Genomic DNA, 144179 nt, shown 5'->3' with positions numbered 1-144179 from the left:
TTCTCTATAGAGACAATAAAAAAAATTATTTAAAAAAAAATAAATGTCCATAATTCAAATTATTGTCTCTCTAGAGACAATATAAAAAATTATTTAAAAAAAAATAAATGTCCATAATTCAAACTATTGTCTCTCTAGAGACAATATAAAAAATTATTTAAAAAAAATAAATGTCCATAATTCAAACTATTGTCTCTCTAGAGACAATAAAAAAAATTATTTAAAAAAAATAAATCTACTCAAACTATTGTCTCGGATTTGCTCCTGCCAAAAATTATTTAAAAAAAAATAAATCTGCTCAAACTATTGTCTCGGATTTGCTCCTGCCAATCTATCTGTGTATCCATCTCTATCTACCTATCCATCCATCCATCCATTCAACTATATGCATGTCTGGATATACATATGTAAGCTTGCAGATCTATGTTTTATAGTGTGTGCTCTCCTTAAATTTGGGATATGCGTGCACATTGCATTTATAGGGTGTGCCTTGGGAAGTATGTATCCATTTTGACTTTTTCTCCATCTCATTTGCAAGGAGAAAAGATATATCGAACTGGTTAACATTAAATAACAAGGACTTGACAATTACTGTACAATAAATAAACCATGCTCATCCTGATTCAGGGACCAAATAAATTCCCTGGTCCATTAAATCAGAGAAACATACACCAGAGAAAATTCAGGAAAACAAAAATATTCGATAATACAAAAAATTACAAGCTACACAGGCAGCATCCTCAAAACTGCCAGCGCAAAATATTCGATAATACAAAAAATTTCATCCTAATTCAGGGACCAAATAAATTCCCTGGTCCATTAAATCAGAGAAACATACACCAGCGAAAATTCGGGAAAACGAAAATATTCGATTATACAAAAAATTACAAGCTACACAGGCAACATCCTCAAAAATGGCAGCACAAAATATTCGATAATACAAAAAATTACAAGCTACACAGGCAGCATCCTCAAAACTGCCAGCGCTCTAGTTGCACCTCTGCTTCAGTTAGGTCTTTCTGAGCTTTCTTCCTACGATAAAATATTGGGCAATCACGACTGCAATAAGGATAGGACATCAATGTAAGTATAAAAGAGATAGTAATTGTAAAAAAAAAAAAAAACATCCTATTAATTAAAAACAAATACATGATCACACAAATGTTACAAAATACATCCATAATGTAAATTTAAATCATGTTATGAAAATGTAATACTATGTAATACTTGAAATATAGCATTCAAAAACCTTGTGCAAAGAACATCTTGGTGCAGAGAGCCTTGGCACCGCTGACATTGTGTCCATAGTTTACCAAAGAGAATTTCTAATTCCCTCACTGACATTGATCAAATATTAGTGTCATATGATAGAAAATCTAGGTGAGAACAATAGACACAAGGCCTACTTTAAATTCTCCAAATAAAGAGTAATGGTATTAGAATACCAGCTTACCATTTGCAACTGTTTTCTGATACAATTCTGCTTCTCTTCCTTTGTAATGTGAACAAAGTGTCTGATCTTCTTTGCTGCAATGGCAACATGAAATCAGGTAACATCATGAATTTCAGTATGAAACAACCTAACCAGACATTCTTATTATAAGAAAGCTAGACAGTTTCTTACAAGGAGAGCAGGCATGGAATCATGCAACCTCATAGATTTTTCCACATCAAAAAGATGAACCCTAGTAGCTTTCTAAAGCGCCAAACTGAAATAATAGTTACTCTCAATTGTGCACTACTATAAGCAAGGAAACCACATGCAGGACACCCTTTACTTGTATTAACTAAATACCTGATAGGTGTTTTACAACCAATACAACTGAGTTGTTTCTTGACAAATTTCATAATTCCACTATTTGAAGGAGTTGATATGGAAACTGCTCGTGTGTGACTACCATGAAGAATCTCCTTGCTTGCATTCTTCAAAAAGGGCTCAAATATTCTCAACAGCGGCTACAGAGCAAAAAAAGGCAGTAATAAAAAACACTTAGCTGGAAAGAATTACTATCTATCAAGATATATTTGAAACACAGGTGAAATTTTCAAAAAGAGCATAAACAGCAAGTGATGATGCTTTGGTCTTTCACCTTGCTTAGTTGATTCTCCAGATAATATTGTGGATCAATAGGGATGTTATTCTCCAGTACGTAAATTGGATCCTCAAATTTCTCATATGCCTGAGCCCAAGTAAACACATTAGTCATTATATCCATAATCCCTCTGTAAATTATGCCTCCAAATAAAACATAACAAAATAATTAAAATAATCATTTTTTAGTGCAATATCGAGACTTATGCTGAGCATAGAAGGGGTTAATTATTACCTTGGCACCTTTTGCAGCCTTTATGATGACATATGCAACATGATCACCCACAGTTGGAGTAGTTGCATCATCCCTCTGTAAACCAGGGGCAACTTGGCTTTAAAACACAACAAAATAATTAAAATAACCATTTTTTAGTGCAATATCGAGACTCATGCTAAGCACAGAAGGGGTTAATTATTACCTTGGCACCTTTTGCAGCCTTTATGATGACATATGGAACACGATCACCCACAGTTGGAGCAGTTGCAGCATCCCTCTGTAAACCGGGGGAAACTTGGCTTTAAAACACGACATCAATTTAAAAAATCCAACAATGGACTCATTGTCAATAAAAAGAAAAATATTACAAGAGTCTTTAGATGCACTGCAGTAATAAAAATAGAGAGATAGGATTGAAATGGAACCAGAAGGCATTGCACCATTCATTATACTTGTTCTGAGAAGTTATTTCCAGTATTTACCTTCCGCATGCGCTCAACTAGTTCCACATGTGCTGCCTTCACTGCATAGTCATCTCCAATCTTTGTCAGACCTTGACTCAACAAAGAGATTGTTAGCACAGGCAAACAACAATGCCCTTAAGAATATGATGATAGCCTTGATAAAGGATATGACCTGCAAACATCTGTTTCTGCCGCAGCTAAACAGTAATCAATTTTTCTTAGCATGAGATTAAAAATGCAGATATATTATATATTGTCATGTTTTGATTCTCTTCAATTGTATAAGAGCCTCCCTTGACACTTCTTCCTCCCATTGCTAGCAGTAAATATTGACTGAATCCCTTCCAAGTACAGATTGTAGGGAGAAGAAACATGACAGACTTAAAAACGAAACTTCCATGGCCTGCCCCAACTAGGTATATAGTATATACTTCTAACACTTGAAACCAGGAATATGTAATAAGTGACTTGCTCGCAATGTAAATCTCCTCTTCCCCCTATCATATTTTATCCATTTCAAAAGTAAGAAATGGTCAAAGAAATTTGGTCATAAACATGCAGAAGGATTCATTGTTCTCACCTTAGTTATCACCAAAAGTGACAAATCCATTCTGTTCATTAACAAGTCAGAAATAGTGTTCTTGACATACTGCACTGCACCAGGTATGTCACGATCAATGAGTATTTTGTGAAGGCACTTTGTAACCAAGTTCTTCACCAGCAGGCAATTGTCCCTTCGCACTGTTTCAATGCCTGTTGATATGGAATATTTAAAAGATTAGGAATATTTAATAATTAAGAAGGTATCAAATAAATTTTTTTTCTAAGAGCATTTTGAGCCTTCACAAAAACTAAGGCCTGTCTTTGAAACAAAAAGATCAGGTTTGTCACCTTTAGTATCCATTTTGTCATAAGCATCTGGCTTTGTCCACAACAACCCAGCATATCTTTTCTTGCTGATCAACAAGAATGGGTAGTATATTTTTTCAAATTCTAGTTTAATAGGCTGCATAAAAGCATATGTTAAATAACACACTGATTAGATGCCAAAGATGCACCAAACAGATGCAGATAAGCCACAGAAAATCATACCTGATCATCTTGTCCTGTGCATATTTACAAAGATCTCATGGAAGTGGAATGTCGAAAGAAGATTAGTTTTAAAAAGAAAGGTGATATTAAAACATTCATCCCTACAAAAACATCATTAACAACTCTAGAGGCTTCACGGATATTTAAAATTCTTGACACTGTACCTTTGTAAATGTACCACTAATATAATCTGAGGCTTCCCTCCCTAGCATCATGGCCTCTTCTATATTTGGTACACCAAACTGTATCATAACTGAATCTGTATCTCCATATACAACCTAGATTCAAATATAAAAATATAATATCAAGATTTACATTAGAAATCTTGGTTAGGATCAGATCACCCATTATGATTTCAAGAACTTGGACTATCACCAATACAACAAGTGTACTTCCTGTCATTACTGATCCAGTTCAAAGGTTACAAATGCCTTTATTTGCTACATAATAGCCTACCTGAGCATTGTACTGGTAACCACCAACTATTGTGAACCTTTCTTCAACTAGCCTCTTTGTATGCTCTATCATTTGATGGCCTAACAGGTGGAAAAAAAATGAGATGATTAATGATATGAAATTTGAAAACAATACGTAAAATCGATATTGTCTGATGGAACAGAGAATGTGTCAAAAGATCAAACTGGACTTGTAATCAAAATATAATAAGAGGGCCTAAGCATATCATCTTAGTTGTACAAGTACACATGACTAATTAATGCAATTCAAGGACTCGATCTTATTTGTACAAGATTGTCAATTACAGTTCATACCCAAAACTTTATGCCAGGTGGAAGAAAAGAATTACATGGATATAATTGATGCCCAAAAATAATCAATGTGAATGGTTGATACATGCATATATAGAATAAGAGAGGACTGCAAGCATCTCTATCTTGTAAGTAAAAGAAGCACCAATAACATTACAACTAGGAAAAACAAGGGGAGAATCAAGGTTTCCATGGATTTAATGTTTTTTTTCCATGGAAGAACTGTGAAATTGCCATAGCTCGTCACACTCGACGAAATCTCCAAACAGGGCAATTTCCCAACAGTGGCACCAGTAAACCCATAAACTGAATTCGCACTTATCTGCAAGTGCACACTGTCAAAACTATTTTATGCATTTCACCAGCATACCTAGTTTTACTTTTATTCCATGTCCAAGCCATAATTAATACAAACTTGACAAAGTTGTAATTACCTTCAAAGCCAATTGTCAGCCATCCAAGACAGCCTTTTCAAAAGGATCTTTAGCCTCCTAAACAAGATTACAGGAAGTTAAAAACTGAGATGCTAAGTGGAAAAAATACAAACATGTAACATGAACATAGGAAGCACTTACTTCACCACCTTTATGTCTACCTTGGCTCTTTTCCTGGCAGCCAGTAACTCTTCTAGGATCTCTAGTAATATGCCCTAGGAAACAGGAAAAAGAGCATTCAATTTAGCATCATCGAAAATGGTCAGCATATGATGGTTAAAAAGTAAATAATGCAATAAGTATCAACATAGTGTTTGACATGCAAAGACATTAAGGTCTTAGCGTCCTACTTTACTTTTAATCCTTTCTAGTAGCATAGCTTCTGGTGCCTATGTTAGTGTTACAACGGTACAAATGTGCATTATACAGCTGGGATGACTAGGACAATGTATTGGGATCTCATCCACATAGCAATTTGACTGCTAAAGTCTACCATACATGTTAGGGAACCTATCTACTTTTTGAACATTGACGAATCAACCAAATCTAAATCTGAATCTACTGAAAAATTCAAAATATGTATCATAAAAGTAGCCTAGGGTTTATTGTCCATTATCTGAAACTTCTTTAGAATCTCAATTGCTTACTTACCCGTGTTCAAGGACCAGCTCACCTCAACTCAGCCAAACCTCCAAGACCAAGAAATAATACATGTCAACTTCACTTGCCAGTTTCTTATTGCACCATGGGATAGAGTTTTTTAAACTAACTGTTAGGACCAGGTAATCTACATACAACACAAATATAAGCATATCAAATTTATCATAATCAAACAAATAATAAAATTTAGGACCTGCAACATTCTTAGTGATGCCCATAATCTGTAAGTACTCATAAATCCATGAGTACCAAGCACAAGAGGCTACTTTAGCCTAGAAAGGGACTTCTTCAACTTGCACACATGGGTATCCCATCCTAACAAAGATATTATATTTGAACCCAAGCTGAAACAAAACCATGAATCACTTTTCCTGCCACCTGCATCTCTGGCCCTATCAAAATCCACTAAAGCATGCAGTAGCTCAAAGCACTGTGCTAGTGTGCCCTTTAAGTACCTCGCATACCTCATACCATGGAGCATATTTGCATCAACCTCAGCTCAACCATATATTAGCAACCAAGCTGGACAATAAATTGGTGTCTGAGCCCTCCTTGTTTGTGAGACAAGGGATCTCATGCACACAGCAATTTGACTGCTAAATTCTACCAAATATGTTAGGGAACCTATATACTTTTTGTACGCTGATGAATCAACCAAATTTGAATCTTAATCTACTGATAACTTCAAAATATGTATCATAAAAGTAGCCTATGGTTTATTGTCCATTATCTGAAACTTCTTCAGAATATCAATTGCTTACTTACCCCTATTCGAGGACCACCTCACCTCAACTCAGCCAAACCTCCAAGACCAAGAAATAACACATGAGGTGTATATCCTTCATGTCAACTTCAGTTGCCAGTTTCTTCTTGCACCATGGGATAGAATTTTTTTAACTAACTTTTAGGACCAGGTCATCTACATACAACACAAATATAAGCATATCAAATTGATCATAATCAAACAAATAATACAAGTTAGGACCTGCAACAGTCTTAGTGATGCCCTTAATATGTAAGTACTCATCAAAAAAACAAAGTATCTTCAAAATTTGTTTTGTTGCACACATAATTAGTTTATGTTTGGACCCTCACAACCTAGTGCGCTCCTTAGAAGCTAGAGCGATGCAAGTTCAAGTTATTAAAATTTAACACATATCAATCCTTTTTGTCCTCTTTTTGGGAGGCGCTACATTAATTGTGGGTGTGGAATGCTCATCACATTGAACACCCTCCTCATTATTTCTGTCTCCCATTCGCTGAAATTCAACAATGGTTTCCTGCCAAGGTTCAGGAATGACTATTGGATGATTTTGTGCAACAAGCAAATCATCATGTGCTTGTATCTCCTCCCCATGCTCACTCCTAGATGTTTCACTTGATTCTTATACACAACACACTTTAACTTGTTATAATAACATTAAAACCTCCAATTGATTTATTGCATTATTCATATAATATTATAAACAACTAACCTCGGATCCATAACCAGTAATTATTTTTTCCCCTCGATTTATCATGTGTTGGCGAAGACCTTGGGAACCATGTAATACAACATATTTTAGGTCTTCCTCTGAAGCTTCCTTTTGAAATTGGTGAACCTACATTAACAAAGATAATCATATCTATAAGGTAAAATAACTAATAAGATACAATTAACTCAACGTGACCATGGTTACTTTGCCTAAAATAGAAAATATAATAGATGGAAATATCACTTACCATACCACCATGAATACTATTATATCCACTAGAGCCTAATTTGTGAGATCCAATTTTTGACACCCTAGCTTGGGTTGCTTTTCTTGTATCTCGTAGGCATCTCTTAGCTCCTCCTTCTGCAGATGGCGTATAGTTTGGATTTCTGAGGACTTTCCTCTTAAACTTGGCATCTTTCATAAGTTCATCCCACGTCACTTGGTCTGTGATCCAAGCTGGATGTGGATACATCAAGTTTTTTGTCAACTTTGTCCTTAAATTGGACCTCTTTGAGTGCATGTATTTACTTGCAATCTGTAAAATAAGTTCCTTATCAAATCTAGGATTACCAAATGCTATTACTACATCTTTAAATAGTTCCTCTTTTTTGGCATTGGCTTGTTTCCTCCAATCCATTTGGATGCTATTTCCAAATAATTCTTCTGCACGACGAAAAATAAAGTGATAAAATTTCAGCCCTGTTTCATCCTTCAAGACATTTCCTTCTGAAGTGAGCAATATTGTAACTTCTGGCATTCCTTTTTTGGTCACCAATGATATTATTGTAGTCTTGGGGATTGAGGAAGGTTCCCTTATAGATACATTAGGCATTGTGTCACTTACTTCCTGCATTTACAATGAAATTGTGGAACTATTAAGAACCCAACCAAAATATGAAACTATTTTTCATATCTAAAATAATGATCCTAAACATAACAAATCAAATTATAAAAAAAAAATAAAAAATTTACCTGTTGATCTCTTGCAGGAGCTACACTCTCCAACAATGACATTTCCCATAACTAAATTTGTTCAATTATTTCTTGTCTGATTTGAACATTTGCAGGAATATCAGGTAGGAGCCTTAACATTCTTGTTTGTGAGTCTATAAGACTCCTCAAAGAAACTTGTTCTGGTCCTGGTGGGAGAATGCTGACTAGACCCACATTTGATGTAGAGGGCATGTTATGGGGTTCTGGTCTAGGTGTAGATGGCATAACATGACCCTCTATACCAACAGATTGTGTAAAGGGCATGTTATGGGGTTCTGGTCTAGGTGTAGATGGCATAACATGACCCTCTATACCAACATATTGTTTAAAGGGCATGTTATGGGGTTCTGGTCTAGGTGTAAATGGCATAACATGACCCTCTATACCAACAGATTGTGTAAAGGGCATGTTATGGGGTTTTGGTCTAGGTGTAGATGGCATAACATGACCCTCTATACCAACAGATTGTATACTTGTTGGAGTCACCCTAGAAACATCCTGCAAGGCACAAATATAAATAATAAGATGGAATAACAGATTAATAATGTTGAAATATGTAACTAGGTTCGGTCTTCATAATGACATATCTAATCACAATTCTATGTAATTTATGTAAAAAAAGGAAAAAGAAGATTATTTTTGTTATGACTGAGGCATGGGTTTCATGAACACGTGAAGAAGCAGGTCCCATTATAGAATGACAATATCTCGGAAGACTCATTAAAAGAAGATCATGAAGGTGGCAAATGACCAATGAAATGTAGTGTAAAGTTGCAAATAATCATGGCAACCAAAATACTAATCAGTACAGATAGGTGTCCATGAGGTATGTATAATAATTTTCTTTTAAAGGGTCCATCATAAGATGTAGTAGGGTTGAATTTATGGGTTTATATTTTAAGAAATACCCTAGTATTTAGAAACCTTAATCTTAAGGTATTTGTTCCCTATGATTTGATTTCTAGGGCATGGGATAAACTCTAGAATGACATAAAGGGAAAATAGTATGATCTAATGTTTGAATTTAAGAAACCCTAAAAAGGCCTCTTGATTACATAAAAACCCTAAAAAAGTAACTTGACATCATGTTTTGGAATAACATATTGCTTGAGTTACTTGTTAAAATAGTATTGTATGTACAAGAAGAAAAAAACAGATGGGGTGATCCATTTGAAGGCATGATGTAGCTCTTCGTAACACCTCATAAATCATGGAGTCGTTGTGCAAAAACTTTATTAAATATATGCCCTAGATTTCTTAACAAATAACATAATCAAACTCACATAAATAAATGGTTGAATCTTACATCTTGCATAACATTGGATGTATATGGGGGCGTTAATGATCCCTGCATGCCAACATTGGTTGTATTGAGGGGCATAAATGAATCGTGCATGCCAACAAAATACACGCTTAGTAAAAACACAAATATTAATAAATATATATAGTGAAATAAGTTAACTAAATGCACAAAAATATTGAACAAGTTTTACCACTATCATTACCTTAGATGTTTTATAAGGTGTTATAGGGCTTGGAATGACTTTAGCAATTCCCTGCATTCCACAAACATAAATTAGCATAATATAATAAGGAATATAAGATAATTGAACATATAAAAGACAATATTCAAGCTTACCTCATGCATCATCATAGCAGCACCTTGCCCTCGTGCATTTGTTAACATTTCCATGAAAGTAGTGAATATCATTGAACCCCCCATAGTAGCATCAGTAACACCCATGGGTACATTCTTAAAAAAACACATAATAACATAAAAATAAGATAAGCTTGATCAAAAAACCGATAAGAAAATAGAATCGGTAACACCAAATATGTGTTGAGTGAGCATTGAAGATCTATCCAACACTTTGAGGCAAGCTTATTAGAGTGTTCTGACAAGCATTTAACTAGTCACAAACAAACTTTTGAAGTATCATTTTAAATTTATTTCTAAAAACAAATCCAACCTATAACTAAATCAACAACATAAATAATACAAATACCAAAAGCAACATAAATACTTGGTCTGCCATTTTGTATAGAATAATGTAATAGAAATCTATGAAGAAAAGTTTGTGGACACTCTTTAGGATCATTACATAAATAAATGTTGAAATATATGACAACGTGTAAAACCATAAAATTATTCTAAAATATGCTGGTTTAAACTTCTATGCATGTAATACTAATTTCATTGAGGAGTTCTCTGGATTATATTACAAAGGGTAATGCACTGTCTTAAATTGTTGTCGCATAATGCAAAGTAATCTCTATAGAATATCTCCTTGCTGCCTATAAACATTACTTCACTATCTCATTGCAGCCACAATCAACTCCAAACCATACCTTGCTTGCCTCAAAACCCCAGACCATACCTCAAGATGATTTGCTGCCACATAAAAACCTTAGGGGTGATTCGTTGCCACAAACAATCCCTTATAGGTGGTTCGTTGTTAGGCCCCTATACTACTAGTGTAAACCCTTATTGTTATTAGTACAACCCACTTATTATATTGATGTACCCATGTAGTGCCCATATTGTTACTCTTGTGCCCCATAGAAGCCCACTATTGTTATTATTGTGCCCTTACATTATTATTGTTCATGTCGACTCTGATTATGTTATGACCCCTTAGACTCCTATATATAGAAAGGAGGTATTTTCATTTGTATCATACAAGAATTATTCATTTATGTAATGTAAAGGAGGTTTCCCCCTCGAAGAGGCTGAATTCTAAGGCATTGATCTATCTTTTCTATCTTTTCTTGAGCTGGTTTCATAACATTTGGTATCAGAGCTCTGGATTCTAGGGTTTCGCTGCTCCAAACAGGTCATCGTGGAATTTTCGCTATAACTTTTTTTCTGCGACGTTTCAGAAGTTTCAAAAAAAACCATTTGAGAAGAAATCGCGCTGAACCTCGGGTCCAAATTTCAGAGCTTTTAGCACTATATTTGCGGACATATGATCTGAGGAAGTTGGTCTTTTTGCAGACTTCTGAATTACATTCCAAATAGGTGACCTGGGGAAAATCATCATAACTTTCTCTCTGAGCATTGGATTGAAATTTCGTAAGAAGGTACAGAAAGAGGACGGACTGTAGTTTCTTGTATATCTTTTTCAGAGCCAAAGGTCGAAAAATTGACACGTGGCACTTCATACAAGTTCGCTCTTCTAGAAAGGTCTATAATCAGGTCATCTTGGGAGATTGTGCATAACTCTTTCTTGGAGAATCCAATTTGGATCAGAATGGTGGCATTGGAAAGAGGACATAGAGGGCTACTACAGGTAGCAATTTCAAAACTTAAATATCCAAAAGTACAGAGTTACAGTCATTTCAAGATCGGGGTCCTAAAATCAAGAAAAAGCAAGATGAGGAAGTTTGATGGCAAGGATCCGGTAAATTGGATACTTCGGATGGAGCAATATTTTGTGTACCACTATTACAGAAGGTATGTATTGCATCTTCATATTTAGAACCGGATCAATTTTTATGGTATAAAGGGATTTGTTCTCGTAAACAACTTGTTACGTGGTCAATTCTCACGGAGGAAATGATAGCACATTATGAGGATACAAAGAGAAACACCTTCTTTAGAGCAACACCACAACAATTGGAAAGAGTAAAAAGGCTTTGTGACATATTTGAAAGTAAAATTATGGCAACAAGGAAGTCTACCCCTCACAACTATAAAGATGGACGTGTTGTTTCTCCTAGCCTTCCACAACCTACAAGGGTTACACCACAACAATTGGAAGAAAAAAGAGAAAAAGGGCTTTGTTACAATTGTGATAGAAAATGCACTAAAGGTCATAAGTGTGCTGAGAAGAAATTATTTTACATAGAGTATGAAGAGGAGGAAGAAAAGGATCAAGAAACATCAAAAGAAGAGGATATATGCCAGGACCCGACCCCAAAGAAAGAAGAAATGAATCAGAACATATCTTGTAAACTATTGGGAAGAATGACCACTCCTCAAACTCTCAAGATAGAAGGACATATCAAGAAGAAAAAGGTGCAAGAAGTGAAAGATCACATCAAGAAAGAAGAAATTAATCCAACCATATCTTGTAATTCACTGGTTGGAATTACCACTCCTCAAACTATCAAGATAGAAGGACATATCAAGAAGAAAAATGTTCAAGAAGTGAAATATCACATCGAGCGTCAAGAAATGAATCCAACCATATCTTGTAAAGGATGGGAAGAAATTCCCACGCCTCAAACTCTAAAGATAAAAGGACATATCAAGAAGAAAAAGGTTCAAGCAGTGAAAGATCACATCGAGCATCAACAACAAGTTCCCCAACTTTTAAAGGATAACGCCACTTCGGTGCAAAATCAAATGAAACAACAGGTAGATCAACATCAAAGTGAAAAATGTTTTGATGTAGGCGATTGGGTATTTTTACTGCTACATCTAAAGCAAGCTATTTATGAGAAGGAAATGTTGGCAATACTACATGCACTTAAAAAATGGCGACCTTACCGAATGGGAAGACTCTTCAAGGATGAGGATGTGGAAGCATTGTTTTGTGCTATTTCTATTATCCAACCAGATTGGATAAACGAAGCAAGGGATGAATGGAAGAAGGACAAAGAAGTATGTCCACTTATTCAAAAGTTGCAAAAGATCCCAATTCAAACAATATTGCCAGAAATTGAAGAGGAAGGAAAAATCATATTGGAACCTGGAGTATTCACAGAAACAAGAACCCGACAGCTACAAAATTGGTCAATTTCAGAGTATCTCATCAAGTGGAAGAACCTACCCGCTGAAGATATCACATGGGAGGACAAGAATTTCATATAGAAGCATCAAGAACTACTCAAGCATTGAGGACAACGCTTTTTGAAGGAGAGGGGCATGTTAGGCCCTTATACTACTAGGGTAACCCCTTATTGTTATTAGTACAACCCACTTATTATATTGATGTACCCATGTAGTGCCCATATTGTTACTCTAGTGCCCCATAGAAGCCCACTATTGTTATTATTGTGCCCTTACATTATTATTGTTATGTCGGCTCTGATTATGTTATGACCCCTTAGACTCCTATATATAGAAAGGAGATATTTTCATTTGTATCATCCAAGAATTGTTCATTTATGTAATGTAAAGGAGGTTGCCCCCTCGAAGAGGCTAAATTCTAAGGCGTTGATCTGTCTTTTCTATCTTTTCTTGAGCTGGTTTCATAACATTCGTTGCCACAATTGATACCGCAGGGATGATCTGTTGTCATCAACAGTGCCTCAGAGGTATCTTTCTATCCCAGAATTGCTTCATAGACATATTGTTGTCACAGTGAAGCCTCAGATTTAATGTGCTGCTATAGATAATGCCTTAGAGATAGGCCAATGCCTCAGATAATGTCTCAGGGATGATTTGCTGCCCAGATAATGCCTCAAGATAGTTTGTTGCCACAGTTAGTGTCTGTTTGATCATTTATATAACAACATTCAGAAGTTGGATTAAAGTGAGATATTTTAGAAAATTAAATGAAACTCTGGTTGGTTGACTCTCTGCAATTATGGATTGAAACCAACGAGGTTCCATATATGGTGCTCAAAAAATAAACAGTGTTCCTAACAAACAAGCATCATTTTGTATATAAAATATTTAAATAAATTATCACCAATTTATATTAAACTGTGAAATCAACATTTGAAAAGCAATGCATATGAAGCATATTAAGCATGCATGGAAACTACTAATCGGAGTCCAAAGAATTATTATGGTAGATGAAGCGATATGGTGTGTTGCCTTAGAAGAGCACCAATATGCAATAAAGAACCCTGAAATATGCTTGGAAAATTAAAAGACATAAAATAATGTAGAGCACTGGTGGCAGAGAGGGTATAAAAACTCAGAATTATGTTTAACCCTCCAATATAGTTAAACACACATGGAATAAGTGAATTCAAATGAATGACAATGCAGTGAATGCCCATGAGCTCTGGTTTCATCAATTCATGAGTAAATGTTGGTGTGGGATTAAACCAAATAATGCCAATTTCATGCCTCATACTTCTCAAAGACCCAAGCTACAAATATCATGGCTTGGTATTATACCTATGCATAGATATATGCATATTTTAGATGTTCAGAGGAGAATCAATCATATTTCCATAACACCCCTCTCGAACCTATTTCATGCTAACGAATTAGAGTCTAGTGCCAAACACATGATCACATATCCAAGCAAAAGATCATCCCAGTGCATCTCCTAGAATGGTGGATATCAAGTGACTCAAACTAATGAAGAGAAGCCACTATTTGACTCCAAGACTATTGAAGATTGGAGAAACTCACTTTTTCATGTTGCAGACATTAGTGGTTTCGAGCTGGAGGCGTGCAATACTGGGTGAAAACTCAACCTTCACTATCAATGATAGTATTTTATGTTTGATAAATAGACATAGACGTTTGTTTCTCACTGTTATATTTATTTTCTTCTGAATAACTAGCAAGGAGCTGGAGATGGAGCTGCTAGATAAGGTGGTTAAATGTCTGTTGGAAATAGTGAAAAAGCTAGAGTTGCCTGTGGCCGACTATCCAACAGGCTTGAATTTTAAGCTTCAAGATTTTGAAGAGACAGTCCTGTTGCAGCAACAGCAAAGGGGGAAATCTCAGATATTGGGGATAGTGGGGTTAGGTGGCGTAGGAAAGACAACTTTTGCGAAACAGTGAAAAAAGATGAGATTTTAACCCTGTTTTTCATGTGGCCCCATACCTTTTAAAATTGACAAATATATTTGGTGTAAACATGCTAAAACCTTTGCACTACTCTACTAGGAATGGAAAAGAGTATATATCAAGACTATTGCATACAAAACAACTAGTACCAAAATGATAATGTTGATGTCACTAAGTTCTCAACATTGAAAATAGATACAATGAAAAGACAAGCACCTAACTCAATCAATATTTCCATACTATTGAAATATATGTCCCCCAAATCTAGACTAGATGACCTAAATTCACTACCCAGTGATAGATAGAGAAATAGGTACTTTGAGGCCAAATGTTTTAAGAAAAAAACTAGATGATAACATGGGTAAAAGTATGGAGAATATTGTGAACCCATATGTTAGAAAAATGAGATAGGGAAACTTGTAGTAGAATTAGTGTTGGTAATCTTCCAGTATGAATGTCACTAATAAATTTAGCTCCGATTGTACTCAAATGTTTTTATAAATATCCTCCATAATATTCCAAGGAATTTAATAAAAAGTTTTGAGATCAGAACTAGTTTCAGAAATCAATTTCAAGAGACAAAATCCAATAGTCCTAAGAACAAAAAAGACAGTCCAATTCCTTCCTTGTATTTGGGGATTAACACTATCTTCAGGTTGAAATAAATTTACATTTTTCCAATTCCCAAGTGAAATTTCAAATCCATGTTAGAAAATTTGTAAACTCAGATACATCTAACTAGTATGATGTTTGCACCAAAAGAGCCTAGGTTCCTTCTACAACATTCATGGAAATGAGATGAGCCATCATCTCTTTCATGGCACATTAAATAAGGAAACTAACACAATCTCATGTAAATCAAGATCTAGAATGCACCTAGACATAGGAAACTCGAGGATGAATATCTATCTTGAGTTCACACAAATGGTCGATGTATGCATTATTGTAACTCTAAATATCCAACCTAAATTTAAATAGATTTGGCTAATGTATATGTTAATTTATAGAAATTTACTTCAAAGAAAACCCAAGTGCCTAGAGAGGGGTTGATGACATAAAATTGAAAGCCCAAATCATGGTTACAATACTTAAATATAAAATGCTATGTTGTTTAGTTTGAACATATAAATGAACTTACAAGCATATCTTGCATGAGAAGTGTGGGGAGAGGTTTGAAAGAGGGAAATATGGCATCATTTAAAACAATTCTTTTCTCAGAAACCACTGCATGCAGATTGTTGCATCTTTGAAGCTCTCCTCCTTTCCATTGTCCAAAAAACTTCATAAACCATTTTTTCCATCTATACATAACCATCCTGAGAGACGACAATAAAGATGGGAATAGACCTTCCATGTACTACCAAATTCAATTCCGCCCATTTTGTGTTGAACTCATGGAAGACCGGGAGGCCACAAAATTGGTGCAACCTAAATTTTTAAAATGGGTTTATGAGCAAACTACAGAAAAACCCACAACAGATTGAGAATGAGTAGTTATGTAAGTATAAAGGTCCCCATAATACAAGGTTCCCATTGATAAACAAAACGAAACCTCAATACCCTTCGAGGGGCCAATAATAATGCAGGAAATCCACTGAAAATTTAGATTGAGATAGTAAATTGGATTATCACAAATTTGTCTCGTAATCCACGATTCAACTATAGCAAATTATAAGTTTCTTCCATGGAAATAAATCGAGTACTGCTGGAAACACGAGAAAGAACTTGTTGACTCAACAATAAGGTAAGATGAACAAAACACATCCAAAAACAACCAACTCCATCGAAACCTTTCGAGAGGACACGCGGGATTCTGGGGGGTGCTGCTTTGGAGGTCTGTAGTAGCATATGTAGGAGGATCAGCCTCATGACATTTTTCTAACATTTCCCTGAAACATTTCATGACCTCCTCATACTTATTAGGTGGATCAAAGCTGTGGAATTTCTCTAACATTTACCTGAAAATCCTCATGATCTCTTTATACCTATTGAGCGTAAAATGGGCCATCATTAAATGATTAAAATTCAATGTACTCAGTGTCATCTCAACCTCGTAGATGGTTTTCAGCATATCGAACCAGGCTTCCATGTCCAACCTAACAATGAGTACTCAAAACTATGTTATATGTAACGAGATTCCATATAACACCAGGTTATTTAATAAATTTACAAAGAGAAACAACATTATGCCCTAATAAACATTATTGCCCTAAATTTACACTCAAATTCAGGATGAAAGGGTTAAATTTTTGTAGGAAATAGTGAAAAATCCAAAGTTGCCCGTGGCCGACTATCCAACAGGATTGAATTTTAAGCTTCAAGATTTTGAAGAGACAGTCCTGTTGCAGCAACAACAAAGGGGGAAATTTCAGATATTGGGGATAGTGGGGTTAGGTGGCGTAGGAAAGACAATTTTTTCAAAACATTTCTTCAATATGAAGAAATCAGATTATCACAGATCCTGCTTTTTATTTGAAGTTAGAGATAGTGCAGCTAAAAACTCTTTAAATTCATGGCAGAGAATACTTCTTAAGGTCAACATCTTTGGAAGGGAAATACATCAAATTGAACGGAAAACACCTGTGGAAAATAAACCCTTTGTTGTCTTCCTTGAAACTTCTAGCTCAGCTTCGAGTTCCTTTGCAAAATAACAGTGAAAGCCCCAACATATAAAAACTAAAACAATTTAGTGCCAAAAATATTTTCGGCCTCTACACCAAAAAAATTTCAGTGGTTTCAGTGGTCTTGTTTCCATTTTAAGATGGCCTAGCCCGTTGTTCCCTGCTATTTCCCGTGTATGTCTCCCACTTTTCATAAGAATGAGGGTCTTAATATCTATCTCCCGCCACCCATGAATAAATGAGTATGTACTCTGCGGCTGTTGGGCCTCGTGCCCTTAATGCCCATCACAAAAGCCCTAGTCTCGTGGCTTTAATAGATCAATAACTTAACACAAGCGCATTCTTGGCAACAAGACTGCAATTTCATAACCAAAACCAAAAGTCTGAAAATGAGGAATTATTCCTCTAAGTTCAGCCCAGTCCCTCTGAGTTATTATAACAAAACCATCAGCCTTAGGCCAGAGAAACCTTTTAAAAATACATTACAGGGATAGTATTCCGTCCAGTTCACAGATGAAGGATGTTAACTAATATCCCTAGCCTAGTTCGACAAACAAACACATACCTGGTAGTGGGCGCCAAGAAACTAGTAGACCCAACCGCAATTCGGCATGACTCCGAAGACCCACACCATAGCCAACCAGGGCTGCACATTCAAGTAGAAAACAAGATGAGTATGTGATGACAAAACAAGAGAAAAGCTATAAAACTCAGAAACTATTTAAGTTTAACACCTGAAATGAATATGCGCTTACCTGAAGAGACTATCCAAGCTGGAAACCCTTTCTGAAAACAAAGACCGTTTCTCAGCGCACATCGTGTTATACCACTGAAAAGAACCAATTTCGAAAGCAACTAGAAGTGGGCAACTTGATCAAAGGCAAACTGTGGCGAGGTAAAGCAGCGGGTAGAGAAACATAACAGAGAAAGACAGAAGTGAACCATTTGAGGACTCGACAGAATAACACTCCCGGCTCAACAACCCTGGGAGATCACCTCAAGACACACAATGTACTAGGATCTAACACCACGACCGTTGCATTTGGAAGAGGCATCTGCACCATAGAACCGATCCATATTCCCACAAAATGATTCCAACTGGAGGCTCCTTGGCAGTCGAACCATGCATAACCCTAGGCATATGATAACCAGGGTACCAACTGGAGGCTCCTTGGTAGTCGAACCATGCATAACCCAGGGTTCTTAATACTTAATATATTTTAATTTAAATCTTTTATGTTAAATTTATTAATAACAAACATATATTTAACTTAATTTGATTTCTTATAGGTTTAAGAATGTTAAATTCCATAAGAATTTTAAAATGTTATGTTATTTTACATAGGTTAAGGTTTCATTTGAAGTTGCTTTTTTGAATTGACTTATTATTGATCTACTTGTTGTACTATAGGTAGTGTATCTATTTTATAGTAAGTAATCATTGTACTATAGGTAGTGTCTAGTAATTTTTTTAAGGAGCATTCATCAAAACAAAGAAATCTAATGAACCATAATAAATATCATATTTATTGAAGGGATTTTATCATCATAAATTACCAAAATGTAATTTGAGTGACTAATAAAATTCTATTATTACAAATAGATAAAAAAATTCATTCCACATTCATAAACACTTCAAGGTGGAATGTGATATTCTTTAGTAATTACACCTTATTATCTTGACATCTTTACTTATGTAATGACTATCAATCCTTCCCTCTTTATTTGATTATTGTGATTTATTGTAATTGTTTTGCATGTAGGTAAATTATTTAAATAGAAATGCCTCCAAAAAGTAAGGGTCAATCAACTAATTTTTTTTTATGTATATTTTAAAACATCAAAGACTTATAATGTTAAAGATATTCCATATATACCTCATTTGAATGATGATGCTAATGAAGATATGAATGAAGAGTATTTTGTTGATACAGAAATTCTTGGCAATAAAAAGGAAGGACACGATGGTGGATCTAGTAGTTCAAGGAGGAAGGCCTTCTCAAAACGTCAATTCCGAGAAGAGTGGATGATAAAACATCCTTGGGTGTATAGTATTAATGTTGAATATCACAAGACTCATATGAAGTGTAAAATTTGTGAGAAATACAAGGCTCAAGGTCCATGGGGTATTGGAGATGGATTTAATACGATTCAATATGATGTTGTGAGAACTCATGCAGAATCCATTATTCATCAAACATCAACTCAGAGAAATTTGTATGACACTGAAAGGTTTGAAAATCCCATTAAAGAACACATAGTGGCTATAAGTGAGGCTAATAAGGAAATGGTCAGAACTACCATTTACTTAGCATATTTTATTGCAAAAAAAGATATTTCAATTTTTACTTATGAAGATCTTTGTCATATTCAAATGCATCTACAGACGCCTAATATGCCTTCTGGAGTGGAGTATTCTTCCTACATAAATAGAAAAGAAGCTACTAAATTCATTCACTCTATATCAAATTATCTTGAAGAGGTGCAAACTAGAAAAGTGTTAGAAAATCCCTTTTTCTCTATAATGTTAGATGAAAGTATAGACAATGGTTTGGAACAACACCTTGTTGTGTATTCTACATATCTAGATTTAAAAGGTTTGGGCCCTTCAGTCACACAATTTACGAAAATGATTATTGTTCCTAGTCGAAAAGGAAAGACTGTATATGATACCATCATTAATTTAAAGGAAACAAGGTAGTTGGAAAATGAGAAACTAATAGCGTTTTCGACTGATGGTGCTTCATCTATGGTTGGATGTGAAAATGGATTTGTCACACTGCTAAAGAATGATTTAGCAAATTTTATTGGCACTCATTGCATTTCACATATTGAAGCACTTGTAGCATCATATGCTTTGAAAAAGAAACCCGAGTATTTGTATGTTGAGACAATAACAAACAAGGTATACTCATGGGTTGGAAATTTAGCAAAGAGAAATAATAAGCTCATTTCCTTATTAGAGATAATGGAATTAGAATCCTTGCAGGTTCTTCAAATCCATTGGATTCTATGGCTCTCTATTTTGGTGAAGTCCAAACTAGTGAGATAGTTATCGATCCTAGTATACCAAGCACGGGGTGCTTGTTTGAGTCCATACAATGCTCGCTTGAGTCTGCACACATGCGACTCTCTATTGAAGGTCTCAAACCCCTTCGATTGCTCAATATACACCTCCTCCTCAATAACTCCATTGAGGAACGTTACCTTGACATCAATTTGGTGGATCTTCCACCTCATCTGTGCTAACAGTGCTAGAATTGACTTGATGGATGAGTACCTTGCTACTGGAGCAAAGGCCTCCTCATAGTCAATTCCCTCCACCCGAGAGAACCCCTTGGCCACAAATCAGGCCTTGTGTTTCTCTATGCTCCCGTCTTCTACATGCTTTATCTTATAAAGCCATATCGAACCAACCACTGATGTGTTTGTTGGTCTTTGGACCAATTCCAAAACACTGTTTTTGACAATGGAATCATATTCCTCTACCATAGCATCAACCCATATTGGTTATTGCACTGCTTCCTCGAATGAAGATGTTTATGTCTCAACTAGCTCACTCATCAAAGCCATGCACCCAGTGTACTGATCCTATGACCTCCTTTTCTTGCACTGTGATGTAGGTGCTCCCACATTCTCTCGAGAATCCTGCAATAATTTGTTAGCTTTCCTGGTCTGCTTCCTTCCCTCTCTGGATGTCTCCACTCTCTGCTCCTTTGCTTGTGGCTACTCCACAACTTCCTGAGGTTCTTCCTTTGGACCCAAAAGCTCCTGATCAGGCTGTAATTGAAGCTCCCTCTCAGGAGAACACCTCATTTCCTTCTCCTCATCAAACTTCACATCTCTTGTGACCATTTTCATCTTGAGAGATGGAGAGTACACACGATAGTTGTGAGTTGTGTCTGTGTACCTGTTGAAGGCTCAAAATTCTCTGCCTCAACATTATAAGGGAGACCACCTAGCCGGGAACTTAAAGCAGCTCATTTTCCGTTGAGGCCACTTTGATGAATTCGCCTAAACCATTCCCAATGTCTCGCAAAGAGTGTTCGTCCCAATACTCCAGAGGGAGAGAATAAAGGCACAACCACACCGGGGCCCAGCTCAGATCTTCTTTGTCCAGGTTAAAGCGCTCGATCCATCCTCTTAGGTATAGCCCTGCTGCATTGAAGAAATATGGTCCTCCATCATGGTTAGTCATAAGATCATGTTGGTCACAACCTTCATAGCTTAAATAAACAAATGGTAATACTCTTCATCTTCTAAGTTATGAAATAAACAAGTGAAAGGGAGCAAGACATGAAGAGGAAACACATGGAATGACTTTTAGTTCTTGCAACCATGCATGTCATTGAAGAAAGAATGATTCAACAATGATAAGAAATATTTTAAGCTACACTAAGAGGTGTATTTCAAAAGATGTGCTTTGTTTTCCATACCAAGCCTCCAAAGGGTTATGCATCAGATGGATTCTTCATGCGGTACTAATATTCTCTCATACCTTCGGTTTCTCAGTCTTCTTATTTTTCTCCTTAGCTTCTTGAGATTCATCTATCATGTCATCATTCTTCATGGCCCCTAAGAGACATAATTGTGTAGTTTCAACGGGCAATGACTGTTGCAGGATGAGGCCTTGGGGGGACACATTTACATAGTTTTAGGATGCAAGCCACTGCTATGGGATGAGGCCCTAGGAGGACACATCTACGCAGTTTCAGGATGCAAGGTAGACTGGGTAGTGCCTTGAATTATACGAACTTGGATAATGTGTCATCTTTCTTCCACATGAAGAAGATCCAACACTTCCATGAGAAGTCATCAATAAAAATGACAAAATATTTGTATATGGCAGTGGAGGTTGTCGAGAAAGGTCCATAAACATGATAGTGGATCCTTTCTAGGATTGCATGTGCTTTGTTGTCCCGATCATGGAATGTGGATTTTATGTACTTCTGCAACGTACATCCTTTGCATACTGTTGGGTTGTGTTATATTCTTTCCACGACTAGCCCACGTAGTTAACCAGGGGGTTAGAGGGAGGGAGGAGCCCGCCTTCGTTGCACCGATTTTGTAGCGGGGGGGTCATAGGGGGTTTGAGGCGTACCTGTAACCCCACTTTATGGGGTCTGGGGCAGCGCCCCGGAAAATTTCGGTTTTGGACCCTATGTTAGAATGGGTGGACCCACCTATGGTTTTGTGCATGATTTTTGCACATGTTTTTGGATGTGATGGTTTTCGGTCCATGGTATTAGATGCGATGGTTTTCGGTCCATGGTATTGGATGCTTCGGCATGTATAAATATGTATTATAACATTGAAAGGAACATAATGAAAAATCAAGCTGGTAGTCCCGGTTTCGGGATCCAGGGGAAAATCTCTGTGTATATGTGTTTTATGTGTTATGCTCTCGCATTGTTTATTTTCTGTGTTTTAGAATTCGTATGCAGGTAATTTTTATACGGGATTAAAACCTACACATACATCCTACTACTTAAGTGTGCCTTTAGGGAGGCTAGTGGTTATTTGTTGTATAATATTCGAGGTGTCATGATGCAAATGGCCAAGTATTTTGTGCCAAAGTTCATCGACATCGCGACCTGCACTTTCTCCGCCTTAGTGCTTAATGCAACATAGTCTTCCACATCTAGATTATACAAGTTCTTCACACGAACCCCGATCTGTTTCACCTGTCCCGTGGCTATGTGTCTTAGGAATGCTTTTCCTTTGATTAATATCACTTCACAACCATGGTCTTCCAAAATTGCAACAAAGATGAGGTTTTTCTTTAGGCCTAGAACAAACATGAAATCCTTGAGCCTAATGCAAGAGCATTCGACACTCTTAATCAAACAAGGAATCCAAAGTGGAGCAAGGAGGACGACGTGGACCATCGGAGTAAACATGGGACATTTCTATTAAAATAGAGCTAGTTTGATGGAATGGATAAAGTCTCTAGAAGACTTATTTAATGTAATCTACCATATGTATGTATGCAAGTAGAGAGAATTAGGGACAGTTGAGTGATTCATGGAGAGGATTTCATCGGATCCTTTCAGTGATCCGATCCAATGTGTTTATAAATGATGAACCTGCGTGTTCAATAGGAAAGAGTGAGAACAAAGTAAATTTGTGAGAACAAAGTGATCAAAATGCAGTTGAAGGGGAATTTGCTCCCAAGGCTGAAATGCCTTAGATATGTAATCATATCGTGTATAATATAAAGTGTGTTCAGTGTTGATATTGTGTGGATTTCTCTGTGTGTATATGTAATAATGCCTTTTCGTGTTATCCGTATATATATGCGATGATGGATTAATTCGTGTGTTACAAGATTGTTGATCGACCATCGATCACTATAACGATCGATGACGATCCATTGATTAACGAAAATATTGTTATATATGGTGTGTCGTTTGTAGATAGAGTTGGTGGCAGAACTGTGTTTTAAGCGCAGAATCCATCAGCAGGTAGCCAAATCTGACAAGCGGTGAGGGTACATGCAAGATACAAAGCAAGGATTAATGCAAAGGAGTAATGCAGAGGATTGTACTGAATACATACATATCATCAAAAATCTTTCATCCCACTTAGGATGTCTTGCATCGTGCCTGGTTAGTCATAAGATCATGTTGGTCACAACCTCAGTAGCTTAAAATAAAGAAGTGGTAATACTCTTCATCTTCTAAGCTATGTAATAAACAAGTGAAAGGGAGCAAGACACGTAGATCAAACACATGGAATGACTTTCAGTTATTGCAACCATGAATGTCATTGAAGACGGAATGATACGACAATGATAAGAAAACTTTTAAGCTACATTAAGAGATGTATTTCAAAAGACGTGCTTTGTTTTCCATACCTAGCCTCCAAAGGGTTATGCATCAGATGGAGTCTTCATGCGGTCCTAATATTCTATCATACCTTAGGTTTCTTGGTCTGCTTATTTTTCTCCTCAACTCCTTGAGAGTCATCTATCATGTCATCTTTCTTCGTGGCCCGTGAGAGACATAATTGTGTAGTTTCAATGGGAAGTGACTGTTGCGGGATGAGGCCTTGGGAGGACACATTTACACAGTTTTAGGATTTAAGGCACTACTTGGGACGAGGCCCTGGGAGGACACATCTATGCAATTTCAGGATGCAAGGCAGACTGGGTAGTCAAGGGACAAAACTGCACAGTTTTTGGAGACAGTGGGTTCCGGCTAAGGGAAGGACACTGGAGGAAATCACTGCACATTTTTGAATGGTAAGGGAGGTTGGGATTTCTGCGTATTGCACGGTTCGAACAAGCAACATAAAAGCTTGAGGGTTACATATGTGAAGTATGTAGTTCAGGAAAGTTGGATGAGGCTAGGTTGCTAAGGAAACTCCGAAATTTAGCTAAGTGTGGGATTAGTGGAACTTATGTGAATAGTGATAAAACTTCACTACGATCACACACTTGAAAACTTATTGATACAACATAGACCATCCAGAACATATAACACATATTTCACTTAATGCAACAACCTTTGTGGCAGCTTACGGCAAGTGCGGCTTTGATTATAGACTTCGGGAGGATATATGGGACACTTGTGTAATACAAAAAACGTTACAGAGAAACCTAATCTCAGAGATGTTAAGCATCAGTCATCATCACAAAATGCAATTGTTGGTATTGGACTGCCCCAACAGAGGGGAACCAGTCCAAGAAGCTTTGAAGACTGTCGCTGTTATGGGGGAAACCAGCCAATGAACCAGAATAACTATTTCAAAGTAGACCATGGTTTTCCAAAATGAACAAAAAGGAATGCAATCCTGAACCAAAAAGATAGGGACATAACCAAGTAACAGTATGCCATTTCCAACTAGCAGAGAGTCAACCAGAGAATTCAAGACACTTGGCGTGAAGACAGAACACATCCAGACCACAAAACCACGAATCATAGAAACATATCCGCTTGGCAGCCGGACACCTTTGCGAGAGACCAAAAACCACAAAAAGTGAGACGAATCCACCTGGGAGCCGGAGACCTTTGCATGAGGCCACATGTTAGGCTGGTGGTTCCACCGGAGCTGGCTCTTCCTCAATCCACAAGGCAAACTGATACCAATCGTCATCCTCTTCAGATGCGCCGCAACCTTGAACAGTTGGGGAATATATAGTGCCTTCAGCATCCATCTGTCGCTTACCAGTGTCCCCAACTTTATCTTTGTCATGCAAAGCCTTACTGCTTTCACCTTGCTGCTTGTTGCTGATCCCATGACTACCTGTCTCTTCCCTGTTCTGCTTGTTCCCACGACTAGACAGAGTAGCTTGCGTCGTAGACTCTTCCTTGAAAGGAATTGTGATGGTAGGAGTGATTGTAGGCCTGTTTAGTGAACTGCAGAAACGAAATTGTGTGCTGTGAGGGCTAGAAAGAGGAGGGAGTGGGAGATCCACAGTGTGGACAGCATTGTCCCTCCAACCTCTCCCACTTCTGGTATTCGGGTAGCTATGAGTGGGGTTAATGAGCGAGTTGGGCAATTCAATAGTTGAGTCTGGGGAGTCAGAGGTGGAACTGGTAGAAGCTCGCGAGTGGTTAAAACCTCCATGCGAACCTCCACGCCTACTGGCATGTGGTGCCTGAGGCGAGCCATGGCTGAATTGACAGCAGAAGAATTGGAATGAAGGCGACGATGAGCGGGAGCAGGGGTGGGCGAACCACAATCAAGAAGACAATGACAGGAATGTGAAAAATGAAAACCATTACCAAAATCCTGACAATGGAGAATTAGGCAGCGACTGCCTGTTGCATTTCTGAAACACGGTTCAGCCACTTGCGGAGGACAAACGCCATGGAGAAGGGGAGGAGTAACAAAACGGTTTGCAGGGGCCATGGTGTTGAAGGAAGTGAGCTCATCATATCTTTCGGAGTCAATAAATGTCACCTGCAAGGTGTTTTTAATCCATCTGCGGTGAGCTCTCAGGACGAAGCATTTAGCTAGATGGCTTCCCAACCCGGCAGCGATCCGTCTTGTCATTTAAATGCCGTTGTTGACACCCGCATCCGGTTGCGTTTCCTCTGCATTTTCCCTTTCCTTTTGCACTAGATCATTGAAATCCTGCAATTGATGAGTATTGGCTATAGTTCTAAGAGCTCCTACATGAAGAGTCTTACCACTTTCAACGCCAATGTTTGCTAGGAGGTCTGCTACTTTGTTACCATTCCGACGAGTGTGCCTGATGGTAACTGCTCTATGAATGAGAAGCCACTGTTCAATCTGTTCCAGCCTTTATGCCAATCTCCAACTGCTACCCACTTTATGTGTTGGAGTTCCCTGTAAGATCTGGTTGATCATGTTAATTAAGATCTAGGAGTCCCCTTCAATTATGAGTGGGAAGAATCTATTGTTCTGAGCTAGGAGAAGTCCTTGCCAAATTCCTTCTAATTCGGCTGAGTTGTTTGTATCCCAACCTATTGGCCCCATGAATGTTTGGAGAACATTGCCCTTGTGATTTCTAAATATTCCCCAAATCCTTCTTTACCTAGATTTCCCTTTGATGCTCCATCAAAGTTGAGCAGTACCATGTGTGGTGGGGGTGGAGTCCATTTGTCAGGTGTATCTCCAGAGGGAGGGATTTTCCTTAGGTGTACCTGCTCATGGTTCCACTGAAGGTTCCAGTTTAGCCATATATTTTGTTCCTGTGGTGTGGATGGGAAATCATCATCAAGCCATGTTTGGAGCATCAAGGTTTCTCATATGTTTTGACATATATTGATCCATAGAACTTCTATGGGAGAGGAATGGTATTTGAAGATGCGGCTATTTCTCTATATCCAGATTGTCCACATGAGGAAACCTGGTATTAGCTTCCATAAGGTGTTTAAGATTTTGCTTTTATAAGGGTGAGGTGCCCAAGAACGAATAGTGCTGGTTGAATTCTCCTTATTTCGTCCATCTCTTTGACATTTGAAGCTAACCTTCTCCCCAAGTTGAGTTGCTAACAGACATGAGTTTAGGAGATGTTCCTTAGTTTCTTTTTCCTGTTTACAATTTGGGCAGATGGAAGGTCTGTGAAAACTCCGTTTCCTTAGATTATCCCAAGTAAGGATTCTATTTTGGCACAACAACCAGAGAAAGGTGGAGATTTTTGGCCAAATTGGTGGTTCCCAAACTTTGTGCCAGAGGCTATCCTTGACAGTATGGTCCCTTAGTATTATATGATATGCTTCCCGGGAAGTGAAGGTACCTGTCGTTTCATAACCCCATCTGATGATGTCTTTCTTATCTGATTGTTGAATTTTCCTGTTTGAGAGTTCTGTATCTAGGCTATCTTTGATGGATTGCGTGGCTTGCCCAAGAATGAGGTTCGAGCTTAACCATTGCCTATAACCTTGGTTGTGAACTTCCTCCCAAAGTTGATTTACTTTGATCGTTGGTTGCTCTACCCAATCCTGAAGTGGGTGGGGCGTGAGTAGGTCCTTCAATTTTGGTCTTTGCTGCCAGGAGTCCTCCCAAAAGCTCGCATTATCTCCATTCCTGATTTCCCAAAAACTCTGTTGTTGGATTAGATCTTTACGTTGTTTGGTAGCATTCCAAATTAGAGAGCCTATGCTAACTTCTTTGAGCCGAATTAAATCATCCACTGGTCTATTATGAGCATACTTAGCTGTCCAGAGGATTGCCTAAGGAGTATATGGGTTCGAGAGCCATCTCCACCAGATGCACGCTCCCATGACCTCGTTGTTGTGCTGAGGATCCCGTAATCCAGTGCCTCCAGAGGATTTTAGGTGACAAACTGTTTCCCACTTTACCAGAGCCAATTTTCTTTTTTGTTTCATATTCCCCCATAAAAAATCCAGTTGAAGATTTTTGATTGCTTTAAGAACCCATTTGGGTGCTGCCAGGACCGTGAAGAGGTAGAGCGGCAAAGATTGTAGCACTGCCTTGATTAGAACTAGGCAACTCGACATATTGACAGCTCTGAAGGTCCATGAAGAGATACGGGCTTCCAGCTTTTCTAGGAGAATTTTCTAGGATGAGTGCTTTAAGGCAGAGGCTGCCATTGGAGCTCCCAGGTATTTGGAAGGCAGAGATGCAATCGAGAAGCCCAAAATTCTGGCTATGGAGGCTTGAGTGATAGGAGGTGTGTGAAAGAAGAAGACTTGAGATTTTGATTTGTTAATGCAGGCGCCAGAGGCATCTGAAAATTCAGATAAAATTGATTTTAGCTTACGGGCTTCGTGGACTGAAGGATGACCAAATAACATATTGTCATCCACAAATTGCTGGTGGGTGAAAGCAGGGGTATTCTGGAAAGAAAGGCCACATAATTGCTGGTTTTGAAGGGCATCTTTGATGTAATGTCCAAGACCTTCCGCCATAATAACAAATAGAAAGCATGAGAGAGGGTCCCCTTGTCAGATACCTCTAGATGGGTGGAAGGGGGTGGAGGGAGTCCCGTTGACAAGAATTGAGAAAAAGGTAGAAGTGATGAGACTCATAATCCATCTTACCCAAGGGGGGGTAAAGCCAAAGGCTAGCACTATTTTTTGAATATATTTCCAGCTTAAAGTATCGAAAGCTTTTGAGAGGTCGATTTTAGGAGCATACCTGCCTTTTTGGTTTGCTTTAGGGAGTGAATGATTTCATGAGTGAGAATTATGCCATCGGTGATATGCCTTCCTTCCACGTAACTTGATTGCTCCAGTGATATAAGAAGAGGAAGCAGGGGCTTGAGGCGTGTGGCGATCACTTTGGAGACAATTTTATACAATACCTTGCATAGTGCAATAGGTCAGAATTTGTCCGGAGTCTGGCTGTTCTCCTCCTTAGGGTTGAGGGCGATGAAGTTGGCATTCAAGGATGGAAGCATCCATCTGTTAACTCTAGACTCCTCGACTACTTGCCAGACTTCCTCCTTGATTAGATCCCAGAAGTTGTGAAAGAAGTCCAAAGTGAAGCTGTCTGGTCCGGCTGATTTCCCAACTTTGAGCTCTCGCATAGCTGTCTCCACTTCCTGTAAAGAAATAGGCCTGAGGAGTATTTGATTGTGTTCCTCAGTTACGATCTTAGGAATAATCTTGATGATCTTCTCTATAGCTGGCAACCGATCAGTCTCCGTTTCCTGATGCACCCTCCGAAAGTGGGTGAGGAGTTCCTGTTCTATATCTTCATGCTTCTCTAGATGTTCCCCTTGTCGATTTTGGAGGAGAGTAATGCTGTTGTGCATTCTCCATTGGATAGTGGTATGGTGGAAGAACTTTGTATTGCGTTCGCCCTCTTTAAGCCATCAGATCCTCGATTTTTGTCTCCAAAGAATCTCTACCTGTCTTGCTCTTTCTGAGATCTGTGTTTGTAGTTGACGTTCCTGTTCTGCTATGGTTTCGGATCTACCTTCAGCTATGATTCTCTTCTGTAATTTTTGCATTTCTTGTTCAAGAGTGTTTTGCGCCTGAAAGATATTGCCGAAGGTAAAGCGATTCCACTGTTTTATTTTTTCCTTGATATGTTTTAGCTTTTGTTGGAGCTTGTACATTTTTGCACCTTTTGGTGGTGTGAAATTTCTCCATGTCTTCGTTATCGGGTTATGAAAATCGGGGTGATTCAACGAAAAGGCTTCAAAGTGAAAGGGCCTGCGAACATTTGTTGGAAATAATACTGAGAGGGGGGGTGAATCAGTATTATCAGATCAATCAAACCTTTTCAATGCTCAGAAACATATACGCTACTTCAGTTAAGTAAAACAGCGTGTACACGCTACTGTGACTAAATAAAACAGCGTATAAGTAGAAAACTCATAACTTAGTTAGCTTATTCTTCAGTTAAGTTCATCAGGACATTATTCAGCACATTAACAGTAAGCAGATGCAGTATAACAGAACGGATCAAAAGCCACACACATGAACACCAAGATATAAGGTGGAAACCCAATGTGGGTGAAAACCACCTGCTGCAAGTTATCTCTATCTTTCTTTAAGAAACTTCAGTTTACAATCTTTTGTACTGGTGCAGCCTTATACCAGTACGCAGGCTACAACCTGCAGAAGGCTACAACCTTCTCTCGTTCTCCAAACTTCCTTGGAAGGGAGCTCCAACCCCCTTTGTTCTTGTACTAGCCAAGATACTAGTACGTAGGTGCTGACCTACAATCTTCTTTTCTTCAGGTATCACCTTTCATACATTTTCAGACTTGGATATTCCTGAAGCACAACATTACAATCTGAAGACCACAATTCATTCAATTTCCACAACAGATCATTGAAGCATAAAACAACCAAACTCTGAATCACTGAACCACTGAACCCTGTCAATCACCAGTTACCAGAACACAGAGCAGACTACAGAACTCTGCAATAACTGTCAGACCTCACAGTAAACCCAAAAACAAGCTTCAAAATATATACGCTACTTCAAGGAGCCAAACCCGCGTATACACGCTCTTTTACTGAAGCCAACCTGCGTACAGATCTAAAAATAAACTTTCTCAATTTGCAGCTGTACCAGACATTAGTTAGATCCAAAACGTAACATTGCGACAATATGCAGATCTAGAAATACGCATAATCAACCATATCATGATAGTGCATTTCAAACCATTAGATCCCGATCTATCCTTAGATCTAGTCTTCCATCAACCAATGTGATCTCTCCTTGGCTTAGATCAAGCAACCCAGCACCTGCAAATCAGATCTCTTTCACTCTTAGATATTCAAGCCCTTGTCGAAAGATGATCTTTGCCTAATGATCTTCTTCTCCTTATATAGTCTTAGGCCTAGCTCAATACCAAGAGCCAAAACCATAGTAACACAATACCATCAACTTCAAAACTAGGGATCGACACGCCCGTCGAGACACAATGGTCCGAAATCATAGGCACAACTTCCAAGGACTAACCACCATGGACCAAAGGAACCTTTCCACATACACGCGCTTTTTATGAATCTAACTAGCGTGTACACGCGACTTGGGCTTAACGAAACGGCGTGTATGAGCTTCCTTGGCATGCTGTACTGAGATCTGTCTTCTGATTAAGTTGCCATCACCTGTACCAACCTCTGAGCACATGTACCATCCTCTGAGTGAGTTGCCATCAAGGACAACACTTGAATCATAATGCCAACAATCTCCCCCTTTGGACTTGATGGCAACCACCACACCAAGTTACTCTCCCCCTTTGACATCAAGGGCAAAGGGCTGTGCTCCCCCTGAGGACATGCTGATACCTCTGCTTGGCTGTGCTGACTCGTGCTCCCCCTGACAGTAGGCCAGATCTGAAAAAGATGTTCTTCAACAAGAACCAAGACTTATACACCATAAGGGACCTTCCTATCACCAAAAGACTCAATACATACATCCATACTCCCTACCAAGAGGGGACATATCAGAAACAACCAATTATATTACAGCATTCATCCCAGGCATAGTGGGGAAACCAACATAGGCCGTTACATGACCTTGACACCATAAAAGAGATATGACAAGAGAGATACATGACATAGAGACAATAGATCTAGACCAAGAGTTAGGAAAGACACCAGCAGCATCTGATAAACATCTTGTTAGATCAGCAACCGGAATTTCTTTCTGAGCTCCTTCTCCTGAAACCAACAACCAAAACATCTGAATGCCAACAATGCTTTATGAGACTTTTGAGCTGCTCCCCCTGAACCTGTGCCTGTTGCACTCCCTGAAACTGTGCCTGAAGAATTCTGACATTCCTATTGCTGTTCAGAACTTCAGAGTTTTCTCTTGCTGTTCAGAACTTCATATACGCATTTTATCCTGTATAAAACAGCGTATGTACGCGGATGTTCTTTCTGCAACAAGCGTCCAGTATACACGCGACTTACCCAGCATGAATCCGCGTGTATACGCTCATATCCCTTCCGTAACCTGCGTATACCAACTTTTCTGTAGAACAAACAAACTTCAACAACAGGATGAAGCATCAACTACTCCCAGCTTTTGTCTGAGATATTCAAAAGTTTCCCTGGGCAGTGGTTTTGTGAGAATATCAGCAACTTGCTCCTTAGAAGGAACATACTCCAACTTGACCTTCTGCTCAAGCACTTGTTCCCGAAGAAAATGGTACTTGATTGGTATGTGCTTGGTCTTTGAGTGCATGACAGGATTCTTTGAAATGCTGATTGCACTTGTATTATCACATAAGATAGAGACAGGTGGAGTGCAAGTGATTTGAAAGTCCTGCAAGGTCTGCATCATCCAAAGAAGTTGTGTGCAACAAGATGCTGCAGCCACATATTCTGCTTCAGCTGTAGATAAGGCAATCGAACTTTGTTTCTTGCTGAACCAAGATACTAATCTGGAACCCATGAAGAAAGCACCTCCACTTGTGCTTTTCCTATCATCCACACTTCCAGCCCAATCTGCATCTGTGTAAGCATGAAGAGTGAGATCAGTATTTCTAGGATACCATAAGCCATAGTTTTGGGTCCCTTGAAGATATTTGAAGATTCTTTTGACTGCCTGAAGATGAGTTTCCTTTGGGTTGGCTTGAAATCTTCCAACCATTCCTACTGCATGTGTAATATCTGGTCGAGTACCTGTCAAATAAAGCAAACTCCCAATCATGGATCTATAAGTGGGTTGGTGAACTGCTGCTGATTCATCATTTGCACTGAGGCTGCATCCTGTAACCATGGGTGTACATACTGGCTTTGACTCTTCCATGCCATACTTCTTCAAGATCTGCTTGAGGTATTTGGTTTGAGACAAGAAGATACCTCCTTCATTTTGTTGGATTTGCAATCCAAGAAAATATGTCAATTCTCCAAGAAGTGACATTTCGAATTCTTTCTGCATAACCAAGGCAAAGTTTTGACTCATGGTCTCTTCATTGCTGCCAAAAATAATATCATCTACATAAACAACAAGGATTAGCAATTTGTTATTTTCAACTTTTATATAGAGATTGCTATCTGCTGATCCTTTTGAAAAGCCTTGTTGGTGAAGATATTTGTCCAACCGATAGTACCAAGCCCTTGGAGCTTGTTTGAGCCCATAGAGTGCCTTTTTCAATCTGCATACAAGGTTTGGATCATTTCCAAGAATGAACCCATCTGGCTGCTCAATATATACTTCTTCTTCTAAGTCTCCATTTAGGAAGGCTGATTTCACGTCCATTTGAAATACCTTGAAGTTTTGAAAGCTTGAGAGAGCAAGGAACATTCGGATGGCCTCTAGTCTTGCCACAGGAGCAAAGGTCTCTTCAAAATCTATTCCTTCTTGCTGTGCATACCCTTTACAAACAAGTCTGGCCTTGTTTCTAATTACTTCTCCATTTTCATTTAACTTATTCTTGAAGACCCATTTTGTTCCTATTACATTCTTATCTTTTGGTCTAGGAACTAATTCCCAAGTGTTGTTCCTTTCGATTTGCTCAAGTTCTTCATCCATTGCTTTGACCCAACATTCATCTTTGCATGCTTCTTTCACATTTTGTGGTTCAATGGAGGAGAGTAGAGCCAAGTAGCTTGAAGCTTCTGCAAGTGTCCTTCTTGTTTGTACTCCTGCTTCTTTCTGCCCCACAATCTGAGTTTCTGGATGATTCTTTTGGACATATCTGGATGGAGTCTTCTCTTCTATTCTTGTCTGCTCCTCTGGTTCTTCTTGAGATTCTTCTTCTTCTTGAGGTTCTTCTTCTTCATCATTTCGCCTTTGAGAGTAACCTTCATCTTCTTCAATGTCTTCATGATGAACTTGCCTAGGAATATATCCCTTCTCATCAACCACTATATCAATACTGTCAACAATTCTGCCAAGTCTTTTATTGTAGCACTTGTATGCTTTGCTATGTGGAGAATAACCAAGAAGAATGCCCTCATCTGCTCTAGGTTCAAGTTTGCCAAGTTGCTCATCAGTATTCTTAATATAACATTTGCTCCCAAAGATTTTGAAATGCTTCACGGAAGGAGTTTTACCACTCCAAAGCTCATGAGGTGTTTGAGTGCTGTTTACTCGGACATTTGTTTTGTTAAGAATGATAACAGCAGCATGTGCAGCTTCACCCCAGAAGGTTGCAGGAGTACCTGATTCATCGAGCATAGCACGAGCCATTTGTTGGATAGTTCTGTTCATTCTTTCCACAACCCCATTTTGCTGAGGAGTTCTAGCTGTAGAGAATTCTCTTCTTATCCCATGTTCATCGCAGAAATCGAAAAATTCATTTGATGTGAACTCCCCACCTCTGTCAGATCTGAGGCACTTAATTTTGTGTCCTGATTCATTTTCAGCCAATGCTTTGAAGGATTTGAATTTTTCGAATGCTTCATCTTTGTGCTTCATAAGCCCTAACCAAACAAACCTTGAGAAATCATCAATGAATAATATCAGATATTCTTCTCCTCGAGGTGTCCTTTTCCTAAATGGACCACATACATCTGTATGGACTAGCTCAAGAGGCAAGCTAGCTGATCCTTCCTTTTCTGGAAAGTTAGTTCTGGTTTGCTTTCCAAACTGACAAGATTTGCATATAGTGTTGTCTGGAATTTTGATATCTGGAAGATCGCGAACTGCCTGATATTTGCATGCTTTTCTTATTTGTGAGAAGCTTAGATGTCCCAACCTTCGATGCCATAGCCAGTGCTCTTCATCCTTGCTAAGATAGCATTGTTGTTGTCCTTCTTCAAATATGTACAGATTATTTGGAGTTCTTTTGCCTTTGAGAACTGTTTTACCTGTATCAAGATCACGAACAAGACATCCATTCGATCTGAAAATAACCTCAGTTTTTTGATCACACATCTGACTGACACTTAGAAGATTATGCTTCAATCCATCAACATACAAAACATTTCCAGCCTTGACCTTTTCTTTCAAAGGAGCAATACCTTTTCCTTTTATAGTTGCAGGAGTATCATTTCCAAAAGAAACTTTCTTTCCCTTTTCTAAAGTAGAATAAGATTCAAGTTTTTCTTTATCACCTGTCATATGTTTCGAACATCCACTGTCAATGTACCATAGATTTTCCTGTCCTTCTGCATAAAACGCTATCCCACATCTTTCTGTCTGAGGTTCTTTTATTCTCCATTTTTTGGTGCTCGTGGCTTGTTCCTTTTTCTCCTGAAACCTACTCTTGCATTCAGATTCTTTATGACCAAAATTATTGCAAATAGAACATTCAACTTCATTTTCAAGAACCGAAAAGTTGTTATAGGTCCTCTTTGTAATCCCTGTCATACTTCTTTGTTTTTGAGCTTCCCTAGTCATGATTGTTTTATATGCAACACATTGAGCTGCTTTGTGACCAAAGTTATGGCAAGAAAAGCATTGTCCATTGAAGAAGCTTCTGCGGTTATTGAATCTACCAGCCAACTGATTGTAATTTCTATTTTCATCTATTCTTGTGCCAAACTGAGAAGATTTTACCTGTGGTTGGTTGTAGCTTTTGTTCACCCTTAAGAAGGATTGTCCCTGATAGTTTCTGTTTGTAATTCGTCCCTGCTTTACCTGATTATCTTCATTGTTCTTCTGCTCATTTCTTCTTGCTGCATCAAGATAACTCTTTGAGGTGGATGCTTTAGAGGTTTCTCCATTATAGCCCAAACCTGTCTTGTTTAGAGGAGACCGCTGCACATTGATAATCTCATCCAAAGTTTCAGATCCTTTGACAAACTTAAGATTAATAGCTTTTGTTTTCTCAATTTCTTTTCTGAGACCAACAATTTCACCTTCTAGTTTTTCAAGATGTTTTTCCTTTTCATCAATTTGAAATTGCAAAGTATCAATGATCACACTCTTTTCTTCTATGCATCTCTTGAGTCTAGTAATTTCATTATAGAGATTATCCACATCTACAGCATCCTCATAATCATCATCTTCAAATGCCATTAATAGCTTATATTTATTACCTTGTTCATCTTCATCACTGTTTGATAAGCCATCACTATCTTCATGGGTGTAGTAGCTTTTCTTATTTGCACTTTGTTTCTTATTCCATCTAGCAGGTTCTTTTCCTTTATCTTTATTAGGACATTTTGCAGCATAATGACCTACTCTTCCACAAGAAAAGCATTTGAAAGGTAGCTTACCTCTGAACCTTCCAGCACCCCTTTGAAGATTTCTGACAAAATTTGATTCTTCTTCCTCTTCTTCTGGAACATGGCTTGCCTCATAGTAATCTTCTTTTCCTGATGCCTTAAAAGCAGCTTCCCTTCTGTCTGATGGACCTCCCTTTCTCATTTCATAAGCAGTTAGAATTCCATGTAGCTGAGACATAGTGAGAACTTTGAGATTTTCATTTTCTTCTATTGCAGATACTTTAGATTCAAACTTGGGGGATAATGATCTTAGAATCTTTGAAACTACTATAGTCTCTTTTATTTCTTCACCCAAATTTTTCATACAATTAACAATCTCGTCTACCCGAAGAAAATAATTTGCCACACTTTCATCATTATACATCTTGAGAGTCTCATATTGAATCCTGAGAGTTTGAAGTTTAGCTTCCTTTACCTGTTCATCTCCTTCATAGCTAGTGATCATTTTGTCCCATATCTCTTTTGCTGATTTGAAGTGCATGACCTTCATGAATTATGTTTGGGATATACTTCCTAATAGAGTACTGACTGCTTTTGCATTTGTTTCATATGTCTTTTTCTCAGCTGGATCTGTAGGAGTAGCTGAAGGAAAAGCATAGCCTGTTTCTACAATGTTCCAAACTTTTGTACCAAGAGATTGAAGATATGCAGTAACTCTTACCTTCCAATAATTGAAATTTGTTCCATCAAAAACCGGTGGCCTGATTGATGCTTCTTTCTCGTAGTTGCTCATGATGAATGATCTACCTTCAAGCGATCAAGCTTCCCTGAAGGACCTGCTCTGATACCAATTGTTGGAAATAATACTGAGAGGGGGGGTGAATCAGTATTATCAGATCAATCAAACCTTTTCAATGCTCAGAAACATATACGCTACTTCAGTTAAGTAAAACAGCGTGTACACGCTACTGTGACTAAATAAAACAGCGTATAAGCAGAAAACTCATAACTTAGTTAGCTTATTCTTCAGTTAAGTTCATCAGGACATTATTCAGCACATTAACAGTAAGCAGATGCAGTATAACAGAACGGATCAAAAGCCACACACATGAACACCAAGATATAAGGTGGAAACCCAATGTGGGTGAAAACCACCTGCTGCAAGTTATCTCTATCTTTCTTTAAGAAACTTCAGTTTACAATCTTTTGTACTGGTGCAGCCTTATACCAGTACGCAGGCTACAACCTGCAGAAGGCTACAACCTTCTCTCGTTCTCCAAACTTCCTTGGAAGGGAGCTCCAACCCCCTTTGTTCTTGTACTAGCCAAGATACTAGTACGTAGGTGCTGACCTACAATCTTCTTTTCTTCAGGTATCACCTTTCATACATTTTCAGACTTGGATATTCCTGAAGCACAACATTACAATCTGAAGACCACAATTCATTCAATTTCCACAACAGATCATTGAAGCATAAAACAACCAAACTCTGAATCACTGAACCACTGAACCCTGTCAATCACCAGTTACCAGAACACAGAGCAGACTACAGAACTCTGCAATAACTGTCAGACCTCACAGTAAATCCAAAAACAAGCTTCAAAATATATACGCTACTTCAAGGAGCCAAACCCGCGTATACACGCTCTTTTACTGAAGCCAACCTGCGTACAGATCTAAAAATAAACTTTCTCAATTTGCAGCTGTACCAGACATTAGTTAGATCCAAAACGTAACATTGCGACAATATGCAGATCTAGAAATACGCATAATCAACCATATCATGATAGTGCATTTCAAACCATTAGATCCCGATCTATCCTTAGATCTAGTCTTCCATCAACCAATGTGATCTCTCCTTGGCTTAGATCAAGCAACCCGGCACCTGCAAATCAGATCTCTTTCACTCTTAGATATTCAAGCCCTTGTCGAAAGATGATCTTTGCCTAATGATCTTCTTCTCCTTATATAGTCTTAGGCCTAGCTCAATACCAAGAGCCAAAACCATAGTAACACAATACCATCAACTTCAAAACTAGGGATCGACACGCCCGTCGAGACACAATGGTCCGAAATCATAGGCACAACTTCCAAGGACTAACCACCATGGACCAAAGGAACCTTTCCACATACACGCGCTTTTTATGAATCTAACTAGCGTGTACACGCGACTTGGGCTTAACGAAACGGCGTGTATGAGCTTCCTTGGCATGCTGTACTGAGATCTGTCTTCTGATTAAGTTGCCATCACCTGTACCAACCTCTGAGCACCTGTACCATCCTCTGAGTGAGTTGCCATCAAGGACAACACTTGAATCATAATGCCAACAACATTGTCTCCCGGTATTTGCCAGTGAAGCCTAATAGGCCAATGGTCCGAGCCAAAGAGTGGCAATATAGAGGCCAAGAGATCCCCGTCAAGATGTATTGCGTTATCAGAGATCAGGAATCTATCTAACTGAGATGCAATTTGGTGGGCATATGCACGCTTGTTGTTCCAAGTATAAACGCCATTGTTGAATTCCATATCTATAAACCTATTGTTATGAATGTAGTTTTTGAAGTGCGTGCTTTCACAGTCCAGCTTAATCCGTCCTCCTCTTTTTTCCTTCAATCTTTTAATCATGTTGAAGTCTCCTCCTGTGATCTAAAGTGGGTGGGATCTTTCTGAGTTGATCTGAGTTAGGGTGTTCAATGTGTCTACTTTGTTTGTTGCCTCTTGGGGGAAGTAGACATTAGTTAAGTGTCCATGACCATTTGTCCCTGTTAAATGAAACTTGGCCTGAATAAAGTGCTTACTGGCATGTATGTTGGTAATTGTTATAGCTCTATCATCCCAAATGATGGCTAGCCCTACTGAGGCTCCCATGGCTTCCACCGCCACTTCTTTGCTTCCTGGCCATGCTTTGGAAAGGATCTGATCCAACGTTGTGGAATTACACTTGGTCTCCTGCAAGAAGAGAATTTGAGGCTTTTCCTGTTGTAGCATGTTCCTTATTAATCGTCCCTTCCCTGGGCTGTTGAGCCCTCTGATGTTCCATGAGATGAGCTTCATGATTCACGATTGGGAAGGGGATTATAGTATTTGGTGAGCTTGGAGTATCTTCCAAATTCCACCAGCATCTCCCCTATGCAGATGGTTCTCTGAAGATCGGTTTTCCGTCCTCGTTTCTTGTTGTCTTTGAAGATATTTCTTCCATCCCACTGACTACCAGTTTGGACGCCTAATGATCTTTACTTCTATGCTCTTGAGAGAATTACTTCTAAGTTCTCTAGCTGTCTCTCAAGAATTTTGTCATATTCCTTTTTCTTACAAGCCTGTTCAAGTCCCAGTATATCTAGATCTTCAATGTTGAAGCTCTCCAGTTCCTCTTCCATGTGCTGTACTATTTCCTGCTCTGCCTCTGTATCATCTACAATCGTGAGCTGCATCTGAGTGCTATCTACCTCCATACCTTGAGCAGTCCTTTTCTGCATGTTACTGGGAGAGGGAATTTTGGTGTCTGTGGGTTTCTTAGAAGTGAGGGCTTTCTTTGAGCTTGATGGAGAAAAATGGGCAGAAGTCTTAGGAATGGCTTCAGGTTGTTTCTGATTATCTAAAATATGAACCTCCGGCTGGAGCAGGATTTCAAAGCTGTTGCTTGTTGAAGGCAAGGAGGTGCTGGTGACAGGTTTTTTCACTGAGGTAGAGGGCTTTTTATGGGTTTTTTTGCGATTTGGAACTTTTTTGAACCTATCCGATTCGGATTTGTCCATTGAAGGGGTGGTCGTGGATTTCATATTGGAGGGACAGTCTCGGAATAAATGGCCCAGGGCGTGGCATTTTCGACAGTGGAATGGTACATGATCGTAATCTATTGTTTGTAACCATTCATAATCATCATGGTAGAGGCTTACCACGTCCAGGAGAGCTTTGCTGAGGTGCATGTATACATAGATCCACGCATAGGAGGTATATCGCTTCAGCTTTGTCTCCTCTACCACTTTGATAAATTTGCCTAAACCATTCCCAATGTCTCGCAAAGAGTCTTCGTCCCAATACTCCAGAGGGAGAGAATAAAGGCGGAACCACACCAGGGCCCAGCTCAGATCTTCTTTGTCCGGGTTAAAGCGCTCGATCCATCCTCTTAGGTATAGCCCTGCTGCGTTGAAGAAATATGGTCCTCCATCCAATACCCTGTTTCGGTCCTCCAGATAATTGAAAATGGCAGTAAAGAAGCCCTTAGGCCCTAACTGCAGTGTTATGTGCCATTTTGGCTTCTATTTGGTTGTGATCCAGCCGTGCAAAGCTTTCTCCGTTGGCTAAAGGCCTATGAACATTCCTATCAAAGCATGATCCCTCATAAACTGGATCTCAGTGTTGATGCGCTAACTTGTGAGCTCGATTTTGGGTCTGTCAACTGCTACCAGCTTGTAGGTGTTTGACGTCACTCGTGGTTTTTCATTTGTGTTGTTATTCGTTGATGTATTTTCATTCTCTGCTGTTGTATCTTCTGGATGGTCCATCCTGACACTTTCAGTCTGTCGCAAGCCGTTTTTCGTATCAGCGGGGGGAGGCATCATGTCCTCCCCCTGAGGGGGTTCCATTGTTCGATAGCTGTTCCTTATTGTGTTGTAGCTGCCTTATGGCTGAAGGTTAATGGCAGAACGACGGAGTATGTGAAGGTCTGCCAGTTGCAGAGCAACGTCAAACCCTAAGTGCTCCGCTCTCCATTTTCATTCGAAGTGAAAATATCGTATTAAACATAGGTTTGATATAAAGTGGTCATTGTATTAAATATAAAGTTTTGTCTTAAAATATTTTTGTCTCAAAATGCTTTTGTTTTAAATATAAAGTTTTGTCTTAAAATAATTTTGTATTAAATTGTTTTTGTCTTAAAATAATTTTGTCTTAAACTGTTTTTGTCTTAAACTATTTTTGTCTTAAATATAAATTTTTGTCTTTAAATTTTTGTCTCAAACTACTTTGTTTTAAATAAAAAGTTTCGTCTCAAAATATTTTTGTCTTAAATTATTTTTGTCTTAAATATAAAGTTTTGTCTTAAAATATTTTTGTCTCAAACTACTTTTGTCTTAAAATATTTTTGTCTTAAACTATTTTTGTCTTCAATATAATGTTTTGTCTTAAAATATTTTTGTCTCAACCTATTTTTGTCTTAAAGTTTATATTTAAGACAAATCAATTGATATTAATTTTTAATATAAAATAACTAAAATAGACAAAAGATTTTTTGGGTCTCAAAAAAATGTTTCAAAAGTGTTTCAAAAGTGCCCTTGCTGCAGTAGTGTTCCCTTAGTTCCAATTTTTTTCCCTATCGTGTGATGCAAAAGGGTGAATCCTTCTGTTTGGAAGATGTGCAGATCACAAGCTAGTACCGAGAGGCCATGCTTCAAACTGCTCCTTGCTTTCTGTTGCGGATTGCTATTTATTCATCGTAATTTCCCACTGTTGTGTTTCCAATTGATTGCGCAAGTACTAATATTTCCATATGAGTTCTGAATAACAGTCAATTTTGGTTGCAGAGCATGTGGAAAGCGCAAGCCCAGGAGCCATGTTTGTGTTCGGAGATTCATACGCTGACACGGGAAATCTTAACAAAACAAATAACGCCTGGAAACCTCCATATGGTATAAGCTTCCCTGGAAAACCCTCCGGGCGATATTCGGATGGAAAAGTCCTCGCGGACTTGATAGGTATAATTACATTCTTTCTGCTCAGAATAATTGATTTTTTCTGCCTCGTTTGTGGGTTCTAATCTTTGATTACAACGCTGCAGCTTCAGCTTTCAAGCTCCCTACGCCAGTGCCATACAATCAGCAGGGTAGCTATCCCAACCAGCGGCTTCGCTTCGGCATGAACTTTGCGACCGGCGGGAGCGGTATCTTCACTACATGGGCTGGTCTGCCAAACATGACTACCCAGATAGATCAGCTGCAGCGATTGATGTTCGATAGAGTATACTCGGCAATGAATTTTAGGTTTTCTCTTCTTCTATTCACGGTTTCCGGCAATGATTACGGTTTCTACATCCTGCAACAAAGAGCGGTAGAGGTATAATCTACGCCGTAGTTTATCTGTTATATGTTTGAGAGCTTTTTTAAGATATATATTTTAGTTGAATTTGCAATTTGATATGGATTTTCTGGGTAACAAGTTTTAGGGGTGAATTCTCTACAATTTTAGTGTTGTGAGTTTTAATAAGGGCTGAATCCATAGGGCATCTTTATCCAGATTGATGCCTTAGGCAGATTGCAGATTCAAAATCTGAAATCTGACTGTCAGGAGAAGGGTCAATTGTTTGACCCCTCTCTTCACCATTAGATTCAGGAATATTTCTGGAATCTCAATCCACATAATTTCAACAGAATCCATATATCTATATACCGCCAAAAACACATTTTAGACATCAAAAGATCGCAATTTCAGCAAAACTTCTTTTGCCTATATATTTTGGGGTTTGTGCAAGTATATTTTTGCCCTAAATGTAATAAAAATCTGTTGGAATCACAAGTTTGAATTGTAAATTCTCTACAATCCTAATGTCCTGTGAATTTCCACCCTACTGAACCCATACATACGGTCAAAAAAACATTATAAAAAAAAAGAAGAAAAAATTAACCAAAAATTATATATTACGACCAAAAAAATCCAAAATTTATAATAGTCCAACAATAATAAACATCAACTAACACAACACACAGTTAAGTAGAAGTTTTCATATTTACTGTGAGTATATTCATACTACACTGCCTAAATCGATTTTTTGTAACAATATGCCGCTTAATCTCTGCATTCCTCATTGACATTAGCTGTCTGGAATTTGCAGGATGTGCCTTCATTTGTAGAATCGCTGATCAAGCAGCTCTCGGCAGATTTAGTGCGTTTGTACAATTTAGGTTTCCGACGCTTTGCAATCACAGATATGGAGCCTCTGGGCTGCTTGCCTACTTTTACAGTAGATAACTCTCACGCAAGTTGTAATGCTACATTGAACACATTAGCCGTATATCACAATAGTCTTTTGCGAGAAGCGGTGGAGGGAATAAGAAAGTGTCGAGCAGATGCAACTTTTGTGATTCTGGATCAGTATTCAGATACCATGGCGGTTTTTCAACATGATTTTACACTCTGTCCCCCTTTATCATATGGATGTACTTTCTTTCTTTCTGTGGCTCTACAGTGTTGAATGTTTATTTAACGTGTGAATTTTTTTATGTGCAGGGAAATTCAGGAAGCCATTGAAACCCTGTTGCAGTGGTGAGTGCGGCGTTACAGACAGTGCAGGGAAGGCTTTGTATAGTGTGTGCAGCCATCCAGAATCGGCCTTCTATTGGGATGGGGTGCATCCCACACAGTCTGGTTGGGAGACATTGATGACATACTTCAAATCCTCCCTGGGTCAACTTCAGACTTGATTTGTCACTATCGATTCGGTCAGAATTTCCTTTAGATTTTTGTCGTTTGCGCTATAATGAATAATCCTTTTGTTGCTATTACGATTACTTTATGGAGACATTGTGTGGACAAGATCAAACGGGAGTGCAATCTAAATTTAGTTATTTAGTTAACATATCAAATACTATGCCGACACTACGTCATGTCTTGTATGGATTACTTCATGAGATTTGTGTGGACCAAGATCAAATGCCAAGGTAAATTTAAATTAATTGATATATTGACACTGCTAAATACTGCCGTATCTGGTAAATTTGTGCAATAGAAATAATTTTATTTTTTAGTATTTTGATAAATTTTGTGTGGAAATTATGGTTTACCTCGATAGAATATCCAGGTTGTAAAGTCTATCTCGTGTAATTTAGTTTTCAAGTGTTTTTTTAATAATATTTTGATAAATTTCCTATGGAAATGATTTTTAATAATATTTTGATAAATTTGGTAGAGAAATTATAGGTTAATTGGATATGATACGCAGTAACAAGATTTTTATAATTTGGTTTTCTGAGTAGTGGTAATTCGGGTTAGTATTTCACTTTTATCAGAATGAAAATGAATTTATGATTATTTAAAAATAATTATATTGATGAATATGTTATTTTAGAATAGGGTTTTTTAGAATTTTAATTTAATTATCATTAATTATTAGGTGGATCCTAGATATTGATCTTTATAGAATATTTCAGAATATTTTTAATAGTATATATGAATCAAAGAATGAGATTTATTTCATAAACAATTATGTTTTTTTTTGTCATTTTAATTAAATTCATTAATTTAAATAAAATGTAATATGAATCAGTGTCCTATGAAATGGTTTTTTAAACATTTGGTATTGATAAACCATGATATTAGCCTATTTGGTAACAAATACTATTTACAAATTAAAAAATTCCATTAAGATGTGAGGATAATCTCCATAGTTAAGAAACTTTATATATGTGTTTAACTTTAACTTTTATATATATATATATATATATATATTTTAATAATAATAGTAATAATAATAATAATTTTAAATAAAGTTATAATTTAGTTAATTTTTATGATTTTTTAAATTTCTGCAGTTTAAGATGTATGATGAAGTGTGTGTTTTGATAGGCCATTTAGAAACCATTTAATTTATATATTGTACTAGTTATAGTTATAAAATGAATGTAATTGAAATAATATTCCTAAGAAAATCAATTCTTTATTTTCATTTTTTTTATTATTATTATTATTATTATTATTATTTTAGGGCATAGTTTAACTTATACACGAAATGACCTTTTCACCCTAATCAGAGGATATATTATGTTATGAGATTGTGATTTTTTGTTGTTTAAACTACATTTTCAAATAAATAGATGGATTCAACACTCTCAAAAGGCACTTGAATTCTACAAATTAAACAACTTAAATTCAAAAATTTCAAAATCTCTCAAATATTTTCATTAAAATTAATTAGAAAAATGCTGTGAAAAAGAATCCATTTCATTTATAAATTAGAATATGTCTTTTTCTTAATAATGTTTAAATTAAAGTTATAAAATATTAATATATCTAATTTTTCCATTGTTAAATATATTCTTAAATTATAATGATAGTAAGCAGGGTTAATCTCCAACCTATTACAAATCACTAACTAATTATTAATTTTTCATAATTAAAAAATTTAATTAATTAATTAATTAATTTTAATTTAAAATTTTTAAATAAAAAATAATATTTATTTTTTTAATAAATAAAAATATGAATGAAATTGAATAGGAATTGATTCATACCCATTCAAAGCTTCAGTTCTACAATGGTTAAAGAGAGTTCCTATCTCCAAGTGACTTTTGCAATCGATTTGCGTTTAACATGATGCCACCAAGATTATACAGTTGAAGACTACTTTTAGAGATTATGCACTCCCCTGGTATATGAAGTACACGAATAACGCTCTTACTAGACATCCAAGAACCTTGGCACACATCAAAAGGGTGATGTTGAAAGAATTCTGAAGGCTTAGTCTGCATCTCAGTGTATGACAAAATTGAAAGAGATCAAGCAGGGGCAGAACGAATCTGTTTGGGACCATGATCAATGGTTCAAAGTGTTGTTAGGTCGGTTGGAATTTGGGATTCCATATGAGCAGCATAAGAAGTGGTCTATTGTAGAATTATTGCATCATATTTGTTTTCCTTTGACTTAGAAGAACATTCAAACTCAGGATCAAGCTTTGGAGATTACATTGAAGTTAGAAGTGCCTTTCGTAGTAGCAACCATAAGAGGAGAAAGGTTTGGCATAGCCTAGCTAGAATCGTAGATAGCCACTCTCACAGTGCAACTGCAGGACTTAGTGAAAGGGAAAGAACAATGCTCGGAAGTTTTGTACACAATTTGCAAAAAGGTGGGGTACCATAGAGATGAATTCCTAGTGATGACATATTACATGACGGCTGGTGCAACTATCTATACCAAAAAGGTAGTGGATTATTGTGTGAGAGCTGTAAAGTGTGGCGACATTCACCACCGAGTTGTCCTATGATGAAAAGATATGAAGCCTCTACAAGGAATTTATTTTGTTATTTTTGTAAGTCCATCAGTCATGAAATTCATCATTGTCGATCTTTAGAATGGATGATATATCACACCAACGACTCCTACAGGGTGCAAGAGGAACATGACAAGATGGTACAAAAGTACAATCAAGCAGGCATGTATAATCAATGGGTAGAGGCCAAGGTATGATGGGTAGAGGACCAGGTCGAGGACAAGCATCATTTGGACGGGGGAGAGGACAAATTATTTGTTATAATTGTGGGCAGCTAGGACATATCACCAGATTTTATCCCTATCATTTTATAACATTTACGTATTATCGAACTTTGGATAATGCGATAGAGGATTTCCCTCATCTTCTCTCGAAAATTCAGGAGAAGAAGGGGCAAAACATTCTAAAGGTTACCGTAGAACTGTGCCACAATCAATCTCGTGTTAATGTTGTTACACATGGAGGTACCAAGACTGGGAGGGATGCTGCTAAACATGCTAACCCATATCAATAATTGGTGAGAAAAGATGTTAATCCTCCGCCAAAGTTCAATCCACATAAGGAAAAGGCTACTTGTAAGGATTCATGTGGAGAAATGGTTTCCTCAAAGTGGGATATTCTAGAAGACAGTCTAGTGTATGACATGCCTAGAGTCTATGAAAAAGATGATACTAAAAGTCCATATGGTATAACTACAATTTTTCTGCCTCGTTTTGGGGGTTCTAATCTTTGATTACAATGCTGCAGCTTCAGCTTCCAAGCTCCCTCCGCCAGTGCCATACAATCAGCAGGGTAGCTATCCCAACCGGCGGCTTCGCTTTGGCATGAACTTTGCGACCGGCGGGAGCGGTATCTTCACTACATGGCCTGGTCTGCCAAACATGACTACCCAAATAGATCAACTGCAACGATTGATGTGCGATAGAGTATACTCGGCAATGAATTTTAGGTTTTCTCTTCTTCTATTCACGGTTTCCGGCAATAATTATGCTTTCTACATCCTGCAACAAAGAACGGTAGAGGTATAATCTGTTGGGCATTTTTCAATGGGAAAATATCAAAACCAAACAAATATTAACACCACAGAGGCAATGCTCTGTTTTCACTGTTCCAGGATCTTATGCAGAGAACCTCTTTAAAAAAAAAACTCAGAACAGAGTATTACACAGCCATAAAAACTTTTCTATTCATTAAAACAAAAACCTGAAACATATGTCTTCCTCTTTGCTGAGAGGGATTTACCAAAACTTACTTTCACCAAAAATAAAAGCTCTGTCTTTTCTCTCCACCTGAGAGTTCACTGTGTTGGGTTTACTGCTGTAAAACCCATTTTTACATTACTGCTGTAAAACTATTTTTACACATACTGCTGTAAAAATATTTTACACATATGCAGTGAATTACATTCACAATTTCAAGAAAGCTTGAGCGCTCTTTTCTCTTGCATTTCCATGCATACTCAATACAAAAAAAATTTACTTACAACACATGCACTCCACTTCGTTTTTCATTTATGGATAGCACTGCTGTGCATCACCATTCTTTTCGCTCCACTCTACTCTCATAAAAAAAATCAACACATATGTATAAAACATATAACCCACGCTCACTGGTCTTTTGCTGCTGCGCTCTTACATATCTCCATGTGCGAAGACACACACACTATACGCTGCTGCCGCAGCCACAATACACCTCAACAAAAAAACATCACTTATTTTTGCACGCAGGCACACCTCCATAAAAACTACAGCACGCACATTCTTTATTCGTTCACACGAGATGTGCTTCACCCTTAGTTTTTTTTTTCGCTGCTCCAACATCTCTCGAATGGTCAACACACCACATATGAAGAGTGCAGCACGCACTTTCTAAAAGCTCCACACCGTATACTTTTATGACAACGTGCATATATAAAAATATATATAAAACATATAAAAACATAAGTACGTATGAGCCCATAACCTTATTAAAAGCCTTTACCAAAAAAAACTACGACCAACCATTAAAAGCATTAACGCTTCCATCCTCGGCGGTCAGCGGAAAAGTCAAACACTCCACGCAATGCATTGAATTGACGCAGGCGGGCATCAGCTTCCGAGATCGACGGCAGAGGACGAAGAGGACAATCGGACGACGGAGGTTGATATCGGAAGGCATACAACTGCTGAGGTTTACCACCCGAGAACATGACGCTCGCTGATGTCAGGGCAATGACACGCGCCACCACCATAATCCATCGGGTTCGTTTGCCGGTTTATTCCTTTCACCTGAAATCAACCCGAGAGAATTCCGTCCCGTTTTCTGGTCAATCCACGCCGGTGCTGAGGTCTTGGATGCGTAGTCCTGATGCCGCCATAGTCCATGCCGCGTCCACGAGCTTGGATGCAGTTGGAATTAACATTCCAACACTCCCCTTTAATTTCAACTGCTGGGCATTCAAACATACCCAAGCACTTCCTCAGATTGAGGGATTCACCAACTGCTGTTACAATGACATCTTCCTCACATAGAGGGATTCACCAACTGCTTCTGATGCAGTTCACAACCAAACAAAGTTGTCTTCCTCTTAATAGAGGGATTAACCTGAAACTGTGCTTAAAAGCACCTTCCTCATGACAGAGGGATTACAAACAGACACTGCTTTACATGCAGTTTCAAAACAAACAATCATTGCACTGCTGTGTGTGCAAACTCATTACATTGTTCTTTTATGCTGCTGCATATTCTCTGCTGCACTGTTGTGCCATTTTTTTTACTGTGTCTATCCCACACTGCTGTGTCTATACTTGCACTGCTTGTGCACTTTTCAAAGACAAAATACTCTGTCTTTCTTGGAACAATTACTCTGTCCCACCTTACAAATTTACATTGTTGTGTGTAAATATTTCTTACATTCACTGCTGTTGCATATATTGCATTTCAACTCAATGAACAACAAATTCATTACATTTACCTTTACTGCTGTAAGGAAAAATTTCTTTTGCATGTGCTGCTGTTCAAAACTTCTTGCTGCTGCATTTTTCACATTTGCACTACTATGTGCTTCTCCTTCTTGCCATCATGCTGTTGTTCATAACTTCTTGCTGCTGCATTTTTCATATTCACTGCTGTCCATACCCATAACCATAGACTGTCATCCCTGGGTTTTATTTGTTGCTGCGTTGCCTCTGCAATTTGCACTGTGGCTGCCTTTTGTTTTATCATACTGCTGTGTGCCCATACTCTTGGCACTTCATTCTCCACAAAAAAATACAGGCTGCTACCTTTGCTTATGCACCCTTGCTTCACACAATCTTAGTCTTCATTTTTTTTACACAATGCACTACTGTGCAATTCCTTTGGCTTTCTGCTGTCACACACATTCTTATACATCCAGTGTGCATTAAAAATCTGCTGTCCTTGTTTTTCTTTATGCATTTCTTTGCATGCTGCATTGCATAAAAAAATACATTTTTTTTACTGCTGTGTGAAAGAATTTCCTTGCATTCTCAGCCACTGGGCATTTACGTTCTGCTGCGTTTTGCCTTCTTCTCATTTTCTTCTCACTGCTTTGCATTTTCATTCCCAATACAAAACATTTTCATCTGCTGTGTATTATACTCACTCTGCTGTGAGTATGTTCTCTCACGTTACATAGACGGAAACTACCTTCCATTGCTATGCATTTCAATGCATGTTCATCATAAAAAAATTTCAAACTGTTGTTTTATGTTTTGTCCTCCCACTGCTGTGAGGGTCTCCATGCTTTGCATTTTTCTCTTATCTTGCTGCTGCTCTTTACATTTCAGCGCTGCCATCTTTTCTTCTTTATGCATTTCTGTGCATATTGCATAAAAACAAAGCAAAAACATTGCTGATTTCATCACTGCTGCATATTACCTTTCAGAGGGATTAACAAGGATTTCATTTGCAACTGCTGCGCTGTAATACATCCTTCATCAACAAATGACTGTTAATACAGTTCAGCAAATAACAACAAAAAAAAAATTACAAGCTCCCCTTTAATGTGTGCTTGTCTTCTTTTGGCAGACTCTTCTCAAAACAAATTTAGATCCACTGGGAGTTCAAGGGGTTTTCAGGTTGCATTTCCTTCCTTCTCCATACTTGTGTAACTCTCTTCTTTTGCATGGGTCTAGCTTGTGTAAGAGCCCATGTCAAGTTACAGTCACGTGCCATATGCCCAATGTTATGACACTTGAAGCATTCAACTTTATTCATGAATGAGAATTCATGATTTCTTCTTGTGAAATTATTTCTTGGAGATTGTCGGGGACCACAACATCTATCTCCATGAAATGCTCTACAATCTTTTGCCATATGACCAAATTTTGAACAAGCATAACAATAACCAAAAAATAAACTTTGGTACCTGGGAGATGGAGGTTTCCTTGATGTACTTCTGAAGCCTTGCTGCCTTGAGATCCTTTGATGATCACCATTGCCTCTTGCCTTTTTGCCATCAGCTACATTTCTTCTTGGAGCTGGTTTTCTGCTTGGAGCAGGATTTCTTCTATTGCAGCCTTCATTTTTCTCCTTGCCTTTGCTGGAACTAGGAGCATCACCATCTCTTTCTGGCTTCATCACATCTCCTTTGCTTAAAGCATCCTCATCCTTGTTTGAGGGTTCGCCTACATACCCAAGTCCTGATTTATCAAATGGAGATCTGTGATAGCTGAGCATGTCATCCAGAGCTTGAGAGCTCTTCATTATTTTGTTCAGCCCTTCAACCTTCTTCCTGAGGAGGACAATCTCTTCTTCTAACTTTTCACATTCATTACTTTTCTTTGCAAGTTGTTCCTCAGTTTCTTCCTTGCTACGAGTAGCTTCAGCTGCTACTATTTTGAAGGAGATAATATCTGTCTTCATTTTGGAGATTTCTGCTTGACTGCTCTCCATTTTCTTTGCAGCTCCTTGTGCCTGCTTCTTGGCTTCTTGTAGTTCGGACTTAAGGGAGGAGACCTCTACCTTGTATTGTCCAATCTCTTCTGCAAGTTTCTTCACTCTCATGTGCCTTTGTTCAAGTTGACTTGTCAAGGCATCTGCCTGCTTCTTTGCTTCATTCAGCTGATTTGTCATAGATATGACTTCTTCATGATGTTTCTTCTTGCATTGGTCAAGCTCCTTCTTGAGCTTGGCTAGCTCTTCATCCCTTTCCTTTACTTGAAGCTTGATGAGGTCAAGCTTTTCATTCTCAGCTTCTATGATGGGTTCATGACCTTTTTCTTGACTCATTTCCATGGTCAGTGCTCCCTTTGCATGAAGGTCATGCAGTCTGTCCCATATATCCTTTGCTGATGTATATTTTCCTAGATTACTCTTCACAGAATCAGGGAGTCCATCCAAGATTAGTTTTGCTGCTTGTGCATCATACTCCATGGATTCTTCATCCATCTTGCTGTCATCAATCACTGACTCCCAAACTTCAATCCCCTCAGACATTAGGAAAGCCCTCATCTTTATTTCCCATACATCAAAGTTTCCATCAAACTTTGGGGTTTCAAACAAAATGTATTCAAATAAATTGTCTTCTATTTTAATAGAGGAGGGAGACACATTTTTAGCAGGCTTGGAGGCTTTCTTCTTTGACCTTGCCATTCTTATCTAGGCTTCAAATACTTGACTGTGTTTTTTTTAAATCACTGACTGTTTCTTCAATAATAACTCAAAAACTTGAGAAATACTTGAATCCCTTTGGCTGAAACTTCACACTGCTGGAGAAGCTTTCTCTGCTGCAACCACACCTTCCTTCAGCTTCTTTGAGTCTTCAAAGAGCCTGGACTTGCTCTGATACCACTGTTGGGCATTTTTCAATGGGAAAATACCAAAACCAAACAACCATTAACACCACAGAGGCAATGCTCTGTTTTCACTGTTCCAGGATCTTATGCAGAGAACCTCTTTAAAAAAAAAACTCAGAACAGAGTATTACACAGCCATAAAAACTTTTCTATTCATTAAAACAAAAACCTAAAACATATGTCTTCCTCTTTGCTGAGAGGGATTTACCAAAACTTACTTTCACCAAAAATAAAAGCTCTGTCTTTTCTCTCCACCTGAGAGTTCACTGTGCTGGGTTTACTGCTGTAAAACCCATTTTTACATTACTGCTGTAAAACTATTTTTACACATACTGCTGTAAAAATATTTTACACATATGCAGTAAATTACATTCACAATTTCAAGAAAGCTTGAGCGCTCTTTTCTCTTGCATTTCCATGCATACTCAATACAAAAAAAATTTACTTACAACACATGCGCTCCACTTCGTTTTTCATTTATGGATAGCACTGCTGTGCATCACCATTCTTTTCGCTCCACTCTGCTCTCATAAAAAAAATCAACACATATGTATAAAACATATAACCCACGCTCACTGGTCTTTTGCTGCTGCGCTCTTACATATCTCCATGTGCGAAGACACACACACTATACGCTGCTGCCGCAACCACAATACACCTCAACAAAAAAACATCACTTATTTTTGCACGCAGGCACACCTCCATAAAAACTACAGCACGCACATTCTTTATTCGTTCACACGAGATGTGCTTCACCCTTAGTTTTTTTTTCGCTGCTCCAACATCTCTCGAATGGTCAACACACCACATATGAAGAGTGCAGCACGCACTTTCTAAAAGCTCCACACCGTATACTTTTATGACAACGTGCATATATAAAAATATATATAAAACATATAAAAACATAAGTACGTATGAGCCCATAACCATATTAAAAGCCTTTACCAAAAAAAACTACGACCAACCATTAAGAGCATTAACGCTTCCATCCTCGGCGGTCAGCGGAAAAGTCAAACACTCGACGCAATGCATTGAATTGACGCAGGCGGGCAGCAGCTTCCGAGATCGACGGCAGAGGACGAAGAGGACAATCGGACGACGGAGGTTGATATCGGAAGGCATCCAACTGCTGAGGTTTACCACCCGAGAACATGACGCTCGCTGATGTCAGGGCAATGACACGCGCCACCACCATAATCCATCGGGTTCGTTTGCTGGTTTATTCCTTTCACCTGAAATCAACCCGAGAGAATTCCGTCCCGTTTTCTGGTCAATCCACGCCGGTGCTGAGGTCTTGGATGCGTAGTCCTGATGCCGCCATAGTCCATGCCGCGTCCACGAGCTTGGCTGCAGTTGGAATTAACATTCCAACATAATCTAGGTCTTATATGTTTTAGAGTTTTTTTGGATATATATTTTTTAGTTGAATTTGTAAGTTGATATGGATTTTTTTGGGTAACAAGTGTTAGCTGTGAATTCTCCACAATCTGAGTGCTTAGAGTTTTCTAGGGTGCTGAATTCATAGGGCATCTTTATACAGATTGATGCCCTATGCAGATTGCAGATTGGAAATGAAATCTGACTGTCAGGAGAAGTGTCAATTGTTTGACCCTTCTCTTGACTATCAGATTTTGGAATATTTATGTAATCTCAATCCACATAAGTTCAACAGAATCCATTTATCTATATACAGCCAAAAACACATTTTAAACAACAAAAGATCACAATTTGACCAGAACTTGTTTTGCCTATATATTTTGGAGTTTGTAGAGGCATATTTTCCAATTAAATCTGCACGGAATGTAATAAAAATCTGTTGGAATCACAAGTTTGAATTGTGATTTTTCCACAGTCCTAATGTTCTAAGAGTTTCCACTGTACTGAATCTATACATGCCGTTAAAAAAACATTTTAAATAAAAAAAGACGAAGATTTAACCAAAAATTATATGTTCCGGCCAAAAAAATCCAAAATTTATAATATTCAAACAATACCTAAACATCAACTAACACAACACACAGTTAACCGGAAGTTTTCATATCTACTGCGAAAATATTCATGCTAAAATGCGCTAAAATGCCTAAATCGATTTTTGTAACAATATGCCGCTTTATGTCTTCATTCGTCATTATTCCTCATTGACATTAGCTGTCTGGAATTTGCAGGGTCTGCCTTCATTTGTAGAATTGCTGATCAAGCAGCTCTCGGCAGATTTAGTGCATTTGTACAATTTAGGTTTCCGACGCTTTGCAATCATAGATATGGAGCCTCTGGGCTGCTTGCCTTCTTTTACAGTGGATAACTCTCATACAAGTTGTAACGCTACATTGAACACATTAGCCGTATATCATAACAGTCTTTTGCAAGAAGCGGTGGATGGAATAAGGAAAGGTCGAGCAGATGCAACTTTTGTGATACTGGATCAGTATTCAGATACCATGGCGGTTTTTCAACATGGTTTGACACTCTGTCCCCCTTGTCTTATATGGATGTACTTTCTTTCTTTCTGTGGCTCTACAATGTTGAATGTTTATTTAAGGCGTGGATTTCTTTATTTGCAGGAAGCCATTGAAACCCTGTTGCAGTGGTGAGTGCGGCGTTACAGACAGTGCAGGGAAGGCTTTGTATAGTGTGTGCACCCATCCAGAATCGGCCTTTTATTGGGATGGGGTGCATCCCACACAGTCTGGTTGGGAGACATTGATGACATACTTCAAATCCTTCCTGGGTCAACTTCAGACTTGATTTGTCACTATCGATTCGGTCATAATTTCCTTTAGATTTTTGTTGTTTGTGTGATAATCCTTTTGTCGCTATTACGATTACTTTATGGAGACATTGTGTGGACAAGATCAAACGGGACTGCAATCTAAATTTAGTAATTTAGTTAATATATCAAATACTGTGCCGATACTACGTCATGTCCTGTATGGATTACTTTATGAGATTTGTGTGGACAAATATCAAACGCCAGTGTAAATTTAATTTAATTGATAGATTGACCATGCTAAATAAGGCCGTATCTGCTACATTTGTGGAATAGAAATAATTTTATTTTTTAATATTTTGATAAATTTTGTGGGGAAATTATGGTTTACCCCGATAGAATATCCAGGTTGTAAAGTCTATCTCGTATAATTTAGTTTTCAATTGTTTTTTTAATAATATTTTGATAAGTTTCCTATGGAAATGATTTTTAATAATATTTTGATAAATTTGGTAGGGAAATTATAGGTAATTGGATATGATATGCAGGTAGCAAGAATTTTATAATTTAGTTTTCTAAATAGTGGTAATTTGATAGTTATTTATAGAATTTGTATCATTTTAAAAGTAATTACATTGATGAATAAGTTATTTTAGAATAGGGTTTCTAAAATTTTAATTTAATTATTATTAAGTGGATGGTAGAGATTTGACCTCTATAGAATATTTCAGAATATTTTTAGTAGTATACATAAAGTTATTTTAGAATAGGGTTTTTAAAATTTTAATTTAATTATTATTAAGTGGATGATAGAGATTTGACTTCTATAGAATATTTCATAATATTGTTAGTAGTATACATAAATCAAAGATTGAGATTTATTTCATAAACAATTATGTTTTTTTCGTCATTTTAATTAAATTCATTAATTTAAATAAAATATGATATGAACAAATGTCATATGAAATGGTTATATAAGCATTTGGTATTGATAAACCATGATATTGGCCTATGATATCCTAACAAATACTATTTACAAATTAAAAATTTTCATTAAAAAGTGAGGGTGAATCTCCATAGTTAAGAACCTTTATATATATATATATATGTTTAACTTTAACTTATATATTAATATTTTTTAATAATAATAGTAATAATAATAATTTTAAATAAAGTTATAATTTAGTTAATTCTTATGATTTTTAAAATTTTTGCAGTTTAAGTTGTATAATTAAATGTGTGTTTTGATAAGCCATTTAGAAACCATTTAATTTATATATTGTACTAGTTATAGTTATAAAATGAATGTAATTGAAATAATATTCCTAAGCAAATAAATTGTTTATTTTCATAATTATTATTATTATTTTAAGGCTATTAGAAAATTATATATTACGGAGCAATGGAACACATAAAATATTGCAGAAATATAAACACAGAAAACACATAAAACAAGAGAGACACAGATATACGTGGTTCACCCAGTTTGGGCTACGTCCACCCCAAACAGCGAGTCCTTCCTTTTTATTATCCAGCAAAATGAAGAGACACAACCTACAGCGGATCCGCTGTAATATCCTCTGTTTTCTCTCATAGTCTCACCTCTCTGATTCTCGCTTGGAGAATACACATATATTACACAGACTTAATACAATGCCCTCATACAAAGAGAGGGATTGCCTTCTAGGGCAAAAAAGCCCTAAACTAAACATAAGTTCTATCGTAAGATCGTCTGCCTAATGAACGGCCCAGATTGACTAGAAATTACTATACTTTTACAAGACAATTTTACATTTGTTTTTAGCTTCGGGGGTGCTGCCCCCGAAACCCCTCACCAGGGGGGCGCTCCCCAAAGGTCGCAACCGCCCCCACCTAGACCCCCCCTACAACGAATATTTTACGGGCGACGTTGCCGCCCCATTTCGAACTGGGGTCCAATGCGGCAATACCTTTGAATACAAAAGATAATCAGGCTCCACACCCAACAATATCCCACTTGGAGACTAATTATAACAACTCCACTGCTGCTTCATTTGCTGGACAATGAATCCTCTTTGGACCTGGTTGTTTCTCATCTTCATCGTCATCCTTGAAGACCAATTGAAACTGAGCATGTTCTTAGTTTCTCTTTGGTTACAACTTTTGTTAGCATATCTGCAAGATTCTGGCTAGTGTGTATCTTTTCCAGCTTCAACTCTCCATCTTCCAACATTGATCTTATGAAATGGTACTTGAGTTGTATGTGTTTAGTCCTGGAATGAAATGTTGAATTCTTTGCAAGATGAATGGCACTTTGGCTATCACTGTATAACATGCCCATATCATGCTCCTTACCCAATTCACCTATAAACCTTTGTAACCAAATCATTTCTTTACTAGCCTCTGTAGTAGCAACATACTCTGCTTCTGTTGTTGAAAGTGCAACAACACTTTGGATTTTTGAAACCCAACTGACAGCTGCACCACCTACAGTAAATACATATCCTGTAGTGCTTCTTTTGTTATCTCTGTCATTTGCCATATTTGCATCAACATATCCCTGTAGAAAATTGTTTGAACCACCAAAGCATAATGCTTTATTTGTGGTACCCTTCAAATATCTGAGAATCCATTTCACTGCCATCCAATGTTCCTTTCCAGGATTGTTCATGTACCTGCTTACAAATCTCACTGCATGTGCAATATCAAGCCTTGTGCAGACCATTGCATACATTAAGCTTCCAACTGTTGATGCATATGGAACTTTAGACATATAATCCATGTCTTCTTGGGTCTTTGGGCACATTTCCTTACTAAGTTTGAAATGGCTAGCAAAAGGTGTACTAACTGGTTTTGCATTCTGCATATTAAATCTTTTCAACGCCTTTTGTATGTACTTATTCTGAGACAATGTTAATTTGTGATTTTTCCTATCTCTAGTGATTCTCATACCAAGGATTTGTTTTGCAGCTCCCAAATCCTTCATTGCAAATGAATTTGCCAATTTTCTTTTGTGCACATTTATTTCCTGCATGTTAGACCCTGCAACAAGCATGTCATCTACATACAATAACAATATAATATAGCTTCCATCATTTTTCTTTTTCAGATAAACACAATGATGAGAGTGACATCTAGTATAACGTTGTTCAAACATAAACTTGTCAAATTTTAGATACCACTTCCTTGGAGCCTATTTTAAGCCATACAAGCTCTTCTTCAACCTGCACACTAGTTTCTCCTTTCCTTTCACCTCATATCCTTGTGGCTGCTGTATATATATCTCTTCCTCCAAATCCCCATGGAGAAAGGCCGTCTTTACATCTAACTGCTCAAGATGCAAATCTTCAACTGCTACTAGACTTAAAATAGTTCTGATTGAAGTCATTTTAACAACATGAGAAAATATTCCATCAAACTCAATACCTTTCTTGTGGGCAAACCCCTTCACCACAAGTCTAGCTTTGTACCTCTGTTTTCCTCCATCTTCTTCCTTCAGCTTGTAAACCTATTTATTCAACCCATTTATTCTTCAATGTAGTTTTCCCTACCAGAAACCTGACTAAGTCCCAAGTCTGGTTATGCATTAAGGAGTCCATCTCTTCTTCCATGGCTACCTCCCACTTCTTCCTACTTTCAACCTGCATTGCTTCTTCATAACATTAGGGTTCACCAGAATCAGTCAACAATAAATAATATAATGAATGAGAGTATTATTCAGGGGATCTACTTATCCTGATAGATCTTCTAACACCACTTTCAGGTGTTTGGGGTGCCTTTTGCTGTTGTGGTGGTTGCTGTTGTTGTGGTTGTTGATTATTATTATTTTCAAGCACCTTTACTTTTTCAGTGATTTCATCAAGAACTGCGTATTCCTTGTTTTCTTTTTCTTGTTTCTTTTCCTGCAACTAATTCTTATACAAGACCTTTTGATTGAATATTACATCTTTGATCCTAATGATTTTGTGATTTTCGTAATCATATAAGCGATAACCAAAATCATTAACACCATATCCAATAAAGGTACATTTTTTTGACTTTGCCTCAAGCTTTGTTCTATTTTCTTTATCAATATGGACAAAGGCCTCACAACCAAAAGGCTTTAAAAAATAGTAGTTTACCTTTTTACCTGTCCATGCTTCCTCTAGAACACCACCATCCAAGGAACTTGAAGGCCCTCTATTTAATAGATAAAGAACAATATCTACGACATCTGCCCAAAACTGTAAAGGCAACGCTCCATGAAATCTCATGCACCTTTCATGCTCCATGATTGTTCTGTTCATCCTTTCTGACACACCATTTTCTTGTGGTGTTCTTGGAACTATATTCTCTCTGCGAATTCCATGCTCTGAACAATACCTATCAAACTATTTGCTGCAATATTCACCTCCATTATCTGATCTAAGACACTTCAAATTCTTTCTTGTCTCAATCTCAACCAAAGCTTTCCATTTCTTGAAAGTATCAAATACATCAGATTTATTCTTAATACAATAAATTCAAGTTTTTCTAGTTGCATCATCAATAAAAGTAACATAATAACGAGAGCCACCGAGAGATGATACCTGAGCAGGTCCCTATACAGCTGTATGCACAAGCTCTAATTTTTCGCTCTTCTTTTCTTTCCCAACTCTGAGAAATCTGACTCTCTTCTGTTTTCCATAAATGCAATTCTCACAGAAGTCCAAATCAAAATTCTTCAATCCCGGAAACAAATTCGTAGAGTGAAGAATCTTCATTCCCTTTTCACTCATGTGTCCGACCCTATGATGCCATAATGCTGCATCTGCTCCTTTGGAAGTTAAAGCATTAACAGAGTTAAAAATACCATTGCATAAATACAATGTGCCAACCTTTTCACCTTTTGATATTACAAGGGCTCCTTTGGTGACCTTCCAAGCTTTATCTGTGAAAGTTGTCACACAACCTTCACCGCCTAACTGCTCTGCTGAAATCAGATTTTTCTTTAGATCTGGAGCATGCCTTACCTCCTTTAGTAGCCATTGGTTTCCATTCTGTTGTTTTACAAGAACCTTACCCATTCCAACAATTTTACAAAGTTTATCATCACCCAAACGAACTTGTCCAAAATCTCCTTAAACATAGTCATGAAAGTATTTCTTATTAGGTGTGGCATGGAATGAGGCCCCTAAATCTACCACACAGGAATCAGTAATATTTTCGAAAGAAAGAATCAAAGCATCTTGTAACACATCACGTATCACATTTGCTTCATGATTGTTTTCTTGATGTGCATCTCCTTCTTTTCCCTTCCGAGATCTACAGTCTTTCTTTAGGTGTCCTTTCTTTCCACATTTCTAGCACACTATCCCCGATCTGGACTTGGATTTTCCTTTCCTTGATTTACTGTGATATCCTGAGCTCTTTCCTCTTTCCATTTTTCTTCCCCTAGGCTCTGCACTCAAAAAATTACCTGATGTCTCACCAGAGCTTTTCCGTCGCATGTCCTCGCTAAGGATAGCACCAACATCATCATCAAACTTTAAAGTACTAGATCCAGAAACATAGTTACTAATGGTCGTTACTAAACCATTGCAAATTTCTGGTAATGAGCACAAGAATAAAAGAGCTCTAATTTCATCATCAAAGTTTACCCCTACAGAACATAATTGACTTGTAACAGTATTAAAATCATTTAAATGGTCTGTAATAGATCCACCTTCCGACATCTTCATATTAAATAACCGTTTCATAAGAAATACCTTGTTTGAGGCCGAGAGTTTTTCATATAGTTTCTCCAACGCCTTAATCAAACCCTCTATTGTTGTTTCCTTCGCAATGTTGAAGGCAACCGACGTTGCGAGGCACAACCGTACAGTTCCGAGTGCCTTTCTATCGAGAAGGTTCCATTCTTCATCTGTCATACCCGTCGACATCTTTGTTTTTCCGCCCAATGGTAGGTACAGATCTTTCTAATACAGATAATCTTCCATCTGCATCTTCCACAACGAGAAGTTTTGGCCATTAAATTTCTCGACCCTAAACTTACCATCTTCTGCCATTACTCCCACTCGAATGAGGAACCCTTATTTCCTGCGAGCTTATCAGCCAAATAGACCTTCAGCTCTAATACTAGTTGTTAGAAAATTATATATTACAGAGCAATGGAACACATAAAATATTGCAGAAATATAAACACAGAAAATGCATAAAACAAGAGAGACATAGATATACGTGGTTCACCCAGTTTGGGCTACGTCCACTCTGAACAACCAGTCCTTCCTTTCTATTATCCAGTAAATGAAGAGACACAACCTATAGCAGATCCGCTATAATATCCTTTGTTTTCTCTCACAGTCTCACTTCTCTGTTTCTCGCTTGGAGAATACACATATATTACACAGACTCAATACAATGCCCTCATACAAAGAGAGGGGTTGCCTTCTAGGGCAAAAAACCCTAAACTAAACATAAGTTCTACCGTCAGATCATCTGCCTAATGAACTGCCCAGATTGACTAGAAATTACTATACTTTTACAAGGCAATTTTACATCTGTTTTTAGCTTCAAGGGCACTGCCCCCGAAAACCGCTGCCAGGGGGGGGGGGGCTCCCCAAAGGCCGCCGCTGCCCCCCCTGGACCCCCTGCAGCAAATATTTTACGGGCAGCATTGCTGCCCCATTTCGAACTGGGTCTAATGTAGCAATACCTTTGAATACAGAAGATAATCAGGCTCCACACCCAACAAAGGCATAGTTTAACTTATAGACGAAATTACCTTTTCACCCTAATCAGAGGATATAGTCTCCAGCTAGATTGTGATTTTTTGTTGTTTAAACTACATTTTCGAATAAATAGATGGGTTCAACACCCTCAAAAGACACTTGAAGTCTACAAATTAAACAACTTAAATTCAAAATTTTCAAAATCTCTCAAATATTTTCATTAAAATTAACTAGAAAAATGCTTTGAAATATAATCCATTTCATTTATAAATTAGAATATGCCTTTTTCTTAATAATGTTTAACTTAAAGTTATAAAATATTAATATATCTAATTTTTCCATTATTAAATATATTCTTAAGTTATAATGATAGTAAGCAGGTTTAATCTCCAACCTATTACAAATCACTAACTAGTTATTAATTTTTCATAATTAAAAAAATCAAATATATATATATATATATATATATATATATATATATATATATATATATATATATATATATATATATAATTTTAATTTTAATTTTAAAATTTTAAACATAAAAATTGAGTTCAATTAAAAATAATATTTATTTTCTTAAATAAATAAAAATATATTATAAAAATATGAATGAAATTGAATAGGAACTGATTCATACCCATTCAAAGATTTAATTCTACAATTGTTAAAGAGAGTTCCTATCTCCAAGCAATTTTTCAATTCAATTTGGGTTTAACATGATGCCACCAAGATTATACACTTGAAGACTACTTCTAGAGATTATGCACTGACCTGGTATATGAAGTACACGAATAACGCTCTTACTAGACATCCAAGAACCTTGGCAGACATCAAAAGGGTGATGTTGAAAGAATTCCAAAGGCTTAAGTCTGCATCTCAGTGTCTCACAGAGTTGAAAGAGATCAAGCAGGGGTAGAAGGAATTTGTTTGGGACTATGATCAATGGTTCAAAGTGTTGTTAGGTCGATTGGAATTTGAGATTCCATATGAGCAGCATAAGGAGTGGTCTATTGTAGGTTTATTGCATCATATTTGTTTTCCTTTGACTTAGAAGAACATTCAAACTCAGGATCAAGCTTTGGAGATTACATTGAAGTTAGAAGTGTCTTTCGTAGTAGCAACCACAAGAGGAGAAAGCTTTGGAATAGCCTAGCTAGAATCATAGATAGCCACGCTCATAGTTCAACTGCAAGACTTAGTGAAAGGGAAAGAACAATGCTCGAAAGTTTTGTACACAATTTGCAAAAAGGTGGGGTACCATAGAGAAGAATCCCAGTGATGACATATTACATGACGGTTGGTGCAACTATCTATGCAAGAAAGGTAGTGGATTACGGTGTGAGATTTGTAAAGTGTGGAGACATTCACCATCGAGTTGTCCTATGATGCAAAGATATGAAGCCTCTACAAGGAATTTATTTTGTTATTTTTGTAAGTCCATGAGTCATGAAATTCATCATTGTCGATCTCTAGAATTGATGATATATCACACCAATGACTCCTAAAGGGTGCAAGAGGGACATGGCATGATGGTACAAAAGTACAATTAAGCAGGCATGTATAATCAATGGGTAGAGGCCAAGGTATGACGGGTAGAGGACCTGGAGGACCAGGTCAAGGACAAGGATCATTTGGATGGGGAAGAGGACAAATTATTTGATATAATTGTGGTCAACTAGGACATATCACTAGATTTTATCCCTATCATTTTACAACATTTACGTATTATCGAGCTTTGGATATTGCGATAGAGGATTTCCCTCATCTTCTCGTGAAAATTCAGGAGAAGAAGAGGCAAAACATTCCAAAGGTTACCGTAGAACGATGCCACAATCAATCTCATGTTAATGTTGTTACACATGGAGGTACCAAGACTGGGAGGGATGCTATTAAACATGCTAACCCATATCAATAATTGGTGAGAAAAGATGTTAATCCTCTGCCAAAGTTCAATCCACATAAGAAAAGACTACTTGTAAGGATGCATGTAGAGAAATGGTTTCCTCAAAGTGGGATATTCTAGATGACAGTCTAGTGTATGACATGCCTAGAGTCTATGACAAAAATGATACCAAAAGTCCTGAAATAGGAGACGGTCCTATCAAGGCATTTTTTAAAAGTTGTCTAGATTTGATGGAGGATTATGGTGCCTTAAAGAAGCTTCATAGAATGATTGATAAACCTACAAAGGAGTCATAAGTCACAGTAGCACATACTCGAATATGCACACTCAATAAATTTTTACAAAAGAAGAGGACAAACCGAGAATTTAGGTTTGGTGCACATATAGGAGATTACAATATGGATAAAATTATCTTTGACTTGGGATCTAATGTGAACATATTTCTTAAGAAGACCTAGGAGATGATGGGGAGCCTAAGCTGACTTGGTCCCCTATCTAGCTAAGATTGGCAAATCAATACCAGATATTCCTTATTGGTAAACTATCAAATGCTGAGGTGGATATCGATGGGGTCAATAGTCTAGTAGATTTTTAGTTAATAGAGATGGTTGATGATACTAACCCATACCCAACACTATTGGGTATTGATTGAGCCTTTGACAATAGGGTTATTTTAATTTGAAAAAGAGGAAGATGATATTTGAATTGGGTGATGTCTCAATGATTGTGTTGTTAGATCTAAGGTAAGATGATATATATGTAGAGCTTGTTTGATAGGAGTTGGTTGCAGAAGCATTGGAAAATATTTATAATATAACTGTGAAATGGGAGGATTATGTTAACCCAATTGCAAATGGTATACCATTAGAGAAATTTTGAGGTAAAAATGGGACTCAAAACAAAAATATAAAACCAAAATCAACTTTATAGGAACAAATAGAATTGAAAATGATGATGTCAATCATGGGGGATGATTCACCATTTTTGGAGTAAAAGGGAAAAATGATTAAAAAAATGAAAAACAATTTTTTCAACTTGTATTTTCAACTTATCTCCCTATGGTTTTACTCCATTTTTTAGCACGATCACTTATTGGATGCATAATTTATTTTTTCATGCAAGAAGTGCTTATGTTGAATACTTTCAATGGAGCCCACTACACGAAAAAATGAGAAATACATGAAAAATGTGATTGCAATCACCTTTTCTCATGTATTTCTCATTTTTTGTGTAGCAAGATCCATCAAATGTATTCAACATGGGTACTCTTTGGATGATAAATTAAATTTTGCATCCAATGAGTGCTCCCACTCAAAACTTGAGTAGTTTTTTCCTTTTCACTCCAAAATTTGATGAGGTAGGCTAATCTTATTTTAGTATTTCAACTATTATTTTATAATATTCCTTAAGAGACCCATTTTAAACCTAACATTTTTTTAAATTTTAGTTGGCCCAATATTGGTTCTTGTGCATCAAACTCTAAAGAAGGACTAGAGAGTTGGTAGAATTGACTGCGTGAAGTGTCTACCAAGAAGTGTGCACATATCAGTCATGCAGTACACTGGATTGGGAAAAAAGTACAAGATCCACCTAGGTATGATGGTTTAACTATTGTTGTGTCTTTCGTTCAAGAATTTGAGCACAAAATAGATGAGTATTTAAGGTTGTTAGCATTAGATGTTGCCTCGAAAGAAACTCTAGCGTGATGGTGGATCACACATAAGGATGTTGTCGATGCCTAGTTGAAATGTAACAATTGTTATCTATTTGGTTTTGGTATGAGTCAAAGGTTAGGGGAATCAAGTAAACTATGTTGGATTGTCCCATAACCCATGTGAAGATTTGTGTTGCAACATGGAATAAGAGGAAGATACCACAAGAGGAATGGGTCAATAGATTTGTGCACACCTTAGATATCATTCCTAAGAATTGGTACATTGAATTAGAGGTATTCATAGGCACAACACAATAGGATGAGATGACTTATAGCTTCAAGTATACATTTAGTTGTATAGCTAAGAATTGTGCGTTAGAAGATTTTTTCATCTGAATGTGAGTTTGTACACAATAACACCCTTGTATCCTACCCATCAACATTTACAGTGGGTACAAGAATGTATGGAATGTTATAATTTTGTAGAATATGATGATGGCGATGAGAATCCAAGGGACTTGCACATTTTATATATTGAGGGGAAACACATCGTATCTGGACCTGAGTTAGAAAAGGAAAACTATTCAAATATTATTAAAATGAAGAAATAAAATATTGGTAGTGAAGAGAACCCAAAGCTGGCTTTGATAGGGGATCACTAGGACAATGAGATAGTGGAGAAGATAACAGATCTACTGAGAGAGTATCGAGATATGTTCCCTAACATCTTTACATAGATGAAGGGTATAGTATGTGAACTAGGAGAAATGGAGTTTCCTTTAAAGCGAGATGTTAGACCTGAAAATAAGAGACGTTGCAGACTAAATCAAATCTACAAGTAGAAAGTAAAATAGGAATTGGGCGAGAAGTTAGAGGCATGGATAATTGAACTAGTAAAAGAGTTAGATTGGATCAGTCCTATGGTGGTATAGAACATGAATCTGGGTGACATCCAAATATGTGTTGATATGAGAAAGCTCAACGATGCATGTGTGCATGATCCATTTCCCACCTCATTTACCAATGAAGTTCTCAATAATATTGGTGGTTAAGAAGTATATTCTTTCACTGAAGGGTTTTTAGGATACCACTAGATCCATATTGCTAAAGAAGATCGTCATAAAACTACCTTCACCTTTGAGTGAAGTTGTTTTCAATACATATGGGACACGGACACTGACAGTGAAAATATATCTATGCTGTTCCTTTTAGAGTAACCTCTTTTTGGCAGAACTCACGACAGAATTGTGGAGGAAATCCTGCTTCTCATTATAGTTTCGACAATAAAAAAATTCCCTTTGCTATAGGTGAACGATAAAAAAAAAAATCAACAAAATTTGTTACAACTTTGACATGTTAGTCAAAGTTAATTTGGGGGATTTGGACTGTCCAGGTCGAAAAAGTTTCAGTGTGAATGCTTTTATCAGGTTGTTGAATTTATATGTTAAAGTCAATTTTTAAAATATTTTCTAGTTTGATTTAGAACAGGATTCACTGGAGTAAGGTTAAAAAAGTCAATGTATCTTATTTTAAAATATTCCCAATTGGAAATTGAACATAAAGATAGTTCACAATATTTTTTAAAAGTTTATCAGCCTAGATCTATTTAACTCCAGATCTATTAAGAGGGATCAAATCTCTTTTTATTTTAATAGAAGATTGCACTTAAAGAGATTTCAGTCCTCTAGAAAATGGGTAGATCTATCCAGAATTAAGAGGAATCTAAGTTGGTTTAATTATTAATTAATTATAATTATCAATTTACTGGTTTAATTTTTCACTTTAAATAGGTTATATTCCACATGAATATTATACATTTCTATAAACATAGAATATCATGAATTTTCAACTCAATAATTTGACCCAATCGACTTTACTTTAATTAACCAACAAAAATTAATAAAATAACATCACAATTTAATTTTTATTATTTTATTATTTTTATTTATAAAACATTAACCATACATTACAAACTCTCTTCATACTATATTGGAAAAAGCCTCTCCACACAATGACTTGACTTTATCCCACTCTTGGCCATATGTAAAGTTCTTGTCTATCATATTTCAAGAATTTCCCTCAATCTACAATCAAATGGCTTTATCAAGCTCCCCAACATGTTACAGACTCTTATCTATCCAAATTTAAATAATATTCCTTAAATCTTAAATCTATTAAAATATTTCTTAAATCTATGTGACAGGCCCTGTCTACCTAATCTTAAAACATTCCTTAAATCTTAAATCTACCATCAAAATAAAAATTTTAAAATATTCTTTAAATCTTAAATCTACAATCAAAATAAAAATAAAAACGACTTTTCGATTTCTTGAGAACGACGCCCGGAATAACCTTGGAATGTTAGCATTTCTAGAGTTTTCTTGTTCCGTAGAGTTATTTTCGTGGACCTGTTCATTCTTTCCCAAATCAAACACAGGCTCCGAGGATATCGAGATGGAATCTCGTTTGTCGTTAGACCCTTGCAATTTTTTTGACTAGTTCCCTTGGTTCCAATTTTCTTCCCCATCGTGTGATGCAAAAGGGTGATTCCTTCTCTTCGGAAGATGTGCAGATCACAAGCTGGTACCCAGAGGCCGTGCTTGAAACTTTTCCTTGCTTTCTATTGCGGATTGCTATTTATTCATCGTAATGTCCCACTGTTGTGTTTCGAAGTTGATTGTGCAAGTACTAGTATTTCCATATGAGTTCTAAATAACAGGCAATTTTGTTTGCAGAGAATGTGGAAAGCGCAAGCCCAGGAGTCATGTTTGTGTTCGGAGATTCATACGCTGACACGGGAAATCTTAACAAAACAAATACCGCCTGGAAACCTCCATATGGTATAAGATTCCCTGGAAAACCCTCCGGGCGACATTCGGATGGAAAAGTCCTCGCGGACTTGATAGGTATAATTTTTTACAGAATTGTCGCAGCAGTGTTCAAGGAGTTTATTTTGTCTTTAATCAACCATTATTCTATTATGAAGTGCATGTGCTATAACATGAGGCAACTATCTTTGATATCGAGATTCCAACACTGAACTTAAGGATTCCTGCACGAGTTAGAACTATGAACCGTTGGAAAAAGGGATTAGTTGGGAGTCAAATGAGTTGTCAAGAGATTTTCGTGGATTCTAAGGAGAACAAGGTGCACTCATCACTCGTAGTCTTCAGTGTACAACCTGCAGATTACAACCTCTTTTTTAAATGAAGTTAGTCTGAGATGGAAGCAAATCTTGGTGACTAGTGATAGCTTGTTTGAAGATCTATTGTTAGGAGCATATTACAAACGATTTTCTATTTTCTGTTTGTATAGGATGGCTCGCTATGGCAGTGTATTCACTAACTATATATATATATATATATATATATATATAATATATGGAGTAACAGGTTGGTGATACTATCATTTCGTGTACTTTCAAGTTTGAGAACTATGTATTGCCTAGATCTATCTGGAGCTGGACTATTAAGCTCAAGATGTACTAAGAATGAGATTTATTTAATACAAATAGCATCAATTCTAGGTTCATTTCCTATTTTTTTTAATCTTATTAATTATCTGAACCACTTTGTAGTTTAGTTTCTCTTCAACGAGCGCATGAGCTGGTTGGTTAGGGCCCAACCAAACCAACCCAACTCGTTTACCCTCAGTTAGTTAGCGTTGGGTGGTTTGTTTCTTCTAAAACAAATATTGTGGTTTGTAAACTTATTGATCATAGATTGCATCTCTCAAAGTTGAAATGATATTTTGTGAGTGATTATTAGGAACTTTGTTTTTTAAGTTGTGAAGTGTGCATGGTTTTGAGTGTGTCTAGCCTAGATATAGGAAGGAGTGTTGTGTTTTCATGAGGATTTTTAGTGTTATAATAGTTTGAATTTCTTTGCATATAGATTAAATTTTAAAAGGTTTTTTATCTATTTTTCAAAGGTCTGGCTATATCTATATCTTTATTCAGGGTTTTTGCTTGTGTTGAAAATGCTAAAGTTCAAGAGATTAATAAAAACAAGGGTTTGATACTAGACATGGAGGATTTTGTTGTTTGAAACCTTGTTTTGTTCTTTCTCTCTCTCTCACACACACACATATATATTATGGGTTATATGAAATAGACCTTGAAGTGGCTCTTATGTGTCTATGTATTTTGATGAATTGATGTAAACAAGTTTCCTTGAAGTTATGGAAGACTAAGTTGAGGGATTTAATGGTTGCCTATCGGTGTTTGACAATGTTACTCTTTCGAAACCCTTTTTCTGCTTTGGATATTTGAATGAGGGTAACTTGGTACGACCCTATGTTATAAAGAAAATGACATTGAAGTTACTAAACCCTAAGTTTTATAATGATAAAAGACCTGTTTAACTCCATTGTGTATTAGTGTAGGAATAGGCTCTTTACATTTTTTATGACTAGAGACTCGTTTGATAAAATCGTTTTATTTGAATTGGAACAGAATCACATCATAGGCAAATACTTGAACACTTTTGTTATAAGAGAATGAAAGCATTACTCATTTTTGTTATGGTGCAAAGAGATAGTTAATGAACAGGGTATGTTTCACATTAGATCAGTATATGAATGGAATTCTTTGACGTCGTATAGGCTAGTGTGTGAGGTGTTGTTGAAGATATTATCCCTTGGTTTGATATTACTTTGAACTAGGTTTCATTTAAGTGTCAGTGGATGTTTATTATAGATCTCCTCTTTAGACAGAGTCGCGATTTCTTGATTTGGGAAGTTCCTTTCTAGCTTATGAAGATTGAAATAGACTAAGGCTCCTTGTTATGTATTATTTTATATTTATTTAAACACATTGATATTGTTATGTTTTCTTTATTGAGTGCTCACTGCATAAAAGAGAGTGGAGAGGTAAATAATAGAACAAAGTGTGAGTAGTGCAATAATTGGATAGATAGAGGAGTGATAGTTTATATAGTGCAAGAATGTTTTGATAACTTGTGTGATTCATTTGAACACTCTTTTGAGCTATTGGGATTGAGGCTTGTGTTCATTTTGAGGATTTTATTTAGTTTGCAATCTCAGTTTGTTTGAAGTGTTTGTGAGCAAGGTAGCTAGTGTCAAGATTAATCAAGGTGATTTTTAAAATTTTCCATCACAGTAGTGGAGGAACTGAAGATTAGAGTTTTCATTCATTTTCAGAGCTTAGAAGATTGATTATTTGGGTTGGAGGTAGGATTGGTTTTTGTAGGGGTTTTCAGAGCCTCTTAGCATTAACTGTGCTATGTCACGAAGTGTATGACCCCTAGTTTGACAAGTAAGTGTTGAGGTTTATAGGAGACAATATTAACACCCAACAATGTAAAAATAGTGGAAATTCTCATTTAATCTAAACGTCCACTAGTTTAACCATTCACATGAACACTAGTTCAACCATTCACATGAATACTGGTCCATTATTCTAATAGCCATAACATTAGTAGCAAGAAACTATCCTAATATGCATTAAGTTTTATGATGGTAGTAGCCATAAGGTTATTAAATAACATATTATTATTTGATAAAATATGGTGACTAAAATTGCATAAAACCAAAGATAAATGATTTTCCATTTTTATATTTAAACCCATGGAGAACCACATGGTTCTCATTTACTTATAGGTCATTATGAAAAAGAATGTATCTGAAGCAAACATAGTTCTATAATAAAAATAATTTGTATATGCAACATTTACCATTAAAAAAGTGACATTAATCATATTATATATTTCAACATATGCATTCTTATTCAACTAGGAACTAACACCTGAGTAATTTGTTACTCTAATCTATTTGTTGGGATTTCAAATTCAGACTAAATACTTTTCATGAAGAAGCAGCTAGATTTTCACATTCACGAAGAAGCACGCTGGTTATTACATACATATGATATTTTATCTTTTCAAATCATCTCCCTCTCCAAAGCTTCAACAAAGTTATTTCCACATGAAAAGTATAGGTCTCGAAAAAGTGTTGGTCTGGAAAAAGTGTTGGCTTGGAAAAATAGAGTAAGTTGTTAGATATTATTGTCAAAAAAAACATTGTATATTGAAATTACAAATCATTAATATTTAATTAAATATCCTCTTGAATCATAGAAAGCATTAAGGTAGATGATTTAACCATATGTCTTATGTGAAAACATGATTTCCACAAAATTTTAGCAACAAAATCCTTGAGAAGAATCAAAGGTTGAAATGGTTTGTAAATCAAAATAATCGAGACCCTTGATTAACAATACCATTGCAACTATTTGGAGAAGCATTGAAAAAGGAAATATAATAATGTAATAATTTTGCTTAGGTAGAAATGAAAATTAGATTTGGTAATAATCAATAAAGTATATAGTTAGAAAAATCGTGATAAAATGTTTCTTGTTGCTAAAAGGATTACAAAACCAAAACAACCCTAAAACATATATAAAGGAATAGAAAATATGAAAAGTTGTTGCGATATATAGGAAGATTGAGAAATTAAAACAACACAATAAGCACTATAAAACACTTTGTACATATACTTCAGGATGAATAAAAGAACCCAAGATGTTTATAAGAAAACTCAAAAACTCATAATGGTCTACTCATATCAATATTTACTATCAATGGAGAATGGAGTGTTTTGCAGTGATAATGACATTAGTTGCAATTTAATAGTAGAAACCATAAGGACAAAACCAAAAGAAAAATCAACATCCAAATGGTGAGGGCAACCGTTTATATTCTAAAATTGTAAGGAGACACGTGTTATCTGTAAGTAAATACCTCAACGATCATAGTATACGTGTTCAATTTGTTTGTTTGGGAAAGTTTATTTTTTTGTTGCATGTTTTAAATATATGAACAAAATTTCATTATTTTTTATATATTTAAAAACATTATACAAATTGAACAAAATTGTTTATGTTAAAATATGAAAAACCTTCATCATTTAATTTCCTGTTGCGAGATAAGGACTTGTATAAAATTTTGGTGGCTAGTAACCACTACTAAGTTTTCACATTTCTAATTTTGTTCCTACATATTAAAGTGTTGAAGAAAACACAAATAATGGTAGATAGTAACTCTTAGTAGGTATATTTATTTCCATCTTGTTCCTATTCATTTTTTATGCTAATACATGCTTAAATTACGATGGGGGAATACGTTCTTAAATTATGGTGGGCGAATAGGTTATCTACATGAGTAGAATTTAATTTTAGGTGGTTTCCAGCTTAACAATGAAAATCATTGCACAAATATTTAAAAATTAGAACATATATATTGCAATTACATTAACAAATTATGGAAAAAGGAATATGAGGAAGTTATCCACATGGCACAAAAGTTGCAATAAAACTTTCAAAGTTATGGTCTAATCAAATGTTTGAAAATTATTTTTTTCAATAATATTGAAAAATAAATATATATATTTTAAAAGAGATAATTTTTTATGATTTATTCTTAATTCATTACACTCGTGAGGAAAAATTCTTTCTAATTCATTAAAAGATATGTTTTTTATGATTTATTCTTAATTCATTACAATCGTGAGGAAAAATCCTTTCCTTATACAAGTTTCATTCAATACCACCACAAAAGTTAATATTTGTGACCTAAACTGACTTAATTGTCTTTGATTATGATATATGTTACCTAAACAATATCAATTAAATCACACTTATGAGATAAGTATAAAACAAATTAAAATTTCCAAAGTTGAAAAATCCTTTCTTTCTAAAAGTTCCATTCAATAGCACAATGTCGAGGTAAATTATGGGAATTAAATTGACTAGTATGATATATGTTTCCTAAACATTAAATCACAATTATGTGATGAGTATAAAAAAAATTCAAAATTTAAAGTTAAAAATGTTAGATAAATTTTATTTAATAAGAGAATCAAGGTTGTTAAGTTAACTATATTATCTAAAAGGTTTGATGATTTTCTATTTTAATATCTAAAATTTTAGTAGAAGTATTACTTGGTTGAGGTAACTAGTGTATTGATTGGCTTGGTTGTGTTTAATTCAAGGATAATAATATATCTATGGTCATATGTTTCTCTCCCAATAGGGGTTTTATAGAGTAAATTATTTGTACATGGTTTGTGCATGTCTTGGTTTATAATTATTTTTTCTTGAGTCATTTTAATTATTAACGAGTGGTATTAGAGCCAAACAAAGGTAACAAAAGGAGAATTTGTTATTTGGTGAAGAAAGAACTTTAGTGTTTGGTCAAGTTGCAAAGGGACTATGAGAAATGCATAGACGACCCATCGTGAGATGACATGAGATCGTTGGTTCAAGAAGCAGATGCAAAGGAAAAAACCAAATTCAATTTAGGAAGAAACTAGATTGAGATGTTTGTTGTGATGAAGTGACATGAGAAGAGCACTTGGTGTGAGAAAGTGTGCTCAAGTGAGAGAATGGCGACATAAATTTCGGGACAACAATATCACTCTCTCTCTCTCTCTCTCTCACACACACACACACACAAACACACACACAAACACACACACACACACACACACACACACACACATACACACACATGCTTTGGAGATGGGAATTTGTAAACTGCATATAAATGGGCATACTGTTGTGAGACCTAGTTCAACATATGTACCCCTGTTGGTAAAGTCTTAGATGTAGACCTAGGTGATAAGGGAGGAGAGCATGCAGATTTTCTATATTCGACTCAAAAAATTTCCTCAGACAAGTTTAAAGGGAGGATTAATAGGTAAACTTGAATTAGTGAAAGGGTCAATATTGTTAGGTGAAAAATGGTGGTTTTAGGTACCTAATATTAGTGACCTATGGTATTGATTGTGTGGTATTATATGTAGTCAAATCCATTAAAGGCTTGGGGATTCTCTATTCAATGTACCAGAGTTGAGTGAATTCCTCACTTGGTTGGGGCTGGAGTGTTGGTTCGCTTGGCTGCATTTATGTCAAGGACAATAATATACTCTTTTTGTTAGATGTTTTTTCCTTGGCTAGGGTTTTTTAAGGTAAATCATGTGTACATGGTTTATGTGTGTGTTGCTTTCTAATTACTTTTCTTCTCACATCATTTTAACTATTAACAAAAAGAGATAACGATACTTTTGCATTAATGCCCTCATATGAAAATCTCAACAAAAGGATTATGATCTCTATCTACCACTTACCATTGTTACATTTATTTTCCTTCTGTGTCACCTCTCTATTCTCATAGAAATGCATGATCCTCCTAGCTATAAAAAGTTTAACATGTAAACATGATACCGTGTGCCATGCTAATAAACCCAAGATGCCAATGCAAAAGCCCACCTATTCTATTTAGTATACCCAAGATGCTAATGCAAAATCCCACTTATGCCATTTGTCTTTAGAAAGAAATTCATTTAGGAAGCCTTAAAAAAATCATCTCCCACTAATTACTTTACACCCCCAAAATAATACACTCCATGTGGATTTAATAGCCACCACAACCCTACACACCTTTGATACCATACACACCTTTGATGTTTGAGAGAAAAATAAAGTCAAAATGAAAATAAAATTGTTATTTCTTTGTGTCATCTAATTTGCAAAACAACTAGTTAAAATTGTATATCCAAAAAAAAAAAAAAAAAAAAAAAATAAAAAAAATAAAATAAAAATAAATAGTAATAATAAAACCAAATAAATAATCCACTTCTAAGTTATTTACATGATGCAATATAGTTTAGAAACACACAAAAACAAAAACGAAATCTTATATATGTGTTATATTGGGGTGATAATATTTTAATGGTTTTATAATTATCAAACCCATTACTAAGGAAAAGGTTTAGAAACAAATGCATTGAATGAAAAGGTCACCTATTAGTTAAGTATGTATATTCATATAATGTGTAATGCCATTCCTATAAAGTTAAACTAACAGAGGATACAATTACCTTTCAGTATCCATATTGTATTGTTCCATCGTTAACCCCATGGTGAAAACTTGCATGGATTTTTTTTTTCCATTTCATCAATTTTCCACCACTAATCATGTTGCAGTAACTCTAGATCCACATGCGGTATTCCACTACAAGTAGATATCAAGTTATAATTATTTCCTTTCTAATACTTTGAAACGATCTTAGTGGTGTTTATTTTTTTTGTTAACTTTGGCAGAGCTGCTATCTATATTTCCAAATCAAAATTTACATCCATCCATCATATGTTCCAGGTGGTTAACCTACCCGAAGGAAACCAGGCAACCACATGTCTGCATTAAATCCAAACCAAAATTTGAAAATGTTCATCTCCATGTTTCTAACATGTCTGCTCTTCCGAGCTCTACTCATTATCCTAACTCTTATTCTATGATAAAACATCATAATTCAGTTTTTAATATCAAAAAACATTAGCAATACTAACAGATTTAACACACTGTATCAATCCTCATCTGAGGAGATAATCGGGGCAGGCGCCTTGGCACTTGATCCAGGGATCTCGTTTCTCTAGTCCATTACCCATTTCATCTCCCTCAACATCTGTTCCATTCTTCCTAGGGTAAGATTGTTGTGGGAGGCCTGAAGCTATACCTTCGCTATTTCCTTTATAAGCCCTGACTTCATGGTTTCCAACTCTTCCTGAGTCTGGCTCCTTAGCTTCTCATCCTACTGCCTCCTTTCCTCCTCTTCTTCCTCGCGGACTGCCTGATTCATTTCCATAGCTCTAGCTACCACATGCTTCATTATCCAATAATGTTGAAGTGACTTGTTAAAGAGTGAGTTACGATTGTGTGTATTACCTGGGTCTGGCACTATGGCCTCCCACTGTCCCCTAGGGACCTCCTGGTTCGAGCTAATTGATCTCAGCTCTCTTTCCCATCTGTTTATCTACTCCCGAATTTCGGGAGAGTTCCCCGCCATGTAAGCATTTATCATGTACATCCTGTCCTCGGCCTTTGATTTCCTTCCTCTCCTTTTGGAATTTTGACTTGTTCCCTCCTTTTTTGGAACCTTTTTTGCTTTCCATAGGGCCATCTTCTTGCTTGACTGCAAGATACGCTTTACTGAGTCTTTCTCACCTGGCAAGACATGATACCAAAAATCAGTAACACTGTTTAAAATTTCATTTTTAATCCTTTCACTCACCACCCTTTCCTTGCAAGAATTCTGGTTTTCCTGGGGTTGAAGATGGTAATATGGCGTATAACGCACCGAAGGTCTGCCTGTAATTCGGCCCCTTTCATTTCCTCCACTCAAAATATCCCCAGAAATCCCTTGTTTCCCTTGCTGATGGCTCTCTGAGGGTCTGGACAAATTATCTCTTCTCTCCGGCTCACGAAGGGGATGGCTTGCTCGCCTATTTACCATGGATATCCTACTCTTTACCCTTCTGGACTTTTCGACAAGAAAGAGAGGGTCAAGGGACCAGCTACTTACAGGATTACCTTGTCTTACCAAGGTTCCTCCCTTCCCCACCCTGAGAGCTTTCCTAGGCTTGGGATTTCCTTACCTCAGGAGGCCTAGATTCAATCTCCCCGGGAGACCAACAGATCTCCTTGGAGTGAGGAATTTCTAGCTTGCGCCTCTGGTCCAGTAAGGATGCTTCTTCCTAGGTCTGAGGTTTCCTACTGGCTGTCTGTTCCTACCTTCTGAATTAGGCCTCATGGGTACCTTTGGAAAATTATAGAGACTCCTACTACTAGCTACCACGAAAACGACAGAGTAGGAGAAAGAGGCAACATACCACCTTTCCCCACTGATGCTGGAGGCTTGGTCTGGATGTTGCGCCTGTCTACCACCTTTCGTCGCTTCCTCCTGCTTCATGCTTTTGCATGCAAAATCCTAATGCCACCTCAAGCACTCTTTGGTTTAATCCTATATTTCTATCCCTCCTGACCTCCACCTATCCTATTTCCTTCGCGGCACTTTTCCCCGAGTCCTTTTCTCGGGATATGCCTTGACCGTTCTGTCCACCTTTACTCGTCATAACTCCTATTTCCTCCCGGCTTCTCCTACCGTACCCTTTCTGTCCTACTGTTGCCACTTGTCGTCCCTTCTCTGACCCTTTTCTGGACTCCACACTTGCCCTCCCCCATCTCAATTCTTGATTGCGCCTCTGCAGACTTCTCAGGATGCGATCCTTCCCGGCCCTGCTCCGTCACCTACCCACCTCTGTTTCTCTCTGACGTGTGTCCTGTCTATCATCATCGGCTGCATCCTTTCTCCGTGTCTGCCACTTGCTGCCTTTTCCTGAACATTCCTCTCTGGGTCGCTATTGCCATCGTTATCGACGTCGAGGAGTTTTTGCAACTGCTCCTTCTCCTCTGTGTGAGGGAGCTCTGTTCCTCCGATGTCCATCGACCTTCCCCTGCTTCAGCTTCCCTAGTTCGCTAACCAGTCTGCCGGTCTATTGCCTATTCGCCTTACATGTGTGGGGATCATGTAGTCAATTCTATTGATTAATTTCCCTATTTCACTGGTTAACCAGGCTGTTCTCTAGCTCCTGCTAATCTTTTCCACCGGTGTCTCATTTTGCAGTTGTTTTACCATGTCCATGTCCAGTTTCGAATCACCTTCAATTTGAAGGTTCTGGTACTTTTCCCAAATGGCTATTTCGAGCCCTCATTTCAGCGCGTGTAACTCCGCTTCATTGTTCGTTGCTTCCCCACAATCCATCGAAAAATTCTCAAGGTTTTTCCTCCATCGTTCTGAATAGCCCCCCTATTCCTACATCTCCTGGATTGCCTTTTGCTGCTCCATCAAAGTTTAGCTTGGTAACGCCTTGCTGTGGATGCTTGTAAGTGGTTATCTCTTCAACCTCTCTGTGTTGATTTTTACTTTGGGTTTTGTCTATCATGCTTTGGGTTAATTGTAACCGCTGCAAAATTCTCTCCTCTGTTTGGTTGATCTTCCAGTCTTCATCAGTCCACCTTTCTGTTAAGATTGTTTCTCTCATATTCTGGATTGTTTTTTTCCATGTTTCAGCTAGGGTTCTATTTTCTTCTTTAATGATTACATTGTTTCTTTCCTTCTAGATATTCCAAAGCATGAACCCTACTGACAGCATCCATGCGCGGTTTAAGCCCTGGTTCTGGTAAGGTTTTTTTGGCCAGAATTCCAAAGTATTTTTTATATTATCGTAGTTTCTATGACAATGTTCAAACAATTGTTGGTGGCTACTCCACAGGCTGCTGCTGACAGTGCAATTGTTTGTTAGGTGCTCCATCGTCTCCTCCTGTTCCTGACAAAGGGCGCAGCGTGAGGGTCCTTGCATGCCATTTTTCTAGATTTGATCCCAAGTTAGCACCCATCCATGGTATAAAATCCATAGAAAAAATGTTACTTTAGGCCAGGTCTTAATTTTCCATCAGCTTTTCCATTTGTTTTATTCTATTTTTCGGTTATGTCTTGCCTTTAAGTAATAGCCTTTGCTATAGAAAACGTGCCTTTGATTCGGGTTCCCCATCTGAGTATATCCTGCCCTATTTTCACTGCAACTTTCCTAGATGCCATTTCTTTGTTATAATCTCCCCAGCTTTCTGTCTCTGGGGCTACTGCCCAATCCTCCTTTTGCTTCCAATTTCGCCAATATTCCCCTATGCTTGGTTTCCATAAGTTGCCGACCAATTCCCCCTCTGTTCGAGAGGTGAATTCCTGGATTTCTTGGAGGGCTTATTTATGGAGAAGCTTTTCTCGTTTTGCTAGGATTCCTCCCAGAACCTGGCTATTTCTCCCTCTCTTACCTCCCAAAAGTTGTAGTCTCTTATTAAATCTTTATTGTTTCTTGCCAAATTCCATATTGCTGATCCTTTTTCGTCTGTTTTGCTTCTCATCCTGTCTTTGGTTTTTCTGCTGCCTCGTATTTCTTCTTCCAAATTTTCTTCCATAGATCCTGTCCTCCCTGTGTCCACCTCCACCATAGTTTCACACCCATCACTTGGTTGAGTATATAAGGGTCTCGCAAACCTAGGCCTCCATCTTTAATTGGTTTGCTAAGCCATTCCCAAGAGAGCAATGCCCATTTTCTTGTTGTACTTAGTCCTTGCCATAAAAATTTCTTAAACATGGCTACTGATTTCTGACAAATAGATTTAGGAACAGCTTGGCTAGACATCTGGTATATTGGGATGAATTGCAATAGTGCTCCTAGAAGGATTATCCGTCTAGGGTTATTTAGGGCCCGAAATGTCCAATTTTCTATCTTTTTCCTTATCTTGCCTATGAGAGGTTCCCAATTCGCTACTCTATACTGATACTTGTTAAGCATTATGCCAAGATACTTTGCTGGGAATATTCCTACTCTGAATCCCATTGTTCTAGCTAGAAATATTTGGGATACTACCTAGGTGTTAAAGAAAAATATTTCTGATTTCTCATTGTTAATCTGTATCCCTGAGGCTTTTGTGAACTTTGAGAGAATTTTTAAGATCTGCTAGGCTTCCTTAAGAGTGGCTTGTCCGTAGATCATTAAATCGTCTACAAATTTTTGTGTGTTATAGGATTTTCATGACCCCAAATTCTCAATCCCTTTATTTGCTCATTGGCCAGGCGCGCTTTCACCAGCCTGCCTAGTCCTTCCGCTGCTAGAATGAATAGAAACGGGGAGAGGGGATCTCCTTGTCTAAGCCCTCGCGTCAGATTAAAATCTTTCGAAGGGGTTCCATTTAGCATAACTGACATCACCGGGGTGCTCACCATTGACAGAATCCATTTCACCCATCTCTCGTCAAAGCCATGAGCTTTTAGTATACCCCCCAGATAATCCCAACTAAGGCGATCATATGCCTTTGCTAGGTCCAATTTTATTAGCATGCCTTTGTTTCTAGAGTTTTTCAGTGAATGTATTACCTCTTGAGCCACTACTATACCATCTGTTATCTGTCTTCCCTTAACAAAACCAGTTTGCTCCTGAGCTATGAGGTCAGGCAAAATTGGTTTAAGTTTGTTTACCATTATAGTAGCCAGTATTTTGTATACTACGTTACAAAGAGATATTGGTCTGAATCCCTGGGGTTCTTCCGATTTCTCTGTTTTCGGAATAAGAGCCAGGAAGGTGGCGTTTAGGGCCGGATGCATGCGCTTTGTACATCTTGATTCTTCCACAAGTTCCACAAGGTCTTGGCTCATGAAACTCCAGGAGGCTTGGTAAAATTCTATGGTAAATCCATCAGGCCCCGGGCCTTGTTCTTCGCCATTTTTTTTTACCACTTCCTCCACATCTTCTTTCGTGATCACTTTGAGTATAGCCATATTTTGTTCTCTGGTTACTTTTTTAGGAATATGTTGGCACACATTAGTAATTTCCTCCTCCTGGTGTATATTAGGTTCTCTTAGGATCCCTTTGAAGTGATCTACCAATAACTTCTCCATTTCTTCCTGTGGAAGTACCCTGTTCCCTTGACTGTCCTTGAGTGAAAAGATTATGTTATGATGTCTATGGTTCGGCATTGCTTTGTGAAAGAATTTTGAATTTTTCTCCCCTTCTTTCAACCATTGGACTCGAGATTTTTGTTTCCACAGTATTTCTTCTTGCTTTCTTCTTTCCTCTATTTGGTTAATAATCCTCCCTTCCTCCTCTGCCAGCTTCTCACTTCTTCCTCCGTCTATGATTTGTTGTTGGATTCCCTCCATCCTTTTTTGTAGTTTTTCTTTCTCTATTTGAATAATCCCAATTTCCTCTCTGTTCCATTTCTTTATTTTTCCTTTTAGGTCTTTTAGTCTAATTTGGAATGTATGCATTTTGTTCCTTCCTTCCATTCCAGTTTTACTCTCCTGCCACCAAGTTTTCACTTTGACTATGAATTCTGGATCTCTTAGCCAAAAGGCCTCAAACCGGAATGGCCTTTTTTTATTCTGAGTGTTCATAGCTATCTCCAGTTTAATAGGCCAGTGGCCTGACCCTATATATGGGAGGATAGAAGCTTCATAGAAGATGTCCTTTCCGATTAATTGTTCATAGGCTAGAAATCTATCTAGTCTTGACTCTATTTGTTTGTTCCCGCCTCTTCTGTTATTCCAGGTGAATTTACCATTTATGGTTGGAATGTCCACCAGTATTAATTCCATTTGTACATCTCTAAAACTTTCCATCTTCGGGTCTTCCCTCTGTACTCCTCCTTTTCTCTCTTCTTTGGATGTTGTCATATTGAAGTATCCTGCAATGATCCACATCTGTTCCTGGTGCATATTCCCAAGCTTTTACATGTGATTGAGGAATAAGCCTCGATCTACTGGGGTGTGGGGCCGATAGACTGCTGAAACTAAAAACCATTCACTTTGCCCTATGAGTCTAAACTTTCCTGTAAGTATTCTGGGCATTCCTATCCACCAGTCTGTTATGACTTCTGCTGGGTTCCAGATAACTGTTATCCCTCATGCGCTTCCTTTAGCATCTATGGTTACTTGCTCGTATCTAGGTTTAATTTTATTTAGAATTTCCTCCATCTTCTGTCCTGAGATTTTAGTTTCCTGAAGTAGCATAATCTGTGGTTTGTCTTTTCTCAACCGTTCCACTAGATGTCTCTGCTTCCCTTTACTATTGAGACCTCTTATATTCCAGGATGTCACTATCATTGAGGGGTTTGGTTGAGATTTTGGAACACCGCCGAAAGCGGAACAACTCTCCCTGTGTTTACTAACATTTCCCCCATTAATTGTATGGAGTCTTTAATATTTTTCCTTCCTCATTTTTTTCCCTCCTTTTACTTGTCCTTCTGATTCTCTTGATGTTCTTCAGGCACTGTTTTGCCTTTTTCCTATTTGGCTTGATATTGCTGGAAGGTTTCTGTATAGAGTCTTCTGTAGGATTTCAAAGCTATTTGATTTTCTTGGGTTTGTTTGTTGTACCGTCTTTCCTTCATTTGAGTGTTCTTTTGTTGATCTTCTTCTACTCTTCACCTCCTGGAATCCTTCTTGATTTGTTTGTTTTTTCTACTGTGGCTTACTTTTCCTCTCATCTTCTTCCATTGTTATGGGATACTCTTTGACCAAGTGTCCATATTCATGGCATCTGCGGCATATAAATGGTATATGTTCATAGTCTAGGGTTTGCTGCCATACTTCTTCATGGTACCCTAACTCCACTTTATTTGGGATCGGGTTAGCAATGTTCATGTATACACAAATCCTAGCATACGAGGTATACCTTCCTTTTTTTGTGGTTTCTGCTATTTTCACAAAACTCCCTATCGAGTTTCCTATCCCTTCCAAAATTTCCGGGTCCCAGAAGTCCATTGGTAAACCAAATAATCTAACCCATACCGGTGCTGCTAAAAATTTTTCCTTATCGGGTTTATAGCTTTCTTCCCAATATCTCATGAATAGTCCAACATTATGGTAAAAATAAGGGCCATTCTCAAACACTCTTTCTTTATCATGCAGGTTAGAGAAGATTACCGTAAAGAAGTCTTTTGCTCCCAGCTTCAACTCGATGTGTCCTAGGGGCTGCCATTTTTGCTGAATCCATCTGGTAAGGTCTCTTTCAGATGGCCAGACTCTGAAAAACTTGCAAATTAGGGCGTGATCCTTCATGTAGCTTCTATACCTTTCCAGTTTGTTTGGCAGTATTATGTACCTTGGTTTCTCCTCCGCACATGGCAGACATTTTCCCCTTCTACTCGCCTGCCAGGTCGCACCTAGGACTGGGCCTGCGTTCTGCTTCTCTGTTGCCGGCTGACTAATTTGTCCTTCTCCTGCCGCTGCGTCTCGGTAGGAGGGGATCTCTCCCCTCCTGACCTCTTCCGTCATGATCGTTGCTCTCAGTTTCCCTGCTTGTCTCTTGCTGTTGCTCTCTGTTTTTCTGCGCCGTTACCTGTCTTGGTTTCTCCCCATCGTTTTACTTCATGGTCGCCATTAGGTTTTAGTTGCAGAGCTCGCTCCTGATCTTAGTGGTGTTTATTACATGGCTTTTGATGATTTTATTTTTTTGTCAATCGTAAAAAAGGAAAATCAAATTTTGTATTAGAATTTTCAGCAATCAATATAATAACATTGTTGACTTTTAGCCAAACTCCTTATCGCTTATATTTTTGTCAACTCTCTTTTATGTGAAAGTAATAAATATTTCAATTCATAAAATCTACAATACCTTATCCTACCTAAGTCACTCACTCAGTGCAAAAATCACTTTAATTAAAGTTGATTTGGACCAAGTTGCCTTTTTAACAATACAAATATATTATTTTGTTGTAAGCAAAATCTCATCTACATGGTATCTTTTGTGTATTCCCGTTTATGATCACATAATTTGGTTATGTTCTTTTTCTTTCATATATATATGATTGATATATATATATATATATATATATATATATATATATATAATATAATAATGTTAAAATAAAAAAAAAATAATTTCAAAAATAAAATATAAAAATCATTTTTCAAATATCATCTTTTTCAATTTTACAAAATATTTAATTTTAATAATGAAGTGATAAAATTATTAATAACTAAATGTTTATTTTAAAAATATACAATAAAATAAAGTTTTTTTAAAAAATTATCATTGTTTATGATATTGTGGAAAATATCTTATTACAATTACATACTTAGTAGATATCTTACAGATTAACAATGTTAATTTAAATTTCTAAAATTAATCTTCACATCAGTATATTTAAAAACAATACAAACTCAAAATTTTCATAATGTAAGAATGTATTTTTCAACTTCCAAAAACATGTCGAGTTAAAAAACTTATATCGAACACACATTTTTTTATTCAAAAATTTGGCAAGTTATAGAATGTTGACCCAATTATAGTTGCCCTCCATACTTTTTAACCCAAAATATCATTAAAAAAATGTGATGGTGTGCAACGTCATGCTTGTCATTGACATTACTTGCAAAAGGTGAAATGTGCATAGTACTAGCATTTTCACCAAAAGGGTGCAAAGACATGTCGATTGAAGTGTATATGAATGTAGAGTGATGCAAAGGTAGCACTCTAGGAAACAAGGATGTGGACGTGGAAGGCATGAGGAATCAAGAGGCTAAAGTATTGATAAAGTAGCGGTTTCCAAGTGGGTAAAAGTGCATTATAGAATCTGCAATATATCATATTTCTATCACTGAACTCATAACTAAACTAGAAGAAATCTTTGAGGAGACATCACTGACCGTCTTCTTTGAAAAACATCCTGGAGATTATGATGAGAAGTCGTTTGGATGGGGGAGAAAAAAAAGCAATTGAGAAACATGCATTTCATGGGGTGCTCAAAAAAAGCCTAAATGAATTGAAATGGTGTACTTCTCTACCACAATTTAAGGAATCCCTGAGTATTTTTATCATGCTGTGATTTTGGATGGGAAAAAGGTGGATTAAGTTCTCCCATTCTTGTTTCAAAATTTAGAAAATGAAGCTTGGAGGACTAGACAAGTTGAAAAGTACAACAATTTGTTTTCAAACAAAACATGGAAATTTTGAAAACTTGATGCCTATTGGAATTTGGGAGCATGTGGAATAAATATTTCCTCAAGGATGAAGTTGTAGATTATGTAATTCTTATTACATGTATCAAGGATTTCATACCTAATTTTTCAACGGTTTTTGTTTCAGAAGTATGTCGAACTATAATGTACAGGAATGCATCAGTGAACATAGTTCTCTTCTCTTTGGAACCCTTTAGAAGAGGATATCAAATCCACTATAACGTAGAGGGATACACAAATTAGCAAAGTTGAGCATTATGAAATTTCTTTTGATTATGATCTGTGTGATACTTTCCTTTTGCTCTTCACTAAAGTTTGGAATCACTCAAATTCATTTCTTCAAGCGTAACATATTGTTTTTCACTGATTGTGTCGTTCTTGACTAAGGAGATGAGATGTTGTTGTTGTAATTATAACTGGGTATGTCTTATTTGTATCTCGATCTAATGGTTCATCTACCAATGGAACTAGATATGCTCCTTTTATATTTGGTTGTGCTCCTTTTTCAATTTGATCAAAGAACAAGGTAGTACCCTCATTATAGGATACCTATTATATGAGACCTATCATTTAAAGAGTCATGGATTCATTCTTGTTTTTCCCGTTATGCTATGGATTTTGAATCACCACAACTAATGGGCATTAAGCTTTCTTTTCTTACCATCATATTAGCACAGACCTATTGTTTCCCGGTACCCCATTCTTTTGATCTAATATCCATACCAAGTTCCTAATATCTATAGGGATTTTGTCACCTGTGTCTCACTCATTCATTCTCAACTAATCGCTATCAATTTTTTCCCATCAACATCGCATGAAGTATTCCTTAGTGAAGCCCCTAACACTAAGCTGAGGAACCACTCGTGTTTAGTAGCATAGATCATCTGCAACATGAGGTTTCAAGGAGGAAACACAACATCCAAAAGGTGAACTCTTACCTGCACTATGAGGAAGTAAACAAATTTCAGTCAACCTGGGTTGTTTTTTGCGCTCAACTGTAGCATATATAGGAGAGCTTGGTTTTGTAGTAGTAACCAAAGCATAGGAGGTGGTAGGTAGAGACCAAGTCAATTCATTCAATTCTTAGTGTTATAGGCCATTTTGTCACATCTAGTCAATATGCCTACAAACCAGATCAATCCACATCCATGAACATGTTTTCATCATCCCTACACAAAGCCCTAGGCATAAACTTTATAAAAAGTATGAGTTTTTGGGTCTCACTTCTCAGAATCAATGATTTAACCCACAACGCACCCTGCCCTTTTAACCAACTGCATTCAACGTTGGTTTCTCCTTTTTGCACCAACACTGGTCAACACTAGTTGCTCCTTGCTGCGAGTGCAATGGTTCTAGAGATTTAGGAAAATTAAAAAGATTTCCGAAGCTTCCTCTTGTAGAAGCTTCTAGGGGTTGTTTTAACTATTTACCATGGATAAGAAGTTTGATTCCTATCTATCCCACCTTGGAGACTTCACCTCTTATCCATTGAGCTCATTCTCCCATCATAAGTGGACTTCAAGCTCATTATGATAAATCCTAAACTACCATACCTCTCCTATAAATTTACTACCATCCATAACATTAGGGTTGGCTTTTGGACACTGATCATGTGCTTATGATGTTGCCTTGAATCTGAAAGATTCATCATTTTCATACATTGGGGTGACATTGAGGTGTACTTTGTGACAAGGAAGGACAAGTCAACTTGGGTAGATCTCTACAAGGTCAACTACTATTATTGGTTGTAAACTCTCTCCTATTTCTATTAATACAAAGAGTATCTTGTTTTCCTTTATGCGTTGTGTTACATTTACATTCATATATTTCAATATCTTATTGATTCATTGAATAGAGTAATTGAATTATGCTACTTAGATGTTGTGGATCCTTTGCTTGTTTTAGTTGTATGTGCAGATTCTAATTATAACTATCAGAACTATTATTGGAGCTTACAAGCAAGGAGGAAAGTAAATCTTGTGACAGACTCCAAGTAAGATTATTTCCATTCTTCAATTTATCTAAAGAAAACTCTATATTCTTGTACTTGTTATAGACTAGTCCACTAAGCCTAAAGAAATTACTTTTATCCGCAATCATAAATTCGGTGAGTCCACTAAGAGATCAAACCTTTCCCTTAGTGGTTTCCTTGATTTATGATATAATAAAAAACATCTTATTACAATTACATACGTGTAAATATCTTACGGATTAACCACGCTAATTTGAACTTGTAAAACTAACCTTCACATCACTGCATTTAAAAACAAAACAAATTCAAAATTTTCATATTACAAGTGTATTTTTGCACTTTCGAAAGCATGCTTAGTTAAAAAACAAGTAAAGAACGCACATTCTTTTACCCAAAATTTTGGCGAGCTGTAGAAGGTTGACCGAGTTACACAGCCGCCCTACATCCTTTTTGACTCAAAAAGACGCTAAAAAATGTGATGGTGCGCACCGTCGGTGCATAGTATCTGAGATGACATAAATACGGGACACGGACACCGACGGCGAAAAGATATCTACGCCGTTCCTTTTACAGTAACCTCTTTTTGGCAAAACTCACGGCGTGATTGTGGAGGAAATCCTGCTTCTCATTATAGTTCCACATGGATCAAAATTCCCTTTGCTCTAGGATTTTTTTCTGAATCGACCTAGATGCTTTCGTGAACAAAATTTGTTACAACTTCGACATGTTAGTCAGTTAATTTGGGGGATTTCGACTGTCCAGGTCGAAAAAGTCAGTGTGAATGCTTTTATCAGGCCGTTGAATTTATATGTTAGAGTCGATTTTTAAAATATTTTCTAATTTGATTTATAAGGATTCACCGGAGTAAGGTTAAAAAATTCAGTGTGTCTTATAAAATATTCTCAAAATTCATATTAGAGATAAAATATTTCCAAAATTCTAATGGATATTGTACATAAGGATGTTTCACAATATTTCTTACAAGTGTAATTAAAATGAGATCAGTTTAGATTTATTTAGTTTAATTATTAATTAATTATAATTATCAATTTACTGATTTAATTTTTCACTTTTAAATAGAGCATTTTTATAAATAAAGAATACCATGTGTTTTCAGCTCAATAACTTGACCCAATCAAATTTACTTTAACTAACCAACTAAAATTAATAAAAATAACATCAAAATTTGATATTTATTATTTTAATTTAAAATTATTTTTATTTATAAATATAATAATACATTACAGAATCTTTTCTATTCTATATTGTAGTGGAAAAGGCCTCTTTATCAAACTCTTGCCAATATGTGAAGTTCTTGTCTATCAGATTTCAAAAATTTGCCTCAATCAAATGCCTGGCTTTATCAAGCTCCCCAACATGTGACAGACTCTTATCTATCCAAATTTAAAATATCCCTTAAATCTTAAATCTGTGCGACAGGCCCTGTCTACCTAATTTTAAAATATTACTTAAATCTTAAATCTACCATCAAAATAAAAATGACTTTATCGATTTCTTGAGAAACACCCATGGGATAACCTTGTAATGTTACCATTGCTAGAGTTTTCTTGCTGTGTAGAGTTATTTTCGTGGACCTGTTCATTCTTTCCCAAATCAAACAAAGGCTGCGAGGATATCGAGATGGAATCTCGTTTCTTGTTAGACCCTCACAATTTTTTTTGACTAGTTTTACATGTAGGGGGTTTTAAGACAATATTTTAGACAATATTTGAGTCAATTGTCTCAACTTGAGACAAAAAGAAACTCAAATATTGTCTTAAATATTGTCTCTAAGCGGGTGTTTCAAAATATAACGTCTCAAAAATTTGTCTCTATAAAGACAATATAGAACACATATTATTATTGTCTCTATAAAGACAATTTGATCTGTCTCTCTAGAGACAATTTCATTTGTGTCTCTTTAGAGACAATTACATTTTTGTCTTTTTAGAGACAATTCCATAATTCAAACTATTGTCTCTCTAGAGACAATATAAAAAATTATTTAAAAATAAATAAATGTCCATAATTCAAACTATTTTCTCTCTAGAGACAATAAAAAAAATTATTTAAAAAAAAAAATTCCATAATTCAAACTATTGTCTCTCTAGAGACAATATAAAAAATTATTAAAAAAAAAAAAATGTCCATAATTCAAACTATTGTCTCTCTAGAGACAATATAAAAAATTATTTAAAAAAAAATAAATGTCCATAATTCAAACTATTGTCTCTCTAGAGACAATAAAAAAAATTATTTAAAAAAAAAAATCTGCTCAAACTATTGTCTCGGATTTGCTGCCAAAAATTATTTAAAAAAAAAAAAATCTGCTCAAACTATTGTCTCGGATTTGCTCCTACCAATCTATCTGTGTATCCATCTCTATCTACCTATCCATCCATCCATCCATTCAACTATATGCATGTCTGGATATACATATGTAAGCCTGCAGATCTATGTTTTATAGTGTGTGCTCTCCTAAAATTTGGGATATGCGTGCACATTGCATTTATAGGGTGTGCCTTGGGAAGTATGTATCCATTTTGACTTTTTCTCCATCTCATTTGCAAGGAGAAAAGATATATCGAACTGGTTAACATTAAATAACAAGGACTTGACAATTACTGTACAATAAATAAACCATGCTCATCCTGATTCAGGGACCAAATAAATTCCCTGGTCCATTAAATCAGAGAAACATACACCAGAGAAAATTCAGGAAAACAAAAATATTCGATAATACAAAAAATTACAAGCTACACAGGCAGCATCCTCAAAACTGCCAGCGCAAAATATTCGATAATACAAAAAATTTCATCCTGATTCAGGGACCAAATAAATTCCCTGGTCCATTAAATCAGAGAAACATACACCAGAGAAAATTCAGGAAAACAAAAATATTCGATAATACAAAAAATTACAAGCTACACAGGCAGCATCCTCAAAACTGCCAGCGCAAAATATTCGATAATACAAAAAATTACAAGCTACACAGGCAACATCCTCAAAACTGCCAGCGCTCTAGTTGCACCTCTGCTTCAGTTAGGTCTTTCTGAGCTTTCTTCCTACGATAAAATATTGGGCAGTCACGACTGCAATAAGGATAGGACATCAATGTAAGTATAAAAGAGATAGTAATTGTAAAAAAAAAAAAAAAAAACATCCTATTAATTAAAAACAAATACATGATCACACAAATGTTACAAAATACATCCATAATGTAAATTTAAATCATGTTATGAAAATGTAATACTATGTAAATATAGCATTCAAAAACCTTGTGCAAAGAACATCTTGGTGCAGAGAGCCTTGGCACCGCTGACATTGTGTCCATAGTTTACCAAAGAGCATTTCTAATTCCCTCACTAACATTGATCAAATATTAGTGTCATATGATAGAAAATCTAGGTGAGAACAATAGACACAAGGCCTACTTTAAATTCTCCAAATAAAGAGTAATGGTATTAGAATACCAGCTTACCATTTGCAACTGTTTTCTGATACAATTCTGCTTCTCTTCCTTTGCAATGTGAACAAAGTGTCTAATCTTCTTTGCTGCAATGGCAACATGAAATCAGGTAACATCATGAATTTCAGTATGAAGCAACCTAACCAGACATTCTTATTATAAGAAAGCTAGACAGTTTCTTACAAGGAGAGCAGGCATGGAATCATGCAACCTCATAGATTTTTCCACATCAAAAAGATGAACCCTAGTAGCTTTCTAAAGTGCCAAACTGAAATAATAGTTACTCTCAATTGTGCACTACTATAAGCAAGGAAACCACATGCAGGACACCCTCTACTTGTATTAACTAAATACCTGATAGGTGTTTTACAACCAATACAACTGAGTTGTTTCTTGACAAATTTCATAATTCCACTATTTGAAGGAGTTGATATGGAAACTGCTCGTGTGTGACTACCATGAAGAAGCTCCTTGCTTGCATTCTTCAAAATGGGCTCAAATATTCTCAACAGCGGCTACAGAGCAAAAACAGGCACTAATAAAAAACACTTAGCTGGAAAGAATTACTATCTATCAAGATATATTTGAAACACAGGTGAAATTTTCAAAAAGAGCATAAACAGCAAGTGATGATGCTTTGGTCTTTCACCTTGCTCAGTTGATTCTCCAGATAATATTGTGGATCAATAGGGATGTTATTCTCCAGTACGTAAATTGGATCCTCAGATTTCTCATATGCCTAAGCCCAAGTAAACACATTAGTCATTATATCCATAATCCCTCTGTAAATTATGCCTCCAAATAAAACATAACAAAATAATTAAAATAATCATTTTTTAGTGCAATATCGAGACTTATGCTGAGCATAGAAGGGGTTAATTATTACCTTGGCACCTTTTGCAGCCTTTATGATGACATATGGAACATGATCACCCACAGTTGCAAGCATCCCTCTGTAAACCAGGGGCAACTTGGCTTTAAAACACAACAAAATAATTAAAATAACCATTTTTTAGTGCAATATCGAGACTTATGCTGAGCACAGAACGGGTTAATTATTACCTTGGCACCTTTTGCAGCCTTTAGGATGACATATGGAACACGATCACCCACAGTTGGAGGAGTTGCAGCATCCCTCTGTAAACCAGGGCAACTTGGCTTTAAAACACAACATCAATTTAAAAAATCCAACAATGGACTCATTGTCAATAAAAAGCAAAATATTACAAGAGTCTTTAGATGCACTGCAGTAATAAAAATAGAGAGATAGGATTGAAATGGAACCAGAAGGCATTGCACCATTCATTATACTTGTTCTGAGAAGTTATTTCCAGTATTTACCTTCCACATGCGCTCAGCTAGTTCCACATGTGCTGCCTTGACTGCATAGTCATCTCCAGTCTTTGTCAGACCTTGACTCAACAAAGAGATTGTTAGCACAGGCAAACAACAATGCCCTTAAGAATATGCTGATAGCCTTGATAAAGGATATGACCTGCAAACATCTGTTTCTGCCGCAGCTAAACAGTAATCAATTTTTCTCAGCATGAGATTAAAAATGTAGATATATTATATATTGTCATGTTTTGTTTCTCTTCAATTGTATAAGAGCCTCCCTTGACACTTCTTCCTCCCATTGCTAGCAGTAAATATTGACTGAATCCCTTCCAAGTACAGAATGTAGGGAGAAGAAACATGACAGACTTAAAAACGAAACTTCCATGGCCTGCCCCAACTAGGTATATAGTATATACTTCTAACACTTGAAACCAGGAATATGTAATAAGTGACTTGCTCGCAATGTAAATCTCCTCTTCCCCCTATCATATTTTATCCATTTCAAAAGTAACAAATGGTCAAACAAATTTGGTCATAAACATGCAGAAGGATTCATTGTTCTCACCTTAGTTATCACCAAAAGTGACAAATCCATTCTATTCATTAACAAGTCAGAAATAGTGTTCTTGACATACTGCACTGCACCAGGTATGTCACGATCAATGAGTATTTTGTGAAGGCACTCTGTAACCAAGTTCTTCACCAGCAGGCAATTGTCCCTTCGCATTGTTTCAATGCCTGTTGATATGGAATACTTAAAAGATCAAGAATATTTAATAATTAAGAAGGTATCAAATAAATTATTTTTCTAAGAGCATTTTGAGCCTTCACAAACACTAAGGCCTATCTTTGAAACAAAAAGATCAGGTTTGTCACCTTTAGTATCCATTTTGTCATAAGCATCTGGCTTTGTCCACAACAACCCAGCATATCTTTTCTTGCTGATCAACAAGAATGGGTAGTATATTTTTTCAAATTCTAGTTTAATAGGCTGCATAAAAGCATATGTTAGATAACACACTGATTAGATGCCAAAGATGCACCAAACAGATGCAGATAAGCCACAGAAAAGCATAACTGATCATCTTGTCCTGTGCATATTTACGAAGATCTCATGGAAGTGGAATGTCAAAAGAAGATTAGTTTTAAAAAGAAAGGTGATATTAAAACATTCATCCCTACAAAAACATCATTAACAACTCTAGAGGCTTCACAGATATTTAAAATTCTTGACACTGTACCTTTGTAAATGTACCACTAATATAATCTGAGGCTTCCCTCCCTAGCGTCATGGCCTCTTCTATATTTGGTACACCAAACTGTATCATAACTGAATCTATATCTCCATATACAACCTAGATTCAAATATAAAAATATAATATCAAGATTTACAGTAGAAATCTTGGTTAGGATCAGATCACCCATTATGATTTCAAGAACTTGGACTATCACCAATACAACAAGTGTACTTCCTGTCATTACTGATCCAGTTCAAAGGTTACAAATGCCTTTAGTTGCTAAATAATAGCCTACCTCAGCATTGTACTGGTAACCACCAACTATTATGAACCTTTCTTCAACTAGCCTCTTTGTATGCTCTATCATTTGACGGCCTGACAGGTGGAAAAAAAATGAGATGATTAATGATATGAAATTTTAAAACAATATGTAAAATCGATATTGTCTGATGGAACAGAGAATGTGTCAAAAGATCAAACTGGACTTGTAATCAAAATATAATAAGAGGGCCTAAGCATATCATCTTAGTTGTACAAGTACACATGACTAATTAATGCAATTCAAGAACTCGATCTTATTTGTACAAGATTGTCAATTACAGTTCATACCCAAAACATTATGCCAGGAGGAAGAAAAGAATTACATGGATATAATTGATGCCCAAAAATAATCAATGTGAATGGCTGATACATGCATATATAGAATAAGAGAGGACTGCAAGCATCTCTATCTTGTAAGTAAAAGAAGCACCAATAACATTACAACTAGGAAAAACAAGGGGAGAATCAAGGTGTCCATGGATTTAATGTTTTTTTTCCATGGAAGAACTATGAAATTACCATAGCTCGTCACACTCGACGAAATCTCCAAACAGGGAAATTGCCCAACAGTGGCACCAGTAAACCCATAAACTGAATTCGCACTTATCTGCAAGTGCACACAGTCAAAACTATTTTATGTGTTTCACCAGCATACCTAGTTTTACTTTTATTCCATGTCCAAGCCATAATTAATACAGACTTGACAAAGCTATAATTACCTTCAAAGCCAATTGTCGGCCATCCAAGACAGCCTTTTCAAAAGGATCTTTAGCCTCCTAAACAAGATTACAGGAAGTTAAAAACTGAGATGCTAAGTGGAAAAAATACAAGCATGTAACATGAACATAGGAAGCACTTACTTCACCACCTTTAGGTCTGCCTTGGCTCTTTTCCTGGCAGCCAGTAACTCTTCTAGGATCTCTGGTAATATGCCCTAGGAAACAGGAAAAAGAGCATTCAATTTAGCATCATCGAAAATGGTCAGCATATGATGGTTAAAAAGTAAATAATGAAATAAGTATCAGTGTTTGACATGCAAAGACATTAAGGTCTTAGCATCCTAATTTACTTTTAATCCTTTCTAGTAGCATAGCTTCTGGTGCCTATGTTAGTGTTACAACGGTACAACTGTGCATTATACAGCTGGGATGACTAGGACAATGTATTGGGATCTCATCCACATAGCAATTTGACTGCTAAAGTCTACCATACATGTTAGGGAACCTATCTACTTTTTGTACATTGACGAATCAACCAAATCTGAATCTGAATCTACTGAAAATCTCATTTGCTTACTTACCCGTGTTCGAGGACCAGCTCACCTCAACTCAGCCAAACCTCCAAGACCAAGAAATAATACATGTCAACTTCACTTGCCAGTTTCTTATTGCACCATGGGATAGAGTTTTTTAAACTAACTGTTAGGACCAGGTAATCTACATACAACACAAATATAAGCATATCAAATTTATCATAATCAAACAAATAATAAAATTTAGGACCTGCAACGGTCTTAGTGATGCCCATAATCTGTAAGTACTCATAAATCCATGAGTACCAAGCACAAGAGGCTACTTTAGCCCAGAAAGGGACTTCTTCAACTTGCACACATGGGTATCCCATCCTAACAAAGATATTATATTTGAACCCAAGCTGAAAAAAAACCATGAATCACTCTTCCTGCCACCTACATCTCTGGCCCTATCAAAATCCACTAAAGCATGCAGCAGCTCAAAGCACTGTGCCAGTGTGCCCTTTAAGTACCTCGCATACCTCAGACCATGGAGCATATTTGTAGCAACCTCAGCTCAACCATATATTAGCAGCCAAGCTGGACAATAAATTGGTGTCTGAGCCCCCCTTGTTTGTGAGACAAGGGATCTCATGCACACAGCAATTTGACTGCTAAATTCTACCAAATATGTTAGGGAACCTATATACTTTTTGTACGCTGACGAATCAACCAAATTTGAATCTTAATCTATTGATAACTTCAAAATATGTATCATAAAAGTAGCCTATGGTTTATTGTCCATTATCCGAAACTTCTTCAGAATCTCAATTGCTTACTTACCCCTATTCGAGGACCACCTCACCTCAACTCAGCCAAACCTCCAAGACCAAGAAATAACACATGAGGTGTATATCCTTCATGTCAACTTCACTTGCCAGTTTCTTCTTGCACCATGGGATAGAATTTTTTTAACTAACTTTTAGGACCAGGTCATCTACATACAACACAAATATAAGCATATCAAATTGATCATAATCAAACAAATAATACAAGTTAGGACCTGCAACAGTCTTAGTGATGCCCTTAATATGTAAGTACTCATCAAAAAAACAAAGTATCTTCAAAATTTGTTTTGTTGCACACATAATTAGTTTATGTTTGGACCCTCACAACCTAGTGCGCTCCTTAGAAGCTAGAGCGATGCACATTCAAGTTATTAAAATTTAACACATATCAATCCTTTTTGTCCTCTTTTTGGGAGGCGCTACATTAATTGTGGGTGTGGAATGCTCATCACATTGAACACCCTCCTCATTATTTCTGTCTCCCATTCGCTGAAATTCAACAATGGTTTCCTGCCAAGGTTCAGGAATGACTATTGGATGATTTTGTGCAACAAGCAAATCATCATGTGCTTGTATCTCCTCCCCATGCTCACTCCCAGATGTTTCACTTGATTCCTATACACAACACACTTTAACTTGTTATAATAACATTAAAACCTCCAATTGATTTATTGCATTATTCATATAATATTATAAACAACTAACCTTGGATCCATAACCAGTAATTATTTTTTCCCCTCGATTTATCATGTGTTGGCGAAGACCTTGGGAACCATGTAATACAACATATTTTAGGTCTTCCTCTGAAGCTTCCTTTTGAAACTGGTGAACCTACATTAACAAAGATAATCATATCTATAAGGTAAAATAACTAATAAGATACAATTAACTCAACGTGACCATGGTTACTTTGCCTAAAATAGAAAATATAATAGATGGAAATATCACTTACCATACCACCACGAATACTATTATATCCACCAGAGCCTAATTTGTGAGATCCAATTTTTGACACCCTAGCTTGGGTTGCTTTTCTTGTATCTCGTAGGCATCTCTTAGCTCCTCCTTGTGCAGATGGCGTATAGTTTGGATTTCTAAGGACTTTCCTCTTAAACTTGGCATCTTTCATAAGTTCATCCCACGTCACTTGGTCTGTGATCCAAGCTGGACGTGGATACATCAAGTTTTTTGTCAACTTTGTCCTTAAATTGGACCTCTTTGAGTGCATGTATTTACTTGCAATCTGTAAAATAAGTTCCTTATCAAATCCAGGATTACCAAATGCTATTACTACATCTTTAAATAGTTCCTCTTTTTTGGCATTGGCTTGTTTCCTCCAATCCATTTGGATGGTATTTCCAAATAATTCTTCTGCACGACGAAAAATAAAGTGATAAAATTTCAGCCCTGTTTCATCCTTCAAGACATTTCCTTCTGAAGTGAGCAAGATTGTAACTTCTTGCATTCCTTTTGTGGTCACCGATGATATTGTTGTAGTCTTGGGGATTGAGGAAGGTTCCCTTATAGATACATTAGGCACTGTGTCACTTACTTCCTGCATTTACAATGAAATTGTGGAACTATTAAGAACCCAACCAAAATATGAAACTATTTTTCATATCTAAAATAATGATCCTAAACATAACAAATGAAATTATAAAAAAAAAAAAAAAAAAATTTACCTGTTGATCTCTTGCAAGAGCTACACTCTCCAACAATGACATTTCCCATAACTGAATTTGTTCAATTATTTCTTGTCTGATTTGAACATTTGTAGGAATATCTGGTAGGAGCCTTAACATTCTTGTTTGTGAGTCTATAAGACTCCTCAAAGAAACTTGTTCTGGTCCTGGTGGGAGAATGCTGACTAGACCCACATTTGATGTAGAGGGCATGTTATGGGGTTCTGGTCTAGGTGTAGATGGCATAACATGACCCTCTATACCAACAGATTGTGTAAAGGGCATGTTATGGGGTTCTGGTCTAGGTGTAGATGGCATAACATGACCCTCTATACCAACAGATTGTGTAAAGGGCATGTTATGGGGTTCTGGTCTAGGTGTAGATGGCATAACATGACCCTCTATACCAATAGATTGTATACTTGTTGGAGTCACCCTAGAAACATCCTGCAAGGCACAAATATAAATAATAAGATGGAATAACAGATGAATAATGTTGAAATATGTAACTAGGTTCGGTCTTCATAATGACATATCTAATCACAATTCTATGTAATTTATGTAAAAAAAGGAAAAAGAAGATTATTTTTGTTATGACTGAGGCATGGGTTTCATGAACACATGAAGAAGCAAGTCCCATTATAGAATGACAATATCTCGGAAGACTCATTAAAAGAAGGTCATGAAGGTGGCAAATGATCAATGAAATGTAGTGTAAAGTTGCAAATAATCATGGCAACCAAAATACTAATCAGTACAGATAGGTGTCCATGAGGTATGTATAATAATTTTCTTTTAAAGGGTCCATCATAAGATGTAGTAGGGTTGAATTTATGGGTTTATATTTTAAGAAATACCCTAGTATTTAGAAACCTTAATCTTAAGGTATTTGTTCCCTATGATTTGATTTCTAGGGCATGGGATAAACTCTAGAATGACATAAAGGGAAAAGAGTATGATCTAATGTTTGAATTTAAGAAACCCTAAAAAGGCCTCTTGATTACATAAAAACCCTAAAAAAGTAACTTGACATCATGTTTTGGAATAACATATTGCTTGGGTTACTTGTTAAAATAGTATTGTATGTACAAGAAGAAAAAAACATATGGGGTGATCCATTTGAAGGCATGATGTAGCTCTTCGTAACACCTCATAAATCATGGAGTCGTTGTGCAAAAACTTTATTAAATATATGCCCTAGATTTCTCAACAAATAACATAATCAAACTCACATAAATAAATGGTTGAATCTTACATCTTGCATAACATTAGATGTATATGGGGGCATTAATGATCCCTGCATGCCAACATTGGTTGTATTGAGGGGCATAAATGAATCCTGCATGCCAACAAAATGCACGCTTAGTAAAAACACAAATATTAATAAATATATATAGTGAAATAAGTTAACTAAATGCACAAAAATATTGAACAAGTTTTACCACTATCATTACCTTAGATGTTTTATAAGGTGTTTTGGGGTTGGAATGACTTTAGCAATTGCCTGCATTCCACAAACATAAATTAGCATAATATAATAAGGAATATAAGATAATTGAACATATAAAAGACAATATTCAAGCTTACCTCATGCATCATCATAGCAGCGTCTTGCCCTCGTGCATTTGTTAACATTTCCATGAAAGTAGTGAATATCATTGAACCCCCCATAGTAGCATCAGTAACACCCATGGGTACATTCTTAAAAAAACACATAATAACATAAAAATAAGAAAACCTTGATCAAAAAACCGATAAGAAAATAGAATCGGTAACACCAAATATGTGTTGAGTGAGCATTGAAGATCTGTCCAACACTTTGAGGCAAGCTTATCAGAGTGTTCTGACAAGCATTTAACTAGTCACAAACAAACTTTTGAAGTATCATTTTAAAGTTATTTCTAAAAAAAAATCCAACCTCTAACTAAATCAACAACATAAATAATACAAATACCAAAAGCAACATAAATACCTGGTCTGCCATTTTGTATAGAATAATGTAATAGAAATCTACGAAGAAAAGTTTGTGGACACTCGTTAGGATCATTACATAAATAAATGTTGAAATATATGACAACGTGTAAAACCATAAAATTATTCTAAAATATGTTGGTTTAAACTTCTATGCATGTAATACTAATTTCATTGAGGAGTTCTCTGGATTATATTACAAAGGGTAATGCATTGTCTTAAATTGTTGTCGCATAATGCAAAGTAATCTCTGTAGAATATCTCCTTGCTGCCTATAAACATTACTTCACTATCTCATTGCAGCCACAATCAACTCCAAACCAGACCTTGCTTGCCTCAAAACCCCAGACCATACCTCAAGATGATTTGCTGCCACATAAAAACCTTAGGGGTGATTCGTTGCCACAAACAATCCCTTATAGGTGGTTCGCTGCCACAATTGATACCTCAGGGATGATCTGTTGTCATCAACAGTGCCTCAAAGGTATCTTTCTATCCCAGAATTGCTTCATAGACATATTGTTGCCACAGTGAAGCCTCAGATTTAATGTGCTGCTATAGATAATGCCTTAGAGATAGGCCAATGCCTCAGATAATGTCTCAGGGATGATTTGCTGCCCAGATAATGCCTCAAGATAGTTTGTTGCCACAGTTAGTGTTTGTTCGATCATTTATATAACAACATTCGGAAGTTGGATTAAAGTGAGAGATTTTAGAAAATTAAATGAAAGTCTGGTTGGTTGACTCTCTACAATTATGGATTGAAACCAACGAGGTTCCATATATGGTGCTCAAAAAACAAACAGTGTTCCTAACAAACAAGCATCATTTTGTATATAAAATATTTAAATAAATTATCACCAGTTTATATTAAACTGTGAAATCAACATTTGAAAAGCAATGCATATGAAGCATATTAAGCATGCATGGAAACTACTAATCGGAGTCCAAAGAATTATTATGGTAGATGAAGCGATATGGTGTGTTGCCTTAGAAGAGCACCAATATGCAATAAAGAACCCTAAAATATGCTTGGAAAATGAAAAGACATAAAATAATGTAGAGCACTGGTGGCAGAGAGGGTATAAAAACTTAGAATTATGTTTAACCCTCCAATATAGTTAACCACACATGGAATAAGTGAATTCAAATGAATGACAATGCAGTGAATGCCCATGAGCTCTGGTTTCATCAATTCATGAGTAAATGTTGGTGTGGGATTAAACCAAATAATGCCAATTTCATGCCTCATACTTCTCAAAGACCCAAGCTACAAATATCATGGCTTGGTATTATACCTATGCGCAGATTTATGCAGATTTGAGATGTTCAGAGGAGAATCAATCATATTTCCATAACACCCCTCTCGAACCTATTTCATGCTAACGAATTAGAGTCTAGTGCCAAACACATGATCACATATCCAAGCAAAAGATCATCCCAGTGCATCTCCTAGAATGGTGGATATCAAGTGACTCAAACTAATGAAGAGAAGCCACGATTTGACTCCAAGACTATTGAAGATTGGAGAAATTCACTTTTTCGTGTTGCAGACATTAGTGGTTTCGAGCTGGAGGCGTGCAATACTGGGTGAAAACTCAACCTTCACTATCAATGATAGTATTTTATGTTTGATAAATAGACATAGACGTTTGTTTCTCACTGTTATATTTATTTTCTTCTGAATAACTAGCAAGGATCTGGAGATGGAGCTGCTAGATAAGGTGGTTAAATGTCTGTCGAAAATAGTGAAAAAGCCAGAGTTGCCCGTGGCCGACTATCCAACAGGCTTGAATTTTAAGCTTCAATATTTTGAAGAGATAGTCCTGTTGCAGCAACAACAAAGGGGGAAATCTCAGATATTGGGGATAGTGGGGTTAGGTGGCGTAGGAAAGACAACTTTTGCAAAACATTGAAAAAAGATGAGATTTTAACCCTGTTTTTCATGTGGCCCCATGCCTTTTAAAATTGACAAATATATTTGGTGTAAACATGCTGAAACCTTTGCACTACTCTACTAGGAATGGAAAAGAGTATATATCAAGACTATTGCATACCAAACAACTAGTACCAAAATGATAATGTTGATGTCACTAAGTTCTAAACATTGAAAATAGATACAATGAAAAGACAAGCACCTAACTCAATCAATATTTCCATACTATTGAAATATATGTCCCCCAAATCTAGACTAGATGACCTAAATTCACTACCCAATGATAGATAGAGAAATAGGTACTTTGAGGCCAAATGTTTTAAGAAAAAACTAGATGATAACATGGGTAAAAGTATGGAGAATATTGTGAACCCATATGTTAGAAAAATGAGATAGGGAAACTTGTAGTAGAATTAGTGTTGGTAATCTTCCAGTATGAATGTCACTAATAAATTTAGCTCCGATTGTACTCAAATGTTTTTATAAATATCCTCCATAATATTCCAAGGAATTTAATAAAATGTTTTGAGATCAGAACTAGTTTCAGAAATCAATTTCAAGAGACAAAATCCAATAGTCCTAAGAATAAAAAAGAAGGTCCAATTCCTTCCTTGTATTTGGGGATTAACACTATCTTCAGGTTGAAATAAATTTACATTTTTCCAATTCCCAAGTGAAATTTCAGATCCATGTTAGAAAATTTGTAAACTCAGATACATCTAACCAGTATGATGTTTGCACCAAAAGAGAATAGGTCTCTTCTAAAACATTCATGGAAATGAGATGAGCCATCATCTCTTTCATGGCACATTAAATAAGGAAACTAACACAATCTCATGTAAATCAAGATCTAGAATGCACCTAGACATAGGAAACTCGAGGATGAATATCTATCTTGAGTTCACACAAATGGTCGATGTATGCATTGTTGTAACTCTAAATATCCAAAATAAATTTAAATAGGTTTGGCTAATGTATATGTTAATTTATAGAAATGTACTTCAAAGAAAACCCAAGTGCCTAGAGAGGGGCTGATGACATAAAATTGAAAACCCAAATCATGGTTACAATACTTAAATATAAAATGCTATGTTGTTTAGTTTGAACATATAAAGGAACTTACAAGCATATCTTGCATGAGAAGTGTGGGAAGAGGTTTCAGAGAGGGAAATATGGCATCATTTAAAACAATTCTTTTCTCAAAAACCACTTCGTGCAGATTGTTGCATCTTTGAAGCTCTCCTCCTTTCCATTGTCCAAAAAACTTCATAAACCATTTTTTCCATCTATACATAACCATCCTGAGAGACGACAATAAAGATGGGAATAGACCTTCCATGTACTACCAACTTCAATTCTGCCCATTTTGTGTTGAACTCATGGAAGACCGGGAGGCCACAAAATTGGTGCAACCTAAATTTTTAAAATGTGTTTATGAGCAAACCATAGAAAAACCCACAACAGATTGAGAATGAGTAGTTATGTAAGTATAAAGGTCCCCAGAATACAAGGTTCCCATTGATAAACAAAACGAAACCTCAATACCCTTCGAGGGGCCAATAATAATGCAGAAAAGCCACCGAAAATTTAGATTGAGATAGTAAATTGGATTATCACAAATTTGTCTCATAATCCATGATTCAAATGTAGCAAATTATAAGTTTCTTCCATGGAAATAAATCGAGTACTGCTGGAAACACGAGAAATAACTTGTTGACTCAACAATAAGGTAAGATGAACAAAACACATCCAAAAACAACCAACTCCATCAAAACCATTCGAGAGGAGACGTGGGATTCTGGGGGGTGCTGCTTTGGAGGTCTGTAGTAGCATATGTAGATGGATCAGCCTCGTGACATTTTTCTAACATTTCGCTGAAACGTTTCATAACCTCCTCATACTTATTAGGTGGATCAAAGACGTGGAATTTCTCTAACATTTACTTGAAAATCCTCATGATCTCTTTATACCTATTGAGCGTAAAATGGGCCATCATTAAATGATTAAAAGTCAATGTACTCAGTGTCATCTCAACCTCGTAGATGGTTTTCAGCATATCGAACCAGGCTTCCATGTCCAACCTAACAATGAGTGCTCAAAACTATGTTATATGTAACGAGATTCCATATAACACCAAGTTATTTAATAAATTTACAAAGAGAAACAACATTATGCCCTAATAAACATTATTGCCCTAAATTTACACTCAAATTCAGGACGAAAGGGTTAAATGTCTGTCGGAAATAGTGAAAAAGCCAGAGTTGCCCGTGGCTGACTATCCAACAAGCTTGAATTTTAAGCTTCAAGATTTTGAAGAGACAGTCCTGTTGCAGCAACAGCAAAGGGGGAAATCTCAGATATTGGGGATAGTGGGGTTAGGTGGCATAGGAAAGACAAATTTTGCAAAACATTTCTTCAATATGAAGAAATCAGATTATCACAGATCCTGCTTTTTATTTGAAGTTAGAGATAGTGCAGCTAAAAACTCTTTAAATTCGTGGCAGAGAATACTTCTTAAGGCCAACATCTTTGCAAGGGAAATACATCAAACGGAAAATACCTATGGAAAATAAACCCTTTGCTGTCTTCCTTGAAACTTCTAGCTCGGCTTCGAGTTCCTTTGCAAAATAACAGTGAAAGCCCCAACATATAAAAACTAAAACAATTTAGCACCAAAAAGATTTTCGGCCTCTACACCAAAAAAGTTTCGGTGGTTTCAACGGTCTTGTTTCCATTTTAAGATGGCCTAGCCCGTTGTTTCCTGCTATTTCCCATGTATGTCTCCCACTTTTCATAAGAATGAGGGTCTTAATATCTATCTCCCGCCACCCATGAATAAATGAGTATGTACTCTGCAGCCATTGGGCCTCGTGCCCTTAATGCCCATCACAAAAACCCTAGTCTCATGGCTTTAATAGATCAATAACTTAACACAAGCCCATTCTTGGCAACAAGACTGAAATTTCATAACCAAAACCAAAAGTCTGAAAACGAGGAATTATTCCTCTAAGTTCGGCCCAATCCCTATGAGTTATTATAACAAAACCCTCAGCCTTAGGCCAGAGAAACCTTTTAAAAATACATTACAAGGATAGTATTCTTTCCAGTTCACAGATGAAGGATGTTAACTAATATCCCTAGCCTAGTTCAACAAACAAACACATACCTGGTAGTGGGCGCCAAGAAACTAGTAGACCCAACCGCAATTCAGCATGACTCCGAAGACCCACACCATAGCCAACTAGGGTTGCACATTCAAGTAGAAAACAAGATGAGTATGTGATGACAAAACAAGAGAAAAGCTATAAAACTCAGAAACTATTTAAGTTTAACACCTAAAATGAATATGCGCTTACCTGAAGAGACTATCCAAGCTAGAAACCCTTTCTGAAAACAGAGACTGTGTCTCAACGCACATCGTGTTATACCACTGAAAAGAACCAATTTCGAAGGCAACCAGAAGTGGGCAACTTGATCAAAGGCAAATTGTGGCGAGGTAAAGTAGTGGGTAGAGAACCATAACAGAGAAAGACAGAAATGAACCATTTGAGGACTCGACAGACTAACACTCCTGGCTCGACAACCCTGGGAGATCACCTCAAGACACACAATGTACCAGGATCTAACACCACGACCATTGCATTTGGAAGAGGCATCTGCACCATAGAACCGATCCATATTCCCACGGAATGATTCCAACTAGAGGCTCCTTGGTAGTGGAACCATGCATAACCCTAGGCATACGACAACCAAGGTACCAACTGGAGGCTCCTTGGAAGTCAAACCATGCATAACCCAGGGCTCTTAATACTTAATATATTTTAATTTAAATCTTTTATGTTAAATTTATTAATAACAAACATATATTTAACTTAATTTGATTTCTTATAGGTTTAAGAATGTTAAATTCCATAAGAATTTTAAAATGTTATGTTATTTTACATAGGTTAAGGTTCTGTTTGAAGTTGCTTTTTTGAATTGACTTATTATTGATCTACTTGTTGTACTATAGGTAGTGTATATATTTCATAGTAAGTAATCATTGTACTATAGGTAGTGTCTAGTAATTTTTTAAGGAGAATTCATCAAAACAAAGAAATCTAATGAACCATAATAAATATCATATTTATTGAAGGGATTTTATCATCATAAATTACCAAAATGTAATTTGAGTGACTAATAAAATTATACTATTACAAATAGATAAAAAAATTCATTCCACATTCATAAACACTTCAAGGTGGAATGTACTATTCTTTAGTAATTACACCTTATTATCTTGACATCTTTACTTATGTAATGACTATCAATCCTTCACTCTTTATTTGATTATTTTGATTTATTGTAATTGTTTTGCATGTAGGTAAATTATTTAAATAGAAATGACTCCAAAAAGGAAGAGTCAATCAACTACATTTTTTTATGTATATTTTAAAACATCAAAGACTTATAATGTTAAAGATATTCCATATATGCCTCATTTGAATGATTATGCTAATGAAGATATGAATGAAGAGTATTTTGTTGATATAGAAATTCTTGGCAATAAAAAGGAAGGACATGACGGTGGATCTAGTGGTTCGAGGAGGAAGGCCTTCTCAAAACGTGAATTCCGAGAAGAGTGGATGATAAAACATCCTTGGGTGTATAGTATCAACGTTGAATATCACAAGACTCATATGAAGTGTAAAATTTGTGAGAAATACAAGGCTCAAGGTCCATGGGGTATTGGAGATGGATTTAATACGATTCAATATGATGTTGTGAGAACTCATGCAAAATCCATTATTCATCAAACATCAACTCAAAGAAATTTGTATGACACTGAAAGGTTTGAAAATCCCATTAAAGAACACATAGTGGCTATAAGTGAGGCTAATAAGGAAATGGTCAGAACTACCATTTAGTTAGCATATTTTATTGCAAAAAAAGATATTTCAATTTTTACTTATGAAGATCTTTGTCATATTCAAATGCATCTACAGACGCCTAATATGCCTTCTCGAGTGGAGTATTCTTCCTACATAAATAGAAAGAAGCTACTAAATTCATTCACTCTATATCAAATTATCTTGAAGAGGTGCAAACTAGAAAAGTGTTAGAAAATCCCTTTTTCTCTCTAATGTTAGATGAAAGTATAGACAATGGTTTGGAACAACACCTTGTTGTGTATTCTACATATCTAGATTTAAAAGGTTTGGGCCCTCCAGTCACACAATTTATGAAAATTATTATTGTTCCTAGTGGAAAAGGAAAGACTATATATGATACCATCGTTAATTTAAAGGAAACAAGGTAGTTGGAAAATGAGAAACTAATAGCGGTTTCGACTGATGGTGCTTCATCTATGGTTGGATGTGAAAATGGATTTGTCACACTGCTAAAGAATGATTTAGCAAATTTGATTGGCACTCATTGCATTTCACATATTGAAGCACTTGTAGCATCATATGCTTTGAAAAAGATACCTGAGTATTTGTATGTTGAGACAATAACAAACAAGGTATACTCATGGGTTGGAAATTTAGCAAAGAGAAATAATAAGCTCATTTCCTTATTAGAGATAATGGAATTAGAATCCTTGCAGGTTCTTCAAATCCATGGGATTCTATGGTTCTCTATTTTGGTGAAGCCCAAAATAGTGAGATAGTTATCGATCCTAGTATACCAAGCACGGGGTGCTTGTTTGAGTCCATAGAACGCTCGCTTGAGTCTGCACACATGCGACTCTTTGTTGAATGTCTCAAACCCCTTCGATTGCTCAATATACACCTCCTCCTCAATAACTCCATTGAGGAATGTTATCTTCACATCAATTTGGTGGATCTTCCACCTCATCTGTGCTAACAGTGCTAGAATTGACTTGATGGATGAGTACCTTGCTACTGGAGCAAAGGCCTCCTCATAGTCAATTCCCTCCACCCGACAGAACCCCTTGGCCACAAATAAGGCCTTGTGTTTCTCTATGCTCCCATCTTCTGCATGATTTATCTTATAAAGCCATCTCGAACCAACCACTGATGTGTTTGTTGGTCTTTGGACCAATTCCAAAACATTGTTTCTAACAATGGAATCATATTCCTCTACCATAACATCAACCCATATTGGTTATTGCACTCCTTCCTCGAATGAAGATGTTTATGTCTCAACTAGCTCACTCATCAAAGCCATTTACCCAGTGTACTGATCCTATGACCTCCTTTTCTTTCACTGTGATGTGGGTGCTCCCACATTCTCTCGAGAATCCTGCAATAATTTGTTAACTTCCCTGGTCTGCTTCCTTCCTTCTCTGGATGTCTCCACTCTCTGCTCCTTTTCTTGTGGCTACTCCACAACTTCCTGAGGTTCTTCCTTTGGAGCCAAAAGCTCCTGATCAGGCTGCAATTGAAGCTCCCTCTCAGGAGAACACCTCATTGCCTTCTCCTCATCAAACTTCACATCTCTTGTGACCATTGTCATCTTGAGAGATGGAGAGTACACACGATAGTTGTGAGTTGTGTCTGTGTACCTGTTGAAGGCTCAAAATTCTCTGCCTCAACATTATAAGGGAGACCACCTAGCCGGGAACTTAAAGCAGCTCATTTTCCGTTGAGGCCACTTTGATGAATTCGCCTAAACCATTCCCAATGTCTCGCAAATAGTCTTCGTCCCAACACTCCAGAGGGAGAGAATAAAGGCGCAACCACACCGGGGCCCAACTCAGATCTTCTTTGTCCGGGTTAAAGTGCTCGATCCATCCTCTTAGGTATAGCCCTGCTGCATTGAAGAAATATGGTCCTCCATCCTGGTTAGTCATAAGATCACGTTGGTCACAACCTTCCTAGCTTAAATAAACAAATGGTAATACTCTTCATCTTCTAAGTTATGTAATAAACAAGTGAAAGAGAGAAAGACATGAAGAGGAAACACATGGAATGACTTTTAGTTCTTGCAACCATGCATGTCATTGAAGACAGAATGATTCAACAATGATAAGAAATATTTTAAGATACACTAAGAGGTGTATTTCAAAAGATGTGCTTTGTTTTCCATACCTAGCCTCCAAAGGGTTATGCATCAGATGGATTCTTCATGCGGTACTGATATTCTCTCATACCTTCGGTTTCTCAGTGTTCTTATTTTTCTCCTTAGCTCCTTGAGAGTCATTTATCATGTCATCATTCTTCATGGCCCCTGAGAGACATAATTGTGTAGTTTCAGCGGGTAATGACTGTTGCGGGATGAGGCCCTGGGGGGACACATTTACATAGTTTTAGGATGCAAGCCACTTCTATGGGAGTAGGCGCTAGGAGGACACATCCATGCAGTTTCAGGATGCAAGGTAGACTGGGTAGTGCCTTGAATTATACGAACTTGGATAATGTCTCATCTTTCTTCCACATGAAGAAGATCCAACATTTCTGTGAGAAGTCATAAATAAAAATGACAAAATATTTGTATATGGCAGTGGAGGTTGTCAAGAAATGTCCATAAACATGATAGTGGATCCTTTCTAGGACTGCATGTGCTTTGTTGTCCCGATCATGGAATGTGGATTTTATGTACTTCCGCAATGTACATCCTTTGCATAATGTTGGGTTGTGTTATATTCTTTCCACGACTAGCCCAAATAGTTAACCAGGGGGTTAGAGGGAGGGAGGAGCCCGCCTTCGTTGCACCGATTGTGTAGTGGGGGGTCACAGGGGGTTTGAGGTGTACCTGTAACCCCACTTTATGGGGTCTGGGACAGCGCCCTGGAAAATTTTGGTTTTGGACCCTATGTTAGGATGGGCAGACCCACCTATGGTTTTGTGCATGATTTTTGCACATGTTTTTAGACGTGATGGTTTTCGGTCCATGGTATTAGATGCAATGGTTTTCAGTCCATGGTATTGGATGCTTCGTCATGTATAAATATGTATTATAACATTGAAAGGAACATAATGAAAAAATCAAGCTGGTAGTCCCGGTTTCGAGATCCAGGGGAAAAACTCTGTGTATATGTGTTTTATGTGTTATGCTCTCGTATTGTTTATTTTCTGTGTTTTAGAATTTGTATGCAGGTAATTTTTATACGAGATTAAAACCTACACATACATCCTACTACTTAAGTGTGCCTTTGGGGAGGCTAGTGGTTATTTGTTGTATAATATTCGAGGTGTCATGATGCAAATGGCCAAGTATTTTGTGCCAAAGTTCATCGACATTGCGACTTGCACTTTCTCTGCCTTAGTGCTTAATGCAACATAGTGTTCCACATCTAGATTATGCAGGTTCTTCACACGAACCCCGATCTGCTTCACTTGTCTCGTGGCTATGTGTCTTAGGAATGCTTTTCCTTTGATTAATATCACTTCACAACCATGGTCTTCCAAAATTGCAACAAAGATGATATTTTTCTTTAGGCCTAGAGCAAACATGACATCCTTGAGCCTAATGCAGGAGCATTCGACACTCTTAATCAAACAAGGAATCCAAAGTGGAGCAAGGAGGATGACGTGGACCATCGGAGTAAACATGGGACATTTCTATTAAAATAGAGCTAGTTTGATGGAATTGATAAAGTCTCTAGAAGACTTATTTAATGTAATCTACCATATGTATGTATGCATGTAGAGAGAATTGGGGACAGTTGAGTGATTCATGGAGAGGATTTGATCGGATCCTTTCAGTGATCTGATCCAATGTGTTTATAAATGATGAACCCGCGTGTTCAATAGGAAAGAGTGAGAACAAAGTAAATTTGTGAGAACAGAGTGATCAAAATGCAGTTGAAGGGGAATTTTCTCCCAAGGCTGAAATGCCTTAGATCAGTAATCATATCGTGTATAATATAAAGTGTGTTCAGTGTTGATATTGTGTGGATTTCCGTGTGTGTATATGTAATAATTCCTTTTCATGTTATCCGTATATATATGCGATGATGGCTTAATTCCTGTGTTACGAGATTGTTGATTGACCATCGATCACTATAAAGATCGATGGCGATCCATTGATTAACGAAAATATTGTTATATATGGTGTGTCGTGTGTAGACAAAGTCGTTGGCAGAACTGTGTTTTAAGCTCAGAATCCATCGGCAGGTAGCCAAATCTGACAAGCGGTGAGGGTACATGCAAGATACAAAGCAAGGATTAATGCAGAGGAGTGTACTGACTACATACATATCATCAAACATCTTTCATCCCACTTAGGATGTCTTGCATCGTGCCTGGTTAGTCATAAGATCATGTTGGTCACAACCTCAGTAGCTTAAATAAAGAAGTGCTAATACTCTTCATCTTCTAAGCTATGTAATAAACAAGTGAAAAGGAGCAAGACACGTAGATCAAACACATGGAATGACTTTCAGTTCTTGGAACCATGAATTTCATTGAAGACGGAATGATACGACAATGATAAGCAAACTTTTAAGCTACATTAAGAGGTGTATTTCAAAATACGTGCTTTGTTTTCCATACCTAGCCTCCAAAGGGTTATGCATCAGATGGAGTCTTCATGCGGCCCTAATATTCTATCATACCTTAGGTTTCTTGGTTTTCTTATTTTTCTCCTCAACTCCTTGAGAGTCATCTATCATGTCATCTTTCTTTGTGGCCCGTGAGAGACATAATTGTGTAGTTTCAATGGGCAGTGACTGTTGCAGGATGAGGCCTTGGGAGGACACATTTACACAGTTTTAGGATGTAAGGCACTACTTGGGACGAGGCCCTGGGAGGACACATCTATGCAATTTCAGGATGCAAGGTAGACTGGGTAGTCAAGGGACAAAACTACACAGTTTTTGGAGACAGTGGGTTCCAGCTGAGGGAAGGACACTGGAGGAAACCACTGCGCATTTTTGAATGGTAAGGGAGGTTGGGATTTTTGCATATTGCACGGTTCGAACAAGCAACAGAAAAGCTTGAGGGTTACATATGTGAAGTATGTAGTTCAGGAAAGTTGGATGAGGCTAGGTTGCTAAGGAAACTCCGAAATTTAGCTGTGTGGGATTTAGTGGAACTTATGTGAATAGTGATAAAACTTCACTATGATCACACACTTGAAAATTTATCGATACAACATAGACCATCCAAAACATATAACACATACTTCAATTAATGCAACAACCTTTGTGGCAGCTTACGGCAAGTGCGGCTTCGATTATAGACTTCGGGAGGATAAAGGGGACACTTTTGTAATACAAAAAAGATACAGAGAAACCTGATCTTAGAGATGTTAAGCATCAGTCATCATCACAAAATGCAACTGTTGGTGTTGGACTTCCCCAACAGAGAGGAAACCAGTCCAAGAAGCTTTGAAGACTGCCCCTGTTATGGGGGAAACCAGCCATTGAACTAGAATAACTATTTGAAAGTAGACCTTGGTTTTCCAAAATGAACAAAGAGGAATGCAATCCTGAACCAAAAACATAGGGACATAACCAAGTAACAGTATGCCATTTCCACCTAGCAGAGAGTCAACTAGAGAATTCAAGACACTTGGCGTGAAGACAAAACACATCCAGACCACAAAACCAAGAATCATAGAAACATATCCGCTTGGAAGCCAGACACCTTTGCGAGAGACCAAAAACCACAAAAAGTGAGATGAATCCACCTGGGAGCCGGAGACCTTTGCATGAGGCCACGTGTTAGGCTGGTGGTTCCACCGAAGCTGGCTCTTCCTCAGTTTGGAAGGAAAACTAATACCAATCGTCATCCTCTTGAGATGCGTTGCAACCTTGAACAGTTGGAGAATCTATAGTGCCTTCAACATCCATCTGTCACTTACCAGCGTCCCCAGATTTATCTTTGTCATGCAGAGCCTTACTGCTTTCACCTTGCTGCTTGTTGCCGATCCCATGACTACCTGTCTCTTCCCTGTTCTGCTTGTTCCCACGACTGGACAGAGTAGCTTGCGTCGTAGACTCTTCCTTGAAAGAAATTGTGATGGTAGCAGTGATTGTAGGCCTGTTTAGTGAACTGCAGAAACGCGATTGTGTGTTGTGAGGGCCAAAAAGAGGAGGGAGTGGGATATCCATAGTGTGGACAGCATTGTCCCTCCAACCTCTCCCACTTCTGGTATTCGGGTAGCTATAAGTGGGGTTAATGACCAAGTTGGGAAATTCAGTAGTTGAGTCTAGGGAGTCAGAGGTGGAACTGGTAGAAGCTCGCGAGTGGGTAAAACCTCCATGCGAACCTCCATGCCTACTGCGCATGTTGTGCCTAAGGCGAGCCATGGCTGAATTGATAGCGGAAGAATTGGAATGAAGGCGATGATGAGTGGGAGCAGGGGTGGGCGAACCATAATCAAGAAGACAATGACACGAATGTGAAAAATGAAAACCATTACCAAAATCTTGACAAGGGAGAATTAGGCAGTGACTGCCTGTAGCAGTTCTAAAACACAGTTCAACCGCTTGCGAAGGACAAACGCCATGGAGAAGGGGAGGAGTAACAAAACGGTTTGGAGGGGCCATGGTGTTGAAGGAAGTGAGCTCTTCATAGCTTTCAGAGTCAATAAATGTCACCTACAAGGTGTTTTTAATCCATCTGCGGTGAGCTCTCAGGATGAAGCACTTAGCCAGATGGCTTCCCAACCCGCCAGCGATCCATCTTTTCATTTAAATGCCGTTGTTGACACCCGCATCCGGGTACGTTTCCTCTGCATTTTCCCTTTCCTTTTGCACTAGATCATTGAAATCCTGCAATTGATGAGTATTGGCTATAGTGCTAAGAGCTCCTACATGAAGAGTCTTACCACTTTCAACGCCAATGTTTGTTAGGAGGTCTGCTACTTTGTTACCATTCCGACAAGTGTGCCTGATGGTAACTGCTCTATGAATGAGAAGCCACTGTTCAATCTGTTCCAACCTTTACGCCAATCTCCAACTGCTACCCACTTTATGTGTTGGAGTTCCCTGTAAGATCTGGTTGATCATGTTAATTAAGATCTAGGAGTCCCCTTCAATTATGAGTGGGAAGAATCTATTTTTCTAAGCCAGGAGAAGTCCTTGCCAATTCCTTCTAATTCGGTTGCGTTGTTTGTATCCCAACCTATTGACCCCATGAATGTTTGGAGAACATTGCCCTTGTGATTTCTAAATATTCCCCCAAATCCTTCTTTACCTAGATTTCCCTATGATGCTCCATCAAAGTTGAGCAGTACTATGTGTGGTGGGGGTGGAGTCCATTAGTTAAGTGTATCTCCAGAGGGAGGGATTTTCCTTAGGTGTACCTGCTCATGGTTCCACTGAAGGTTCCATTTCAGCCATATATTTTGTTCCTGTGGTGTGGATGGGAAATCATCATCAAGCCACATTTGGAGCATCAAGGTTTCTCATATGTTTTGACATATATTGATCCATAGAACTTCTATGGGAGAGGAATGGTCTTTGAAGATGCGGCTATTTCTCTCTTTCCAAATTGTCCACATGAGGAAACCCGGTACTAGCTTCCATAAGGTGTTTAAGATTTTGCTTTTATAAGGGTGAGGTGCCTAAGAACGAGTAGTGTTGGTTGAATTCTCCTTATTTCATCCATCTCTTTGACATCTGAAGCTAACCTTCTCCCAAAGTCGGGTTGCTAACAGACATGAGTTTAGGAGATGTTCCTTAGTTTCTTTTGCCTGTTTACAATTTGGGCAGATGGAAGGTCTGTGAAAACTCTGTTTCCTTAGATTATCCCAAGTAAGGATTCTATTTTGGCACAGCAACCAGAGAAAGGTTGAGATTTTTTGCCAAATTGGTGGTTCCCAAACTTTGTGCCAGAGGCTATCCTGGACAGTATGGTCCCTTAGTATTATATGATATGCTTCCCGGGAAGTGAAGGTACCTCTCGTTTCATAACCCCATCTGATGATGTCTTTCTTATCTGATTGGTGAATTTTCTTGTTTGAGAGTTCCGTATCCAGGCTATCTTTGATGGATTGCGTGGCTTGCCCAAGAATGAGGTTCGAGCATAACCATTGCCTATAACCTTGGTTGTGAACTTCCTCCCAAAGTTGATTTACTTTGATCGTCGGTTGCTCTACCCAATCCTGAAGCTGGTGGGGCGTGAGTAGGTCCTTCAATTTTGGTCTTTGCTGCCAGGAGTCCTCCCAAAAGCTCACATTATCTCCATTCCTGATTTCCCAAAAACTCTGTTGTTGGATTAGATCTTTATGTTGTTTGGCAGCATTCCAAATTAGAGAGCCTGTGCTAACTTCTTTGAGCCGAATTAAATCATCCACTGGTCTATTATGAGCATACTTAGTTGTCGAGAGGATTTCCCAAGGAGTATATGGGTTCGAGAGCCATCTCCACCAGATGTGCGCTCCCATGACCTCGTTGTTGTGCTGAGGATCCCGTAATCCAATGCCTCCAGATGATTTTAGGTGACAAACTATTTCCCACTTTACCAGAGCCCATTTTCTTTTTTGTTTCGTATTCCCCCATAAAAAATCTCGTTGAAGATTTTTGATTGCTTTAAGAACCCATTTGGGTGCTTCCAGGACCGTGAAGAGGTAGAGCGGCAAAGATTGTAGCACTTCCTTGATTAGAACTAGGCAACTCACCATATTGAGAGCTCTGAAGGTCCATGAAGAGATACGGGCTTCCAGTTTTTCTAAGAGAATTTTCTAGGATGAGTGCTTTAAGGCAGAGGCTGTCATTGGAGCTCCCAGGTATTTGGAGGGCAGAGATGCAATCAAGAAGCCCAAAATTCTGGCTATGGAGGCTTGAGTGATGGGAGGTGTGTGAAAGAAGAAGACTTGAGATTTTGATTTGTTAATGTAGGCGCCAGAGGCATTCGAAAAGTCAGATAAAATTGATTTCAGCTTACGGGCTTCCTGGACTGAAGGATGACCAAATAACATATTGTCATCCACAAATTGCTGGTGGGTGAAAGCAGGGGTATTCTGGAAAGAAAGGCCATGTAATTGCTGGTTTTGAAGGGCATCTTTGATGTAACGTCCAAGACCTTTCGCCATAATAACAAATAGAAAGGGTGAGAGAGGGTCCCCTTTTCAGATACCTCTGGATGGGTGGAAGGGGGTGGAGGGGGTCCCGTTGACAAGAATTGAGAAAAAGGTAGAAGTAATGAGACTCATAATCCATCTTACCCGGGGGGTAAAGCCAAAGGCTAGCAATATTTTTTGAATATATTTCTAGTTTAAAGTATCGAAAGCTTTTGAGAGGTCGATTTTAGGAGCATACCTACCTTTTTGGTTTGCTTTAGGGAGTGAATGATTTCATGAGTGAGAATTATGCCATCAGTGATCTGCCTTCCTTCCACATAACTTGATTTCTCCGGTGATATAAGAAGAGGAAGCAGGGGCTTGAGGCATGTGGCGATCACTTTGGAGACAATTTTATACAATACCTTGCATAGTGCAATAGGTTGGAATTGGTCCGGAGTCTGGCTATTCTCCTCCTTAGGGATGAGGGCGATGAAGTTGGCATTCAAGGATGGAAGCATCCATCTGTTAACTCTAGACTCCTCGACTACTTGCCAGACTTCCTCCTTGATTAGATCCCAGAAGTTGTGAAAGAAGTCCGAAGTGAAGCCGTCTGGTCCGGGTGCTTTCCCAACTTTGAGCTGTCGCATAGTTGTCTCCACTTCCTGTAAAGAAATAGGCCTGAGGAGTATTTGATTGTTTTCCTTAGTTACGATCTTAGGAATAATCTTGATGATCTTCTCTATAGATGGCAACCGATCAGTCTTCGTTTCTTGATGCACCCTCTGAAAGTGGTTGAGGAGTTCCTGTTCTATATGTTCATGCTTCTCTAGATGTTCCCCTTGTCGATTTTGGAGGAGAGTAATGTTGTTGTGCATTCTCCATTGGATAGTGGTATGGTGGAAGAACTTTGTATTGCGTTCGCCCTCTTTAAGCCATTGGATCCTTGATTTTTGTCTCCAAAGAATCTCTGCCTGTCTTGCTCTTTCTGAGATCTGTGTTTGTAGTTGACGTTCTTGTTCTACTATGGTTTCGGATCTGCCTGCAGCTATGATTCTCTGCTGTAATTTTTGCATTTCTTGTTCAAGAGTGTTTTGCGCCTGAAAGATATTGTCGAAGGTAAAGCAATTCCACTGTTTTATTTTTTCCTTGATATGTTTTAGCTTTTGTTGGAGCTTGTACATTTTTGTGCCTTTTGGTGGTGTGAAATTTCTCCATGTCTTTGTTATCAGGTTATGAAAATCGAGGTGATTCAACCAAAAAGCTTCAAAGCGAAAGGGCCTGTGAACATTGTCTCCCGATATTTGCCAGTGAAGCCTAATAGGCCAATGGTCTGAGCTAGAGAGTGGCAATATAGAGGCCAAGAGATCCCCGCCAAGATGTAATGCGTTATCAGAGATTAGGAATCTATCTAACTGAGATGCAATTTGGTGGGCATCTGCACGCTTGTTGTTCCAAGTATAAACAACATTGTTGAATTCCATATCTATAAACCTATTGTTATGAATTTAGTTTTTGAAGTGTGTGCTTTCACAATCCAGTTTGATCCATCCTCCTCCTTTTTCCTCCAATCTTGTAATCATGTTGAAGTCCCCTCTTGTGATCTAAAGTGGGTGGGATCTTTCTGAGTTGATCTGAGTTAGGGTGTTCAATGTGTCTACATTGTTTGTTTCCTCCTGGGGGAAGTAGACATTAGTTAAGTGTCCATGAACATTTGTCCCTGTTAAATGAAACTTGGCCTGAATAAAGTGCTTATTGGCATGTATGTTGGTAAGTGTTATAGCTCTATCATCCCAAACGATGGCTAGCGCTCCTGAGGCTCCCATGGCTTCCACCGCCACTTCTTTACTTCCTGGCCATGCTTTGGCAAGGATCTGATCCAACATTGTGGAATTACACTTGGTCTCCTGCAAGAAGAGAATTTGAGGCTTTTCCTGTTGTAGCATGTTCCTTATTAATCGTCCCTTCCCCGGGCTGCTGAGCCCTCTGATGTTCCATGAGATGAGCTTCATGATTCACGATTGGGAAGGGGATTATAGTATTTGGTGAGCTTGGAGGATCTTCCAGACTCCACCAGCATCTCCCCTATGTAGATGGTTCTCTGAAGATCGATTTTCCGTCCTCGTTTCTTGTTGTCTTTGAAGATATTTCTTCCATCCCACTGACTACCAGTTTGGATGCCTAATGATCTTTGCTTTTGTGCTCTTGAGAGAATTACTTCTAAGTTCTTTAGCTGTCGCTCAGGAATTCTGTCATATTCCTTTTTCTTACAAGCCTATTCAAGTCCCAGTATATCTAGATCTTCGATGTTGAAGCTCTCCGGTTCCTCTTCCATGTGTTGTACTGTTTCCTGCTCTGCCTCTGTATCATCTACAATCGTGAGCTGCATCTGAGTGCTATCTACCTCCATACCTTGAGCAGTCCTTTTCTGCATGTTACTGGGAGAGGGCATTTTGGTGTCCACGGGTTGCTTAGAAGTGAGGGCTTTCTTTGAGCTTGATGGAGCAAAATGGGCGGAAGTCTTAGGAATGGCTTCAGGTTGTTTCTGATTATCTAAAATATGAACCTCCGACTGGAGCAGGATTTCAAAGTTGTTGCTTGTTGAAGGCAAGGAGGTGCTGGTGACAGGTTTTTTGACTGAGGTAGAGGGATTTTTATGGGTCCTTTTGCGGTTTGGAACTTTTTTGAACCCATCCGAGTCGGATTTGTCCATTGAACGGGTGGTTGTGGATTCCATATGGGAGGGACAGTCTCGGAATAAATGGCCCAGGGCGTGGCATTTTCGACAGTGGAATGGTACATGCTCGTAATCTATTGTTTGTAACCATTCATAAGCATCATGGTAGAGGCTTATCGCGTCCGGGAGAGCTTTGTTGAGGTGCATGTATACATAGATCCGTGCATAGGAGGTATATCGCTTCAGCTTTGTCTCCTCTACCACTTTGATAAATTTGCCTAAACCATTCCCAATGTCTCGCAAAGAGTCTTCGTCCCAATACTCCAGAGGGAGAGAATAAAGGCGAAACCACACCAGGGCCCAGCTCAGATCTTCTTTGTTCGGGTTAAAGCACTCGATCCATCCTCTTAGGTATAGCCCTACTGCATTGAAGAAATATGGTCCTCCATCCAATACTCTGTTTCGGTCCTCCAGATAATTGAAAATGGCAGTAAACAAGCCCTTAGACCCTAACTGCAGTGTTATGTGCCCTTTTGGCTTCCATTCGGCTATGATCCAGCCATGCAAAGCTTTCTCCGTTGGCCAAAGGCATATGAACTTTCCTATCAAAGCATGATCCCTCATAAACTGGATCTGAGTGTTGATGCGTTGACTTGGGAGCTCGATTTTGGGTCTGTCAACTGCTACCGGCTTGCAGGTGTTTGACATCACTCATGGTTCTTCATTTGTGTTGTTATTCGTTGGCGTATTTTCATTCTCTGCTGCTGTATTTTCTAGATGGTCCATTTTCACACTTTCAGTTTGTCGCACGTCGTTTTTTTGTATCAGCTGGGGGAGGAATCATGTCCTTCCCCTGAGGGGGTTACATTGTTCGATAGCTATTCCTTATTATGTTGTAGCTGCCTTATGGCTGAAGGTTAATGGCAGAACGACGCCATCTGTGAAGGTCTGACAGTTGCAGAGCAACGTCAAACCCTAAGTGCTCCACTCTCCATTTTCATTCCAAGTGAAATATCGTATTAAACATAGGTTTGATCTAAAGTGGTCATTGTATTAAATATAAAGTTTTGTCTTAAAATATTTTTCTCTCAAAATGCTTTTGTTTTAAATATAAAGTTTTGTCTTAAATTGTTTTTGTCTTAAACTGTTTTTGTCTTAAAATAATTTTGTCTTAATCTATTTTTGTCTTAAATATAAAGTTTTGTCTTTAAATTTTTGTCTCAAACTACTTTTGGCTTAAATATAAAGTTGTCTCAAAATATTTTCGTCTTAAATTATTTTTGTCTTAAATATAAAATTTTGTCTTAAAATATTTTTGTCTCAAACTACTTTTGTCTTAAAATATTTTTGTCTTAAACTATTTTTGTCTTAAATATAACGTTTTGTCTTAAAATATTTTGTCAGTTTATATTTAAGACAAATCAATTGATATTAATTTTTAATATAAAATAACTAAAATAGAAAAATGATTTTTTGAGACAAAAGATTTTTTTTGAGACAATAGGTTTTTTTTGTCTCAAAAAAATGTCTCAAAAGTGCCCTTGGTGTAGTAGTGTTCCCTTAGTTCCAATTTTCTTCCCTATTGTGTGATGCAAAAGGGTGAATCCTTCTGTTTGGAAGATGTGCATATCACAAGCTAATACCGAGAGGCCATGCTTCAAACTGCTCCTTGCTTTTTGTTGCGGATTGCTATTTATTCATCGTAATTTCCCTCTGTTGTGTTTCCAATTGATTGTGCAAGTACTAGTATTTGCATATGAGTTCTGAATAACAGTCAATTTTGGTTGCAGAGAATGTGGAAAGCGCAAGCCCAGGAGCCATGTTTGTGTTTAGAGATTCATACGCTGACACAGGAAATCTTAACAAAACAAATACCGCCAGGAAACCTCCATATGGTATAAGCTTCCCTAGAAAACCCTACGGGCGACATTTGGATGGAAAAGTCCTCGCGGACTTGATAGGTATAATTACATTATTTCTGCTCAGAATAATTGATTTTTGCTGCCTCGTTTGTGGGTTCCAATCTTTTATTACAATGCTGCAGCTTCATCTTTCAAGCTCCCTACGCCAGTGCCATACAATCAGCAGGGTAGCTATCCCAACCAGCGGCTTCGCTTCGGCATGAACTTTGCAACCAGCGGGAGCGGTATCTTCACTACATGGCCTGGTCTACCAAACATGACTACGCAAATAAATCAACTGCAGCGATTGATGTTCGATAGAGTATACTCGGCAATGAATTTTAGGTTTTCTCTTCTTCTATTCATGGTTTCCGGCAATGATTACGGTTTCTACATCCTGCAACAAAGAGCAGTAGAGGTATAATCTAGGCCGTAGTTTATCTATTATATGTTTGAGAGCTTTTTTAGGTATATATTTTAGTTGAATTTGCAATTTGATATGGATTTTCTGGGTAACAAGTTTTAGCGGTGAATTCTCCACAATCTTAGTGTCGTGAGTTTTAATAAGGGCTGAATTCAGAGGGCATCTTTATCCAGATTGATGCCCTATGCAGATTGCAGATTCAAAATCTGAAATCTGACTGTCAAGAGAAGGGTCAATTGTTTGACCCCTCTCTTCACCATCAGATTCAGGAATATTTCTGGAATCTCAATCCACATAAGTTCAATAGAATCCATATATCTATATACAGCCAAAAACACATTTTAGACATCAAAAGATCACAATTTGACCAAAACATGTTTTGCCTATATATTTTGGAGTTTGTGCAGGTACATTTTTGCCCTAAATGCAATAAGAATCTGTTGGAATCACAAGTTTGAATTGTAAATTCTCCACAATCCTAATGTCCTATGAATTTCCACCCTACTAAACCCATACACGCTGTCAAAAAATACATTATAAATAACAAAAAAATAAATAAAATTAACCAAAAATTATATATTCCGACCAAAAAGATCCAAAATTTATAATAGTCCAACAATAATAAACATCAACTAACACAATACAAAGTTAAGTAGAAGTTTTCATATTTACTGTGAATATATCCATGCTACACTACCTAAATCAATTTTTGTAACAATATGCCGCTTAATCTCTGCATTCTTCATTGACATTAGCTGTCTGGAATTTGCAGGACGTGCCTTTATTTGTAGAATCGCTGATCAAGCAGCTCTCGGCAGATTTAGTGTGTTTGTACAATTTAGGTTTCCGACGCTTTGCAATCACAGATATGGAGCCTCTGGGCTGCTTGCCTACCTTTACAGTAGATAACTCTCACGCAAGTTGTAACGCTACATTGAACACATTAGCCGTATATCACAATAGTCTTTTGCAAGAAGCGGTGGAGGGAATAAGAAAGGGTCAAGCAGATGCAACTTTTGTGATTCTGGATCAGTATTCAGATACCATGGCAGTTTTTCAACATGGTTTTACACTCTGTCCCCCTTGTCTCATATGGATGTAATTTCTTTTTGTGGCTCTACAGTGTTGAATGTTTATTTAACATGTGAATTTTTTTTATGTGCAGGGAAATTCAGGAAGCCATTGAAACCCTATTACAGTGGTGAGTGCAGCATTACAGACAATGCAGGGAAGGCTTTGTATAGTGTGTGCAACCATCCAGAACCGGCCTTTTATTGGGATGGGGCGCATCCCACACAGTCTAGTTGGGAGACATTGATGACATACTTCAAATCCTCCCTGGGTCAACTTCAGACTGTTGTGAATTTCTGATCATTCCAAACAAAACTGAAAAACAGAACAATACTCTGTTTTAACACAGCGGAACTAAAAATCGCTTGCGGAATACGGTGTTTCAGCAACACAGTTTCGTCAATTGTTGTTTGCAGTGTATCAGCATCAGTGTTTCAGCAACGCTGAAACTGGTGTTTCAGCAACACTCTGTTTTGACGCCGGGAAACTATTTTCTGCTTACGGTGTAATAGCAACGCGAAACAGTGTAACAACAACGCAAAAAAAAAAACTTGTATTCATTAACAATAAACTAACTGTTACAAAAACATTTTCTTCACATAGAGGGATTTTCACTGGAGATTATGCTGAAGAGCATCTTCCTCTTGACAGAGGGATTACAACAGGAACGCTTTAGTTCCGCAAACCAATTTCTGCTATCTCACAACATTACAGTTTCAACACTGTTGTGCGTTACAAAAAGAAAAACTCTCTATCATTCTTCTAACTTAAAACAGAACTGTTGTTCATTACATTTATATGTTAAAACATATTTGGCTTTAAACAATAAGATAATAAAAATATCTTCTAAAGCTTATCTGCGTATTGAATGCAGCAAGCGGTGATGCCTTTTGAAGAAATGAAGTCGGCTGTTGCAGGGGAATTTAATGCTGAAAATTTAATGCACATTAATGTGGAAAATATCAAGCACGACTTTGAGGCATCCAACAGTCTGGAATATCTACAACAAATCAGATTTCTATCCAGCTGTTTATGTTGCAGTTGGAATTAAATTCCAACACTCCCCCTTAATTTCAACTGCTGGGTTTTTCTGCATACCCAGGCATTTCCTGAAATGATCAAAACTTTTCTTTCCCAATGGTTTTGTCAAGATGTCAGCGAACTGATCCTCTGTTCTACAGTGCTGCAAAACAATCTCACCATTGTTAACCAATTCACGTATGAAGTGAAATTTGGTGTCTATATGCTTTGTCCTTTTATGAAAAACAGAGTTTTTAGACAATGCTATTGCCAAGCTATTGTCACAGTAAATGGTTGTGCCCTTTTCTTGTTCATGACACAAATCTCTGAGAACTCTTCTCAGCCACACTGCTTGGCATGTTGCTGTTGTTACTGCCACATACTCTGCCTCTACTATTGACAAAGACACAACTGGTTTCTTCTTGGAAGCCCATGAGATGGCTCCCGATCCCATATGAAACACATATCCCGATGTGCTTTTCCTATCATCAACACTTCCAGCACAATCACTGTCAGTGTAACCTGTCAACATGAAACTTTCAGAAGAGGATTATAAAATACCAAACCCCTTCGTTCCATTCACATACCTTAGAATCCTCTTGGCTACCTGCCAATGAGTCTCTTTCGGTCTTTCCATAAATCTAGAGATTAAACTCACAGTGTGCATAATGTCCGGCCTAGTTGTAGTCAAGTACATAAGGCTGCCAACTATGCTCTTGTACAATTTTGGATCAAAATCCTTGCTCTTGTCTTCTTTGGTCAATTTCAACCCCATTACAGTTGGAGTCACAACTGCCTTGTTGTTCTGCATGTTAAATCTCTTCAACACTGCTTCTACATATTTAACTTAAGAAATGAAAACACCATTTTCACTTTGGTCTACTTCAATTCCAAGAAAATATCTTAAGAAGCCCAAGTCAGTCATTTCAAATTCACTTTTCATGACTGCTTTAAAATCAGCAATGAGAGAAGCATCATTGCTAGTAAAAATCAAATCATCTACATATAAAACAACAATAAGAATCTTACCGTCATTCTCCTTTATGTAGAGTGTGGGTTCACCATCACACTTATCAAACCCATTCTCAATTAGATAAGCATCTATTCTGCTGTACCATGCTCTTGGAGCTTGCTTCAGCCCATAAAGAGCCTTCTTCAGTTTGCAGACTTTATGCTCTTGGCCTTCAACTTCATAGCCTAGAGGTTGTTCAACATAAACCTCTTCTTTTAACACTCCATTCAAGAATGCAGATTTAACATCCATCTGATAAATCTTCCATTTGTGTTGTGCTGCAATAGACAACATTGTTCTGACTGTTTCCATCCTTGCTACTGGTGCAAAGGTTTCATCATAGTCTTTGCCTTGTTGCTGCTTGTAGCCTTTCACAACAAGTCTTGCTTTGTGCCTGTCAATCTTTCCTTGAGCATTGCTTTTGGTCTTATAGACCCACTTAACTCCAGTGGCATCTTCGCCTTCAGGGAGGTCCACTAACTCCTATGTTTTACTCTTCTCAATTGCACCAATTTCTTCATTCATTGCTTCAATCCATTTATCTTCATTTACAACATCTTCAAAATGAACTGGGTCATCAACAAGACAATACAAAGTGAATAATGAATTCAGACCGATATTGTTACTTACCTCTCCTTGTTCATAAATCTCATTTAAATTTCTGGATCTTGGTCTTCTTGGTGTGCTTGGAGTTCCATCCGAACTTGAGGGTATTTCTGATCCTTGTGGTGTGCTTGGAGAAGCACTTCCTTGACTTCTCAAGGCTATTCAAATTCCAGCTTGTGGTGTGGTTTGTTGTACTTGCTGTGGTGGAGGAGGAGCCACCAAAGAAGGATTATTTGCTGCTGTCCCTTCCTCTTCTTCTTCATGAGACACAATTGTCTTCACATTTACTGTCTTCTCTAAGCTTCCATCCCAAGCTTCATCTTCAATGAACTGCACATCTCTACTTACTATTAATTCTTGGTGGATGGATTATAGAGTTTGTATGCTTTTGACTCATCAAAATAGCCAATAAAGACACACTTCTCCCCCTTACTGTCAAGTTTCTTCCTTGGCTGATCCGGTACATGTGTATATGCTACACAACCGAATACTCTCATGTGAGTGACAATTTGCTTTTGACCACTCCATGCTTCTTCTGGTATTTTGTTCATGACAGCTTTAGTTGGGCATCTATTCAAGATGTAAACTGCGCAAATGACAGCTTCTGCCCAATACTCATGCGGCAAGTGTTTTGCCTTCAGCATACTTCTGATCATGTCAAGAATGGTCCTATTCTTCCTTTCGGCTACACCGTTTTGCTGAGGTGTATACCTCATGGTGAACTGCTTTTGTATGTCATTCTCTCTGCAAAAACACAGAAAGTCTTTGGAGATGTACTCTCCTCCTCTATCTGTTCTGAGCACTTTGATATAGTGCCCACACTGCTTCTCAACAAGAGTTTTGAAGTGGCGGAATTTCTCAAACACTTCACTCTTCTGTTTCAGCATATACACCCATGTCTTTCTGGTGTAATCATCAATGAAAGTTAAAACATATTTATTTCCAGTAAATGATGGTATTTGCATCGGTCCACACACATCAGAGTGAACAATTTCCAAGGGTGCTTTTGCCCTTATACTCTTTCCTGCTGGAAAGCTTTTCTTATGTTGCTTGCCCAAGATGCAGCCTTCACAAAGGTTGTCCGGTTTCTCGATCAATGGCAATCCCTTTACCATTCCCTTTTTGTGCAACAGATTCAAGCTTCCGAAATTAAGATGTCCAAATCTCAAGTGCCACAACCAATTCTCATCTTTCACTTGTTCCTGAAATACCTCTTGTGTTACAGCTGCAATAGTTCTTCCTTCCTTCAAATCTGCCCTGAGTTTGAGAGGAAACATTCTATTGCTGGTCATCTGCACCTATGCAATGATCTTCTTACTTGGAGGTATGTCTCTGATTGTACACATATCATCTTTGAAGAACACATTGTAACCTTTGTTAATGAGTTGTCCAATGCTCAAAAGATTACATTTCAGACCAGGTACATAGTATACCTCTAGCATAATCATCTGTTCTCCATTTCTTGCTCGGATACTGACTCTGCCCTTACCCTTGACAGATATCTTACTATCAGTTCTTGTTGTTACCTCAGATTTCACATTTTCATCTAGATTGGCAAACATTTCAATATTTCCAGTCATGTGATTACTACAGCCTGAGTCTAAGAACCAAAAATCTTCTTGATTGTCTTGTGCAATGTTACATGCTAACAGCACAATCTTTGGATTCTTATCTTCTTCATTTGCAAAATTAGCATTCTGCCTACTATTCATGTCATTTTGTTTTTTCCTACATTCATTGGCGTAGTGCCCATATTTCTTACAATAATGACATTGGACTTGGGATTTGTCATACCTTTGTCCATGAGCTTGCTGTTTGCTTGAACCTTCATCTTGGTTCTGATTGCGGCTCCTTCCGCTTGTGGTTGCAGGATTATTTCTGCCTTTGTTTTGGCTTCTTCCACGACCTCTGTTATTTGCTCTGCCTCGACCTTTTCCTTGGCCAAAAGACATCTAAGTCTTGAATTCTTGCTCAAAAGAGGAATATGTTCCTCTAATCAGTCTGTGTTCATGAGACATAAGAGAAGCACTCAATTCATCCACTGTGAACTGTGAGAGATCCTTTGTTTCTTCTATTGCTACCACAATAGATTCAAACCTTGAGGGTAAAATTCTCAAGATCTTCTCTACAATCCTTCTTTCTTCAAGAATCTCACCATGAGATCTTATCTGGGTTATCAACCCAATAACCTGAGTGAAGAGTGAATCTATTGTATCAGATTCCTTCATGCTGAGTGTTTCAAAGTCTCTCCTCAACATCTGTAACTTTGCAGTCTTCACCTTCTCCATGCCTTGATAGGCAGTTTTGAGAATATCCCATGCCTCCTTGGATTTTGTTGTTTCTGCAATCTGTGGAAAAAAACTTTCATGTACTGATTGGAAGAGAAAAAAGAGAGCTTTGGCATCCTTCTTCCTATCACTCTTCAACTGGTCTCTTTCTGCTACTGTCTTGCAGCCAACGCTGTTGCATCTGCAGGTTCAACATAGCCAGTTTCAACCAGCTCCCATATTCCTTGAGAAGCAAACAACGCTTTCATTGTTATGGACCAATAACTGTGATTTTTCCCATTAAACTGTGGCAGTTGGGAATTTGTCAAACCTGTTCCAGCATCTGCCATTTTAACCTGTATTAATAAAGAAGAGATACTAACTGTATAAATAAAAACAAGCAAAAACTTTCTCTGCTGGAGAAAATATGCTCAATAAGCTTCTTACAGCTCCTACAGTGAAAAACAAAATCCGTTTTTGACTCACTGAGTGCCTAGACCAGCTCTGGTACCATGTTGGGAATTTCTGATCATTCCAAACAAAACTGAAAAACAGAACAATACTCTGTTTTAACACAGTGGAAATAAAAATCTTTTGCGGAATACGGTGTTTCAGCAACACAGTTTCGTTAGTTGCTGTTTGCAGTGTATCAACATCGGTGTTTCAGCAACGCTGAAACTGGTGTTTTAGCAACACTCTGTTTTGACGCTGAGAAACTATTTTCTACTTACGGTATAACAACAACGCGAAACGGCGTAACAACAACGCAAAAAAAAACTTGTATTCATTAACAATAAACTAACTGTTACAAAAACATCTTCCTCACATAGAGGGATTTTCACTGGAGATTATGCTGAAGAGCATCTTCCTCTTGACAGAGGGATTACAACAGGAACGCTTTAGTTCCACAAACCAATCTATGCTATCTCAGAAAATTACAGTTTCAGCACTGCTGTGCGTTACAAAAAAAAACTCTCTATCATTCTTCTAACTTAAAACAGAACTGTTGTTCATTAAATTTATATGTTAAAACATATTTGCCTTTAAACAATAAGATAATAAAAATGTCTTCTAAAGCTTATCTGCGTATTGAATGCAGCAAGCGGTGATGCCTTTTGAAGAAATGAAGTCGGCTATTGCAGGGGAATTTAATGCTGAAAATTTAATGCACATTAATGTGGAAAATATCAAGCACGACTTTGAGGAATCCAACAGTCTGGAATATCTACAGCAAATCAGATTTCTGTCCAGCTGTTTATGTTGTAGTTGGAATTAAATTCCAACACAGACTTGATTTGTCACTATCGATTTGGTCAGAATTTCCTTTAGATTTTTGTTGTTTGCGCTATAATCCTTTTGTTTGCTATTACGATTACTTTAGGGAGACATTGTGTGGACAAGATCAAACGGGACTCCAATCTAAATTTAGTAATTTAGTTAATATATCAAATACTGTGCCGATACTACGTCATGTCTTGTATGGATTACTTTATGAGATTTGTGTGGACAAATATCAAAGGCCAGTGTAAATTTAATTTAATTGATATATTGACAGTGCTAAATAATGTCGTATCTGGTAAAAATTTGTGGAATAGAAATAATTTTATTTTATAATATTTTGATAAATTTTGTGGGGAAATTATGGTTTACCTCGATTGAATATCCAGGTTGTAAACTCTATCTCGTATAATTTAGTTTTCAAGTGTTTTTTTAATAATATTTTGATCAATTTCGTATGGAAATGATTTTTAATAATATTTTGATAAATTTTGGTAGGGAAATTATAGGTTAATTGGATATGACACGTAGGTAACAAGATTAGTGCAATTTGATCGTGATTTACAGTGACTAGCGGTAATTTGATCGTGATTTATAGGGTTAGCGTTTCACTTTGATCCAAATGAAAATGAGTTTATAATTATTTAAAAGTAATTATATTGATGAATATGTTATTTTAGAATAGGGTTTCTAGAATCTTATTTTAATTATCATTAATTATTAGGTGGATTGTAGTGATTGATCTCTATAGAATATTTCAGAATATTTTTAGTAGTATATATAAATCAAAGATTGAGATTTATTTCGTAAACAATTATGCTTTTTTCGTCATTTTAATTAAATTCATTAATTTAAATATGTCTTATGAAATGGTTTTTTAAACATTTGGTATTGATAAACCATGATATTAGCCCATTTTGTAACAAATACTATTTACAAATTAAAAAATTCCATTAAGAAGTGAGGGTGAATCTCCATAGTTATGAACCTTTATATATATATTTAACTTTAACTTATATATTAATTTTTTTAATAATAATAGAAATAATAATAATTTTAAATAAAGTTATAATTTAGTTAATTCTTATGATTTTTTAAATTTTTGCAGTTTAAGATGTATGATGAAGTGTGTGTTTTGATAGGCCAATTAGAAACCATTTAGTTTATATATTGTACTAGTTTAAATGAATGTAATTGAAATAATATTCCTAAGAAAATCAATTCTTTACTTTCATTATTATTATTATTATTATTATTATTATTATTATTATTTTAAGGTATAGTTTAACTTGTAGACGAACTGACCTTTTTCACCCTAATTAGAGGATATAGTCTATAGGGAGATTGTGATTTTTTTGTTGTTTAAACTACATTTTTGAATAAATAGATGGATTCAACACCCTCAAAAGGCACTCCAATTCTACAAATTAAACAACTTAAATTCAAAATTTTCAAAATCTCTCAAATATTTTCATTAAAATTAACCAGAAAACTACTTTGAAAAATAATCCATTTCATTTATAAATTAGAATATGCCTTTTTCTTAATAGTGTTTAACTTAAAGTTATAAAATATTAATATATCTAATTTTTCCATTATTAAATATATTCTTAAGTTATAATGATAGTAAGTAGGTTTAATCTCCCAACTATGACAAATCACTAACTAGTTATTAATTTTTGATAATTAAAAAAATCAAATAATTATATATATTAATGTTTTAAAACTCTGACTCCGACTTTGACTCGGCCGAGGGTCGACTCCGACTCGGTATTGACTCAGCCGACTCGATTTCAATGACTCGGTCATTGTAAAAAATACATTAAATATTTATTTTTTATAAAAACACATAATTTTAAAGATTTTCATTCATGTTTCCAAACACATAGCATTAGAATATAGATAGAAGACAACATATGATTAGAGTAGGCTCATGAATATATCCATTATATCAAAATGGCACCCAATGCACTGTCCAATACATACACGATGATGATATAGAGATCAAAACAAAAACACATAACCAAAGAGGCTATAAATGGCCTCTACAACAAAAGTCTGTGACCAGTACTACTGGCTACTACTAGAGTTGCCAACATCATCTGGCTTAGTGTTACTTGGGAGCGGGAGCGAAAGTGGAGAGCGAGAGCAAAAACGGGAGCGGGAGCGACATTTTCAAAAGCTCTTGGTTTAGGAGCGAATCCTAGAGGAGTTCGACAACCAATGTCACTAACATCAAGGTACATAGAGGTGTTGGTGCTCTTGATTAAATACAAGTTCCATAACCTAATACATGACAAAATTCAATGGAAACATTGCAATCCCCCAATTTTGAAATCCTGAAAAACTGATAAGTCTGTTGGATTTTGAATGAAATCTAAAATTCTACTTTCTCCATATGAAATCCAATGATGCCGGAACCACTCTCAAACATCCTGAGTCATTTCATGGTAATGTTAAAAATTTAAGTAAAAGGATGAAAATGAAGATTAAGGAGAATGTCACTTTTACTTTAAGAATTCAACTTTACCATGAAATTTGAATAGCATATCAATACTAGGAGACGGGAATGGACCCCAATAGCATTTAAATAATTTAGAAAACGCCTTGGAGTCCCCAACACTCAACTAATAGTTAATTTTTTTTTTTTAAATTAGGAAAAATCGCATTTTTTTGGGGTTACAGGCCGCATTCATTGACTCGGCCGAGTTATGGCAGAACCGGTCGGGTTGACCGAGTCATGACTGACTCGGCCTCCCGTTCCGTTTGTTATGCCAGGTCACAAAAAATCCCAATGACTTAGATCAACTCGGCCATTTCGGATTCGATTCGACCATTTTTTAAAACGTATATATATATATATATATATATATATATATATATATATATATATATATATATATATTATTTTAATTTTAATTTAAAAATTTTAAACATAAAAATTGAGTTCAATAAAAAATAATATTTATTTTCTTAAATAAATAAAAATATATTATAAAAATATGAATGAAATTGAATAAGAATTGATTCATACCCATTCAAACCTTCAGTTCTATAATTGTTAAAGAGAATTCCTATCTCCAAGTGATTTTTGCAATCGATTTGGGTTTAACATGATGCCGCCAAGATTATACACTTGAAGAACTTTTAGAGATTATGTACTGACCTGGTATATGATGTACACGAATAACGCTCTTACTAGACATCCAAGAACCTTGGTAGACATCAAAAGGGTGATGTTGAAAGAATTCTGAAGGCTTAAGTCTGCATCTCAGTGTATCACAGAGTTGAAAGAGATCAAGCAAGGGAAGAACGAATCTGCTTGGGACTATGATCAATGGTTCAAAGTGTTGTTAGGTCGGTTGGAATTTGAGATTCCATATGAGCAACATAAGGAGTGGTCTATTGTAGGATTATTGCATCATATTTCCTTTGACTTAGAAGAACATTCAAACTCAGGATCAAGCATTGGAGATTACATTGAAGTTAGAAGTGTCTTTCGTAGTACCAACCATAAAAGGAGAAATTTTTGGCATAGCCTAGCTAGAATCGTAGATAGCCATGCTCACAGTTCAACTGCAGGACTTAGTGAAAGGGAAAGAACAATGCTCGTAAGTTTTGTACACAATTTGTAAAAACGTGGGGTACCATAGAGATGAATTCCTGGTGATGACATATTACATGATGGCTGGTGAAACTATCTATTCAAAAAAGGTAGTGGATTATGGTGTGAGATCTATAAAGTTTGGCGACATTCACCACCGAGTTTTCCTATGATGCAAAGATATGAAACCTCTACAAGGAATTTATTTTGTTATTTTTGTAAGTCCACGAGTCATGAAATTCATCATTGTCGCTCTTTAGAATTGATGATATATCACACCAATGACTCCTACAGGGTGCAAGAGGGACATGACATGATGGTATAGAATCACAATCAAGCAGGCATGTATAGTCAGTGGGTAGAGTCCAAGGTATGATGGGTAGAGGACCTAGAGGACCAGGTCGAGGACAAGGATCATTTGGATGGGGAAGAGGACAAATTATTCGTTATAATTGTGTGCAGCTAGGACATACCACCATATTTTATCCCTATAATTTTACGACATTTATGTATTATTGATCTTTGGATAATGTGATAGAGGATTTCCCTCATCTACTCGCGAAAATTCAGGAGAAGAAGGGGCAAAACATTCCAAAGGTTACCGTAGAACCGTGCCACAATCAATCTCATGTTAATGTTGTTACACATGGAGGTAACAAGACTCGGAGGGATGTTGCTAAACATGCTAACCCATATCAATAATTGGTGATAAAACATGTTAGTCGTCCACCAAGGTTCAATCTACAGAAGGAAAAGACTACTTGTAAGGATGCATGTAGAGAAATTGTTTCCTCAAAGTGGGATATTTCAGAAGATAGCCTAGTGTATGACATGCCTAGAGTCTATGACAAAAATGATACTAAAAGTCCTGAAGTAGGAGATAGTCCTATCAAGGAATTTTTCAAGAGTTGTCTGGATTTGATGGAGGATGATGTTGCGTTAAAGAAGCTTCATAGAATGATTGATAAATCTACAAAGGAGTCATAAGTTACAATAGCACATACCCCAAGATACACACTCAATAAATTTGTACCAAAGAAGAGGACAAGTCGAGAATTTAGGTTTGGTGCACATATAGGAGATTACAATATGGATAAAATTATATTTGAATTGGGATGTAATGTGAACATATTTCTTAAGAAGACCTAGGAGATGATGGTGAGCGTAAGCTGACTTAGTCCCCTATCTAGCTAGGATTGGCGAATCAATACTGGATACTCCTTATTGGAAAACTATCAAATGATGAGGTGGATATCGACAGGGTCAATAATCTAGCAGATTTTTAGTTAATAGAGATGGTTGATGATACTAACCCATACCCAACACTATTGGGCATTGGTTGAGCATTTGACAATAGGGTTATTTTAATTTGAAAAAGAGGTAGATGATATTTGAATTGGGTGATGTCTCAGTGATTGTGTTGTTAGATCCAAGGTAAGATGATATATATGTAGAGCTCGTTTGATAGGAGTTGGATGCAGAGGCATAGGAAAATATTTATAATATAATTGTGTAGAAGGAGGATTATGTTAACCCAATTGAAAATGGTATACCATTAGAGAAATTTTGAGGTAAAAATGGGCCTCAAAATAAAAATGTAAAACAAAAATCAACTTTATAAGAACAAATATAATTGAAAATGATGATGTCAATCATGGGGGATGATTCACCATTTTTGGAGTAAAAGGGAAAAATGAAAAAAAAATGAAAAAAACTATTTTTTCAACTTGTATTTTCAACTTATCTCCCTACGGTTTTACTCTATTTTTTAGCAGGATCACTTGTTGGATGCATAATTTAGTTTTTCATCCAAGAAGTGCCTATGTTGAATACTTTCAATGGAGCCCACTACACGAAAAATTGAGAAATACATGAAAAATGTGATTGCAATCATCTTTTTTCATGTATTTCTCATTTTTTTTGTGTAGAAAGATCCATCAAAATTATTCAACGTGGGTACTCTTTGGATGTGAAATTAAATTTTGCATCCAATGAGTGCTCCCGCTCAAAATTTGAGTAAAATCATAGGAGGATAAGTTGAAAATACAAGTTAAAAATGTAGTTTTTTCCTTTGTCACTCCAAAATTTGATGAGGTAATCTAATCTTATTTTATTATTTCCAGTATTATTTTATAATTTTCCTTAAGAGACCCATTTTAAACCTAAAAATTTCTTTAATTTTAGTTGGCCCAATATTGTTTCTTGTGCATCACACTCTAAAGAAGGATTGGAGAGTTGTTAGAATTGACTGTGTGAAGTGTCTACCAGGAAGTGTGCACATATCACTCATGTAGTACGTTGGATTGGGAAAAAAGTACAAGATCCACCTAGGTATGATGGTTTAACTATTGTTGTGTCTTTCATTCAAGAATTTGAGCAGAAAATACACGAGTATTTAAGGTTGTTAGCATTAGATGTTGCCTTGAAAGCAACTCTAGCATGATGGTGGATCACACATAAGGATGTTGTCGATGCCTAGTTGAAATGTAACAATTGTTATCTATTAGGTTTTGGTGACTAGTGATAGCTTGTTTGAAAATCTATTGTTAAGAGCCACATCTAAAACCTATTCTCAAAACTTAATACTCATCAATTAATCTTATGTTATATAAAATCATTCCTAATTGATTTAGAGTTTTAAGAAATCAATATAATAACATTTTTAACTTTTAGCCAAACTCATTTTCCTTTGGATTTTATGTGAATGTAGGATTTCCACTCATATAATCTTGCATTGCACGTGTACTTCAAATTGTAATGGCATTGAAATTCTTATTTTATGTGAACTCTCCTTTATGTGGAGGTAGGATTTTCATTTATAAAATGGACCATCTTATTCTAACTTACTCACTGAAGCAGGAGCATCTGGACTTAGCCAGCAATGTGATTGTTTGTTCACATGTTGTGCCTAAATGAGTTAAATTTCATTGATGTGAGTGGTCAAAAGTTAGTTTTGGTAGAGAAGGTTGGATCTCTCGAAAATGATCTTTACTTCATTATTGTAATAATTAGAAAATTGTATTATTTTAGACTAAGGGATAAGTTGTTAGCGTAGGTGTGTAACAGAGCTTAAGAATAGAGACTTGATTGTTAGATTGGTTAAAATAACGATTGAGTTGTTAGTACAGTTAAAATAGGATTTGAGTCATAAAAGAGAAAAAAAAATGTAATGGGGAGGGATTGGCTGGGATGATTGAGAATTGAGGGAGAAGCAAGAGTCTGAGTGATAGATAGGGTTTTGAGATTGAGACAGAGGTCAAATAAATTGTTGTAATTGAGCCGAGAGGGCCAAGACTCTGTAACTTCTATTATATTGAATAAATTGATTCAGTGTGCAACTGTGTGTTAATCCTGGTGCAGAATCTCATTTACATTTGTGTATCTGCGTTCTGAAACTTAACCGAGTATTTCCTCTATTTTCACGCTTTAATTGTAAATCTCAGTGTTTATGTGTTTATCATTAATCGCAGTCATTTAGTGTTAATGGGTAATCTTGGAATTAAGCACTAAAACATTTATTAAGCGCTTTATTAAAGTTTGATTTAATGCACATGGGTTGTATTGGAAAAGCGAGAAGCATTATATTGGGTACCTTTCAAGTGTTAAGCGGTAATATTCCAAGTCTGTGCGATTATCCTCAGCGGTCGATACGTCATAACCAGAGGAGAGAGAAAAACCTCTTTTTCAGGTGCCTCCGAAGTAATAAAGACCATGCTTAAATCCACGCAAAATCATGTGACGACCATTGGATCGGACAGACAGATCGACGGTAGAAAAAGAACAGGCTAGTTAGTGATCGGGGTGAGTGATGATCGTTAGATATAGAGAGAGGATATCAATGGCATAGAGTGAAGCACCTGTTTAAAAAGGGAAAGTCAACGTGGGATTGATGTGTTTAGGGAAAAAACGGGACCCTCAAGATAAAGTAAGCCACATATAGAATCCTCTTGAAGACATCTGGTTGGTTATAAATTAACCAATAGTCTATTTTCTAGATGACCACCTTGTTTTGATCAGCCTCCTGCGTCATTTTGGTATCAGAGCACAAAGATTGAGTTTCACTGCAGTAAACATGCCGTCAAGGAGGGGAGTTGACATAGGTCAAGCAAGACCTGAAGCAAATGCAATTCTGCTGGAGAAGATCCGGAGTCTGCGTACAAGGCTGGACACAATGGAGACTACTCAGAGGAGAACACCTGATGAAGGAGTTGCCAGTGCTGCAAAGAATCTTTTGAGGAAGAAGAAGAGGGGGAAAATGAAACTACCAAAGTTATCAAGATGTTGGCTAAAGTAGGTGGAAAACCAAAGGTGGAAATTCTTGTGTATGAAGGGAGTCCCAATGTAGAAGAGCTGATGGATTAGATCAGTACATTGGACAAATACTTTGACTATGAGGAGGTTGATGACAAAAAGAAGGTGAAATTTGTAGTTACCAGATTAAAAGGTCATGCAGCTATTTGGTGGGATGAACTACAAACATCCAGAACAAGAAAAGGAAAGTCCAAGATCAAGCAATGGGACAGAATGGTGAGTTAAATGAAAGCTAAATTTATGGCTAAAGATTATTAGTTAAATATTTTCAAACAATTATAGAATTTAAGGCAAAAAGGAATGTCTGTTAAAGAATATACAAAAGAGTTTTATAGATTGAGTATTCGAGCAGGACATGCAGAGGATGACATGGAGAAGGTAGCCAGTTATATCAATGGCTTAAGATATGACATACAGGATGAGATCAACTTGCTAAGTTTGAAGACCATTGAAGATGCCTATCAAGCAGGTTTGAAGGTAGAAGAGAAGATGTCGAGGAAACAGAATCAGAGGAATAGAGGGAAAAGTTTACTAAGAGGTAGAGGATCTACTAGACCAAGATTTCAACAACATCAAAGTGGAGCAGGAAGTTCAAGTAGTATACCACCACAAAGGGGAGATTTTAATAGAGGAAGATTTGCACCCAGAGGAAGAGGTCAAGGAAGATATATTTTGTGTTACACATGTGGAGAATGGAGACATGGATCATGGGACTATCCTCATAATAGAACAGCAAGTCAAAGGAATGTGAATGTGGTTGAGAGAAGGGAAGAAACACCTCAAATTACAGAAAAGGAAGAATCCCCTGAAGTAGGAGAATCCCTATTGTTGAAAAGGGTATTGCTTAAGGCAGAGAAAGAGACTGGAGAACTAGCTCAGAGGAAGAGTTTATTCAGAATTGCATGCAAATCCAAAGGTAAATGTTGTAAAGTGATAATTAACAGTGGAAGCGCTGATAACCTTGTTTCTACCGAGATGGTGGACAAGCTAGAATTAGTGAAGACAATACACCCTACTCCTTACAAAGTGTCATGGTTGCAGAAAGGACATCAGATTATTGTGACGGAACAATGCAAGGTAGAGATACAGATTGGTACTTATAAAGATGTAATATTATGTAATGTAATTCCAATGGATGTATGCCATGTATTATTGGGAAGACCTTGGCAGTTTGATCGAAAATCTATTCATGATGGGAAGAAAAATACTTATACTCTGGAGAATGATGGAAATAAACATACACTGCTGCCATTGAAGGATGAAGCTGACAAAGGCACACCTGGAAACAATGTTATGCTTATGAGTGGAAAGGAGTTGTTGCAAGAGGTTGGAAAATGTGAATAAATGCATTTTTCTATCATAGGGAGACCTAAGGTAATTTTGACTTCCACAAACTTAGGTGATTTACCTGAAGAAATAAAAACTCTGTTGAATGATTTTGCTGATATTATTGTGGATGAGTTGCCAAATTCATTGCCACCAATCAGGAGCATAAGTCATCATATTGATGTAAACCAAGAGAAAGTTTTCCAAACAAAGCAACATAAAGATTAACTCCTCAAGAGAATGCAGAAGTTGGAAAACAAGTGCAAGAACTGATGGATAAGGGACTAATAACAGAGAGTCTTAGTCCATGTGCTATACCAACAGTACTCAGTCCAAAGAAAGGAGGTGAATGGCATATGTGTACAGATTCTAGACCCATAAACAAGATCAATATCAAGTATAGGTTTCCTTTACCACGCATGGATGATTTGATGGATTGTTTGAGTGGGTCAAAGTATTTTACTAAAATAGATCTGAAGAGTGGATATCATCAAATAAAAATTAGAGAAGGAGATGAATGGAAGACTACATTTAAAACAAACAATGGGTTGTATGAGTGGTTTGTGATGCTTTTTGGACTCACTAACGCACCTAGCACATTCATGAGATTGATGAATGAAGTCTTGAAGGAATATGCAGACAAGTTTGTTATTGTTTATCTTGATGATATTCTAGTTTTTAGTAGAAGTAAAGAAGAACATCTAGAGCATCTTAAATTGGTTTTAAGAACTCTGCAGAAAGATAAACTATTGATAAATCTGAAGAAATGTAGTTTCATGAAAAAAGAATTAATTTACATGGCATTTGTAGTTTCTAGAGAGGGGTTGAAAATGGATCTAGAGAAAGTCCAAGCAATTTGGAACTGGCCTATTCCAAGGAATATATTTGAGGTAATAAGTTTTCATGGTCTTGCAAGTTTTTATAGGAAATTTATTAGAGGTTTTAGTCAGATCTGTGCACCAATTTTTGAAACCATTAAGGAGACTAATCAACCATTCAAGTGGATAGAAGTAGCAGACAGGAATTTTAAGTTGTTGAAGAGGAAAATCACATAGAAACTAGTTTTAGCTTTACCTGATTTTGAAAAAGTATTTCAAGTTGAAACAGATGCTAGTGGAGTTGCAATTGGAGTAGTTTTGAGTCAGGAACAGAGACCAATAGCATACTTTAGTGAGAAATTAAATGAAGCTAAGAAGAAGTATTCTTCTTATGATAAAGAATTTTATGCTATTGTACAAGCCTTAAAAAAATGGAGACATTATTTGCTACCAAAGGAGTTTATATTGTATTCTGACAATCATGCATTACAATTCATAAACAACCAGCCAAAATTGAACCAGAAACATGCCAAGTGGGTAGAGTTTTTGCAGAGCTTTACTTTTGTGATAAAACACACAAGTGGTAAGTTGAACAAAGTTGTTGATGCTTTAAGCAGGGTAAATTTCATTGTGCAAGAATTAAAAGTTGGTGTTGTAGGATTTGAAGAAATGGTTGAAATGTATAAAGATGATGCAAATTTCAAAGATATTTATGCAACAGTACAAAATCCAATAGTTCATAACAGAAGTCAGTGGTTAGATAATCTTATCCAGGCAGGTTTATTGTTTAAATGCAATAATTTGTGCATTCCCAAATGTTCTATGAGGGAAAGCATAATAAAGGAGAAGCATAGTGGAGGATTATCCAGTCACTTGGACAAAACAAAACCTTTGCTCAAGTAAATGCTTTTTACTGTTGGCCAAAGATGCGGACTGATGTTAAGAGATTTGTTGAGAAGTGCAGGATATGTCAGCATGCTAAATGGAGAAGCTAGAATACAGGATTGTACCAACCATTGCCAATACCAGACCGACCATGGGATGCAGTTAGCATGGATTTTGTTTTGGGTTTACCTAGAACTCAAAGGGGGAATGATTCCATTTATGTTATAGTAGATATATTTTCCAAAATGGCACATTTCATTGTACGTAAGAAGACTAGTGATGCAACACATATTGCTAATCTATTTTTTCAGAAATTGTAAGATTACATAGATTGCCTGTAAGTATTGTGTCTGATAGAGATACAAAGTTTGTAGAACATTTATGGATAACTCTTTGGAAGAAACTAGGTGTTAACCTCAGTTTCAGTTCAACATACAATCCTCAAAACAAATGGACAGACCGAAGTGGTAAGCAGAAGCTTGGGGAACATATTGAGAAGTTTAGTGTATCAAAATCTTAAGTAGTGGGACTTAGCACTAGCTCAGGTTGAGTTTACTTATAATGACACTCCAAACCGAAGTATTGGAATGAGTCCATTTCAGATTGTTTTTGGGATGAATCCAAGAGGTGTGTATGAGCTCATAAATTTGAGTAAGTAGGAGACAAGAAGTGCAAAATATGAAGAGTTTGCAGAGTAGATGCAGAGACTACAAGAAGATGTCAAAGGCAGATTGCAGGAAAGCAGTGGAAAATACAAACAAAGAGTAGATATGAAAAGAAGAGAGAGAATTCCAAGTGGGAGATTTAGTGATGGTGTATTTGAGAAAAGAAAGATTTCCTGCTAAGACTTACAATAAACTAAAAATGAAAAAGATAGGACCATGTAGAATTGTAAGAAAGTTTTCAACTAATGCTTATGAAATTGAATTGCCAGAGGGAATTGGAATATCATCTATATTCAATGTTGCAGATTTGTATCCATATAAAGAGACAGAGACAGAGCTACAGAAGGAAACTACAGAAGATGAAGTTCAAACTTTGAATTAGGAAGAACAAATGGCAAAGATAGTTAAGAAGGAGGTGGAAGCTATTTTGGACAAAAAAGTATCCAAAAGAACTAGAGGACAAGTTTTTTCTCAATATCTAGTCAAATGGAAACAACAACCAATAGAGGATGCTAGTTGGTTGACAACAAAAGAGTTGCAGAAGTATGGAGTAAACCCTAAAACTCTGAGGAATGATTCTTTTCTTCCCCGAGAGTCTGATGCAAGAGCATCTGAACTTAGCCAGCAATGTGATTGTTTGTTCACATGTTGTGGCTAAATGAGTTAAATTTCATTGATATGAGTGGTCAAAAGTCAGTTTTGGTAGAGAAAGTTAGATCTCTCGAAAATAATCTTTACTTCATTATTGTAATAATTAGAAAATTGTATAATTTTAGACTAAGGGATAAGTTGTTAGCATAGGTGTGTAACATAGCTTAAGAATAGAGATTTGATTGTTAGATTGATTAAAATAGCGATCAAGTTGTTAGTGTAGTTAGAATAGGATTTGAGTAATAAAAGAGAAAAAAAGAATGTAATGGAGAGGGATTGGCTGGGATGATTGAGAATTGAGGGAGAAGCGAGAGTTTGAGTGATAGATAGGGTTTTGAGATTGAGACAAATTTCAATTAAATTGTTGTAATTGAGCCGAGAGGGCTAAGGCTCTGTAACTTCTATTATATTGAATAAATTGATTCAGTGTGCAATTGTGTGTGAATCTTGGTGCAAAGTCTCATTTACATCTGTGTATCTACATTCTGAAATTTAATCAGGTATTTCCTCTATTTTCACACTTTAATTGTAAATCTCAGTGTTTATGTGTTTATCATTAATCGCAATCATTTAGTGTTAATGGGTAATCTTGGAATTAAGCACTAAAACATTTATTAAGCGCTTTATTAAAGTTTGATTTAATGCACATGGGTTGTATTGGAAAAGCGGGAAGCGGTATATCATGTGCCTTTCAAGTGGTAAGTGGTAATATTCCGAGTCTGCGCGATTAGCCTGAGCGCTCGACACGTCGCAACTGGAGGAGAGAGAAAAATCATTTTTTCGCATGCCTCCGAAGTAATAAAGATCGTGCTTAAATCCACGCAAAATCACATGACGACCGTTGGATTGGACGGACAGATCGACAGTAGAAAAAGAATGGGCTAGTTAGTGATCGGGGTGAGTGATGACCGTTAGATCTGGAGAGAGGAGATCAACGGCGTAGAGTGAAGCACCTATTTAAAAAGGGAAAGTCAACGTGGGACCGACGTGTTTAGGAAAAAAAACAGGACCCTCAAGATAAAGTAAGCCACGTATAGAATCCATGTGAACACATCTGATTGGTTATAAATTAACCAATAGTTTATTTTCTAAATGACGACCTTATTTTGATCAACGTTTTGCGTCACTCACTCAACTCAAAAATCACTTAGTTGATTTTCATTAAGTGTTTATACATATATATTTATTTTCGTTATAAGCAAAATCTCATCTATATAATATCTGGTGTGTATTTCTATTTATAACCATGTAATATGTATTTAACTTTTTGTAAATATCTTACGAATTAACCATGCTAATTTGAACTTATAAAACTAACCTTCACATCACTGCATTTACAAACAAAAACAAACTCAAAATTTTCATATTTTCACAGTGTATTTTTGCACTTTCAAAAGCATGCTTATTTACAAAAACTAGAGCACACATTTATTTGCCCAAAATTTTGGTGAGCTATAGAATGTTGAGCCAGTTATAGCCGCCTGCTGCCCTATATACAAATGTACAAAGTAGTCTGAGATGACATAAATACGTGACACGGACACCCACGGTGAAAATATATCTACGCCGTTCCTTTTAGAGTAACCTCTTTTTGGCAGAACTCACGACGGAATTGTGGACGAATCCTACTTCTCATTATAGTTTCACACGGATCAAAGTTCCCTTTGCTCTAGGATTTTTTTTCTGAATCGACCTAGATGCTTTCGTGAACAATAAAAAAAATTCAACAAAATTTGTTACAACTTTGACATTTTAATTTGGGGGATTTCGACTGTCCAGGTCGAAAAAGTTTCAGTGTGAATGCGCTTCCCAGGCCGTTGAATTTATATGTTAGTGTCGATTTTTAAAATATTTCCTAATTTGATTTAGAATGGGATTCACCGGAGTAAGGTTAAAAAAGTCACTTAATCTTATTTTAAAATATTCTCAATTGGAGATTGGACATAAAGATGGTTCATAATATTTTTTAAAAGTGGAATAAAGATAAAATTAGTCTAGATTTATTTAACTTGGATCTATTAAAAGGATCAAATCTCTTTTTATTTTAAAAAGATTGCACCTAAAGAGATTTGAGTCCTCTAGAAAATGAGTAGAACGATCCAAAATTAAGATGAATCTAACTTGGTTTAATTATTAATTAATTATAATTATAATTATCAATTTGCTGGTTTAATTTTTCACTTTAAATAGGTTATATTCCACATGAATATCATGCATTCCTATAAACATGGAATATCATGAGTTTTCAGCACAATAACTTAACCCAATCAAACTTACTTTAACTAACCAACAAAAATAAATAAAAATCAATAAAATAACATCAAAAATTAATTTTTATTATTTTAATTTAAAATAATTTTTATTTATAAAACATAACCATACATTACAAAATCTCTTCCATACTGGAAAAAAACCTTTCCAGACAATAACTTTATCTAGCTCTTACCAATATGTAAAATTCTTATTTATCATATTTCAAAAATTTCCCTCAATCTACAATCAAATGGCTTTATCAAGCTTCTCAACATGTGACAGACTCTTATCTATCCAAATTTAAAATATTCCTTGAATCTTAAATCTATTAAAATATTCCTTAAATCTATGTGACAGGCGCTGTCTATCTAATTTTAAAATATTCCTTAAATCTTATATCTACAATCTGTTGAGATTTTCTGTTTTGAATAAAATAGGAAAAATCTCAGTAGATGACAACAATAGGAATCAGTTCCTAGATTAGCTCCAGTTTGTTGGGAGGGAGTTAATGCATCCTAAATTTGAGTTGAGAGGATTTATGAGGCAGTTAGATTCTCTTTGCTATATAACAGGTATCCATACGGATTGTTTGGTATGAGTAGTGTGAGAGTTTGTGAGGATTTAATTATGTAATCTCCTGTTTGATTAATAAATAATTGTTGATGCCTATGTTTGGTGGACGTAGCTCAGATTGGTTGGGTGAACCACGTTAAATTCTTGTGTCTCCTGTGCTTGATTTATTTGCTGTGTATATGTTTTATAATCTGTTGTGCATCTGATCTCCAACAATTGGTATCAGAGCAAGTTGGAGGCGTTGTGTGAGGGTGCTGAGTGTGCTGCGTGTGCTGAGTGTGATTGCGTGGAGGTGGAGAATACTGAGCCTGTGCGTATATGTGATTGCTGGAGGCCGAAACGGATTGCTGGAGGCTGAAACTGATTGCTAGAGGCCGAGAATGCTGAGCCTGCGTGCGTATATGTGTGCTCGAGGCCGAAACTGATTGCTGGAGGCCGAAACTGCTTGCTAGAGGTGTGGTAGGTAGCTGGTCCTCACTGGGCATTCTCCACAGCCTGCGCAAATCCAAATCCACACCTATTTCACGTCTTGGAATGGCGCGGAACCGATTCTGATCAGCGCGGATTTTTTGTGTTGTGGTCAGCAGGCAATTCTGTTCGCTGCTCTTAATGTTCTTTTATGGTAACACAATTCTGTTCGCTGTTCTTTTATGGTTTCGGTGACGCCAAAACTAATATTAAATCACTATTATCTCCCATCCTCAGTTTTGACGAGTAATAATTAAGGAGAACCAAATAAATTCGTGTATATTCGAATTCATTTTTGCTGTTAGTCGAATCTGGTAACTACGCTCTAAATGGATTCAATATTTTCCCAATATTCTATACTCTACATGGATTCAACGATCCTACAGCCTTGCACTAGTGAAGTTTGATTACTCTCGTCCGCCATTTGGTTGTTGAGACATAAACATTATTTCTATTGGACAGAGATTCAGTTATCTAGTATGAGGTGATGAAGGAGGGGTAGATATTTTATGGGGCAGATATTTTTTTTTATATAAAATAGGTAGTTTTCTTTTACTATAATTTTGCACAGCAAGAAAAAAAATTTGTTTTTAAAAAAAAAAAAAAAAAGGATACAAGGCATAGGCAGTTTTTTTTTAATTGCTGGTATTTAAAAGTTGGGTTTTGGAGATTATTGTGTTGTTTTTTGATACAAGATGGCGAAAACTCAAAGTGCCCGGTTTGAAATTGAAAAGTTTAATGGCAAAAATAATTTCGAGATCTGGAAGGTGAAAATGTATGATTTTCTTGTCCAACATGGTGTGGAAAAGGCGTTGTTGGGAAAATCCAAACAGCCTTACAACATCACAGATAATGAGTGGGCCGAGATGGATGAAAGAGCGATAAGTGCTATTCGGCTGTGTCTAGCTGATGATGTCCTGTTTAATATCGTGTCGGAGACAACAACTGCTGGTTTGTGGACGAAACTGGAGAAACTGTACATGACCAAATCCTTAACCAATAGGATTCTCCTGAAGCGACAGTTGTACAGTTTGCGAATGAAGGAAGGTACATTGATTGCTGATCATTTAAATGATTTTAATACTCTTCTTGTGCAATTACAAAGTATAGAGGTAAATATTCAATCCGAGGATAAAGCTATTACTTTATTGTGCTCGTTGCTCGAATATTGGGATCATTTTGTTACTTCTATAAGTCTTAGTTCATCAGAAACTATTGAGTTTGATGATGTATTTGCATCCTTATTATCGGAAGAAACAAGGAGAAGGTCACATTCTGAAACCTCTACATCATAAGCTATGATGGTTAGAGGTCGTTCGAAAGAAAGACACTCCAGGAGGTCGAGCGACTCACGTTCAAAGTCGAAAGGGAAGAAGAGTAAGCTAAAGTGTTGGTTTTGTGGCAAATCAGGGCATTTAAAGAAGGACTGCTGGAAGTGACAGCAGAAAACTTCTAAAGCAGATTCTTCGACAGAGAAGAAGGAGGCGAATACGACAGATACAGGTTCGACATCTGGTTCAGGTATGAGTGATGAAGTATTATCAGTTAATGTGTCAAATCATGGTCAACATTGGTTGTTAGATTCTGGTGCATCAAACCACATGTGTATCCATAAAGAATGGTTTAAGACATATAAATAAATTGATGATGGTGTTGTGTACATGGGTAATGATGTAACATGTAATATTGTTGGAATTGGGAGCATACAACTACAAATGTTTGATGGGACAACAAAAATATTAACTGATGTGAGGCATGTACCAGATTTAAGGAAAATTTTGATTTCATTAGGAGCACTTGATTCAAATGGATATAAAACTGTAATTCAAGGTGGAGTAATGAAAATTTACAAAGGTATTTTACTAGTTATGAAAGCTAAGAAGGTAGGAAATCTATTTCAGTT

The 144179-nt window shown here is 36.9% G+C and overlaps 3 protein-coding genes and 3 pseudogenes across 3 annotated transcripts; 4 read left to right on the top strand and 2 right to left on the bottom strand.

The window, feature by feature from the left end:
* Positions 1 to 935: 935 nt before the first annotated feature.
* On the bottom strand, positions 936 to 9941 carry LOC149219747 (DNA polymerase delta catalytic subunit-like; annotated as a pseudogene).
* A 31810-nt stretch (positions 9942 to 41751) lies between these two features.
* On the top strand, positions 41752 to 44219 carry LOC149219746 (GDSL esterase/lipase At5g03610-like). The gene is made up of 5 exons (XM_089382666.1): positions 41752 to 41915; positions 42004 to 42174; positions 42258 to 42532; positions 43308 to 43599; positions 43703 to 44219. Exons 1-5 carry the CDS (start codon positions 41834 to 41836, stop codon positions 43894 to 43896), a joined length of 1014 nt encoding a protein of 337 aa, XP_089238792.1. The 5' UTR covers positions 41752 to 41833; the 3' UTR covers positions 43897 to 44219.
* A 2453-nt stretch (positions 44220 to 46672) lies between these two features.
* On the top strand, positions 46673 to 55018 carry LOC149219745 (GDSL esterase/lipase At3g09930-like). Its single transcript, XM_089382665.1, has 3 exons — positions 46673 to 47479; positions 54421 to 54712; positions 54817 to 55018. Exons 1-3 carry the CDS (start codon positions 47282 to 47284, stop codon positions 54825 to 54827), a joined length of 501 nt encoding a protein of 166 aa, XP_089238791.1. The 5' UTR covers positions 46673 to 47281; the 3' UTR covers positions 54828 to 55018.
* A 12569-nt stretch (positions 55019 to 67587) lies between these two features.
* Positions 67588 to 119766, top strand: LOC149219743 (GDSL esterase/lipase At3g09930-like). The gene is made up of 3 exons (XM_089382664.1): positions 67588 to 67836; positions 67926 to 68096; positions 119188 to 119766. Exons 1-3 carry the CDS (start codon positions 67755 to 67757, stop codon positions 119466 to 119468), a joined length of 534 nt encoding a protein of 177 aa, XP_089238790.1. The 5' UTR covers positions 67588 to 67754; the 3' UTR covers positions 119469 to 119766.
* Positions 89529 to 111770, bottom strand: LOC149219744 (DNA polymerase delta catalytic subunit-like; annotated as a pseudogene).
* Positions 119767 to 120336: 570 nt separating the features above from the next.
* Positions 120337 to 120839, top strand: LOC149219742 (GDSL esterase/lipase At5g03610 pseudogene; annotated as a pseudogene).
* The last annotated feature ends 23340 nt before the right edge of the window (positions 120840 to 144179 follow it).

The sequence above is a fragment of the Pinus tabuliformis genome, chromosome Q (genome assembly GCF_031772625.1).
Source record: "Pinus tabuliformis cultivar Carrire ecotype Pingquan chromosome Q, CPIR1, whole genome shotgun sequence".
Lineage (NCBI taxonomy): Eukaryota > Viridiplantae > Streptophyta > Pinopsida > Pinales > Pinaceae > Pinus > Pinus tabuliformis.
Note: the sequence above shows the minus strand (reverse complement) of the source record. Positions and strands in the feature narration are given on the sequence as shown.

What these genes read in the sequence shown, in the direction of transcription:
- LOC149219746 (XM_089382666.1), top strand. Translation starts at nt 41,834, where the DNA reads ATGTGCAGATCACAAGCTAGTACCGAGAGGCCATGCTTCAAACTGCTC. An exon ending in CGGATTGCTATTTATTCATC is followed by an intron (nt 41,916 to 42,003) that starts GTAATTTCCCAC and finishes TTTTGGTTGCAG; the next exon opens with AGCATGTGGAAAGCGCAAGC. An exon ending in TGCAACAAAGAGCGGTAGAG is followed by an intron (nt 42,533 to 43,307) that starts GTATAATCTACG and finishes TGGAATTTGCAG; the next exon opens with GATGTGCCTTCATTTGTAGA.
- LOC149219745 (XM_089382665.1), top strand. Translation starts at nt 47,282, where the DNA reads ATGAACTTTGCGACCGGCGGGAGCGGTATCTTCACTACATGGCCTGGT. An exon ending in TGCAACAAAGAACGGTAGAG is followed by an intron (nt 47,480 to 54,420) that starts GTATAATCTGTT and finishes TGGAATTTGCAG; the next exon opens with GGTCTGCCTTCATTTGTAGA.
- LOC149219743 (XM_089382664.1), top strand. Translation starts at nt 67,755, where the DNA reads ATGTGCAGATCACAAGCTGGTACCCAGAGGCCGTGCTTGAAACTTTTC. An exon ending in CGGATTGCTATTTATTCATC is followed by an intron (nt 67,837 to 67,925) that starts GTAATGTCCCAC and finishes TTTTGTTTGCAG; the next exon opens with AGAATGTGGAAAGCGCAAGC. An exon ending in AGTCCTCGCGGACTTGATAG is followed by an intron (nt 68,097 to 119,187) that starts GTATAATTTTTT and finishes ACAATGCTGCAG; the next exon opens with CTTCATCTTTCAAGCTCCCT.